The 125,880-nt window shown below is 40.8% G+C and overlaps 1 protein-coding gene across 1 annotated transcript; it reads left to right on the top strand.

Annotated features, from left to right (window-relative positions):
- The first annotated feature begins 57,796 nt into the window (after window positions 1-57,796).
- Pdk3 (pyruvate dehydrogenase kinase 3) lies at window positions 57,797-125,518 on the top strand. Its single transcript, XM_052170096.1, has 12 exons — window positions 57,797-58,120; window positions 75,564-75,705; window positions 81,789-81,860; window positions 87,442-87,626; window positions 89,362-89,451; window positions 100,754-100,831; window positions 106,359-106,435; window positions 107,946-108,047; window positions 108,616-108,726; window positions 112,787-112,900; window positions 120,834-120,973; window positions 124,850-125,518. The coding sequence occupies exons 1-12, from the start codon at window positions 58,015-58,017 to the stop codon at window positions 124,878-124,880; spliced, it is 1,248 nt and encodes a 415-aa protein (XP_052026056.1). The 5' UTR covers window positions 57,797-58,014; the 3' UTR covers window positions 124,881-125,518.
- The last annotated feature ends 362 nt before the right edge of the window (window positions 125,519-125,880 follow it).

Here is a 125,880-nt window from a genome sequence, read left to right as displayed (position 1 = left end):
GCCACTTCTGGGACACGGTTTAGATTCGTAAGTCCCTTGTCCCCCACATCCGGGTAATCCCTCCCCCTGTGTCTCTAGGGTGGGGATATCCCAAGAGTCAAGGCTGGCTTGACTTACAGAGATCGAAGACAAGGCCCAGCCACCAGGTATACGGTGGGTGTTCCTCTCTAGTGAACCGTGCTCCATCCCCAGTGGCTGAGAGTACTTGCCAAGTCACTTTGGTAGGGTTTTGGGGTGCTGAGGCTCAGTGCAGGAAGGAAGATACACCATAGCCATCTCATGGTTTCTCTGGCCTTGCAGAATGGCAGGTGATCTTGTGCTTGAGGGGGGTGCTTAGGTGTCTGGCTGCTCTTCAGTCGGGTGCAGGTAGGTGCTGGTCTGACGTGAACCCAGGCAGTTACTCCATCCACTTTAAGGGCAGTTGCAGTGGCCAACACCACCAGGAAAAGCCCTTTCCACTTTGCTTCCAAGTTTTCAGCAAGATGCCTCTTAACATATATTCAATCCTCAACTTGGTACTTGTGTGGAACCTCTGAGGTACCTGTGTTATACAGGGAACTAAGTTTAGGCCACAATTCCTGGTGGCTGATCTGGAAAGCTTGCAATAGAGCCTTAAGATCCTTGACAGCCTGAAAAGTCACTCTGGGGGCTGTCAAAAGCCAGGATCAGGGGATTGGGGTTCCCATACAGGATCTCAAAGGTGCCAGATGAAATGGTAGGGGGTGTTCTGGGCTTGGAACAGGGCCAGGGGAACGAGCAGCACCTAGTCAGTGTCAGTGTTCCAGGACAGTTTAGTTAAGGTCTCTTTTAGAGGTCTGTTCTTTCTCTCTACCTGCCCTGAGCTCTAGGGACAGTATACACAATGGAGCTTCCAATTAGTTCCCAACATCTCTGCCAATCCCTGACTTAACTTAGAGACAAAAGCAGGACCATTATCTGATCCAATTACCTTGGGCACTCCGAACCTTGGGAAAATTTCCTCTAATATCTTTTTGACTACCACAGTAGCTGTTTCCTGCTTGGTGGGGAATGTCTCAACCCATCCAGAGAAAGTATCTACAAACACTAGAATGTATTTATAACCATATTTTCCTGGTTTAACTTCTGTAAAATCAACCTCTCAATATACTCCAGGCCATTCTCCTGTAGGTCTTTTGCCCTGTTTACTCTTGGCCACATAAGCATTCACTTGCTGGCATATCTTACACTGTTCTACTATCTCTCTGGCCCCAAACCTGAGGTCCATTATATATACTTTAGGTCTCCCAACTGCTTGGGCAAGCTTTTTAATCCCCTACATGAGTCCATCTGTGCAGTTGGCTTAGTAAGTCTTTTGCTTACTTTCTAGGGAGTATAGTTCTCCCTTCTTGTGTGCACCATTGTCATTTCTTTCCTTGGCAATAGTTGGTAGGGTGGCTGGCAATCTGAGTCCTTTCTTCTTCTGTATATTTTAACTGAGGCCATCCCTTAGTCCAGTCCCATTCCTCATTGGGTGTCTCTTGCAGGTCCATAACCGGGATAGGCTCCTGCATAGCCACTTCTCAAGCTATTTGATCTGCCTGGTTATTGCCCCAGGCCACTGAATCTCTTCCCTTCTGACATCCTGGGCAATGAATAATACTCACAGTTTATCAGCGGCTTTCATCAGGGTATCCAAGAGATCCAAGATTTCCTGCTTGTTTTTTATTTCTTTTCCCTCTGTTGTGAGCAGTCCTCCCTCTTGGTGTATAGCCCTGTGGATGTGGGCTATGGCAAAGGCATACCTGCTATCTATGTAGATGTTAATTTTCTTGTGGGGCCCCAAGTTCAAAGGCTTTGTGAGGGCAATTAGCTCTGCTTTCTGCACTGACATGCCAGGGGGTAGAGGTTCAGCCCAGATGACATTTGTACCATCTACTATAGTAGCACCTGATCATCTCTGACCTTCATGGAGAAAACTGCTCCTGTCTGTAAAGCAGGTAGTCTTGCCTCCACCCATGGGCTCTCCTTTTGGACCAGTTAGTTGTTGCTCGTCAGGTAGCAAGTGTATCTGGGCCTCCATCTTGGGGAGTATGTTTTGCCCCAACAGAGGGTAGGGACAGTCTCGGGCAACCCTAACTGAATAGGATAGCTGGCCCATCCCTAGGTCCACTGTTCTTCAGGTAGTTCAGGAATACATTTCGGTGCCAGTGGCTCCTTGGACCCAAAATTTTTCTTGGAAATGGGGCCATCAGCTTAAAGGAGGATTGAGTGTTGAGCCCCTGTGTCAATCACAGGGTTGAGTGGGTTTCCCCTCCACTATCAGTTACCTTGGGTTCGAGGAGGGCGTCCAAACCCTGTCTCCCCCTAATCACTGTCTTCCCCCAGGTCTAACACCTTTGCCATTTTGAGGGGCTTTTCCCAAGGACTGGGATTTCCCACCCCTGGCTTCCATTCATCAGGGCACCCTTGGGCCCAGTAACCCCTCTCCTTACAATATTCGCACTGGTCCTTTTCAAGAGGTCTTCTGTCTCACTTTGGTTGGAGTCTCTCTTCTTTGTTTTCTCTAACGGCTGTAGCCAGGATTCTCTGTGAATTCCTTTCCTGTCACATTTCTTTTTTTTTCTTTCCTTTCTTTCGTTCCTTTCTTTCGTTCCTTTCTTTCTTTCCTTTCTTTCTTTCCTTCCTTTCTTTCTTTCTTTTTTTTTGGTTTTTTGGATTTGTTTTTTTTTTTTTTTCGAGACAGGGTTTCTCTGTGTAGCCCTGGCTGTCCTGGAACTCACTCTGTAGACCAGGCTGGCCTCGAACTCAGAAATCCACCTGCCTCTGCCTCCCAGAGTGCTGGGATTAAAGGCGTGCACCACCACCGCCCGGCGTGATCATTCTTATATGAGCAATTGCAGACTAAGTTCTCCCAGAGCAAACCTGATGACAGATATTTGAATGCAAGTAGTTTGAGAGCTGGGCGAGGAGGCTCTGGAAGAGAAGTAAAAGAACATACATGTGTAGCCCAGGCTGGCCTCTAATTCGTCATACTTCTGCTTCTGCCTCCTTCAGCAAATCCTACCAGCGTGCACCACCACAACCGGCTCCTCAAAAAACTGGACATGACACTTCCGGAGGCCCCTGCTATACCTCTCCTGGGCATATACCCAGAGGATTCCCCGGCATGCAATAAGGACACTATGTTCATAGCAGTCTTATTTATAATAGCCAGAAGCTGGAAAGAACCCAGATGCCCCTCAACAGAGGAATGGATACAGAAAATGTGGTATATTTACACAACGGAATACTACTCAGCAATTAAATTCATGAAATTCTTAGGCAAATGGTTGGAACTGGAAAATATCATCCTAAGTGAGGTAACCCAATCACAAAATAGACATGGAATGCAATCTCTGATAAGTGGATATTAATTATCCCAGAAGCTCTGAATACCCAAGGCACAATTAGCATAACAAATGACTCCCATGAAGAAGTAAGGAGAGGGTCCTGATTCTGGAAAGGCTTGATCTAGCATTGGAGGGGAATATAAGGACAGAGAAAAAGAAGGAAGGTGATTGGAGAATAGGTGGAGAGAAGAAGGCTTATGGGACATATGGGGAGGGGGGATCTGGGAAAGGGGAAATCATTTGGAATGTGAACAAAGAATATAGAAAATTTAAAAAAGGAAAAAAATCACACATGGTATGCACTCCCTGATAAGCAGAAGTTAGCCCAAAAGCTCAAAATAAACAAGTTACAATTCGCGCAGCACAGGAAGCTCAAGAAGAAGGAGGATTTAAGTGAGGGTGCTTTGGTTCCTCTGAGAAAGAGAACAAAATACTCACAGGAGCAATAAGGGAGACAATGTGTGGAGCAGAGACTGAAGTAAAGGCCACCCAGAGACTGCCCCACCTGGGGATTCATCCTATAAACAGTCACCAAACCTCGGCACTACTATGGACGACAAGTGTATACCAAAAGGACATGCCATGGTTGTCTCCAGAGGGGCCCTGCCAGAGCCTTGCAAATGCAGAGGCAGATGCTAGCAGCCAACCATTGGACTGGGCGTGGGGTCCCCAATGGAGGAGCTGGAGGGTTTTATAGCCCCATGGGAAGAACAATGATTTTGGCCACCCAGACGCCCCAGGACTCCCAGGGACTAAACCTTCAACCAAGGGGCACACATGGTTCCAGCCAAAAATGTGACAGAGGAAGGCCTTGTCCTGCATCAGTGGGAGGAGTGGTCCTTGGTCAGTTGAAGGCTCAATAGATGCCCCAACAAAGGGAAATCGAGGGGGGAAGGTGGGAGTGGGTCGGGTGGAGGGGCATATACTTGGAGGCAGGGGGTGGGAGGAGGGGGTGGGGGGTTTCGGGGACGGGCAAAACCAGAAAAGGTTTTAGCATTTGAAATGTAAATGAAGATTATATTCAATAAAAAAGAAAGAAAAAAGAAAACCACATGGGGCATGTTATTCAGCAGCTTGCCACTGTGGGCTACTGGGGTAACCAAAAAAAAAAAAATGCTGTGGACTACGTCAGGAGGATGCCAAAGGTAGCACCATTTCCTGATTTACTTCCATTGTTTGAATGGCCCATGGGTTATTTCTCAGAGAACCTACAGCAAAATTCTGTTTCCACCTGGTAGTGACACACACCTTTAATCCCAGAGACAGAAGCAAGTGGATCTCTGAGTCGGGAGCCAGCCTGGTCTACAGACTGAATTTAGGGACAGCCAGGGGCTACATAGAGAAACACTGTCCAGAAAAAAAAATACTTAGTAGTCAGTGTATTTACACTGGTTGATAGGCAAGATGGGGGGGGGTGCACCAAACTAGGTAAAGCCTTGGGGCCTGTAGTGGTTTGAATAGGTATGTCCCCCACAGACTTAAGTGTTTGAATGCTTGGCCCATTTGGAGTAGCACAATTAGAAGGTGTGGCCTTGTTTGGGGGAAGTGTCACTGGAACAGTAGGCTTTGAGGTCTCCTTTGCTCAGGCTTTGCCCTGTCTAGAACACACTCTTCTCTTTGCTGCCTTTGGATCAAGGTGTAAAGCTCTCAGCTCTGTCTCCAGCACCATGGTGGCCTACAAGTTGCTGGACTTCTCACCATGCTGAGAATGGACTAATCCTCTGAACCCGTAAATCACCCCCACTTAAATGGTTTCCTTTTTAAGACTTGCCTTGGGCCAGGCGGTGCTGGCGCACACTTGTAATCCCAGCACTTGGGATGCAGAGGCAGGTGGATTTCTGAGTTCGAGGCCAGCCTGGTCTACAGAGTGAGTTCCAGGACAGCCAGGGCTACACAGAGAAACCGTCTTGAAAAACCAAATCCAAAAAAACCAAAAAAAAAAAAAAAAAAAAAAAGACTTGCCTTGGTTATCATGTCTGTTCACAGCAATAAAACCCTCAGTAAAACAGGGCCTGAAGAAAACAACTTAAGAATATTTCAAAAAGAGACTGTATTAGCAGGAAGAGACAAGAGAAGGCAATATGGAGGCAAAAAGGCTGGAAATTAATGACAGCTTGTGTGTGACAGGGACCTGGCATTTTTCTGAAGTAATTTGTATTGATTCAGTGCAATCAAGACAGATTATCTATCATAGCCCCATTTTACAGATGAGGCTAACACAGGGTCACACAGAGGTTAAGTGACTAGCCACGCTAGTTCTTCAGGTTCTGCATGAAGCAAAGGTAGAAGGAAATGCAGGAGAAAGGTCCTTGGAGGGCTCAGAGTCTTTAGAGAGGGCAGGGGAATGCAGGGCAAGGCATTCAACTGAGGTTGAATGTCAATCATCCCAATGAGGAAGACAAGGAAGGAAACAGGGCTAGGGATGGAGCACCCCAGGGTGCAACCAGCAGTGTCTCAGCTAAAGCTCAACTCAGACGAGTGAGTTCACACGAGTTCTCCTAAGCAAGAGGTCTGAGTCACAAGCTGTCACAAGCACCTCAAACTGCAAAGTCCACAATGAAATTGGAGTTGAATTTGAACTAGGCTCTTCCTTTCTCTAAATCCCAGCTTGTCACTGAGCTATGAACCTACAGTTTAGGGAAGACCAACTAACTTTCCAGATTTCCTAGTCACACTAAAGGCTTCCTGCCAAGGAATGAAAATTGACAATTTTTGTTAAACTTTCTCTATAGACTGTGCAGACTCCCACAGCATGGATTTCTAAATTCAAAAGTCAAAATCAGACTGGCAAGATGGCTCCACAGTAAGGACACTTGCTGCCAACCCTGAGTTTAATTTCTGCGGCCTACATGGTAGAAGGAGAGAACAGACCCTTTAAGTTGTCCTTTAACCTCCATATGTTGTCAGCCATGGTATGCACATGTGCACAGACAGACAGACACATAGATAGATAGATAGATAGATAGATAGATAGATAGATAGATAGATAGATAGATGAAACCAAAATCAAACTAGACAATGTCAGTTTTTTGAAGAGGGAGGCCTGAAAGGTTAAGATTAATTTAAACCCCATTCATTTTTTTCTGCATCACCCAGTCACCCATTTCACATAAGAGCATACAAATCCACAAGTATTATTTGGGACTTTGACTCTGGATTAGGTATTAGATCTATTCCATGGAAGTGGTAGCATGCTAGGAGTAGCCTACATTAAGAACAATAATGAAAACTTATGGAGAAGTATATGAGAAAATATATCAAACTCTCCAAAGCAATGAATATCCTAAGAAGCGGTGACATTGGTGTTAGTGGACCAACGTCCAGACCAGTGTGCATTTGATGGCTCTTTGAAGCATGGAACAGGTCCTCACATTGGACTTCTCTTTCTCAGGCTGTGTTTGTATACTCCAGTGGGCTTAGCATATCATTTTAAGCAGAAGGTGTTATTGACTGCCATGTTTATAGTGTTTGAATTTTTAATCCCTTGAAGTTGCTTTGAAAACATACAAATAAAATAAACACACCACATGATTCTAAGCTCATTTTCTCCCCCAGGAATAAACCAGGTTTAAGCTTCCTATCAGCTGGCTTTTCCAACCATTGCAGTACAATGATTAAAACCCATGTATTTTATGCTGCCAGTTGGGAAGATGGCAGGGCACGCTCTAAGATTATACTGTTTAAAAGCTATAAGGCTCCCCCATCTCCCGGTTACAAAATGTTTGCCATTTGGTTGACTAACAGATTTTGAGGCTCACTTGTTAGGCTGCTTATTAGGGTTGGAACTCATTAAACAAAATGACAGCTCTTGGCTGAAGAGACCACCGTCTAAAACCAGAACGCTTCTTGCTCCGGATTGCTCGTTGGCTTCTCACGCCTATGCAGAGTCGTTCTTTCCCGTGTGGAAACCTACAAGACAAAGCGTTTATTAACCAGATTCAAAACACATGCCAATCATCCCCTCACTCGTTCTCACACTCTTCCTTGTCAAATAAGGAAGGGGACCAAGACCAGAAAGGATGTAGTTCAGTGGGCAATTATGGGTTTTCCTGGAGCACGTGGGGCCCTCAATTCCCACTGATGTATCAAGGTTGGATCACGATTAATATCATACTCACAATGCAATGTTCTCCGTAGTCTCCTCAGCTATAAAACAGAGCTGACAAAGTTGTCTTCTTGATTTGCTTTTTTTTTTCCCCTTCAAGACAGGGTTTCTCTGCATAGCCCAGGATATCCTGGAACTCAGTTTGTAGACCAGGCTGGCCTTGAACTCAGAAATTCGCCTGCCTCTGCCTCCCAGAGTGCTAAGATGACAGGCATGCGCCACCACCACCCGGCCAAAGTTGTCTTCTTGAACTGCTATACAGGAAGCATTTAAGAGAACAGTGAATACCACTGTCCCTCAGTACCCGCAGGGGACTGAACCCAGCATTTCCCAGGATAGTGACGGCCAAGGCTGCTCAAGTTTGCCTTATATAAAATGGTGAGAAGGCTCAGCAGGTCAGGGAACCTGTGTTCAATCCCAGGACCCATTTGGTGGAAAGAGAGAGCTGACTTCCATAAGCTTTCTTTGACCTTCTATAAATGAGTGTAGTTAAAACAATTGGACTAAATAAAGCAGCATAGAACTTCCATTGAAACTATATGCATCCTCTTGCACATTTTAAATCATCTTTAGATGACTTAAAACACCTAAACAATTATAAATGTTATATAAATAATGTATAGTATTATCGGGCATAAGGACAAGAAAAAGGAAGCTGTGTGTGTTCAGTGAAGGCTGAAAGTCTTAAAAGTGTTTTCAACCCACTTGGTTGAATCCACATATTCAGACCCTGCAGATATGGAGAACTGAAGGTGCATTTGTTATCAGACCATACCCATTTCCCTGGGGATTTTACAAACAAAATCAGTCTACTGAAGCCATGGAAGCTATGCAGTTTGCTCAGGGTTCCCAAGTTAGTTAGGATCAGGCAAGGGTAGAGGAGACAATGTAAACCTCATCCTTCCAGTGCTGATTAGCAAAGAGAGCCCTGCAGTGCTATACATGCCACCAATAATGCCTCTTTCCTTCTCTTCGCCTTGGTGCAGTGGAGCAGCTGACTCTCCCGGAGTCCTCCACGCCGACCTGGAAGTTGGAAGACAGGGCCTTGGGCCCTGTGAGAACTTGATTCTTCCTCTTGGCAATAACAGCTTGGCTTGGAGCCTTGTATGGGGTCCATGATGGTGCCTTGAACAAAACTGAATTGAAACTTGACTCGAGGTCAATGCTGGGTCTGTGGCCTTCATTGTGGGCTCTAAAACCCAAAGAAAGTCAAGATTACTAAAGAAAGAAAGAAAGAATGAATAAAGAATAAATAAAAAATACTCTCAGGTCTTCATGGTTGTACAATGACTATATGACTATAAGAAAATTTAAAAGGAGAAGCTGAACCATAAAATAAAATAAAATAAAATAAAATACAATGCAGAACCAGAAAAGGGGAGCTTTAAACTGTGATGCTTCTCCATCAAAGCTACAGGCAAATTCCCCAGGGGTACTGAAACAAGGATTGCCCAAGAGAGGAGCTCTGTATTAGGCATGGACATCTCTACCCCCACAGACAAGGCTCCACCTCCTAAAGGTTCCCAAACAGCTGTCAGCTGGGGACCACCTTTCTAAACACAAGAGCCTACAGGGACTTGTTTTGCATTAAAACCACAATAAGAGTTTAAGAAATTCTGATGCCTTCAGAAGAGGATAAATTTTAAAGTAATCCGATAATGCCACTGTGATTCCCAAAAGACTGAGGGAAAAGCAGTCTCAGAAGATTTTTTCAAAGTTTGACTCAATTTGTAGGAAAATAAGAATTCCATTGGTTCTTTCACACATGTACTTAGCTCCCCAAAGGCCTGCAAGCCTCCAAGCTGGTCTCATCGTCTCTTACTGTGAACTCAGTAATTGTGAGACTGAAATACCATGTTCATTCTGCTCACTGCAGTCAGAACCCCTGGCACAGTACATTGGATCCTCCACTAGCATAGTAAAAACTAGTTATGGTTATCAGAATTCTTTCTTTCTAGAAGGTTCAAGGACTAGAAATGTCACTGAAAACAAAAATGTCACAAGCATGAGGATTACAACAAAATTGACCAACAAGGTCTGCCTGCTTCTGCCTATTATACAATAGACAATGGTAACTATTATACAGTATCCCCCATGTTCCTGGAATTTGTACAAATCCCCCCAGTTGAGTTTTGGTTCCTTTTTATAGCACTCCTATATTTCTAACTCCAGTCGACATTGCCTTGCTCTTCTGTGGAAGCTGTCCTCTAAGAACTCTGTGCCTCCCCCTAACTATAAGGGTAATACTTTTATCAAAACCCCTTATAATAAATGTTAATTCAGCAAGTTTGTAGTGTAAAAAACAAACATGCAGGTTTTGTTGTGTTTCTATACACTAACAATAAAATACCAGTGCTAACACAAACACTGCCAGCTGCCGATGAGGTATCTGTGAGCCTCCAGTCCGTCTGCCACTTGGTTGCTAGCTCACTGGGCTCTTGTGCCTGTGGAGGTGGTCAATTCTATTTATAATGGATTTGTTAAAAAAAAATCCTTAGGCGTCAACCTAATCAAAGAAAGGAATGACTTTTACATGAAAAATTCAATCCACCGAGGAAATAAATTCAAGATGACATAAATAAATGGAAAGAAAACTTATTCTTGTGTTCATGGATTAAAACATTTACTACTGGTAATATGTTGGTGCTGCTCAAATCAGTCTCCCAACTCAATGTAATCCTTATCAGAACTCCAGTGGCATTTTTTTTTCAGAAACAGAAAAATATCCTAAAATTTATGTGAAATTTCAGGGAACCCGAGGTAGCCAAAACAAATTTGAAAAAGAACAAATTTGTATGATTCCCACTTCCTGATTTCTTACACAGCTAAAATCCAGACAATGGTACTAGCATACAGACAGACATATGGATAAACAAAATAGAGAGCCAGATATAAACTCATGCATGCATAGTCAAATGGCTTTTGAAAAGAATGCCATGACAAACTCAACTGCCAAGGAATATTCTCACCAATAAAATGGGGCTAGGAAGATGGATGTCCACATGCCAACGAAGGAAGTTGGAAGCTTAATTTGTGTCATTAAAAAAAAAAAATGAGCTCAACATTTAGGACCTGCCTAAATGTTAGGCTGCTCCTTCTTCACAGCTTGGAGCCCTCAGTACCTTGTATGAAGCAAGAGTCATTGGGCACTGGGGATTTCAAGCCAGCCAGTCCTGTGCTCAGCATATTGTGCACTCCTTCACTTCACTCTCACAACTACTCAGGAGGACATCTTTTAGAGCCTCCATGAAACCTGAGAGTGCTTCAGTTGAAAGGGCCACCCCCCTCGCTGTGGCTCAACCAGTGGGTCCCCCTTAGTTCTAACTGCTCCAATGGAAGCATTGGTGGTGAATTGGGGACTAAATTAGTACAAAAGAACTCCTCAGATACTGTTAAGAATAAAATATATGAAACTAAAGCAAAAAGAGCTCAAAAAGTCCCAGGCTATAAAAGTCCTAAAACATTGTGGACAGGCTTCATGACATTGACATTGGTAATGATTAAGCTAATGCAACGTAGCTCTAACACAAAGGTTACAGGCAATAAAACTAAAATAAACAAATGGGGTATCATATTTATCATTTCCTGTCTATCAAAGAAATGATGAACATAATGAAAAGACAACATAAAGAATGGGAGCGTGTGAAAATCCAACATCGGAGAAGGGGTTAACTTAGGAAACATGACTAAGAATTTTAACAAAATAGCAAATAAGGCTACTAAAATGTGGGCAAAGAACTTAAATACTTTTTCTAAAGATGGTAAGTAAAGGCCCACCATGCATGTGAAAAGATGTCCATCATCAGAGAAATGAGAAGCAAAAGCAGAGGAACACACCCCTTCCTTACCCATTGGGATGGCCTCTAGCAACAAGGGAACAACACAAAAACCAGAAAAGCACGTTGAGTATGCTGAAATTTTTGGTTCTTTGAGTGCTATTGACTGATAACATTATGGAAAATAACAGCAGGTTTCTCTAAAAATCAAAAACTCAGCTCTCATATTATCCTGCAATCTCACTTCTGGATATATACAGAAGAAATAAAAGTAGTACCCCAAAGAAATGTTTGCCTGAGGCAGTGTTATTACAATAGTTAAAGAGGTAAAGCAACCCAAATAACAATCAACGAGCCAGTGGATAAATGAGATGTGATATAAACAAACAACGGACTGTGGTTCAGCTTTAAAAAGTAGAGAAATCCCATTACATAGTAAATGTGGATTAGCCTTAAGGGCATTGTACTGGGTGAAATAGGTCAGCTACAAAAAGACAAATACCATATGGTTCCTCTTATATGGAGTATCTAAACTAGTCAAATTTATAGAGACAAAGGATAAACTCGTTATTTCAGAGGCTGAGAATGGGATAGGGGTTGTTTAATTCATAAAATGTCAATTTTGCAAGCAGAAAATGCACTAAAACTTTCTTTCTCAATAATGTAAATATTTTAATAGTCTTGAACACTTCCAAATTACCAAGGTGGCACTTTTAAAAGGATCATTTATATAATGTGTGTGTGTGTGTACCACATATTTGCAGGTACCCATAGAGCCAAAAGAGGGCATCAGATCCCCTCAGACTAGAGTTATACATGGTAGTAAGTACTCCATGTGGGTGTTTATACATGAACTAAACCAAAATCTGCAAGAGATCAAATGTTCTTGACTGCTGAGTCATCTTTGTAAACTCTTAAGATAGTAAAATTTACCACAAGAAAAGGAACGAAAAATCCTGTACTTTAGATGATGATGATGATGATGGTGGTGGTGGTGGTGGTGATGGTGGTGGTGATGGTGGTAATGATGGTAGTGATGATGGTGGTGGTGATGGTGGTGATGATGGTGATGGTGATAAGCCAGACCTGGTGGCTCATGCCTGTGATCCCAGCACTTGGGAAGCAGACATAGAACAATTGCCATAAGGCAGCCTAGGTTACATAGTAAGCTCCGGACTAGCTGAGAATACAGTGGGAAAGACAGACAGATGAGAGTAGGGAAGGAAAACAGAAAGGTATACATCAAACCTAGGGACAAAGGCATTTGAGGATATAACAAATACATTCAATATTGACTTTTCCTTTTGCCTCATATTACTGCCCAACTGGAGTGTTTATTGGACTTTGGTGTTCAATTCAAATGAGGCTCTCAAGTATTCCCCAGATTTCTACATGCCCACTTTCCCTCTCAGTATTGTTTTATAAGCTAGGAATCTCTTGAGTTTTACCATTCTAAAACTAAAAATTCTTGCTTCTCATTGAGGGAATCAGAACTCCCCTTGGAGGAGTTTTGGAGGATGCTATGATGCAGTTGTGTGCCAGAGCATTAGACCAGAGGAACAGTAAAACAGCCCCACTCATGGGCACCAAAGTGCAGATAAATATTAAGAAGCCAGGTTGTATTAGTTAGGGTTCCATTGCTGTGAAGAGACACCGTGACACGTTCTTATAAAGAACAACATTTATTTGGGGATGGCTTACTGTGTCAGAGGTTCAGTTTATTATCATCATGGTAGACAGTGCTGGAGAAGGAGCTGAGAGTTCTACATTTTGGTCTATAAGCAGCAGAAGGAGACTGTCTTACCAGACATAGTTTGAGCATAGGAGACCTCAAAGCCCACATCCACAATGACACATATCGTCTAACAAGGCCACACCTAGTTCAAAAAGGCCACACCTCCTAATAGGGCCACTCCCTATAGGTCAAGTGTTCAAACACATGAGTCTATATCTATGAGGGCCATACCTACTCAAACCACCACATATGATAAAAGAAAAATTAATCAAGTGGACATATTCTTTGGGCCTAACCACTTGGTACTTTACCAGCCTAAGCTCATCCCCAGGCGATCTTTAATGGGACAAGTTATTTGTTGCCCCGCACAGAGTAGGAACAATGCTCCTGATACAAAGCTACACCTGGCCTCCTGCTGCAGCCCCTAATCACCATTGGGATGGCATTGCAGGATCCTTAGAGCTCATCCCTACCACCTGCATTTGTTCTCTGTCACCCACGAGTACTGCAACAGATGAAGTTTCTGAATCTCAGAGAGAAGATTTGGTACTAGCAATGCATTTCCGTTCAAAAGGCCTTTTTGTGTAAGTTTTCCCACCCCTACCAGCAATATTTAAACCCTGGAAGTCACAAATTTTCTAGAAGATGCACAAAAAGGGAAATTTCCCTGTTACAACTTTTCTCTGTTATTTTAGTGGGTGAGTGGGATGGAGGTCATAGCATCAAGGTGGAAGACTCAAAGAACATTCTGGATCACATTTTTTTTAGCCCTAGAGCTGGTGTTTTACAGCTTCTTCATCCCAGTTGTTTCTCTTTGGATCACCAGCTTTGGCTATGAAGATCTCCTATTAAGTGTTCATTGACTTATACTGTAGGAAAGTAGAAAGACAAGAGTTATTTCAAACAGGCCCACTCCCTGGGATTCAGAGCAATGAGCAAAACATTTTAGTAAGACAGGATTAACTCTTTAAGACAGTAGAAGGTGAGTTTACTACAGAGTCAGTAGTATGTGATCACTCTAAGTCTTAAAAGCTCCACCACCACCACCACCTTGCCCCAGAAAAATCTATTAACTCCTTTGGTAGAGAATGTGCTCCATTTTGGAGATATAGCCGTCTAAAAGGTGTGTGTGTGTGTGTGTGTGTGTGTGTGTGTGTGTGATGAGAGGAATCACATAATAAAGAGCAAGAAGGAATGAAGTAGAATTTTCTGATTTCTCTGGAAACTCAGTTACGTCATAACGATGTTTTACTGGGGCATACAAGTCAAAGAATGTTTGTTGTAATGAGAGGATGTTTTGCTGAAGCAGACACATAAGAGGACACATGATGTCTAGAAAGAATATAAATACGCTCCCACGAACAGTGGGAGGAGGCTCCGGCCTTGGTTTGCTTTAATCTGCCTCACTTGTCTTCACTAATGATACTCTTCTTGCTTCTTGCTTCGCGTTGCTGGTCTTCATTTGTCATGACTTCGTAGAGATTAGCTTGCCAAAGAACTTCTTATGATATTCCAGTGCCTTCTGTGGACTTCAGCCAGTTGGCAGAGCCTTTCAATTTCTTCTGGATTCAACTTCCATTGCTAATTCATGAGTGGTGTTTTGCTAGAGGACTGGGCTGCTGATAACAAAGATTGAAATAGCCCCAAAGAACTATTTCTAAACAGGTCTACAACCCCCATTTCCTATTAGCCTTTCTTTTCCAGTACCTCTGGAGGGTGTTGACTAGAAGGGAGTTTGAAGCATTTAAGAACTCTTATTAAAGTAGGTTTTGAAAAATCTGAGCCTACAAAGGAAGGTTTGAGCTGGGGATACATGAAGCTATGGCTTTGTTCCCCAGCATCACATAAACAAGGGTAGTGTCATGTTTCTATAATCCCAAAACTTAAGAGACAGACACATAAGAATCAGAAGTTTGAGTTCATCCCTCATCACCATATCAAGTCTGAGGCCAGCCTGGGCTGCAAGAGATCACATCTCAAAAATTAAGTTTTAAAAAACAAGGATGCATACTCCATTATGTTCATAGCAGCCCTATTTATAATAGCCAGAAGCTGGAAAGAACCCAGCTGTCCCTCAACAGAGGAATGGATACAGAAAATGTGGTATATTTACACAATGGAGTATTACTCAACTATTCAAAACAATGAATTCATGATATTCTCAGGCAGATTGCGTACTAGTTACTCCCCTTGAGGGACTAATTGAAGGTAAACCTTGATGTGCCAGAAAATAAAACTCTTGCTTTTGCGAGGGTTGGCCATCTTACATTTGGGGGCTCGTCCCAGGGTTTGAGTAGACTACCACAGTGACCACAACTAGACTGACCAGAGAGAAAAAGACCGAGCATGGCAACAGCTGGAAAGCCTCTGGTCTGCTTCGGTCAGTTGCAGCAGGCAGATGTGCTTTGATGCCATGACCATGGGGAGTCTGGAGGAGAAGACGTTTCAAGACCCCTTGCGGGAGTTGGGAGGACTCTGCTCCTTTTGGAAATGGCAAGGTCCAGTATCGGTGGGAGCTGACCAAGTCTTGCTATATATAACCTGCTTTCTGTGCCTGTGGCAGGAGTGAACTGTCTGTGTGTTGATTGTCTTTCTCTGTGTTCTTGTACTTGGACCAACATTATTTTTTGACATGGGAAAGACTGAATCTACCCCGTTAATCATCCTAATTAACCACTGGAGGAAAGTTAGGGAAAGAGGAGAAAATTTGTCAGTAGTGGTGAAAAATGGCAATTTAGTTACTCTCTGCTCCTTCAAATGGCCCACCTCTGAAGTAGGGTGCCCACCTGTAGGGACCTTTCAACTTGCAGGTGATCAAAGCAATAAAGAGTCTTTAGGCCAGGATCGCTTTGGCACTCAGACCAAGTGCCCTATATATTTACCCGGAAGGATCTAGTGGAGGGTCCCGCACCGTTGGATAAAAGTTTTTTTTGTTGTTGTTGGTGGTGGTGGTTTTTGTTTTTGTTTTTCTGTTTGTTTTTCTGTCTCTGAGACTCTTGAAGGTCCTGGTCATGAAGGAGAAGACCCCTGTAGAGACCAAGGAGTCTGTAAAGAACAGCCTCCAGGACCCTGCCACAGCGGATCGGCTGCTGATGGATCCTCCACACCCTTAACTCCCTACTGTGGCTCCGGTTCCCACGGCCCCTCCCCAAGGATTGGCCCTTTCTCTGAGATCTCCCTTGAGCCCTGCCCAACATCCCTTTATCCCCCACTTCGTCCAGCCCCAGCAAGCAGGGAGGGCAGAGAGGGACCTTCGGAACCAGGACAGGCCATGGGGACTGAGAGCAAAAGAGCCCCTTAACCCGATACAACAGTGGCCCTCCCCCCCGGAGCCTATGGGCCATTAATAGATGAGGATGGCAATCAGACCATGCAATATTGGCCCTTCTCTTCGGCCGACTGATACAACTGGAAGGCCCAAAACCGCCCTCCCCTTTTCAGATAACCCCTGTATAGCCAGTGCTATACAGAGAAACCCTGTCTCAGAAAAAACAAAAAAAAAAAACAAAAAAAAAACAACAACAAACAAACAAAAACCCAAAAAACCCCCACAAAAACAACAAAAAAATCCCAAAAAACCAAACCAAACCAAACAAACAAAAAGAATGATGATCACTAGAGGATGTGACTAGTCTTCAGAGAGGAGCGTCTTCCTACTGCTTATAGGAATGAACTGCTTTTTTTTTTTTTTTAAATATGCACACTTGGTAAGATTTGTATGGTTCTGTAGATGGAACCCAAGGGTTTGGCTGGCCTGGAACTACTCTAGTGCTGTGATAAAACATCATGACCAAAAGCAACTTGTGAAGGCAAGGGTAATTTCATCTTATAAGTTAGAGTCCATCATCCAGGGAAGTCAGGGCAGGATCTCAAGGCAGGAATCTAGAGGTAAGAACTGATGCAGAGGCCGTGGAAGACTATTGCTTACTGGCTTTCTTTATTTTTTAAAAAAGATTTCTTTCTTTATTTTATGTCTATGAGTACACTGTAGCTGTACAGATGGTGGTAAGCCTTCATGTGGTTGCTGGGGATTGAATCTAGCACCTCTACTCTCTCCACTCGCTCTGGTCGGCACCACTCACTCTGCTTAGCCTTGCTTGCTCTGGCCCAAAGATTTTACATATATGTAAGTACACTGTAGCTGTCTTCAGACACATCAGGAGAAGGCATCAGATCTCATTACAGTTGGTTGTGTGCCACCATGTCGTTGCTGGGATTTGAACTCATTACCTTCAGAAGAGGTCAGTGCTCTTACCCAGTGAGCCATCTCTCCAGACCGCCTCTTTTTTTTTTTTTATTTTAACTTACTTTCTTTCTTTCCTTCTTTCTTCTTTCCTTCTTCCTTCCTTCCTTCCTTCCTTCCTTCCTTCCTTCCTTCCTTCCTTCCTTCCTTTCTTTCTTTCTTTCTTTCTTTCTTTCTTTCTTTCTTTCTTTCTTTCTTTCTTTCTTTCTTTCTTTCTTTCTTTCTTTCTTTTTAGCAATCAAAGCATGTTTATTTGCAAACAGTGTGATTCTGCACATAAAAGGTCTTTCAAGACTCCACCAGAGAACACTTGCAGTTGATAAACACATTCAACAAAGTAGCAGGATACAAAGGTAATGCACAAAACTCAGTAGCCATCCTATGTACCAGAAAAAAAAATATACTGAGAATGAAATCCAGGTGAAAGAATCTCATTCGCAGTAACCTCAAGACACATATTGGAATAAATCTGACCAAGGAAGTGAAATATTTGTACAATGCGAACTTCTCCCAAACTAACTACAGCATCCATCAATTTTCTCAGCACACCACACAGTCCATATTCTTCTTTTTACTCTCAAAAGTCTGGCTTTAAGTAAATTATATGGCTGCCTTACTCATGGGAAGATTACTTTTGGCACAACAAGCCAATACTTACTGGCATTCTTAGCTTTTTTTCTTATATTTCCCAGGACTACTTGCACATATTAATCACTAATTAAGAAAATTCCCCACAGGTCAATCTTATGGATTTTGGAGGCATTTTCTCGCTTTTGGTTCCTTCTTCTTGGATAACTCTAGCTTGGGTCAAGTTAATAAAAACAACAATAAAAACCCTAAAACAAACAAACAAAAGCAAAAAACAAAAACAAAACAAGACAGCTACATTCCTAGTCCTATGTATAATCATTTATAAATGCTGTGCTCTTACCCAGTGTATAAAGGCTGTGATATAGCTATATTCCCAATAGATACTGGAATAATTTTAAATTCTTAGAAAAATACTTTTTTCAGATTTGAATAGATGGACACTGTACATTTTCATCCTTTCTTTTTAATTTTGGACAGGTCTTAGTAAGAGAGCTTCCGGTTCTGGCAGGCTGTCTGCTTGGTGGTTACCAGGATGTTGATTACAACCTTTTCCTTTTTTCTTGTATTTCAAAACTCACTTGTACTTAGTAAGTACACTTCAAGTACTTGGTACACTTAGCAAGTACTTCATGGTCAGTGTGTGAGGGAAGCTCCCACGTCTCAGATCATGTCTTGCATGGACTTGCTAGGTTGATGAGGCAAGAACAAGCGTGCCCTGCTTTCTTTATGTGCTCAATCACTTAATACCTCTGTTGAGGCCTGTGAACAGGAAGTGTCATGCAGCCATCATTGCTCTGGGGAAGGGCATATTGTCATTCTTTTCATTGTAGTAGATCAAGAATGGCCTAGAAGAAGAAGAAATACAACATTTATTCCATTATCCAAAGGAGAAATCTAATACTTTTTTTTTTTTTTTTGGTTCTTTGGTTATTTTTGCCCCATCAATTTTTTTTTTCAAATAAGGATTTCTTTGTGAGATGTCTTTTTAGTGAGGATTGAGTTTATCATACCTAGACACTAAGCTTTCTAGGAACACCTTAGGCTTACATTTCCACATCACTGTCCATCATTGAAGGAAATCAGAACAAGAACTCAAATAGGGCAGAAAACCGGAGGCAGGAATGGGTGCAGAGGTCATGGAGCGGTGCTTTTTTTTCTGGCTTGCTCCCCTGCATTGCTCAGCCTCCTTTCTTATAGAACCCAGGACCACCAGCCCAGGGATGGCACCACCCACAGTGGGCTAGGCCCTCCCCCATTGATAACTAATTAAGAAAATGCCTTACAGCCAGATGTCATGGAAGCATTTTTTTCAATTGAGGCTCCTTCATCTCTGGTGACTCTAGCTTGTGTCAAGTTGATATAAAACTAGCCAGCACACTGCTCCTTCAAAACACTCAAGTTCAGTTCCCAGTATCCACATCACATGGCTCACAACTGCCTGTAATTCTAGCTCCAAGGGAATCTTACACCTCTGGTTTCTGTGGGTACCCACAGTTCTGTGCACATGTTCTCCCGCCAATTAAAAGCAATAGGAAGAAATTCAAAAGGAAATACCATATGGATCAAAGAACAGCTCAAATTAAATTGTGGCATAACTACTTAAAAAACAACATATTGTTGTATACCTTAAATATAGACAATAAAAAATATCGTGTATAACAAAGAGAAATTTCAAAATAAAATCCATAATGAGACATTTTGCATCAATTAGAATAAACTAAAAGTACAAAATGTCGCATGTACTGGCAAGGATGTGGAAAAGTGGAGCACTCAAGGAGAGTGGATAGAAAACTAGCGCAGGTGCTTTAGAAAACAGTGTGGCCATTCCTCAAAAGGTTAAACATAGTTATTATACGATCCAGCAGTTACACTCTTAGGTATATACCAAAGACGCACAAAAGCAGGCGTCTGTACAAAAATTCACATGTGAATGTTGATACTAGCATTATTTATAATAGCACCAAAATGGAAACAATACAAATGTCCATTAACCAGTGAATGGATAAGCAAAATGTTCTGCATGCACACAAGCATCTATTGTTTGATATTAATATATGCTACTCTCAAAACCTTATGTTAAGGGAAAGACTCCAGACCCATAAAATAATATTGCATTTATAAGAAGTATCCAGAGAGAGGAAGCTCCACTCCCAGGAGCTCTAACTCAGGATCATAGGATCAGAGGTGAGGAGGACACATCTGTCCCAACACTGGGAGTAACAGGAACCAGCGGGACCCAGGCACGCAGGAACTCCTCCAGATCAGTGGCATGGGTTCCATCTGCTCAAACTCCACAGCCAATCCCACAACACCCAGAGGAAGCTCCACTCCCAGGCGTTTTTACATGCTCAGGATCCCAGAAGCTTGGTCACACCAGGATCTGAGTCCCAGAGGCAGCTTGACTCCCAGGAGCTCAGACACACCCAGGATCTCAGGATCACAGGATCCTAAAATCATAGGATCCCAGAGACAGCTTGACTCTGAGGAATTCTGACACACCCAGGATCACAGAAAGGACAGGCTCCAGTCAGATATAGTGAGGGCAGATAGCACTGGAGATAACCAGATGGCGGGAGACAAGCGTAAGAACATAAGCAACAGAAATCAAGGTTACTTGACATCATCAGAACACAATTCTTCCACCATAGCAAGTCCTGGATACACCATCATACTGGAAAAACAAGATTCGGATCTAAAATCACATCTCATGGTGATGATAGAGGACTTTAAGAAGGACATAAATAACTCCCTTAAAGAAATACAGGAGAACACAGGAAAACAGCTAGAAGCCCTTAAAAAGGAAACACAAAAATCCCAAGACACAAACAAACAGGTGAAGGAAATGAACAAAGCCATCCAGGATCTAAAAATGGAAATAGAAACAATAAAGAAATCACAAAGTGAGACAACCCTGGAGATAGAAAATCTAGGAAAGAGATCAGGAGTCATAGATGCAAGCATCACCAACAGAATACAAGAGATAGAAGAGAAAATCTCAGGGGCAGAAGATACCATAGAAAACATTGACACAACAGTCAAAGAAGAACAATTTGAACTACCCAGTACCCCCAGAGCTCCCAGGGTCTAAACCACCAACCAAAGAATACACATGGAGGGACCTGTGGCGCCTATGCAGCAGAGGATGGCCTTGTTGGACATCAAAGGGAGGAGAGGCCCTTGGTCCTGAGAAGGCTCGATGCCCCAGTACAAGAGACTGCCAGGACAGGGAAGCAGGAGTGGGTGGATTGGTGAGCAGAGGGAGGGGTGAGATAGGGGGTTTTCAGGGGAGGGCCACCAAAGGGGACAAAATTTGAAATGTAAATAAAGAATATATATAATAAAAAAAGATTAAAAAAAACAGTGAAAAGGCATAAAGATGGGCTGGAGAGATGGCTCAGCGGTTAAGAGCAATGACTGCTCTTCCAGAGGTTCTGAGTTCAGATCCCAGAAACCACATAGTGGCTCATAACTATCTGTAATGAGATCTGATGCCTTCTTCTGGTGTCTGAAGACAGCTACAGTATATTTACATAAAAATGAATAAATCTTTAAAAAAGAGAGAGAGAGAAAGAAAATGCAAAAAGCAAAAAGCTCCTAAACCAAAACATCTAGGAAATCCAGGACACAATGAAAAGACCAAACCTAAGGATTATAGGTATAGAAGAGAGTACAGATTCCCATCTTAAAGGGCCAGTAAATATCTTCAATAAAATTATAGAAGAAAACTTCCCTAACCTATACACTTCCTGCTTGTTTTTACATGACAGTGTCTTGCTGAGTACCATATAATGGTCTTGAAATCATGCTTCTCCTATCTCATCCTCTCTATAAGTAGGATTGTTTATTTGATGTTTTTATACTATAGTATGGTTTTCAGAAGAGCTTACATATTTCAAAATTTATACAGCCAAAAGAAATGTAGACAATTAATTTGGGAGGTGGCTTGTAAGAGAAAGAACAACAAAGAGTGAGGCTGAATGTTTTGCTTGATATTTATAATTATTATATAAATTTTGAAGAAGATGACCTTATAAGTTACTCTTTTTCTGAGATGAATGCTTTTCAAAATCATCACAGCCAATGAACTAGAATCTTACCCTCACCTAATGTCTGTGCCACCCTCCAAGCAGAACCATTCTTCATTGAAACAGTTGATGAATGACTTCATAGATAGACCATCTTAATACACACACCACTTCTTAAATGGATGTAGCCTGTTCCCTGTGGGCTGAGAATGATGACAATCATTCAAGTCAAATAGCTTTGACCATAGCAGGAAATCTGTATCCAAATAATTGTCCCTTCAATTCATTCCTTGGTGCAGTAGAAATGTCAACTCTTAGCTACTATGGAGCTAAAATCCTTTGGTGATGTGAGGGACATTGAAGTACAGCCTTAATACAATTAACTCCAATGTCTAAAAATTGTTCTTAATTTGGGTTTCTACCACAGTAAGGGCCAGGATTTTAAGCTCTACTAAAAACAAAACAAAACAAAACAAAACAAACAAACAAAATACTATCTTTTTATGTTCATTTAATAGCATGTCCATTATTTTTATGATTGGTATAAAATATATATTGTGTTGAATATAATAAAAAATAAAAATAAAAATTATAATAAAAAAAGAAGTATCCAGACAACATGGCCACTATGCACATGAACTCACTGTAGCTCTGATTCCCTGCATAAAACATGCACAAGATTGGGTCTGTCAACATTCTGTCATGGAAGGGGAAGGGGGGCAGGCTCCTGAGGCCACACCCCTCCCTGTGGAACAATTGGCAGTTAATGATTGGTAGGGGAGAGTCTGTTGTTTTCTTTCTTCTTCTTAAAAATTGATTGACAGGCTCACATTTTTAAAGATTTACTTATTTCTATGTGTATGGGTGCTTTGTTTGCATGAAAGTCTGCATATTATGTATATGTGGTCCCTTTAGAGGTTAGAAGAAGGGGTCAGATTCCTTGGAACTGGATGCGTGTGAGCCATCATGTGGGTGATGGGATTTGAACTTGGGTCCTTTGGAAGAATACATATTGCTCTCTAGCCCCACAACTTACTTTAAAAAAACAAATACATAATTAACACCATTTCTCCTTTCTGCTCCTACCTCCCACCCCTTCCACATCCTTCCCACTCCTTTTCAAATTCATGGCTTTTTAAAAAATTACTGTTGAGTATATACATGCATATATGCATGAGTATATGAATGCTTCCTGCTGAGTCCATTCATCGTTGCTTGTAAGTATATGTTTTCAGGGCTGCCCTTTGATACTAGATAAGCAATTAGTGGATCCTCCAGCAGATTTCTGGCCCTTATACCTTTCTTCTGTTCTGCAATGGTCCTTGAGCCCTAGGTGTAGGAGTTGTGTCGTAGATCTATCAACTGGGGGCCCAGGATCCCATGTTCCAGTCAATAGTCTCTCACTCATGCTCATGTGAGCAGCCCTAATTAAACTCAGCAGGTCACCAAGATATCAAAGTAGGAGCGAAAGTTCTTGGAAAGGATATCAGTGGGAGAAGGGGAGTCAGTAAGTTATAATCTGTTACATATATGTATGAAATTGTCAAATATTTTTAAAGGAATGTCCAGATTAGACAGAGACAGAGAGAAAATTGTGGCCATCAGGGGCTAGAGAATTGGGAGAATGAGGTGACTGGTAATGAACAGGACGGATTCTCTTGGGAGTGATAAATATGTTCTAAAATTGGATTATGGAGATGGGTTGCTCAACTCTATGAAGATACTAAAAAAAGAGCAAGTCATATATTGTAAGTAGGTGAATGGTGTGGCTTATGATCGATCTCAGCAGGACTATTTTTTACCATGTTCTGCCTATTGGCCACAAGCCAACAAACATTAGCGAATGCCCGAGGTCCAATTTGTCACTTTGTGTACTTTCCATCTAAAATGATTAATATTTATTTCAAAAGACGATGTAATATGAGGATATGTAGTGCCCCTCCACAGGCATAACACGCAGGCAAAACACACATACACGAACTAAAAGAAAAAAAAAACCATGTTTTTAGTAAAGCATTCGGGCAAGCACATCCTTCCTAAATGTGTGGGTGGACATACCTCATAAAGTGGTAATACCATGTAATGAGCACCCAGCTCCAGGAACAACATGCTGGCATTTCAGATGCCCTGTTCATGCCCCCAGGAGTGTTTTCTTTTGAGCATCAGTTGACAGCGTATCAGACTGGTGAATCTACCATCTGACATTTTTGGAGCAGGGCCAGTGGCAATGACACAGCTTACCACTGAATGTGAATTGAGGTCTCTGTCCTCTGTGCCTGACTCTCCTGCTTTCAGTGTTCTGCCATGTGGTGACTTTAACCTTCACCTGAGTGTCAACCCTATCTTGTACATAGCTTCAATAACCGAGAGGCAATGGGAGGGTGGAATTGTGCTAGTCTAGGTGAGGGTTTGTTTCAGGCAAGTGAGGGTCTTCCCCAGCCCTACACATCTGACAAAGACTGGACTAAACAAAGGCCAGGTGTTCCAAACTAGTGCTCATTCCCAAGATTAGTGGCATGCTGAAATCTGCAGAGACCTGAAAATGTAATCATGCCTGGGACCCTCTCTAGAGACTGTGAGTTGTTAACCTTCTACATAGCATTGGGCATCAAGATTCTTTTAAATACCCAAGTGATTCCAACTTACAGTCTTCCTTGGTTTTTGTCAGGATGTTGCTCGATGCCAACATTAGCTGAGTGTTAAATGCCACATCTCATTGACTCCAAAACGTCAGTGTGACCGATGCATTTTTTGTTTTGTTTTCCTTAGAAGGCCTGTGCAACAATATTGTAACCACATCCCTGTGTCATTTGGCATAGTAAGAATGAAGACGTTTTAAAACAATAGTGAGTTATGAAAGTCGAATACTTGAGATGTTTTCCCGACTCTCCTGCAGATAGTGTGCCTTTACCAAATACTGTGCATATTGGAAGACACGATTGCTTCAGATGTGTAAATTACATGAATAGATGTGTAAATTACATGATTAACCTGTCTGAGTTGATCCTGTATTTCCTAGAGAGAACACATCCTTTAAAACGGTGTCCAGAATATGAGGCTAACCCAATAGAAGGTATAGTTAGCTAGTTTACCAGTGAGGCAGTTAGCAGCACATATAAATAGAGCCTCTGTGGGCACCAAAACACAGGAAATATGGACAAATATGTGTTAGATAGAGTAGTAAACAATGAGGACCGAGACCCAGGGCCTTACCTCCTGATTACCAGGGAACCATCAAGTACTCCCCAGGGTTCTCCTGGGAATTCTCATGGGGATTCTGATTCCTGAGCTGGAGTTCCCAGAAGCCCCATCTTCTCACGAGGCATGCCAGTGGATGCCAGCCAGCAGTTCTGCTCCAGCAGAGCTCAAAGCTGATGATACATTTCCCCATGTGATACCAAAGCAGTGGTGGGTTCTGCCTTATATTTTTATAACCAACAGAAAGAACCTATTTTAGAGAAAACAGGCAAAGAAGGGAGCTGAGGGTAGCAATTTCGTAGCCTGCTCTGTAATTTAGTCTAGTATTCTCGGTTGAAGGAGAAAATCATCCCCATGTTAACAGACAGTAGAGGATGAGAGAAGGAAAGATCAGAAAGTTTGGTCCCTGAATTCTCAATGTGCTGAATAGGAAGGAAAGCCTCTTTTCATTTCAGGATCACACAAAGACATTTGTCATTTATGGATTAAAAAAACAGAAGCACAATTAAAATATAAATCAACAGAAGGATAGATGGATGAATGGATTGCTGGTGATCAGTACAGTAACAAAAGGTGAGAAGAAACTAAGAACATGGAATTTGAAACTAGACTGTTGTCTAGAAAGTGATCTCGGATAGGTTAGACAACCTTTCTATGCCCCAGTGCTCACCTCTGTAAAATGTGTGCACCTCATGATGCCTGGCACAAAGTAAGCCCCTAAAAGTTAGCTTTCATTCATGTTATGATAGTTTCCTTGTGATAGCTTCCTAAGATATTGCAAAGGAATAGAAGAGAGTTCTCTCTGCTAACTTGAAGTCATCATAGAGAATAATCCTTCCCCGACCCCAGGTTAGGGGACTTCTGGCCTAGGATGAGTAGGGGTGTGAGCAAGAGGGGGAGCAGACACAATTGCCACTAGTGGCAGAATAGAGGAGTTTGTGGGTGACAAACTGGGTCTAAGGAAGGTTTTTAAAAGGGATTGGTAGTTTTAAATATTTATTTTAGTATTGTTTTTTATGTATTATGAGTATTTTGTCTGCATGTATGTATGTGTATCAGATGTGTGCCTGGTACCCATAATACCTAGTTACAGATGGTTATGAGCTGCCATGTGAATGCTGGGAACCAAATCCAGGTCCTCTGCAAGAACAAGTGCCCTTAATCTCTAAGTTATCTCCCCATAACCATGATTTGTACTTTTAATCATAATTGCTTCCATATCTGAAAGATAGACAACATACTAGAAACATATGTGGAAGATGCAATTTTGTTTTCAAGCCACAGAAAATAACCACAATGGGATGAGGTTACAGAAATTTTGTGTTATCTTCCAGTCCACTTGGGAATTTAGAGATCACAGTTTGGAAAGTGTGAATTGGCCTGTTTTCTGTTGGTATGACAAAATATTTGAGACTGCATAATTTATAAAGAATAGAGGTTGCTGTACACTTTTAGAGGTCTAAGAAATTCTGGTTGGCTCTAGGATCCCCCTTACTGTATCATAACATACTGGATAGTATCATGATGGTAATATATGTAAAGGGAGGGATCACAGGAAACCAGAGAGTGATTCAGGGTCCAGAGTTTCCTTCTTTCTATTTGAAATAAAACTAAGTTTCCCCAAACTAACTTACTCCATAAGACCAGCATTAGTCTCTTCTATGGTGCCTCCAATGATCTAATCACTTCAGCAGCCTTATCTCTAAACGCTCCACCACTTCAACACCACTACTTTGAAGAACAAGCTTCCAGAATGTGAGCATTTGGGTGTTACCCGAAAGCTGGTGGAGTCCCACACTGGCTGCAATATGTTAACAGGGAAATCGGAGTTGTCTCTCTCAGTTCTCAGTTCCATTAATGGCATATTATAAAGGCAGACTCATGAGGAAGATTGAGGATGGTTTAGTTTGTTATAGTTTAATAGAAAAACAACAAGGTGGACAAGCTGTTTATCTTGGAAGAGAGGAAGCCAGGTTCCTTTGTAAGCAGCCACAAGGTAGCAGCAGCCACATGGCTAAAAGGAGGGGCAGCTTCAGAGAAAATGAGGAAGCTTAAAGAGTTAGGGGAAGCACGACTAGGAAATGAACAGAAAGCAATGAAAAGGGAAACACGCTTTTCTGAGAAAAACAGGCAGACTCTTCAGTGCTATATAATGGAAGCTCTGTAAGAGACTGCACTGAAGGTGGGGTTCCTCAGGGGTGGGGTGGAGTATATTATCTCATTAAAGAGATAATTATTCCTCCCATCTCCTTAGCATGGCAGCCTTCCTGAGATACTCTATTGGCCGGATGATTGACAGTCTCTGATGGACTAACACTTAAGGGAGAAGGCAACAGTATGCAATGTTCTAATCTTTGGAGTAAATCAGAATGTACACATTCAGTCAGAGGTAGATTTCATCAAGGGGGGAAGTTATCAGTCACAGCATTTAAGGTTCCTCAAACATTCCCTACTTAGGAATGGGAACTAAAATCATTTAGGAGATGTGCTGAAATTGGGGAAATTGGGACAAGCCACATTTAAATCACAGCAAAAATCATTGCTGCTGTCTCCTATATCTTAGATCCAGGCCTTTTTCCTTCAGCAGTGCTATCCAGATAGATTTCTAACTGGCACCCTGGTAAAAATGACTGTTCAGCGTCTGTTCCCACCTCTTTACAGTGCACTTTGGTGTGTGTGTGTGTGTGTATCAGTCCAGAAATAGAAAAACTACATTTCCCAGACTCCATTGCAGCTGTGTAATTTAAGTTCCACCAATTAGATGTGGTCGTGTGAGGTGAATTCAGAACACGTTTATTGAAGTGGGCTAAGAGTCAAGGCAGGAAGCTTCCATTTGTAAGTACAGGTTACAACAGGTCTTGAGTAATCCCAAAGCCAATGGTTACAGCAGTGTGTTCCTCATCCCCAGATTACATCTGCAGGTAGTAATGCTGGAGCCAGATGGTGACAGAGCACGTTCTCCATTTGCTTATACAACTCCTTTTTTGAGGGAGGAGACTTGCTATGAGGAAAACTGAGTTTAGCATGAGGGTGGTGTCTATCTGCTGTGTCCTAGGCCCAGAGAGGCTGGCTCTTTCTCAACAGCCCTACTCAGTGCAGGGGTCATCTTCTCTGCTCTGAGACTTCTCTCCTTATCTATAGCCTCTATTAGGTAGCTGAATTGCAGAATAGGAGTCTGTCTTACCTTTTACACAGAAGACCTGGGATTTTCCTTGCAAACCACGCACCCTCTCTATACTAATGCAAATCTGGCCATCCTTCTGCCCTTAAGCTTTATTTTTAGTTACGTTCATGTACGTAGCAGGATGGGGGCTGCTGTGTGCATGTGAGTGCATTTTGTCTGCAGAAGGCAGAACTGTGGGATACCCCAGGAGCTGGGGTTACAAGTGGTTGTGAGGCACCTGATGTGGGTGCTGTGACTTGCACCCAGGTTCCCTGGAAGAAAAACATATGTGCCTCACCTCTGAGACTTTTCTCTGGCCCTCTCTGTTGCGTTAACTGGAGCATTTACCTCCTGAGATGCCCCCATGTGCAGTATGTAGGTGTGACGTGCACACAGACACTTGAAATCTAACACATGTGTACTTGCTGATCTGGAGGCCCCATCACTGGGAAGGGGTGCCTTTGAAAATCCTCCCAAAGTCCAAGCATAGTGGTGTATTATTGAAATGTTAGCACTGGCAAAGTTGAAACAGGAAGATCATGGGGTTAAAGCCAACCTGAACTGCCTAGTGCAGCCCTGTTAACAAAAGGAATCCTAATGAAGGATTCACGGGAGAGCACTGGTTCCGGGTGAAGGGACAGAAAGGAAAGGCTGCAAGGCAGTTAATATCAAAGCCTATTGACACCCAACTCCCTCCAAGCCACAGAGGGCCAGATGTGTGGAGAGCCTGCTGGCCCAAGCTCTCCCAGCTCTGCCTGAGACAGCAGTTTGACCTCTTATTACCAAACCGCACAGAAAGGCTAACATGGTATCAGCTCTGTTGCTGTTTCCTTGGCCAAGCATTTGCATGCCATAAACTGTACACAACAAACTCAGCAACTATCTCCTGGACTGTGAAAATTGCATAGGAAAGAAGACCGCATCTCAAGAGAGGATGCAGTGTGAGAAGGGGAGGGGGACGAAAGTAGGAAACAAAGTCCTCTGGGAACACAAACCACGAGTTTCCCTTCCAGAATGACTAACAGCAGTTAGTCTTTTGTTCCTTGCCCAAGGAACATGTTGAACAAGTATAAAACTGGACCAGGCTGTTTAGAGAAATATTCTGAAGGCACCAGACATGTTGGGCGGGCAATCATGATGTATGCCTTTGATCCTAGCACTCAGGAGGCAGAAGCAGGTTGATTGCTGTGAGTTCCAGGCCAGCCTGGTCTACCGAGTGGGTTTCAGGACAGCTAGGGCTATCCAGGGAAACCCTGTCTCGAAACAAAACAAAACAAAACAAAACAAAACAAAACAAAACAAAACAAAACAAAACAAAACAGATAAAAATAAACAAAGGCACTAGACCTTCTGCTGTAATAGCAGACCAGGGCATGTTTTCTTTTCTCCTGATCCCCACCCACAATTAAAACAAGAGGCAGTGATGAGGTTCCCCTCTCCCCCTCCCCACCCACTTTCTCTCCCAGGTCCCTCCTTCCCTCCCCACTTGTGATTGCTTTCTTCTCCCTCCCAAGTAGGACTGAGGCGCCCTCATTTGGGCCCTTCAGCTTGTTGACCTTTTTGAGTTCTGTGGACTGTATCTCAGGTATTCTGGATTATTTTTTGGCTAATATTCATTTATAAGTGACTACATACCATGCATGTCCTTTTGGGTCTGAGTTACCTCACTCAGGATGATATTTTCTTTTCTTTTCTTTTTTTTAATTCGATATATTTTTTATTTACATTTCAAATAATATCCCCTTTTCAGGCCCCCCACTCCCCGAAAGTCCCATAAGCCCCCTTCCCTCCCCCTGTTCTCCCACCCACCCCTTCCCACTTCCCTGTTCTGGTTTTGCCCTATACTGCTATACCGAGTCTTTCCAGAACAAGGGGCCACTCCTCCTTTCTTCTTGTACCTCATTTGATGTGTGGATTATGTTTTGGGTATTCCAGTTTTCCAGGCTAATATCCACTTATTAGTGAGTGCATACCATGATTGATCTTTTGAGACTGGGTTACCTCACTTAGTATGATGTTCTCCAGCTCCATCCATTTGCCTACGAATTTCATGGATTCATTGTTTCTAATGGCTGAATAGTACTCCATTGTGTATATATACCACATTTTTTGCATCCATTCTTCTGTTGAGGGATACCTGGGTTCTTTCCAGCTTCTGGCAATTATAAATAGGGCTGCTATGAACATAGTGGAACATGTATCCTTATTACATGCTGGGGAATCCTCTGGGTATATGCCAAGGAGTGGTATAGCAGTATCTTTCGGAAGTGACATGCCCAGTTTTCTGAGGAACTGCCAGACTGATTTCCAGAGTGGTTGTACCAATTTGCAACCCCACCAGCAGTGGAGGAGTGTTCTAGTTCCATCCATTTGCCTGAAAATCTCAGGATGTCCTCATTATTAATAGCTGAGAAGTATTCCATTGTATAAATGAACCAAATTTTCTTTTCTTTTTTAGATGTATGTACTTTATTTTTATGAGTACAAGGTGACTGGCTTCAGACACCCCAGAAGAGGACATCAGATCACATTACAGATGGTTGTGAGCCAACATGTGGTTGCTGGGAGTTGAACTCAGGACCTCTGGAAGAGCAGTCAGTGCTCTTAACCACTGAGCCATCTCTTTAGCCCTGAACCACATTTTCTGTATCCATTCTTCTGTCTTGGGACATCTAGGTTGTTTCCAGCTTCTGCCTATCACAAATAAGGCTGTTATGAACATAGTGGAACACGTGCCCCTGTGGCATGGTAGGGCATCTTTTGGGTATATTTCCAAGAGTGGTATACCAATGGACAGAAGCAGCTGACCCCTGCTGTTGAATTAGGGAAGGCTGAAATAAGCTGAGGAGAAGGGCGACCCTGTAGGAGGACCAGCAGTCTCAATTCATCTGGACCCCCAGGATCTCTCAAAAACAGGACCACCAAACAGGCAGCATACACCAGTGGATATGAGGCCCCAACACACATACAGCAGAGGACTGCTGGGTCTGTGTTCATTCAGAGAAGATGCACCTAACCCTCAAGAGACTGGAGGCCCCAGGGAATTTAGAGGTCTGGTTGGGTGGGGGGCGGGGACATCCACATGAAGACAGGGGGAGGGGAGGAAGTATGGGATGTGGAGCAGTCAGAGAGTGGATAGGGGTTGGTAGGGTAGGGAATAAAATATGGAGTGTATAAAAATAATTAATAAGGAAAATTTCTCAAAAAACAAACAAACAAACAAACAAACAAGAGGTGGTTATATAGGTCAGAATCCCAGCATTCAGGAGCTGGAATCAGGAAGACCAGAAGTTCAAGATCACCTTTTGTTATATAGTGAGTTCAAGTTCAAAGATGGTTTAAGCCACACAAGACCCTGTGTCAACAAATACACAAACAGAACTGCAAACAGTACCTACCAAAGCAAGTCACAAGAAGTTTCTTAGGCACTGAGGGCCTCGCCCCACTACTCACTGTGCATAACATCCAGGAAAAAGCTGAAGAGAAGCCTGTGTTGCCTTTATCACAGGCCCAGTCTCTGTGCATACAGAAGCAAGCACAGTAAATATCATGTCAGAGGAGACTGGAGTAAAAAGGCAGCCTTTGGCTTGGGTTGCTTTTTTGACACTATGAAGTCCAGGCTGACCTGCATCCTCAGTCTTCGATCTCCAGTCTCCTGAGTTTTATAGGCATGGTCTACTAAGTTACCTTGAAGGAAGTTCAACTTCAAATATGAGTCATGAAAACCATTTTAAAAAATAAAAGCATCAGGGTTCAGTTTGTAAAGTATGTGCAAATGTAAAAACACAAGGATCTGAGTTCAAATCCCAGAACCTATGTGAGAGAGGTGGCTGTGTTGGCACTTGCTTGCTCTCCCAGCGCAGGACAAGCAGAGGCAAGAGGATCTCGGTTTCTCGCTGGCCAGCCCGTCTAGCTCCAGTGGAAGTCATGAGCTCCAGTGAGACCTTATCTTGAAGAGCAGGATGGGTGGCTCCTGAAGAATGACACCCGAGGTCGTTTACTGATATCCATACACATGCACACACACTTACGGAGAAAGGAGGAAGGAAGACCTATAGACAAAGAGGAAGAGGGGGGGGGAGAGGGACAGGGAGAGGGACAGGGAGTGGGAGAGAGAAACAGAGACACACAGAGAGACAGAGAGACAGAGAGGGAGAGAGAGACAGGGAGAGAGAGAAAGAGAAAGAGAGAAAGGAGAGAGAGAGAGAGAGAGAGAGAGAGAGAGAGAGAGAAGGAGAGAGGGAGAGAGGGAGAGAGGGAGAGAGGGAGAGAGGGAGAGAGGGACAGACGGAGAGAGGGAGGAAGAAGAAAGGAAGGCACCAAAAGCAACTCAAGCCTGTCCCCTGAAACTAAAACCTTTAGTATGCTGGTGCACTCTAACTCACGCTCCAACAATCAAGGAACAAGCTTTCTGGCCTTGAGCGACAGTAGCCACTAGAGAGCAGGCCTCAGGCAGTTCCTCATTTCTTAGGTGTGGTTCTAATTTGTCACCCGGAGCTTCCCAAGGTGAGAGAGCTGCTCTTGATCACGGTGCTAGCTTACAAGACCACAAACACCGAAGTGGTGTCCTTCCCTTTCCTACTCACCCTCAGGTGTTTATATCTGCTTGAACTTAACTTGAGTTGCAGGAGAACTCGAGCTAAGACATCCTCTGATATTTATCCAGTGTTTTAAACCCCATTTTCTTCCCCTGCTGAACAGCTCTAACTTTCCAGTCAGGTGTTTTCCAGCTCTTGAGCCATATGCTACCAAGGAGAGCCCAGCACAGAAGTTGCATAAATGTATTTAAGCATTATAAGATATTTTTTGTAACTCAGTTGTGTGGTTCTTTACCATAAAGTTTGAAGATGTCAACATGTCTAGCACATTACCAAAAACATTGGACATGCCCGCTAGGCCCTTCCATAAAATCGAGGCACCTGGTACAAAGTGGTTTTTGTTTTTGTTTTTTTGAGACAGGGTTTCTCTGTGTAGCCCTGGCTGTCCTGGCACTCACTCTGTAGACCAGGTTGACTTCGAACTCAGAAATCCGCCTGCCTCTGCCTCCCAAGTGCTGGGATTACAGGCGTGCACCACCACTGCCCTGCTCTGTTTTCTTTTGAGACTGATATATGTGTGTCTGGCCCATGGAGGTCAGAAAAGGCCATCTGATCTCCTGGAAGTAGAGTTGCAGACAGTATGAGTCACTGCGTGGGCGCTGGGAACCAAACCTGGGTCCTCTGCAAGAGCAACAACCGCTCTGAACTACTGAGCTGGCTCTCTAGCTCCAATATAAATAAAGCTCCATGCTTATCTTTAAATAATGGATTTATCCCTCTCTTCCATATATACTTATATTTATTCCATACAGTGAAAAATACATTACAAATAAATAAGAAATCGAGGAACCATTACAGCGGTACAAAAAAGGTGCTGCAGTAATAGAGCAATTGCCTAGTATTGTACGACCTCCTTTTGGGGAGACCCCCACTCCATTCTCGGGATAGCATACACCCAAGAAAACACGAGAGACCGACTTGATGCAAATGCATGAGGTAGTTTATTATCAGAGCTCTGGATCGACTCGTATCTCACACAGGAGACAGAGGAGTCAACCCTGAAGCTCAAAAGTTAGGGGTTTATATAGCACAAGTCAGGTGGATTGTCAGGGGTGTTGGCGCGGTTACACATGATTTGCTGATTCAAACATTGGCGGGGGATTCTGGCGTGCAGGTGGGTTTTTTTTTTTTTTGGCATACGTGCAGATCGGGACGTCAGCAATGTAGGAGGGCGATTTATTTTTGTTAGCAGGAAGGTCACTTTGACATTAGTAAACTGCATCCAAGGGACAGGAGACAGGAGACTCCAATCCAGATAGTGTCTGACCCATAGGAGTTTTCCCAGGCATGCCCCTTATCTTTTATGGCCGGTCTGTTTGTGGAATGGCTCAACCACAACCTTGCTACAAGCTTGTCCAACATGCCCGGGCTCTAGTCTGCTTGCTGCCTCAACTATGGATTCTGAAAAGTCCCAACTCCCTTCAGTATGTGTAAGTCCCAGGTCCCATCCCACACAAGAAAAACAAAGTTCCAGAGCATTAAAGATGTTTCATTAAATTCCTTTTTAAAAATGAAATATGCAAAGTTTTGTTCTCCCTGCTTCTTTTGTCAGTCTATTCTTTTAATGTCTAAAATATTAAGAAGTATTACCAAGAAAAAGTGCTATTTAATTTTTTTTTGTCCCCATGATTCCACAGAATTGTATAATGGAGAATTCTTTTTTCTTTCTTTCTTTCTTTTTTTTTTTGGTGTGACAGTAACATCAAAATTAATTTTCTAAATACAAAGGATTGGGACTGGAGAGATGGCGCAGCAGTTCTGAACACTGGTTCCTCTGGCAGAGAAGCCAGGTTCAATGCCCAGCATCCACACGGCAGCATCCAACCAGTTGTCACACCCATTTCAGGGGATCTGGTGCTTTCTTTTGGTCTCTGCAGGCTTCAGGCAAGCAGTCGTGTGGTGCAAGATATGCATGCAGGGGAAACATCCATACACATAAAATGAAAAAAATTAAAATGAAATGGAATGTGAATCACCAATAGAGATTTTTTTTAATCAATGATATGTTTTAAGATTTTACAAAAATTATCTGTAAAACAGTTTTGAAAGGACATCTCACTTTACTTCTAGAGGATTCTATTCCCATCGCCCAATTTAAGAAGGCTTAACAGCTCCCTGTAATTCCTGCTCCAAGGAGATCTGAACCTTCTGCCACCATTCAGTCACATGGACACGCCTCTCCCACATACACATAGTTAAAAATAAAATATATTTTTTTATAGTTTGATATCAATGTTTTTTTCCAAAAGAAGCATTTTTTTTATTCAATATATTCTTTGTTTACATTTCAAGTGATTTTCCCTTTCCTGGATCCCCCCTCCCGGAAAGCCCCATAAGCCCTCTTCCCTCCCCCTGTTCCCCATATCAAAATATATCTCTAAAACTTGCTACATCTCGGAAGTGGTGGTGCATGCCTTTAATCCTAACATTCGGGAGGCAGACATAGAGACAGATAGATCTCGAGTTTTCAAGGTGGAGTTCCAGGAAAGACAGGGCTATACAGAGAAACTCCATCTTAACAAACCAAAATGAGGCGGCATGTGGGGGAGGTCACCCAGAGGCCAGCCTACAAGCAACAGAGGTTAGCAGAAAACACCTAGCGATCAACCAGTTGTCACATAGCACTACTTGGCGATAAAGACCCAGAGACTTCCCACCACCATGCCGCAGAGCGTGTGCAGGGGAAGACACCCAGAGGCCTGCCCGCCTGCTGCTTGGCCTGCCTGCAGTGGGAGCCGCTATGATGTGCAAGTATGTGGTGGACAGATGAGAGAGAAAGAGAAGTGGAATGACTTGAGAATTATAAAGTGAAATGGAACTGGGGGTGCAAGGGTGGAGGGGGATAGCCTGCCCTGCCATCTGAGGTCATGGTGAAGTCCCAGCCATGCTGCTGCCAAGGACCAAGGACCAAGCCTGTACCCAAGCCAATCCCTGCAGCAGCAGGGATCTGTGTCCAGGTACCTGGTTCACATTATCCCAAAAGACCTTGTGGATCGCTGGTCTGCACTGCCACCTGCGACTGTGTTGATATCCAGGGGTTGTGCAGAGCTGACCCCGCCCCTCATTAGCTGCAGCACTCAGGAGGGCAGGCCCTGTGCCTCAACGAAGCAGCACAGTAGGGCTGGTCCTGATGGCAGGGCTATGGGAGAGCTGCCCCTGCCACTTGTCTGCTGGGAGGTATTGTGGGCACAGGGGAGATACCCTCCCTGCCTCTTGTTCCTTGCCACCTGGCCCTGGGGTCATGAAAGCAGTGTGAGAGAACTGGCCCTATCCCTTACCGGCCACAGCACTCTGGAACGTGTACGTCCTGTCCACTGGGCAGCACAGCAGAGCTGGTCCTGGTGGTATGGGTACAGGTAAGCTGGTCCTGCCCCTTGCCAGCTTCAGCATTGGGTGAGCAGCCAGGGCTTGCCCTGGTGTGTACAGGCTGACTAACTCAGCTACCACCCAGGCCCAGAGCCAGGGCTTTGAGTTGGCCCAATATCTCCATCATTTGTGAACTGCGAGGGCGCGTGAAATGACCAGTCCAGCAGATCCAAAGCTGCACGACGAGGCAACAACAGGGTATCTGAGAAGAGTAGCCGGAGGCCTCAAAACAGATCATTACACTGAACTTTTGCAAGTAAAGATGTGTGGACAAAGGGGTATGTATGTTCATGGGACACACCGTGACGAACCGCAGCTTCCATGACGATGACATGTTTTTTTATGCTTTGTTTTGTTTTATTAATTGTTTTTTATTTTTGGTGGGGGGGTTGCAAGGGTGGAGGGTGGATATGTAGGGACGGGGAAATAAGTGGGATCAGTGTGCATGATGTGAAACTCAAAAAGAATCAAAAATAAAAGCAATATGCCATTAAGGTGTAGATACAACAATTTTGTGTAGCTTTTGAGATTACTTTGGTTGTTTTCAATTTTTTGACTGGTACAAATAAAGTTGTTTTTGTCAGTGGTGGATAAAAACAAAAACCTAAAATCTTTCAAATTTTAACTTTTGTTACTGGGTTTACATACGACTGTTTTCATGAAAGTAATATACTTTGAACAACGCCCAACCCAGGCCCTGCCAGCCTCCCCTTTTCTTCTCCTCCATTATTCCTTTTGTTTCTTCGCACACTTGGGTTTTTTTGTTTGTTTGTTTTTTGTTTTTTGTTTTTTTTTTTTTCCTGAGACAGGGTTTCTCTGTATAGTCCGGGCTGTCCTTGAACTCACTTTGTAGACCAGGCTGGCCTTGAACTCAGGAATCTGCCTCCCTCTGCCTCCCAAGTGCTGGGATTAAAGGCATGCGCCACCACCGCCCGGCCCCTTCATACACTTGTACTTGTCCATTCACATCATCTGTATGTGATGTTCTGTATCCACGTAGACTCTCAGAGACAGCAGGACTATGTAGCCCAGGCTGGCTTCAAACTCAATCCTCCTGCTTCTATCTCTCAAATGCTGGACTTATAGGCCTGGGTCATCCCCATCTGACTGTAATTTCTTTTTTAACTTTAAATTGTAGTTTCTAAATGAGAGGTGATGCCATTCAAGTTAGAAAGAATTTTAGAAATCTATGATGGCATCAAAAAAGGAATAACTGAAGAAAACTTTTGACACTTAAAAGTGTGAGGTCTAAAATTGGAAAGCATCCTACTAAAACTTTCACACAGGTGACAACAGATACTCAGTATTCCACCAGCACAGACACCATACAAATTGAAGGATGCTGCACTTCCTTCTGGTTAGAATTTTCCAAGAGTTCTTTGGCATGCTGGGAAATCTCAACAACAGGGGTAGTAGTGTTTTTGTGACCACAGCTGCCACTGAGGCCCACCTGCATCAATCTGCATCTTGAGCTGTCACCTATAGTGATGCTATGATAAAGCACTGGAATACTTTATTATGTTTTCTGATGCTGCCATACCTGAAGGTTTGCACTGTGAAATGCATATTATTTTATCAGGTATTTCTTTTATTTCTCCTTTCTATTAATCACACCATTTATTATAACTATGTGCAGAGGTAAATGGTATCACCTGTAAAATTCATTTCAAGCTAGTACAGGAGGCTACTAAATACATTTAAAAGAGACTTTCAGGGTGTAGAGTGCTGTTTTAAGTAACTAAGCCTTAACATATGATAATATATCTTTTCCAGTACCAAAGCAGTTATTCTGTCTGCCTACTATGTGATACAAGAGTGATTATCATATTCTTGTAGCTTCAAGACTATAAAGATTGTTCAACCCTGCCTTAGTCTTTGCCATCTGTGGTCTACAATAACAATTTCATCCATTTTTGTGATAACAATTCTGAGAGCTTGGACATTCATTCTGTGGAATATTTGATGCCCTCTTAGGAAAAAAAAATCAAAAAGGCCAGTGAACCAAATCTTTTTTTAAAGATTTATTTATTGTATTGTTTTATTTCTTAGACTTATTTACTTATTTAGTACACTGTAGCTGTCTTCAGACACTCCAGAAGAGGGCATTGGATCCCATTACAGATGGTTGTGAGCCACCATGTGGTTGCTGGGAATTGAACTCAGGACCTCTGGAATAGTAGTCAGTGCTCTAAACCACTGAACCATCTCTCCAGCCACCAGTGAACCAAATCTTGAAGAGAATTTCAAAGTGAAGAGAATCCAAGTTGCCTGAACTTTAGAATTTTCCCTGGAGGAACTTGGAAGCAAGCATTAACAAGCACACCTATTTAGTGCTAAGTCATACCCACTGGCATTAAACATCTCAGTAGGAAAAGGAGCAGTTACTGGGATGCATACAGTAACAAAAAAATAAATATGTAGTTTGAGCTGGTTTCCAATATGAACCTACAGATCAAGTTGTCAACACAGTCAAAAAGGAAAATGTATCATCAATGAGAAGCCCTGTAATAAACACACAGGGTTGACCTTTGACAACATGGCAAAGTAGCTGATGTTTCTTTCTAGTTCTTCCATTCTTTCTCTGGTAGCCTTTTTTATCCATAACACCCCTCACAACTGCAAGTCAGAGGCCCTCAGTCAACATGGAATTAACAAGCGGGTTTTGAGATGAAAGTCAGAGATAGAAGAATGGCCTAGAGGTTTGCAGTACAGCAAACCTGTACTGCACAGCTTCAGAGACATCCTCCTTCCAAAACAAAGTAGAAGGAAATAATTGACTCCTGAGAAGTTTTCACACATACATCATAAACAGAAAGACAGACAGCAGACAGATACACCCCCCACACACAAAATAAGTAAAACAAACAAAAACTCTAACAGTTCTTGTGTGGAAAAACAAATGTGTAAACCAACTGCCTTCTCATTAATCAAAGGAAAGTATCCAAGATTCACTGGAGGCAGTTGAAGGCAGTAGTTCTGGCAGTCAGCCTCATCACACAATTTCTGACTTTTGGGGAATCCTTTAGTTAATTCTCAGTTACTAAAAAGCATGATCAGTTCAGAACAATGAAAAGCCTGAAGATTGTTTTTTTAAATAACAAATTTAATTGAAAGTATATAATGAAGATTAAGTATTTAACAAGATGATTCTAGATTTTTTACAATTTCTGTTTTAAGAGTTTATTTTAGCCGGGAGGTGGTGGTTCATGCCTGTAATCCCAGCACTCTGGGAGGCAGAGGCAGGCGGATTTCTGAGTTCGAGGCCAGCCTGGTCTACAGAATGAGTTCTAGGACAGCCAGGGCTATACACAGAAACTTTGTCTCGGAAAAAAAAAACCAAATCCACCCCCCTAAAAGAGTTTATTTTACAATCAGATGAATGCCAGGTGTGGTAGCACATGCCTATAATATCTGTATTCACAAGGGTGAGGCAGGAGGATTGATGAGTGCTTGTGGTCAATCTGGGTGACATAGAGAATTAAGGACCAGCCTTGGTTATATAGCAATATCCCACCTCAAAAAGAGTTAGAATGATTGCATATGAAGGCAAATAACCTTTAAACATTTTACATTGGAATCTTGCCTAAAACATTAAGAGATCGTAGTAGTTATTTGTCTCTCTGCTGTGGCAAAATACCTGACAAACACAACTTAAGGGAGAAAGGTTTATTTTGATGCACAGCGAAGAGGTTGCACTATTACGGCAGGAAAGGGGAGATGGCAGGAACAAGAGATGGCTGGTCACAATTGATCCACAGTCAGGATCAGGGAGCAGTAAATGTTGATGCCTACCTAGCTTTCTCCTTTTATGCAGTTCAGAACCCCGGCCCATAGAATTCTGTCACCCACAGTTAAGCTGGGTCTTCCCACTTCAATTGACATGATCGAGAAAATCCTTCATAAGCATGCCCAGAGATTTTTTTTCCCTAGGTGATTTTGGATCCCATAAACTTGGAAACCAGGATATACTGTCGCTGAACTTCTATTTAATTTATTTAATTTTTAATTTTTAGAAGATACTTGGTGTCTGTCTTTTGTTATTTTGTTTTGTTTTGACATAGAGTCTCATTATATAGCTCTGGCTATCTTGGAATTCCCCATGCAGACCAGGGTGGCCTCAATCTCATAGAGATCCTCCTTTTTCTGCCTTCTGAGTGCTGGGATTAAAGGCATATACCACCATGTCCAGCCTATTTTTTAATTTTTATTTTTATTTGGAGGTGGGGTGGGGTGGGGTGAGACAGAATCTATGTAGTCCTGGTTGGCCTTGAACTCATCCTGTAGGCCAGGCTGGCTTTGAAATCACAGAGATCCACCTGCCTCTGTTCCAGGATGCTGAAATTAAAGACGTGCAACATTACACAGGACCTCTGATTTTATTTTTATTTTTTACATTTTCATTTGTTTTATTATTATGTATGGGTGTTTTGCCTGCATGTACATCTGTGCAAAATGTATGTTCAGTGTCCACAGAAGTCAATAACTGAATGCAGAATACAGAATCCCTGGGAGTGCAGTCCCAGGGCCTCCATGTGGGTGCTGAGACTCAAACCTAGGAACATGGAAGAGCAGCAGTGCCCTTAACCACCGAGCCATCTCTCCAGTCCCCCTTTTACTTTTTTTTTTTTTTTTTTTTTTTGTAATTTGATTGTGTACTCCTTGAGCATAAACTTCCTTTTTACAACAGTGTTTGACAAACTTTTCTTTCATTGAGTGTTTCAAATAAGCTTTGGTTAGCTCAGGCCAAGCAATTACAAAACCTTAAAGCAGTGAGGAATATGTATATTCTGTGTAACATGTGTAATTCTTACTGGCTGGAGAGGCAGACTCTTGGTTAGTACTTTTTATGTTCTACCTAGGCTAGCAGCAGCCCTAAGGTGTACACTCCGCAGCATAGGCTTCTATTTCATCATCATCTACAAAGGAGAAGGCAGACCAGCTGATCTCCAACTCCCTCCTGAGCTCTAAAATGCCCAAAGTAGAGTTTGGTATAGGTATGTGCCCTATCTCTGCATTAGAGGACTCAAAATACCCTATTTAGCATTTTCCTTGAGAGTAATGTTTTTCCTTTAATAATTATAAACAGAAGAGTAGAAAATGTTTCAGTTTCTTCCCGTAGGAAATCTTTTGTGGGTAAAATATTCACTAGGTAGGTAAAGCTCAAAATATCCACAAATTGATAACCTCTCCAGAAGAGCAAGGGTTAAGGCATTGAGACCTGGTTACTGGAAGGAGAGTGTATGCAATGAAAGCTGCATTTGTCTCTGCCTCCACAAATATCTAGAGTGTGTCTGTTGGGAACAAGAGTTGTTCCCAGTCAGTATTTTCAGTGCTACCAGAAGTGTTGCCTTCTATTTGATTTCGAGAACTGCCAGGAAAGCACGTCGGGAGTATTTCTAAGATTGACTGTCCCCATTTGTGCTAATTTGAGGTGGATGCACATTTTGGTCTGTGTAGCACTTTGCGAATCAGAGTGCTTTGATAGTCATGCTGACTAAAAGAAGCTTTTTAAATGCAGATTATTTGCACAGTGAACACCTTTGGCTAAAGAAGTTGTATATTGTCTGAGCAATGGCCAACAATTATAAATGTATCATCTAAAATGGTTCAACTACAGTTTCTTGATAAAATTCCTGCTGCCTAAGACTTCTTGGGACCACTCCCTTGGCAGTTTTTTTTTTAGGAATAAATGACAGCTTAGACGGGAAACTCGGGCTGTAAAGGTACACAGGAAGGTCACTTCGACTGCGTGACTGGATCTCATTCCCCTTCTGGGCCTCTGTCTTCCTGTCTTATCTCATTTTCAGCTGCTATGAGAAAATAGCCGAACCTGGGTAAATTACAAAGAATGGAAGTTTAATCTGCTCGCATGGCTGGAAGCTGGAGACTAATTCAGTTCTTCAAGGCTGGGATTTCCCTCCCATAAGAATCACCCCACCATCTCTCAGAGCTTGTTACACCGTGGACCACATTTCAACGGGAGTTTTGAAGGGGACAGACTACAGCAAATCCATAGCACTGCCTGGTTAAGAGGGCATGAGTCTGGAAGGATATTCTAAATATAACTGGAGGCTGTATTTATGTGGTCACTGTGGAGTAGCATATGTATACTTTCAAGGAAGGGCTAATGGAAATAACACACAAGAGAGCCTAAAAAACAGTTGTAAATCAGCACCATCATGCACATGAAATGTGCATGGTAGCTAAATTCAGAAATTATTCCAGAAAACTGCAAAGAATCTACCCTCTTGAACATGGGGTGTGTCACAGATTAAATAATGTCTCTCCTCCATCTTAATCTATTTTGTGCTGCTATAACAAATCATGTGGGACCAGATAATGTATAAATAGTGGAAATGTATTTCTTACAGTTCTGGAGGCTGAGAAGTCAAAGATTAAAGCCCTGGTGCCTGGCTCCTGGTGAGAGCCTATACATTAATCCTTAAAAGTAAACATCTGCTGCAGATCTGAGGCAGAGCAGCAATGTCGTGGCAGAGGATAGCTGCTCACATCATAGCATCTAGGAAACAAAGCAGCTGAGTGGGGGACCTGAGGCAGGCTCTAGCGCCTCAGCCACACTTCCAATGATCTGCATCTTCCACCCAGGGCTCCTCTTCTAGCTTCCATGCTCTCCCAATAACGCCGTCAAGCAGAGAATATATCTATGGATTGATCCACTGATGAAGGCAGAGTTTGTGGTTGTGTCAGTGATTGGACTTAGCAACCTAGGGACCAAATCTTCAATACTTTAGCCTTTGGGGAGACACTTCTTATGCAAATCACAATAGCCAACTTCCTGTGCTGTCCTCATGAGGCAGAAGGGGAAAGGTGAAAAAAGAAACAATGTCCTGATGTGGAAGAAGAGTGGAAGAGAGCACACTCCTTTTATGCTGGCATTATCAGTCCATTCACAAGACTGGAGCCCGCACTTTGCAATACCATTGTACTGAAGATTACATTTCTGAACCAGGAACTGGCCTGTGGGCTATGGGAACATTCAGACCACAGCAATCCTCCCAGATATCCATTTCCTAATGCTGCAAACCTGTCACTGCATTCTCTTAAGGTGACAGGAGACTTTGCAGATATTAAGTTGGTGATCTGGAGATGGGAACATTTTCCTGGCTCACGTGAGTGGACTCCAAGTCCTTATGAGAGGGAGGCAGGAAAGTAAGGATGGGAGAAGCTGTGACATGGTGGTGGCTGTTGAAGTGGCACTGGTCTGAAAGGAACACAGGCAGCCTCAAGAATCTTGCAGTCTTAAGGTTCTGCCACCTTCTTCAGCAGCATTTGATGGAGAATTTTTTGCACATCTGTGATAGATAAAAGTAAACCCTATTGCTTTAAAAAAAATTGTAAAGCATGTACCAAGTTTCTGGTCAAAATTGTGTAGAATAACTGAACCATAATTTCATTCTATTAACTAATATGAATACATTTCTTATGCACAGTTATGTTGAAGTAAAGTTCTAAAAGTAAATGAAAAGCAAAACAAGAAAAAGAAGTCTGTGGTCTCTAAGGTGGATCCTCCCTCTGCTGGTTAGCTGTCAACCTGACACAAACTAGAGCCATCTGAGAGGAAGCAATCTCGGCTGGGAAAATGCCTCCATCAGACTGGCCTGTAGGCAAGTGTGTGTGTGTGGGGGGGGCATCTTCTTGAGTGAGTATTGATGCAGAAGGGCCCAGCCCTGGGCTGTGGTTTGTGGCTCCATGTTTGTATAAGAAAGCAGGCTGAAGAGCACCAAGTCAGTGAGCAGCACCCCTGAGTGGCCTCCAGGTTCCTGCCTTGTTTGAATTCCTATCCTGGTTTCCCACAGTGATGTAGTTGTAAGCTGAAATAAATCCTTCCTTTCCCAATCTGCTTTTAGCCATGTTTTTTATTACTTCAATGGAAAACCTAACTAAGACATTTTCCCCAGAGCTTCTAGAATGAATAAGGTCCTTTGTATTCCTTGATATATTTTTAAGTTTATTTTCTTTTTATTTAACAGTAATTGTGTGTATTATAGGTACAGTGTGATGTTTTGATATGTGTATGTACCATGAAATGATGAAATCAGAAATTTAACATTTTTTCTAGTTAAAACATTCAAAATATTCTCTCAAAATATTTATCTATTTTGACTTGCTCCATTTCTGACCTGGGCTAGTTCACAACCACTTTAGGGAACCTGGTAGCCCCCTACTCTAAAGAGGTCGCCATCGGGATGCCAAACATAGTGCAGACACAGTGCCTTGCAGCCTAGAACTCCTGGATTCAAGTGAGCCTCTTACCTTAGCCTCCCTAGTACCTAGAATTACAAGTCTGTGTCACCATGGCTGGCCCCTTTAGCTCCTTTGAAATGTAAAATATTATTATTATTATTATCATCATCATCATCATCATCATCATCTATACCCACTATGCAGTAGACCATCAGAAAATACCTCCACTATATAACACTGTGTTCCAGTTGACCATTTTCCATACCCCTGTTCACAGCCTTTGATTTTAGGTCTTCTGACCTCTAGAACTGTGAGATAATAAATGTCTTGATTTATACAAGCCATCGAGTTTGTTCTAAGGATGAATAGGGATTACCAATTTTGTGATTAAAGGTGAAAAGAGTATTTACGTTTCTGACAGAATGAAGATCATGGCTGAAGGCTGCAGGTGGGGAAAACAGGTAAGAAGAATTGAAGCCATGAGTAGGATAATAACACTTGGGATGAGGAGAAGCAGAGGATTCAGGAGAGGGACAGGACATAGAACTGACAGGTTTGATGGTGGATAGAATCTAAGTTAGGTTCCAAGAGTAATTTGTTGGCTCTTATTTTTACATGCCTCGTCAGCAGAGCCACAGTTCTTAGGAAGGAAGCCATCCTGCAAGAGAAGGATATGAGTAGGAGCACAATAGCACAATTTTGGTCATGTACAGCTTGAAGGAATCACTGAGGCATTGGCATGGAAGTGACCAGAGGCATTTGGAAGTATACAAAGCTGAAAATGGCAAAATGGACTCAGAGGAATAGTAGGGATGGTCTACTAGAGAGAAACAAGAAAGAAAGAGGCCAAGGATCAATCTCTAAGACACCTTTAGAAGCAGCAGAAGAGCAGCAGTCATCAGAAGAAACCAGGCTATGGCCAGAAGCTACAGGTTATTCATCTGCTCTTTCTTCTTGGCTGTGGGAGCAAGATGATCAGCTGTGTTAAATTCCAGCCATAATTGGGTTGATTGTATCCCCTCAGACCGGTAGTTTTCAATCTGTAACTTTGCTACTGTTATGAATCATAATGCAAATTTCTGTTTTCTGGTGGTCTTAGGTGACTCCCTGTGAAAGGGTCATTCACCCCCAAAGGGGTCACAATCCACAAGTTGAGAACCATTGCTTCAGAATGAGTCAAAATAACCCTTTCTTCCTTATGCTGATTTTGTCAGGTATTGTCACAGCAGTGGGAAAAGTAAGTACAATAGCAGCAAAACTACGCCCTTCAGCACATCTGGTACACATTAGTGAGAAGGGTGTCTGTGGTGATTTGATTAGGCTTGGCCCATGGGAAGTGTCATTATTAAGAGATGTGGCCTTATCAGAGGAGATGTGTCTTTGTTAGAGGAAGCATGTCACTGTGGGGGTGGGCTTTGATGGTTCCTAGGGCTCAAGCTCAGCCCAGTGTAGAGAGCCTCCTCCTAACTGCCTACAGAAGTCAGTCCCCTCCTGGTTGCCTTCTGATTAAGATGCAGGACTCTTCCAGCACCATGTCTGCCTGGACCCTTCCATGCTTCCTGCCATGATGATAATGGACTGAACCTCTGAACCTGTAAGCCAGCCCCAATTAAGTGTTGTCCTTTATAAGAGTTCCCTTGGTCATGGTGTCTGTTCACAGTAATGGAAACCCAAACTAAATGTTTACAGGAAAAGCAGCACAACTGAGGAAGGACTGCACATGTGTGCTAACACCATCAAGAACATTCTCTATTTCTCTGTCTCTGTCTCTCTCTCCATTTGGGCTTCTGGGACAGAAAAATATTGACTGCATTGCTTATAAGCAACAGACATTCACTTCTCATAGTTCTGGAGGTTTCAAGCCCAATGTAAATGTGGCTTTTATTTTCTCTGACGAAGTGATAAGAGCCAGTTGAGCCCAGAACATTTCTTTCTTTGTTCTAACTATCCCTAGGCCTAGAAGCTTCTAGCCTCTGAACAATCTAATCTTCTTCAAGCTAGGACCTTGAAGGCTTCAGTTCCCAGCCTCTGTCTACTGACCTTGGCCTAGAATGTTTCAATCTCTGACACTACTGAATAAGTTCACTCTTTACAGTTCTTTCTGCACTCTGACTGACTGGTTCAACTCAGTGTTTAGGCTTAAACTTCTCTCCAATCTGACTGGTTTAATCTGGCTTCTCTCTGGGCCTCTGACTGAACTAGTTAGAAAGACTACCTCTGAACTCCACAGACAACTGCCCTGACCCCACTGACTGCACGAACTGAACTGAATTGCATGAACTCAACTCCCCCTCTCTTCCTACCTTGCTCTGAAGTAGCCTCTCTTTCCTATCTGTTCTTGTGAGAGTTGGGCCTATCCTATCTCTGGCTCATTCTGTCAAGTCTTTCTCTGATTGTCACTTTGTCTGTCCCTCAATTAGATGTCATTGTTTAGGATTAAAGGTGTGTTTGTATTTCATCCAGGGCAATTAAAGATTTTACTAAGGATTTTTCTATATTCCACCTGGATCGATCGCACAGATCTAGATCTTTTGATGTGATCCCTTGCCAGGGTAGCCATGTTGCTGGATTAAAATTCCTCTACCTTGAAGATCAAGGTGCCAGCAGATCTGATGTTTGAGGAGGCCCTGGTTTTTCACAGACAGAGTTAAGCTTCACACACAGAGCTGGGTTCACTCATGGTGAAAAGGAAATAGTAGCTGTCTAGAGTCTCTTTTACATGAGCACTAATTAAAATCATGATAATTCAGACTGCATTACACCGCAGGTGGAGACTTCAGCATATGTACTGGGGTCAAGGCACAGACGTTCAGACCATAGCACCATGCCTTCCTATATAATTGTCTTTTCCAGACCATCATTGATTTTTCCAAGCTCTCTTCACTCTTTCTGCCATGCCTGCCAGGTCTTGGTAGGTCTAAGCTGTATTGTGAACTTCCTTGCTCTTTTGCTGTCCTCTTCTTATTCTCTTGGTATTGGTGGAGAGAATGTGTCTCCAGGGAGTCTGAGGTAATAAAGATTTCCCTGCACTAATTTCTTGAGCATGGAAAATACCCGGCTATTCATTGGGAACGTGGCCACACCTGTGCAGACAAAGGACAATAGGATGTTGGGCAAACAAGTTCATGGAGAAATGTAATAAAGGTAAGCCTCCTAACTGTGAGAAGCCAAGAAGGCTGTCAGAAAAGTCTGGGGTTAAAGATCAAGGGAAATAGACAATGTTGCTTTTTTTCCCCCACTGAAATTCAGCTTGTGCTTAGTCCAAACTGTGCATATGAAATACACGCAGTGAAACTTTTCTGTGCTAGAGATGGCATAATGCAACAACGGGAGCAGGTTCAGCTTGGGTTATGATGCCAAAGAAAACTTACGAAAGTGGCTTTCTCACTGGAACCAGTGACAACAGAAGTGCTCAGAAGAAAGGAAGAAAGGGTCTGGACGAGAGGCTATGCAAGGAGAAACAGAACACAAGCCTGATGTATCATGGGGCTGCTTTGTGTCAGTGAAAAAGAACTGGTGGAGTTGCAGAGTAATATCAGAGTTCCAGACTGACTTTGAAGAAGATCTTCAATACAAACATAGCTTTTATTTGTGCATTTTGGAGCAGGTATTTCATCTTCTCACTATTTTCTTTCTCCTTTGTGCTTGGAAATTAGTCCCTCCAATAAAATAAAATGGCTTTTTCTTATTCCCTTGGACTTTGCCTAACTCTTCCCTCTGGATGTGTTGAATAAGTTATTGCCTAAGGAACAATAGCCTCAGGTGATAACACCACTGGCACCAGTAAATAATTTATTATTGCAGTCAATGCCCAGCTAATAGACCCACGGTCTCCTCTTCAGAGGTCAGCTGAAGTTCAACCTTCTCACTTTACAAGTGAAGAAAGATGGAGGAACTGTTCCAAACTCAGAGCCAGGGTAGGAGATCTGAAAGGGGCACATCAAGATCAGATGTTTGTCTACACTACAGATTGCTGATTGGATATGAAATCTGGCTGACAGCTGACATGCAACTCATAATAAAGGATTCATTTCTTCAATATCCCATTTCCAGATGAGAAAATCAAGACTCAGAGAAGTTAGATAATGTATCTGTTGCCACAGCAATAGTAAATGGTAAAACTGTCTAACCTTGTAGGATGATCAAGTAGGGATTATGTGTATGTAGGGCTGGTCCTATTCATCAGTGGGGCTCACTGGCAGCCTATGACATGGCCAATGGTCCATCCAACCAAAATTATCAACCTGACTTCTCAGAGTCACTGCTAGAAAGAACCAAGCCTTGTGGCAAAGGAGCATCCTATTGAGCCATCCAATTGCTTCTGATAATTTCCCTTCCCGCTGCTCAAAAAGAGATAATCAGGTAGAGACCACAACCTGATCTCTGGAGAATGAAATGATACAATGAAAATACATACTGTCCAGCTCAGAATTGTCTATAGAATGAGGGCTGGAGAGACAGCTTAGTCAGTAAATAACTTTCCTTGCAGGCATGAGGGCCTGAGTTTGATCCCTCAGAACCCACATAACAGAGCCTGGTATAGTAATGCACACTTGGAATCCCAGCACTGGGGAGGTGGAAACAGGTGAGTCTCTGGAGATTGCTAACCAGTTAGCCTAACTTATTTTGTGAGTTTCAGGCAAATGAGAGAGAGAGAGAGTGTGTGTGTGTGTGTGTGTGTGTGTGTGTGTGTCTGTGTGTATTCCTGGCAACACTTGAGGAAAACACCTGAAGTTCACATCGTCTGTAGAATGGGTGGGTTTGCATCTTCATGGGACTGTGATGTTTTTGAAACTTGATCAGCATGCATTTATAAATCTGGATCAGTATGCCATGACTTTATTAATTGGGAAATGGGGTGATAGCTGAATAGAATTGATTCCATAATAATCTTAGACTTGGGATACAGAGGTCCATGCCTGGCCTGCCTTAAAATAATGAGTGGTGGTGATGGTGGTGGTGGGTGTACCCTTAGAAGCAGAAGATGGTGTTGGGTGCCCTGGAACTGAGTTACAGGAGGGTCATAAGACACCTAAAATAGGCACTAGGAACCAAACTCTGGTTCTCTGTAAGAGCAGCAAGTGCTGTCTTTTAACTGCCAAGCCATTTGTCGCTCCAGTGTCTGCTTTTAAAATAAACGAATGTAACCAAGTGTGGTGACACCTGATTTTAATCCTAGCACTGGAGAGGCAGAGGCAGACAGATCCCTATGAGATACAGACTACTCTATATAGTGAGTTCAGGGCCAGCCAGGGCTACACAGTGAGACCCCATCTCAGAATAAGATAGATAACAGATAATTATGAATACCCATGAAACCAACATCTAATCAACAAATAAAAGCATTTGATAAAGCAGTCTGACAACATCAAGGGTTAATAAATAGGATACAGATTAATGAAATCTCATATTGATCTTAGAAGAAGGTAGTTTGATAAATTTGTAGATCTAAACATTTTCATATCTTTTGATCTAACCATTTCATCCCTTTAGAAACAATATTCATGGTACCACTGTCTTCTATTTGTAGTAGCAAAAGGATAGAAGATGGATAGATGACAGATTTTAAAAAGGATGGAAGGAAGAAAAAATGAAGGGAAGGAAATAGGGAGAAAAGAAAAAGAAGGAGAGAGAGCTAAACCAGAGACAAACTAAATGAACCTGCATCTACACAGGTAACTTGGCATGACCTTTGGCAATGCTGAGTGCAAATGGCAGTTTCAAAAGTCTCCTGACAGTAATATTCTTCTGTGTGTGTGTGTGTGTGTGTGTGTGAGACAGTAGTAGAGATTGAACCTAGAACCTTGTGCATGCTAGGCAGGAGCTCTGCTACTGAACCATATCCCTAGCCATTTTGTTTCTTTGGTTTTGTTCTTTGAGACACCGTCTCACTATATAGCCTTGGCCGGCATGGGACCTGCTACGTAGACCAAGCTGACCTTGTGTTCACAGAAATCTGCCTGCCTCTGCCTTTCTAATGGTGCAGATAAAGGCAAGCACCCTTTTAAAATCTGTTATTTGGTGATAAGGTTTCACAAAGTTGCTCAGGCTGGCATCAAACTCATTCAGTAGGACATGTAATCTTCCGGTAAGCATCCTGGAGTACCTGTGATTGTAGACCTGTACTATGACCTTCATTTATCCAATCCAATTACTTGAAATCAAATTACATAATCATATATGTGTGTGTTACAAAATTGTATTACATAACATTTAAGAAAAGGGGAAAATTCAGGGCAATGACCCAACGGGCCAGAAATGCTTGGGAACTGCCTTCCTCTTCAAGGGCCTGGCCTCTCAGGTGGGCTATGATATCCCAAGTTACCCAAAAGCGTGAAGTTCCAGCTACCTATGGCAGCTTATATGGACATAAGCAATTGATTGGGCTGCTCTCCTACTCTGCCAGCCATGTGTTTTACCATCATCTCTTAAGCAAATCTCACAGAGGGTTTATATCACTCAGTTTTCTCTTACCGCAACAAAATAGCGGGAACTAATAACAAAAAAAAAAAAAAAAAAAAAAAAAAAAGAACGGTTTTCCGGAGATATAGATCCATGGTGGGGCACAAGGCTCTGGGTTAAATTCCTCACCCTGTAAAAATGACAAAAGAATAAAAAAAAAAGAAGGCTTATAGCAGGGGGTGGGGGATGTTGGAGAGGCAGATTTAAACCAGGGCATTATGTCTGCTAAGAGGTCATTTACCACTGAGCTATACCCCTAGTTCAGGAAAAGATTACTTAGGTTCACAATTATGGAGTGGTCAATCTATAATCAATTGGCCTGTTGCCTGTGGGCCTGTGGTGAAGCAGTATACTATGGTCATGGTAGTAGTGTATGGTGAAGGAGACCTCACTCATAGCTAAGAGTGAAGTAAAGAAAGGAAAAGGCCAGCATCCTCCAATCCCCTGCGAGGACTCACCCACTTTTTACCTAAACCCTCCCCCTAGACCTGACTTCTGAAAGGTTTCACCAGGCTCCAATGATGCTACAGACTAGGGGTGGTCTTTACTATGTGGGCTTATGGAGACCAGTTATAAACCTATAGCAATCTGGCTCAGGGAAAATCAAGGCACTTTCTCCTACCTCGGATCCCAATGATGACACTTTCCATCTAGAACTCCAGGCAAACTAAAGAGCCAGTATTAAGTATTTAAAATTGAAGCTCAATGCTGGTGACATGGCTCAGTGTCATAGACATGGCTCAGAGTATAGTGTTTGCCATGCAAGTGTGAGGTGCCGTAGTTCAGACCCCTAGCACCCAAATAAATGTTGGGTGGATTTGGTGGCCAGCCTGTAAAGCTAAAGCTTAGGAGGTGGACACAAGGGCTGATGAGCTAGACCAGTTGTATTAAATTGGTGGGCTCTGAGTTCAAGGGAGAGACTCTGCCTTATTATATAAAGTAGATATGGATCATAGAAAACTGATAACCACCTCAGGTCTCCACATGTGCACACACACATGCACACATGCAAAAAAAAAGACAAATAATGGCTTTTGTTAACTATTCAGTACTATATATCATCGAAATGTTAGCTAGGGGTTCTTGATGGACCAATTTCACTCATTTGCCTTTTCCTGCTCTCCCAAAATCTCAAAGCACACAATACAAAGCGCACACAGTGTGATATGCTTGTAGGCTCCTGTACTGCCTGACCCTTTGTCTTCTACTGAACAATTCTTAAAACCCAGCCCTGATTTCTTCTTTTACCTCCTTCCATGATTACTCTGAGAGGCTCCAAATTCTGTCCACAGTTCCAAGTCCTGACTTGCATATCTTAACCTATCAAGTCATCCTTGGAGGAAAAAGGAAATTAAAAGGGTAACTGAGTAAACATTCCTTTTTGCCACATTCGAAACTAAAACAAACAACTATCTTCAGCCAGGTGCTGGTGGTGCACACCTTCAATCCTAGCCCTTGGGAGGCAGAGACTGGCAGACCTTTAAGTTCCAGGCCAGCCTGGTCTGCAGAGTAAGCTGAAGGGCAGCCAGGGATCTATAGAGAAACCCTGTTTCAAAAAAAACCAAAACCTGTCTTCTGCTTCTTCTGCTTCTTCCTCCTTGTTTTTTTTTTTTTTTTTTTTTTATAAAAATAGGATTTTACAGCTAGGGCTAGCCTTGAACTTGTTTCATATCTAAGGTTAGCCACGAATTCTTGGTCTGCCTACCTCTACCCACCCCCAAGTACAGGAATTATAGGTGTACATCTTCGTGCCTAGCTCAGGAATCTTTCTTGAATGGGGAGAGTCAGGGTTCTCCCCGGCACTCACTCTGAAATCCTAAGGTGTGTTAGATAAAGGAAAAGTAAGACCTACTGGGTCACTTGCCACCAGTCGTAAGGCTGTGAACTCAACATCAAGGATGAGGGCACTGGAGTTATAATTTTTCCCATGAGGCTCATCTGTGCAAATACATTGGAATTCTATAGAACATGCACACTCTTTCTTTTTCCACTTGATTTGGCATCCTTTCCCCTCCATATATAAGTCTTCAGATCATTTATGACGTACAGAAAAGCCTTGGCAACTGACTGAGACCTTGAACAACAATCCAGCGTTGAATTTACTGGAAAGGTTAATGTAAGAATTAAAAGCACGCCTACAACATCTTCAGCACAAAGAAGTCCAGTGCAATGCCAATTACCTTCCTATTTCAGGTAGTACACTTCAGCACATTTAATGTAACACTGTCCTATAGAAATCTAATGTGGACCCTAATGTGAGTCACAGATAAAATTTGGCATTTTCTAGAAGCCCAATACTTAAAAGTGTAAAAGAAACAGGTGAAATCAGTTTGATAACATATTTGCTTAAACTAACGTATCCAAAAGTTTATCATTTCCACTTATAGGTGACATAAAAATTAACAAGAGGTATCTCATTGTCTTCATTATTTTTCATACTAAGTCTTTGGAATCAGTGTGACAGTTACACATGTAAGACATCTCATTTTTGACCAGTGTCATTTCAAAGTCTGAGTACCCCTTTGTGGGTGGTGGTCTTGTATTGGGCAGAGCAGTTGTGGCATTCCTAATGACACCAAATTTCCTTACATTTTGAAATCTGGCCCTTTATGGTCTATTTTATATCCCATGTCAAACTGGGAATGACTCAGCCCTGGTCCTGTTCCATTAATATCCTTAATGTATAGTTGTTTCATGATACAAAGTACAGATTATTCTACAATAAGAACTACCAGATTTATTGTGCAGAATGACTTTCTTTACTTCAAAAAACATCAAATATCCAGAAAATTAGAGTAAGTGGAAAGCTCAGCATGGTGAAGAAATGAGAGGGAATTGAAACTGGGTCCTTTGGAAGATCAGGAAGTGCTCTTTTTAAAAAATATATTTTTTAAATATTTTATTTTATGTATGTGAATACACTGTCGTCATTCTCAGACACACCAGAAGAGGGCATCAGATCTCATTACAGATGTTTGTGAACCACCATATTGCTGGGAATTGAACTCAGGACCTCTGGAAGAGAAATCAGTGTTTTTTTTTTTTTTTTTTTTTTTTAAAGATTTATTTATTCTATGTATGAGTACACTGTAGCTGTCTTCAGACACACCAGAAGAGGGCATCAGATCTCATTATGGACGGTTGTGAGCCACCTGTGGTTGCTAGGAATTGACCTCAGGACCTCTGGAAGAGCAGTCAGACCTCTTTCTTAACCATTGAGCCATCTCTCCAGCTCCAGTTTTGTTCATTCTTATTGATGTGTATTTGTTGTGATTTTAAATAATGACAGGTACTTATGCAGAACACTGTCTAGTGTGAAAAGGGATTAATGAACCATTGTATTGCACAGTGTTAGGAAAGTTAGATTGGAAGTATTGTTTATTAGAGAATCATGTAGCAGGAGAAATTGATGGACTTCTAAGACAGAGAAGGCTTCTGTTCGTGTTTAAGTGTTTAATTGCAATCTGAGGCTTTGGTAGGAGAGATGTAGAGTTAGGGTAGAGAGCAGTTCACACATCAGAATCCCGGAAAGCTTGCATATAACTTTTTTTTTTTCATCACAGAGCATCACCAGCTTAGAAGCTGGAAACAATGAACATTTATGGCAACAAACTCTGAGGATTTGGGAGCGTTAAGAGTCCAAGCATATCTCCCTTGGCAAAGAGGTTTTGATACAGTCTTTCAGAAATTACAGGGAGGCTTGAATCAAGGCCTCTGGCCAGAGCTATGCTGCCTCCAGTTTACATGGTAGGAGAATCTGATTCTAAGCTTTGAGGGAGAGGAGAAAAAGGGAGGGGAGGAGGGGAGGAGATGGGAGAAGAAAAAGAAAAGGTGGGGGAAGAGTGTTAGTACATGTATTATAACGCATTTGGTCCAAAGTCCAGAATACCTTAGTTTTTAAACCTAATATTTCTTTTTTCTGTCCCAGAATCCAATCCAGGAGAGTACATTATAGTAAGTTGTCACATCTTTTCAGGTTTCTGTATGCTGTGCCAGCATCTCTGGTTTCCTTTGCTTTAATGGCCTTGATAGTTTGGAGGGATTCTGCTCAGGTTATTTAGTGAGACACAATAGCTTTCTAAACTAACCTCTGAATGTAATCTCATCACTTGTGACCATAATCTAGTTGTTAGAAGCTAATGCTAAAGCTAATACACATCCAGCAGGAAGGGAATTAAACTGTAGCTTTTGAAAACAGTAGTATAAAAGAATTTGTGATCAAGTGCTTGGGCCCTACCTCCAAAGTGTTGGTTTTAGTAGGACTGTAGTGGGATCCAAGAGATGGCATTTCTAAGAAGCATCCAGGTACTGCTTCTGTGAATGGGCTAGAGATTTGTCTTAGGTTTCTACTGCTGTGAACAGACTCCATGGCCAAGGCAACTCTTATAAAGGACAACATTTAAATGGGGCTGGCTTACAGGTTCAGAGGTTCAGTCCATTATCATCATGGTAGGAAGCCTGGCAGCATCCAGGCAGACTTGATGCTGGAGGAACTGAGAGTTCTACATGCAGATCTATAGGCAACAGGAAAAGACAGTGATCCACTGAGCCTGCCTTGTCTATCTGAAACCTCAAAGCTTACCTCCAGTAACCCACTTTTTCCAGCAAGGCCACACCTACTTCAACAAGGCCTCACCTCCTAATAGTGCCACACCTCTATTTTCATTCAGACCACCACAAGATTTCAAGAACCACAGAGAGGCCTGAGTAAAACCTTATGTGCATAACAAGCTGGAAAAACTTTGAGAAGATTTAAACTCAAGAGATCTAATAATAGCTATTACTAAAATCAGCTGGCTTTAATTTCTAGATTAGCCATTATCACGAACAAAATAGGACTAAATGTGCCTTATATTTATATTAGATATATTTATTTTATTTAATTTTCACAAATAAGGGGAGAGAAGTCATACATTTCTACCTGATATTAAAATAACTGAAATACAGAAAGGCTAGTAGATTAATCTTAGGTCACACAGCTTGCTAATGATAGAGTCATGTTTAGAGCTGTGTTATTTGAGCCGTGGTCCAGCACAAGTTTCCATTATACAGGCCTCTTTCACATTTCCTCAACTTTTAGAACTGTGCCACTTTTTAGGGAGGCATAAAATTAGGCTTATCAATTTTAAGTAATTAAAACATCAGAATAAAAGAATTTAAAGTAGCGGTTTGTGCAGCAGAAAAGGAAATTATGAAAAAGTTGATGTGTGAGCTCAGAAGGTTCAGCAGTGCTGTGTCACATAGGTGGAAAAGCCTCTTTCCCCACCAACATGCAACTTTTCCCTTCTCAGGGATCTTCATCAGTAACTGCTACCAACAAAACTCCACCTGTTGGCAGCACCAAAGAAAGTAGACAACCTTAGGCCCATAGGCCACACCTTCTTTTTGTCTGCCCATGCACTCCCAACTGCAGTCAGTGTTCTGCTCTGTTGGTAAAATTGCCCTTTCCAAAGGTTGTTGCTAAGTCTCTTTAGGCTTTGCTTCGAATGGAAAAGGCAGAGTAGTCCAGGTATCATATGTCATACTTAAAAATCTGGAAATGTGGGAAGACCACAGATTGTCTCTAAATATATGTGCTATTTTTCTTTAAATTCAAAGAGCAGAAGCACAACAATTTCATAAATCAAAGAAGTGGTACATAGTAGCCAACTGAAGGCATGAAACGTTCCACTAATAATCAGGCCAAGAACTTTTCCCTTTTTTCTTTCTTTCTTTCTTTCTTTCTTTCTTTTCTTTTCTTTTCTTTCTTTCTTTCTTTTTTTTGGTGTTTTTTTTTTTTCCGAGACAGGGTTTCTCTGTGTAGCCCTGGCTGTCCTGGAACTCACTCTGTAGACCAGGCTGGCCTCAAACTCTGAAATCTGCCTGCCTCTGCCTCCCAAGTGCTGGGATTAAAGTATTGCGCCACCACCACCCCCCCCCCCCCCGGGCTTTTCCCTTTTTATCTAGTTGATTTTTACACTTTGACAAAATGAATGTTTCGCGGTAATGGTTAAAAGCAAGCAGTGGTTCCTATTTCCACATTAGGAAACACTGATTCCATATACTGAGCCATGAATTTAAGCTCACTGTCATGCAAAGAAAATCTAGCACAATGTAACTCATAGATTCCTACACCAAAGTGGCAGTAGTGGTGAAACTGAGTCAGGGTTGTGTGATGGTGAGGGGTTGTGAAAGAGACGGGTCAGTGGCTCTAATTTGAGCCTTTCCAAAGGATGTGTATGTTTGGGCGATTAAATAATTGTGATTAATCCCAACAAACCGTTTTGGGGCAAGGAGATCTGGGAAGCATGGAAACCAAGTGTTAATGACCTTCATTTGGAATGGATTACTTCTGTAGTGGTGAGAGAGGGAATAGTAATCTAAAGATGCTGTTATTGACTGGGTTGGTAACCAGGGGTATAGGGCCAGGAACCAAGGCCAGTGACGTAACAATCATGTTTTGTAACAATCCTCGCCAAAGGTATTCAGCAGAGTGAAGGTGGGCAGTGAGCAGAGCTCCGGTGGCCAGGTTAATTGATAACACGGTGAATCCTGTCGGGTGTTCGGGGGGGCGGGGGGTGGGACCAGAAGCCTCCATTTAATTCTGTTGGAGGGGATGAAACAAACCATGCAGTTAAAAAAAAAGCAGAGAACAACTTAAAGCTGGAGTCAGCAGATCTAAGGAGGGCCTTCCGGAAGAGGGGGCTGGGGTTGGGGAGGTCTAGAGCAGCCCTAAAGATATCTCAGGCGTGGGCTCCCAGTGTCCTTCAAGTCTCTTGAGCACTTCTCAAGACCTGATCGGGGCGGGACCGGCAGCTGTGCCAGGCTGAGACCCACCAGCGAGGGCGGGAGGTTTGTACGTGTTACCGGGGCTTTAAGGAAGCTTAGGCGGCGATGGCAGCCAATCAGCAGCACGCGCGTGCAGCCTTTTCCCCCCCCCCCTTAGCGCCCCTCACAGCCCACGCGCGCCGCGTACGTGCGGCGGCAGACCCCGCCTTTTCTAGGCGGGGCTTGAGAACCCGCGGGCAGCCGGCCACTGCCGTCTAACTGCTGCCCGGTGCTTGTGTAGGTGCCGCGGCGGCGAGCGGCTGCTGGCGCCAAGGCCGAGCTCCAGGTGGAGGTAAAGCCCCGCCGGCGCCGCCTCCTCCTTGCGGCTCGGCGGCGGCCTCTGCTCTGGTCCCCGAAGGCTCGGCGGATCTGCACACTGCTCCTGTGAAGATGCGGCTCTTCTACCGGCTGCTCAAGCAGCCGGTCCCCAAGCAGATCGAGCGCTACTCCCGCTTCTCCCCATCGCCGCTCTCGATCAAACAGTTCCTGGACTTCGGTAAGTGTGACTCCTTGGAGCCACCTCCAAGGCCCCATGGGAGTGAGGGAGCCGCCATCCTTGTCCTGCCTGCAGCTGGGGCTCTTCACCTTCAGGGCAAAGTCCGTGAGAACCTCCGGGAGGGGTGATGGGGATGCATGCCTTGAGGGCCCTCCTGGCGCTGAGGTTTCGGGTTTCGGGAGGTGGAGGGGCAGGGCCTGACACCCCCACGCCCAGCTTCGTCCGAGGATCCTCATCCCAGTCAGAACTCCCCAGCTATTCATTATGAGCTTCAAATGTACTGGACTCAAACCGCAGTCTCCTTAAAACTTCAGAAAGAGAACCTTTTTTATTTTTAGGTGTTTTTAATGGTTGTGTAAGACGTGTTTAGAAACACCTGAGGTTGAGTGAATCATGTAGTGGTGTTTTGTTCCTTTTCTGCTGTAAGGTATTGGGTAGTCTTGAGTGGCCGGACCTGAATGCCTTCATTACGATTATGACTTCAAAGCAGACATAGTCTTGGGCTGCGAATGCTTTAGATGTTGGATAGGAGCTGACCTGTGGGTGCCTAGCTACAAAGCAGGGGTTCTGGGACAACTCCAGCCTAAGTGTGAGCACTTTTCCTTAGTGTCCCTTTCACCCTGTTGGCAGCTGGGCTAGCATTTCATTTTAAGTGGATTGGGGTGGGAAGGAAGAGGACCCCAATAAAGTCTGAGGCCTACTCAGATGGGAATAGATTCTGCCACCTTCCATTAACTGATCAATCATGTTTCCCCAGAGGATGTCATTCCAACTCCAGCAGGCCGAATTCGGTTGTGAAACATCTGGAATAAAACAAAAATGGAACTCAGCATCCCCAAAGGAAACTCAAGATAACTTAGGCTCTCAAAGCCTAGATCTGTTGAATTCATTTAATATAAATGTCATGGGATGGTGTCAGTTGGATATAAAAATGCAAAAATAGGTAGAACCTTCTGGGAAGATCAGATATGCAAAATGTGATGTTGTCTGTATTTGGGGAGAAACATAAGGGATGGAAGAGGTATAGGTTAGAGGTTTAAGCTGATGCCAAATTAAGTTTTAGAAGCCAAGTTGCCAAAGATGATGAAAATCTAAGATAATGGAGACATTGGCCTTTGCATCTTAAGTTTCATTTTTCAAAAGCTTCTCATTGTTTGGACTCTACTCCCTCTGGCTTCATGTAAAATTTATGTATTTATTCTTAAACATTTTATCTGTGCATGAACTTGTTTGTGTGGATACACATATATCGAGATGTATCTGTAGAGGTCAGAGGACAACTTGTGGGAGTTGGTTCTCTCCATCTGTCACGTGGGTTCCAGAGCTCAAACTCTGGTGGTCGGGCTTGGAATTTTGTAAATTTGAGGCAGATCCTGACTTCACAGCTTAGAATGAAAATGTTGCTATTGCTGTAAATAGGCATGTTTTCCTAACATAGGGCTAGAGATGATTGTGAGCATTGGAACCTTTTGTTAGGCTAAGCAACTCTCAGTTGAAAGAACAAAAGCAGTCTTGCCCACTCCCACCTGCAAAGTTTGTGAAAGTTTGAATAATGTGCCTGAAATTTGTTACTTTATTTCTATGGCAGTATCTCCCATGTTTATAGGCAAGGATGTTATTTGAATAAGAAAACTGCTGTAAGGAAATCGTTATGGTGGGTGATCTATGTGGTGAGTATCTAGAAACAAATGTTCACTCTTTTAAAGCATTGAGATCAGTGGTTTGGGGCTAGGGCCTCATGTCCTGAATTTCTGGTACTAGTAGTATATGCATGGAGTATAGGGCACTGGTATTTTTAGAAAACCCCAGAGTCATTCTAAAGCATTATCAGGGTTAAAAAAACATTAAGTAGACGTACTTCTGGCTAATCTGCTGCCTCCCTTTTTTCTGTATGGAGTATTTGTTTAAGCCCTATAAAATATGAATTTCTTGAATCATCTTTACTGGAAATTTGGTCATAAGAATAACAAGTATTCTAAATGGAATATCAATTTACAAAGGTACTGTAGTACCATTCCCAAGGGCAAGATTAAAAAATAACAACATAAAAATGTATGTTTTCCTTTTTGGCTCAAGATGACAGTTACATGCTTCCAAAATTCAAAAGATACAAAAGGACCTATGCAGAAAAACTCCTGTTTCCTATTTCTGTTGGCTAGTCTCTTTGCACAAGTTGCATCATACAGTTTTGTCTCTTGCTTTTTAAGCTTAATATGAAAGAACTTACCATATATGTACTTGTGAACTTCCTTTTCCTTTTTCTGACTGCTGAGGGTTCATGAGTGTAGTGTAATTAGATACCTCGTAAGTGACGGCTAGTGGGATGTTTGTAGACTTTGCTGTGGCAGAGTACTGCAGTGAAGTATGTGTACATTGTAATTTCACGCATGTCTGGTTGTAGATAGAAGACAAATTCCTAAAGGTGACCCTGCTACATCAAGAAGGATGCACATTGGTAATTTTGATAATTAACAAATTTCTTTTCATAGGAGGTATGTCTTTACCCACTTATTGGAAGTTTGAGACAGAATGCCTGCTTTTCTGTACTTTTGCTACATGGTTATCACACTTGATGGGTGAAGTCATGTTTACATAGAAATGTTTTTTTCTTCAAGTAATTTTTTTCCCCCGAGACAGGGTTTCTCTGTGTAGCCCTGGCTGTCCTGGAACTCACTCTGTAGACCAGGCTGGCCTCGAACTCAGAATCTGCCTGCCACTGCCTCCGAAGTTCTGGGATTAAAGGCGTGCACCACCACTGCCTGGCTCTTCAAGTAAACTTTATCTTGGATTTTTATTTTAGAAAATTGTAAAGCAGTAGAAGGGATAGTTTGATAAACTCTTAGGTTGTTATACTGAGAGCCGTGTGTTATTTGTAGATGTTTGCATATGCAGGCTGTTAGGTTTGGTTTGGTTTAGTTTTCTTTTTTCGAAAGTTAGACTTGTTTCAGAAAGACATATTTTTTCTCCATTAACACGGATTTATTGTTTTGAGTTATATCTTTTTTAAAGACTTGGTATAAGACTCCTATGAAACCTTCTACAAGTTTCTATATTTTATGGCATATTCTATGGTCTGTGTAGATTTTCTGTGTCATCTGGAGTCTATTTAGATATATTTTTCCTACAAAAATCCTCATTTTCATTGATTCTTTTTTTTCAATTCCCCTCTCTTCCATCTCTTTTTCCATTTAGGTACTTGCTTTTTATTTTGTGCTTTAAAAAAATTCCTTGTCTTTTGGCAAGTTTCTTATGTATATAATCCAGTCTTACTACTTTTCTCCTGCATTCCTCTCTTATCCATCTCCCATCCCTATCACCACCCCGCCTCACAGACCCTGTCCTAGTTTGATGGCTTTGGGTTTGGTTTTATGACCTTGGGTGACCATTGGGTTGGAGTGTGGTAGGGCCTTACTTATTTACTGAAACAGGGTCTGGAAAACCCTCTGTACATTAGGCTGGCCTCAAACTCAAGAGCTGCTTGCCTCTGCCTCCTCAGTGCTAGGATTAAAGACATGAGCCATGTCCAGTTATACTTACCTATTTTTTTAAACAGTCTTACTATGTAACCCAAGCTAGCCTCAAACTCATAATCTTTGTCCATAGTCTTCTGAATGCTAGGATTAGAGGTCTGTACCACTACATGCAGCTTTGATAGTAGTTTCTTAACAGTCTTTTTTTCTTTATTTTTGATTTTTTTGTCTTTTTTTTCTCCACCCCTCCCCTGACTTTTATTTTAGATAGGGTTTCATTCTGTTGGAACTCACTGGAACAAACTGGCTTTGAACTCTTAGTGATCCTGCTGTCTCAACTTTTGGAGTTCTGGAATTACAGGCATGAGGCACCAGACCTGGCTTCCACTGTCTTCTTGATTCAGTTAGCAGATGGTTTATTTGCTTATATTTATTTCTTAGTTTTATGGCTTTTATCTCCTGTTCATGCTTACCTTGACCTTACTGAGTCTCTCTGATATTCTTAGATTAATTTGTTCTTTTTCTTTTTTCTTTTTTTAAAGTTGGATACCAATTCCTTTTTTTGTCATTCCCTTTTGTTTCATGTTTTTTCTATTGTTTTAATTTTATTTTATGTAGATAGGTGTTTTTTCTGCATGTATTTCTTTTGACCACTTGCTTGCCTGGTGCATGCAGAGGCCAGAAGAGGAAGCTAGATCTCCCAGCTACAGACTGTTGTGAGCTACCATGTAGGTGCTGAGAACTGAACCCAGGTCCTTTGGAAGTGTAACAAGTGCACTTAACTGCTGAGACATATCTCCCACCCCTTTATTTCAGTTTTAAGGCTATCAGCTGTGCCTCTGATCATTGCTTTAGCAGTTGATAGGTATATTTGACCTTTACCCCCATCTCTTCCATATCCTAGAAGATGTTTATTCTACAGTTTTTAAAGATTTATTTATTTATTTTATGTATGTGAGTACACTGTCGCTGTCTTCAGACACACCAGAAGAGGGCGTCAGACCCCATTACAGATGGTTGTGAGCCACCATGTGGTTGCTGGGAATTGAACTCAGGACCTCTGGAAGAGCAGTCAGTGCTCTTAACCCCTGAGTCATCTATCTCTCCAGCCCAATGTTTATTCTTTTATGAATTAAGGTTAGCTTAAGAGTGCTGAAACTTCCATTGTAGGTTTATTATGAGTATTAATTATCTTTAGTTTTGTTGCATGAGCACAGAATGTTCTTTAAATTCTCTGACTTATTGATATTTGTCTTTGAATATGTGATTATTTCCTGTGACTATTCTTTGAGCAGCAGAAAGGAGGCTGTTCGCTCTTCTCGGGTTACAGAATTATGCATACCATATTGTTGTTGTTTAGGCTGTTTTTATACCTTGGCAAGATCCACTTAATTGGTTTTGAACTTTGTAGCTGTCTTCAGACACACCAGAAGAGGGCATCAGATCCCATTTCAGATGGTTGTGAGCCACCATGTGGTTGCTGGGAATTGAACTCAGGACCTCAGGAAGAGCAGTCAGTGCTCTTAACCTTTGAGCCATCTCTCCAGCCCCTGTTGTTTGTTTTTTGAGATGGGATTTTTCTGTACTGTCCTGGAATGTGCTTTGTTGACTGGGCTGGCTTTGAACTCACAGAGATCCACCTGCCTCTGCCTTCTGAGTGCTGATTTCAAAGGTGTGAGCCACCACCTCGCAGCTGGCTTGCTGACATGTTTATATCTGATCTGGGATGGAACTCAGGTTCTCATGTTTGAGAGGCAAGTACTTTACTCACTAACCTATCTCCTCATTCCTCAATTAATTTAGAAAAATTTGGAAATAAGAATTTACCTTAACAACTATGAACTTTATGGAACTTGATTATAGACCATTTCCTCATGATAGAAAGAATACAGCTTCTAAATTGTGATGTGCTGTACATGTAAGATACATAGCAGATAACAAGGAATTAATATAAAACCAGTATAATATCTTTTCACTTTTTGAGGTGGTGAGGATTGAATCTGAGCTATACTCTACATCTTTCATATTGATTGTATATTACAATGATATTTTACGTATGTCAGGATAAACAAAATATTAAAATCTCATCTACTTTTGCTCATGTGACTAAGATTATAAATTATATATGTAGTTTATATTTCATTGGCATATTCAATGTGGCTTCAAATATTAATTTCTTAGTTGAAACACTAATATCACATTTTATGTACAAAAGAAACTTACTGATTTTATTTCCTAATGCAGCTGTTGCATGCCTTGTTCTATTTTCTTCTGTTGTAGAGTCTCTGTATTTTGGAGTAATGTAACATTATGGTGGTTCCTGTACCATTTGGACAACCCTTCAGTTCTGTCCCCTAAGTATTGTTCCTTTGAGTTAATAATTCTCTTAGGGATTTTGTCTAAGGTGTTTTTTTTTTTTTTTTTTTTTTTTTGGCTTCTGATTAAGAAAAGGTCAATTTGTACTATTTCACAGTAATTAAAGATACATTCTTGTGCAAGTTGAGTGAGTTGGTGGGACACTGTTCTTTTTTTCATCAGTATTTGCTTTTTCTTTTAGCCTCACTGCCCGTTTCTGGTTTTCTTGCTAGCCACTTTTGTCCCTTCCTATTTGTTTATTTCTCATTTACAAGCTTCACCTGTAATAAAGATATTTTCGTTCCCTTTTCTCTTTATTTCATCCTAACCTTTCTCCAGAGTGTGGATGCTTGCTCCTTTGTAGCCTCCCAGCTCCTCAGCTCAGTTGTCTCTGCACAGTGAGAGTGGGGACTCCATAAATGCATGGAGGCCATTACACATCACTCAGTTTAGTCAGTTACAGATGCTTAAACTTGCAGAAAAATACAGCATCTCCCAAATACAATCGCCGGAAAGCACACTGTTGTACATACCTCTTCTGTGTTACAGGGAACTCTGTGCTTTGATTTCTACCCTCAACATGCTTGGCTCTGTGAGTCTTACAGTGTTAGCTGTTAGCAGTAGCCAGGCTCCTCCTTCTTCCTATTCTGGAGGTTTAGGGGCCCAGCTGCCTTTGGTTTTGCTTGTGCAAATATTTTAAGACTCCATTACCTACTGAGACATTGACTTCAGTGCCAAGTGCTTGCTCTCTGCAAAGCCTCAGGTTCTTAAGTCATCTTGTTCTTCGACGCTTGGTTACCAGTGGCTTCAACAGTGATTCCACTCCTGGGGAAGTTGAAAGGTTTTATTCAGAGAGTGTGTTAGGAGAGGGGAAACAGTCTCATCCTTCTTCCTGAGCATGTTTATTCTGCTACTTTACATGTGCACAACAGACCTTTTCTATGAGTAGAAAAGATCCAGTGTTGTGAGGCATTGCCAAGAATTAGACCAACCTGTTTAGAGACAGAAACCAACTATTTAGAATTAAAAGGGGAGAGAACAATTTAGTTTAAGGTCTGAATATCGCGTACTTAGCTGCTTGCATCTTGGTTAGTAAAGAGAACTAGCCTTTAAGCTTTTATGATGTGATAGGACTGGGTTTCTATGGAACTCATTTATTGGGCTCTGGGACATCTTGAGGCATCTAAAGTTGGAGTTTTAGCTTTGTTCCTTTCACAGCACTTGAATGTCTTTCATGTGCTTTATTAGTTTTTTTTATTATCATACAAGTTAAATTTCATTGTAGTATTTTCATATATATGCTGTTGTGTTGGTTTCCCCTTCCCACTGCCCTCCTCCTGCTAGCTCTCCTCCTCTTTTCATCTGCTCTCATGCCACACCCGTTCTGTTACCCATCTTTTTTCTCTGCCCTCCACTAACACGGCCTTCCTCCTCATGGTCACCTTTCTAGTTTCATGACTAACACATGTGTAACACACACACACCTAGCATCTGCATACAAAGAAAATGTGTGTGGTTTTTTTGTTTTGTTTTGTTTTTTCTTGCTTAATGTCATTTCCAGTTCTGTCCATTTCTTACAAATTTCATGATCTAACTTTTCTTTATGGCCGATTAAAATTCATTTGTGTATGCATACATTTATCTATTAATTTTTTGATGTCTCTTTCCTTTTTTGCTTGGCTGTTTATAACAGTGCAGCAATAAATTTGTGTGTGCAGCTATTTCTGTGGACTTGAGGTTTTTTGGCTATACCCAGGAGTTGACTGGCTAGGATATATATATATATATAAATTCTATTTTCACTTTTTGAGGCACTTCCATACTGTTTATCATGGTGGTTGGCTGTCTTTGCCCACTAACAGTGAATAAGCTCTTTGAAGAGGATATGGTGTCACCTACTGACCTTGTTGATGGCTGGCTGGTTTCCTCCTGGTAAGCTTTTGGGAAATTGATCATACTGTTGGCAAGATTTGGGAAACCTTAGATTTGTTGCTGGATGCAATTACAAAATATTACCACTTTCATTTTTTATATTGTATGCACAATTAAATTGTACTTCAGTGATAGTTCTGTCTCTCCTTTTTTTTTTTTTTTTTTTTTTTTTGATTTTTTGGATTTGCTTTTTTCAAGACAGGGTTTCTCTGTATAGTCCTGGCTGTCCTGGAACTCACTCTGTAGACCAGGCTGGCCTCGAACTCAGAAATCTGCCTGCCTCTGCCTCCCAGAGTACTGGGATTACAGGCGTGCACCACTACTGCCCGGCCCCTCTCCTTCTTTTTTAATACCCTTGTCTAATCATGTCTCTGATCAGAGCCTGTGCTTTTCCTCATTTTTCAAATTAATGAATGTTTAAGAGTATCTTTAGATGCACAGCAAAATTCTGCAAATGCAGAGTACAAAGAGTTCCCTTGTACCTTCCAAACACATAGCCTAAACTGCCTTCAACATCCTGTACCAGTGTGAGACCTTGAGGAGCTGCCAGTGACCACTGTTGCAACTAAGAAACCATCATCAGCACCGAAAGTCCATTGTTTGTACTAGAATCATCCTTTGTGTGTACTCTGAGCTTTGATACTCACAAATAATGCTTTACTGGAACATACACATGACCATTTGTTACATATAGTCTGTAACTTTGGTGTCCTCCCCAACAGCAGTGTTGTGTTGTTGCAGAAACTGTATATATGGTTCACAAAGCCAAAAGTGCTTATTGTCTGGGCCTCTAAAACAACTTCGCCAACCCCTGATCTAAGGCATTATGTCTCCTCTTTAAAGAGTGAACACTATTGCTCTTAAGTTGCAGTATGTGATAAAGTTGTCTGTCTCCTGCTAACACTCAGCACTGCTTATCTGGAATGTGATTTATTGGGTGGCTTAGACTTTTCCAAATAATCTGGTATTTACTTATGGAGTGTCTTGTTTCTGAATAGAATTTCCGTATGAATGGCTTTGAAAGATTTTTATAGGTTCAATTTACAAAACTGACAGCAAATTTAAGTGTACTTATTTCTCAGTCTACAGGGTTGCTGAAATGAGGTTTTGGGATTTTAATTGTAATGCCTAACATAGGAACTACAAGATTCTTTGCCTGATTAGGTATATCGCCTGCAGTTTTGTTCTGCATAGTGTCTTTGAACATTTAGTACCTGGAATCTGGAGTTTGAATCATTTGCATAAATTCCTTGTATGTTTTTTGTGTTGGTAGTCAGTGAAGAACAGGTTGACTAGTATAGTGTCAAAAATATGTCAATGGGACTATGGGTGGGGCCACTTGATATTTGAAGGCTTTCCATCTTCATCATGTAAGTTGGCATTGAAACTTGCATTAAAGTTTCTTTTTATATGCTTTTAGGACAGGGAGGGCTAATTTCCCTTTATATTTCTTTAACTGGCAGAACAGAATTTGGTCATGGCTCATGTTGGGTATCCTTCATATCTCCTTTGTTTGTTTGTTTTTCCCCCAGACAGGGTTTCTCTGTGCAACACCCCTCCCCCCCCTACAGTCATGGAACTTACTTTATAGATTAGGCTGGCCTTAAACTCAAGAGAGATCCGCCTGGCTTTGCCTCTCTAGTGCTGGGATTATAGATGTGTGCCATCATATCTCTTTGAGAACCGTGCTCCTGATCATCCGTTCACCTTCTAAGATTGTACCTTCTGCTGTAATGAATAATATACAATTGTAGTAGGCAATTATGTTACACAGGTCAGTATTGATCTGTTCTCTCTGAGCATTGGGTTCTAACCCAATGTTGCTTTATTTCCCTAAACATCATTCTGGCAGCCACAGTTTAATTTCATTCTTAGACTTCATCTGGGATTCCACCATAACATTTGCTTTGCACTTGTAATGTCTTTGGAGGTTAGTATATAGTAGTCTCAGTATAAATGATCTTCCGTGTTTCTCCACACCATGAAGTTTCATAGTGTCCTGTGTGGTATTAGAAAAACAATAGGGCCTTTTGTGGCATACCTATCTTTCTCCAGTGACTTCTATTTTGATAGATATGAGCATGCACAAGCTCCTTGTAAGTGTAGGACTTACAGGGCTGTGCCACCACACTCTGTATGAACTCTTTCTTAGATATGCTCTAGTGACATAAAATGTTTCCTTAAGTCCGTACCAGGTATTTCTTGGTCCATGACTTTGGTTTTATATGTGTTAATTTTTTTTCCTGATTCTTCCTGTTAAATAGAAAGTGAAGTGGTCATAGTTCTGTTACTAATCTTATACTTGTCACATAATGTTCTGAGGGAGAGACACTTTTTTGGTGTAACTCCTTCTGGAGGAGGCTGCTTGCTTCACACTGAATCCTCTAGTCTCTAGAAACTGTCTTTCTGGATACTACTCATCTTTGGCTAGTGCTCTTTACATGTTGTAATGTCTTGTAGATTGTAGATGTCTCTGCATAGTGCACTCAGTCTTCTTTCTGTTTTAATCTGAAACTATTCCAGTAGGAAATTAGGCAGTTTGAAAAGCATTGGCTGATGCTGCTAGTATTTAGACAATACTTACCCAAACTTGGTATAACGTGCAGTGCCAGTTGGTTCTCGACAGCTGTGCCCACTTTACAAGTTAGGAGACTAAAACTCTGAGCAGGTAAGAATTACACGTGCAGTAGGGGAAAGCTGGGTTTCTGCTCACCTGCCCATCCTACCATTCTTTATAGCTGAGAATGGAGGTGCTGCATGATCAAGAGGGGGGATACTTCAACAAGTGCGTGGCCCTCACTTATCAGGCTTTACTACATTGTCAAGCATAGCCCATTTCCTTAAGGAATTTGTTCCACTTTCATTTGGGGTCACCTAATAGAGAAAGGGGAGAAAAAAAGAGGCCTGGGATTGAAGGTTTCTGTGATCAGTTTTCTACGGGGCTGGGGAAAAAAAGTTCAAACCTGAAAATAAAGACGAGAGTGTGTAAATGATTTCGAATGCTCCGTGTCTGCCATTTGAGCCTGAGAAATTCTTTGATTCCCATTTCCTCACTTAATTGTACATGATTAGATGTTAGCTATGGTTCATGGTTCTTGAGAGTGCCTATGAGCTGATAGTGCTCCCCCACCTAAGCCACTTAATATTCAGTCTCTCAGAGCAGTGTCTAGGTGCTCAGACTTTGAGTTAAAAGAGTGATTATAATGTTCTTCAGGAGGTAAGAACTACAGTTATGAAGTAGCAATGGAAATACTTTTATGGGTAGGGGTCACCACAACATGAGGAACTGTACCTAAGCTTTAGGAAGGCTGAGACGCTCTAGAGTCTAGCTGATCACAGCTCTGATATACGTTCTGTGTTCATCCATATTTCTTCATACTCCCTGATGCATCTGACACAGCGTGTTGCCTTATTGCCACTATATATTATTCAGAAGAGGGTTAATAGGTCATCTGATAGTTCTGTCCTTGTGCATGCATGTGTGTCCATGAGTGCAGAGGCCGGAAGACAGCTCCGGGCTGTTGTCTCTCAGGTGCCGTCTGTTTTGCTCACCAGGGAGGCCCCTGCCTCCTGTGCTTAGATTGCAAGTGTGTGTTACCATATTCCGACCATATAAAGTCTTATAAATGCAACTAGAGAAAAAAAAACATGTCAAAGAGCTACCCTAAAATTATATCCTGCTAAAATTTATCCAATTTAACATGATTATTGGAAAAAAATACATCGTGAACTCCAACATTTACTAGACAGTCCTGTGAAAATGCAACCTCTTGTGCATGAGCAGGATTATTCTGTGGGGGGTTCAGGCCTCACTGGTACTTTGCCCTTGTTGCTCTCCTTTTTTACTCACTTGTCCCTTCGGCTGTTAGTCTGTAACCAACCCACACCAAGTGTTACAGTGGAAATAGAGATAGACTGTAAGAATCCACTGAAAACTATAGTCAGGGGGCACTGACTCTATTCACAGTGAGACAAACCATGGAAGATGTCCTCAACATTCTTCCTGAATTATAAAATGCCATCTCATTAGCAGAATAATTTTTTCTGTTTCCTATAAATTATTTGAAAACAGGGTTAAAGACACCAGCTACCATGGAAAAGTCTTGTCTGGGACCTGTGCTCTCAGGTGGCTAGACAAATACTTCTGGTTACTTCTTGATTCCTCGACATGAAGACTCTCCAAATTTTAATTTTTATGTCTGTTCTTCTGATGCCTTGGTGAATATAAAGCTATTTGGAGCTATCCTAGACCAGGCAAACCGTAGGGCATTCTGCACATGAATAGCTGTCTCCAACTTTCCAGTGAAAGGACAGAGTATAAAAACACAAAGAGACTGAGTGGGAGAGGAGTGCAGCACCCTAGCCTTAAATCCCCAGCATTGAAAGGAAGCAGAAACAAGAGACTCAAAGGCTTAGGAACAGGAGAAAAGCAACCCCTGGGAACGCGATTAAAGCTAGGGACTTAGGTTTGCTGAGTCAATTCTCCGAGAGCCTCACAGTTTCCTCTTTGCCATCTTCTGAATGGATATTAGGAAAACTTCTAACTGGCAAGTTCAAATAATAGGAAGCAGATAGAGAAATGTAGAATAATACTATTGTACATAAATAGAAAATAAGAATCAGGGAATGTAGAGAATGCAAGTGTGTTGGGGAGGGAGGAATGGAGTCTAAGAACTGGAAAGATTTGCCAGAAAGGGCCTGTGAAAGCTGCTCCTTTGACAGGACAGGCATTAAAAACCAAGGGGGTTCTGATACATTTATTATAAAAGTGGTTGATAGGATCTCTTGATTTAAGCTAAGTATTTAACACCTAGGATAAAATATCTTTAATGTATATGAAGAAAGCCGCAATAAAGTTGTAAAAATCAGACATTTATTTTTAGGTCGACTCATTAACTAAAAAGACTTATGCTTCTGTTTAAGCTGATGTACAATTAAGGTAGCGAAGTACAAAGAATTTGTTCTTGGAGCTAAATTAGAATGTAGGAGGAAAAACCTGGGAATTTTTAGCTATTCTGCATTAAAAATGTAAACCTTTGAAAGCAGGATCGCATCTTCCAGAAAGTCATTGAGCAGCTATAATAGGCAAGGTGCTGTGATAGGTGCTATGGGGGATAACAAGACAAATTTCTCTCCGCAGGTTTTAACAGTCTGATAATCCAATTCCACAAGAGTCAAATCGCTTTTGACACTGGTTCTCTTAGATTGTGCCTAAAGGTTGAGTTTTCTAGATAGTGCAGCGTTAACTGTCATGCCATCTAGGACTTTTATTTTAAAATAGTGAGTGCTAGGGACACTGAGCACACCTTTATGGTTTTTAAAGTGATATAGAGTTGTCAGATGAGCAGAGGATCACACCAGTCTAGAATATAGTCGAGCTCTGAGGACTGGCGGTGCATGGGGCAGACAGTTTGATGTTGCTGCCCATGGCTTTGAACTTTTCTGCTTGGTCATCCCCAGGCATTATTGATTGCTCTTTATTGAACTCTACTTCTAAGACTGAGGAATGTGCCAATGTTCAATGTTAAGCACCAGCCTTCACTAAACATCTATGAAGAAGGTTGTGGAGCATCAGTGAGCTTAGTTCAACATCTTCAGCTGAACTGTTTGCACAGGATTCCTGAGAGAGGAATATCCTGCGGCTTAGCTTGATTCCTGTTTTCCTGCCCGGTGTGGTAGGGACCTCCCAGGTGCCTGACCTATGGTTATGATTGGTTTTTTCCTGTTGTTTTCCCTGGCCTCTAGTATATATTGCTGGAACCTCAGTAAAGCTTTGGCATTCTCCTTACAGATTGACCAGAGTCTGTGTCTTCTGTCAATCCCCCAGGCCTACGCCCAATACTTGGTACCGTGGCAGCGCAGGCGCTGTCAGAAGGTGCTTGTATTTTATGGATGGCTGAAATAATATGAGATAGAGATAACTGAAGGAGTCTGTGAGTGCTTAAGATTCAGACCTGAGTATGTTATTGCTGTTCTGTAGGGCCATACACTTTTATCTGAATCGTGAGGTCCAAAAAATCTGAAAATAGAATTTTTAAGTTTTGGTGCCCCACTTATTCTTTGGTAGAATCTGATTTGAGCTGACTTAAAATAATAAACTTTATTTAATGTAAATGTATATATTTCACTGTAGCTATATTGTATCTGTATAGCATTCCATTTCACATCAGCATGGCATAGATTCTTTTTTAAAGCTGGGGAAACGTTCAGTTCTGGACATCTGGTCCCACGGGTTTTAGAGTAGAGACATGGACCAGGCGGCTAGCTCTTGCTTATTATCGTAGCCGTCTTCATCCTCCCCCTGCGCTTCTACTCTCTGTAGTCCAGCTAGAGACTGGGACATTTTAGCATGTAAATGTTTACTAACCCCATCCCACCCCAATGCTCCTCAGGTTTTTAAAGTTTTTAGTTCTATTGATACAATTCCAACTATCAGTACAGGGGTGTTTTATTTCTTCACCATTCCAGAACTTTTCTTCCCCTTGTGAAGAAATTATTAATAATCTTTGTTAAAGACGGCATGGTAGTTTGAACGGGAATGGCTCTGTTGGAGGTGGTGTGTCACTAGGGGTGAGCTTTGGAGTTTTAGAAGCCCGTGCTATTCCCAGTGCCCCCCCTCATTCTGCCTTAGGTTTGTGGATCAAGATGTGAGTCTCAGCTTCTGTTCCAGTGTCATGTGTGCCTGCTGCTATACTTACTTCTATGATGGTCACAGACTATAACCCTTTTAAACCATGTCTTAGTTAAACCATGGTCTGCTGTCAGCAGACACCATACCAAGGCAACTCTTATAAGGACAACATATAATCGGGGTTGGCTTACAGGTCCAGAGGTTCAGTCCAGTATCATCAAGGCGGGAGCATGGCAGCATCCGGACAGACAGGGTGCAGGAGGAGCTGAGAGTTTTATATCTGAAGGCCTCTAGGAGACCAGCTTCCAGGCAGCTAGGGTGAGGGCCTTAAAGCCTACACCCACAGTGACACACCTACTCCAACAAGGCCACACCTCCTAATAGTGCCACTCCCTGGACCGACCATAAGCCCCAAATTACATGCTTTCATTTAGAAGTTGCTTTGGTCATGCCATTTTTATCACAGCAATGCAGAAGTAACTAAGACAGACGGTAGGGAACTCTGTTCAAGAGCGACCACTGCAGTGAGATTTTATAGTAGGGGAGAAACATTGGGCTCAGCTCTCAATGCACCATGAGCAAGTGGAGATTTTTTGCTCAGGAATAGTGTGTGTGCGCGCACATGCGTGGGGAAAGGGCCCCTGGCCAGAAAATTACTACAAGGGATCAGTGCTTGGGGAGGTTCTTACTAGATCAGCTAGACCCCTGCTGAAAACTGTCTAAAATGTTTAGATACCTAGAATAGGGAGTGAGGAATTTGATCAGTACCAAGAGAAACCAGAAACTAAGGGCAGGGGACTTTTGCTAAAATGGCATGCAAGATTTGTATTACAACTGTTCTAAGCAAGTCAACATAGAGTGTAAGGTCTGAGCTGTTCAGAGAGAGGTTTCAGAAGAAGCTTGATTGAGAGCTGGTCTTCATTCACCCACAGTGACAACGCTTTCTCTGTGCTTTAACAAATACTTTTGACAATGGATTTTTACCAGAATATTAGAGTATTTCTTCTGTCTGGTAAAAATCCAGATTTATAGTTTAACTTAGATAGTAGATCCAGTACAATTAACTATGGCAATACCAGTGTCTTTGTGCATATAAAATTAAAGTTATATGGATCAATAGGAACAATGTATTTTTGAGGCAAAACTACCAAAATCACCTCTGTAAAGTAGCTGTTGACTGCTTGTTTCTGGAGTATTATACCCCTTCCCCTCTTACCTGGGAACTAATGTATATGCATGAGAGTGCTAAGGGTAAGTGAAAGAATCATCCCTTAGGGATTTTCCTACCAAAAACCTTCAGTAGAGTCATATAGAATGAAGAAAACAATGATTTGAGAGCAATCCTTCATTCTAATTTGTTTAAATATGGAAATGGGGTCCAGGTTGGTGAGGAAGAAAAGATCCACAGATGACTTTTAAGAGTGAGTCCCTTTTTTTCAAGCTTTACTATGTAGAAAGGAAAGGGAGAAATCAGAAAGTAGGTGAAAGCATTAGAAATACCATGTGTGTGAACCTCTCAGTTGCTGCCTTTTTTGATACAGGGAAAACGTAGGAGTTTGGAAGGCAAAATGTTTAGAAAGCACTGCTTTCCTCCCTTGTATGTGGTCTTGGCTCATTCCAGAACAGTTTCCAAGGAATAGAGCATCAGGGAGGCCTAGCCAGTGCTGGAGAGATAGGATAGACCATGAGTATCACAGAGTGGAGGACCACGGTTTTGTGTGGGTTCCATGTTGCCTTTCCAAAGTTTGACTCCTGCTTTAAAGATTAGGGTAACTAAAGTTCAGAGGTGTGGTAAGCCTTCACAAACGTTTCACACACATCAGATGGCTGACTTGGGTCCAGAGGGCGTTTCTCTCCCCAAAGCTCATATACTTTATTTCATACCTATCACCAGCCATAAGTCTGTAACAGGCTTAGGGAAGTGTTCTGGCCACAAAACAGTTGGGAAAAGGGCTCAGGTTTCCTCTCTAGGTATCCAGATGCCTTTTCTCTTATCCTGCTGTTTATGTAAATGCACACCTGTCTCTAGAAGACTTCCCCAACCATGTCTTGTCTTTTACTTTTGAAAAAATATGATAGGTGATAACCTACTCTTGTTTTTATTAATCATAATGGAGTGCTATAAAATATTCAGTACATGATATAGTTTCATAATGTTAACATCAGGTTAAACATATTTGTCTCATTAAACATTTGGTCCTTTTCTCTGTGTCAAACTTTCAATTTCCTTCTAGTTTTTGGGAAAAAAAATGGTATATAATTGTTAGCCATATTGTACAGCATTACACCAGAACTTAGTACTTCTAACTTCAGCTAGGAGCTCTCAATAAAGCCCACCCCATCCCCATTCTCCCCAAGCTCTCGGAGCCACTGGTCTAGTCTCCATTTCTGTTGTTCCACATGTGAGCAGCCCGATTTCTATGCCTGCCTTAGCTCACTGACCTTCTATAGGGTAGGGTTTTCCTTCTTGGACTTGTCACAGTGGGTCACTCACTGGGAGTACATTGTAAGCTATTTTTTTTTTTGAGACATATTAGTTGTGTGGCTTAGAGCTGCTTGTTTGGAATCACAGAGCTTCTGCTTCCAGGATGGCAGAGCAATGTGTTTCTTTACATTGGAAGAAAACTCCTAACAAATGGGCACACAGTAGGCATATTTACAGAATGAACAGATCATGTTGCCTCCCAGAAAACCACTATGAACAATAGTGGATTTCCACATTGCACTGTTCTGTACTTGGCAATTTCCACACCATGTTTATTTGAAAGCAAGCTCAAATTATATCCCAGGTCACTTTTATGTTGTGGCCGGTAACACTAGGTACCTATTTGTGTGAAGAAAAAAATTGCTTTCAAAGTTGCCTCTTGGAATAAATGTTCTTTTTCTCTTCCAATTAAGTCGTTTTCTTAAACTTGTTATTTCAGTGAATGAAAATTTAACTAGACCTCATTGTATTACTTAATTTTCTTTTTCTGACTAGTAGTAATTCTGTGAACATGAGAGAATTTTATGTCTCTAGATGTTAATTTTATGGAATTTTTTCATCTCTTAATAGGAAGGGATAATGCATGTGAAAAAACTTCATACATGTTTCTGCGCAAGGAACTTCCTGTGCGTCTGGCTAACACCATGAGAGAGGTTAATCTTTTGCCGGATAACTTGTTGAACCGCCCTTCTGTGGGATTAGTTCAGAGTTGGTAAGTAAATGCTGTGAACATTTCAGCACTGCAAGCATTTTGCACAGAAGTATGCATACTGTCTGTCTGGGAATGCGGCATTTAGGATAGCTGGGTTTTCTTTGCATTTACAAGCTTTCAACTCTTTATTTAAAAATTTTAATGTAAGTATCTTGAACCATAAGACACTTTCTTAACCTTTCATTTTTCTTGTTATAGACATGATTGCTCATTGAAACAAAATAGAAAATAAAAGAAAGGAATGGCATTACAGTGACCAGTATCAGTGGACCTACTTTGATTTTAAAAAAAGAAAGAAAGACATTGAGGCAGTGAGTCTTGTATCCCAGACTGGCCTTGAATTCCATTTGTAGCCTAGGTGTCCTTTGCATGTCTGACCCTCTTGCCTCCTGAGTGCTGGGAGTACACACGTGTTTGCCCTGTACAGTTACTGGGGATGGAAGCAGTGCCGTGACCGCAGAGGTGAGGCAAGCTCTCCTAACTGAGCCACGTGCCTAGCCCATTGCCCTCCTTTGGATAGAGAGATGTTTTCAGCTTTTAGGAAGTCTCAGCCTTGCCTCTTTTATTTTTGTTTTAAAGATATTTCATGAAGGAAATACTTTTTAGAGTAAGTCATTTACAGGGGAACCTCACATGGAAAAACAATCATCTCCAGGCTATGCTGCATCTGCTCCATGAAAGATCCAAAGTTAAAACAAAGTTAACTCAGTTACAGCTCTGATTGTAAAGCATGCATTCTCTAACAGAGGGAATGGAGTCTGTGATGATCCCCCCATGAGGTCACTGAGTGGGAAGCTGTAAGAAAAGGGGGCATGTTTTTAGACAGGGATTTGTATGTTTGGTCTACTGTACTATAATAAGCATGGCGGAAGTATGTGGAGAAACCTGGAGGACTGCAAGGACCAAGTGGCACACATACTGCTAATCAGGAACAGTGTTGAGAACAAAACAGGGGCAGAAAATGCTAGCTGTGGTCTTGTACTGTTCCTTGATGGGTGGGTGGAATTGACTGGTGCAGAGGACCATCTTGAGAAATTACCAGCTTAAGAAAATTAGCTCAAATTCAGAGAGTTTGTGGTGGCCTGGCTTCTGATAAAGAATGAACATTCAATGGCCATTCCTCAAGAATAAGGTTTTCTGAAAAGCACTGTGTTATGTGATAACCTTGCTTGGATTGGAGCTTGACCTAATTCAAATGACAGGGAATGAAGAAATGATAGCACACATACAGAAAAGCTGGAGTCGAGTGAGCCATGCATTCTGATGGACTTGCACCAACATCAGACCTGAATTAAGGAGGCAGATTTATGGTCTACAGCTGAATAAGGTGGTAAGTTTAGCAGTTCTAGGTAGGGAGTCTTTGTAGGCAAACAGCCTCAGGCTGTGCATATCTGGGAGGAGGAAACTTGAGTGGATATTTTCTGTACATACTGCCAACATTCACACATGGACCAGGGGATGGCTTTGCCATTCCAATGGGTCTGAGGCATTGGCATCCTCAAAAGGCCATGCCCATGTCAACAGCATGCATTCACTCAGGACTTCCTCTATTACCCATCATTTTAGATGGTCTTTGAGGTTCACAGTCTAATCCCCTTTCCAGAAAAGCAACAAGAAGCTCACGACTATGAGCTGCAGAGTCCTTAGGTTGCAGGAAATATCAGAGAAACAATGCCTACAGATTTTATATTATAGTTGCACTCTGCTCTGGATTCATAACTTGTTTTAGAAAGAAGGAGCAACAAATACTTGTTTGCATAAGACTTCTTTATTGCTTCAAGACCATCATTGAAAATTTGCTCATGTAATGTAAGTCACTGTCCAGGACCACTATGCTGAGGGTCCTCCTTAGACAAAGCCATGTTCTTTGGTCCAGTAGATTATAGCCATTAACCAGTTTCCATTGCTAATGTAGCACTTACTTCAGGAACTTCAAAGTAAATTACTGCCTCTGAACTCTTCCAATATTAACCAATTCTGATTCTCCAGACACCAGCTGAGTGTTCAGCAACTCTGTTCAGTCCTGACACTAAGTATCTGAAGTCAGCACAGACCCCAAAGACTGAGCCCCCATACACCACGTGTCAACTACAAGTCCTGGATCACCCATGCCTTTGACTGACTGGCTGTACATTGAGTTTCCATGACCCTCTTCTGAGGTTTTATAATTTGCTAAAGTGGATCACAGAACTCAGGAAGGCACTTGGTTTATACTTGCAGGTAGATTGGAAATGAAACAGCAAAACGGAAGAAATATATCAGACAAGGTGTTGGTGTGGCTTTGTAGCATCTATACTCTCTCTGTTGGCAACTCCAGGTGTTCACTACAAAGCCTTCAGCATCTCCTAATTCAGGAGGTTTTATAGAGCTTCATTTTCAGTCCTTATACGTCCACAGAGGTTGGGAGTAGACTAAAAGTTTAAGATCTCTAGTTACTTGCTCATTGTTTTGATCAAGATCATGTTGACACTGTCTAGAGCCCCACCCTAAGTGACTTCATTAGAATAACTCCTATGTGAGCAATAGATGCTTCTTCTGAGTAACAAAAGATACTTCTGTCCTTCTGGAAGGCTTAAGAACTATACCAGGAACAAGGACTAAATACCAAATTTATTTTTGTATTGTATATATAACACTGACAAAGTGAATTATAGACTCAGATTACAGTGTTAAACCTTCCTTTGTATCCTTTCCATTGTCTGTGTCTATTTCAGACTATTTCAGACTATCATTTCTTTTTCTTCGTGCACATTCTATTTTGAAAAACTAATTTCCTACTTAAGAATTGCAAGACTAGTAGAAAGAATTGTCATATACCTTCATCTAGCTTCATTGATAACATTTGACTATATTTGCTCTTTCCTAATTCATGTTTATGTTCTCTCTCCTACCTTGAATGGGGAGAGAGAATATTAATATATGTGTATATGTGTATAATATGACATATACATATGCATGAAAGAAATGTAAACACTGTCAGGATCAAAATGGAATTGGTAGAGCTAGGGAGTTACCAAGGAAACTTTCTTTTGCATGGTTGCCTATTAGTGACCAGCACAAGATTCTAGGTCTACAGAGGCTCTTGCAACCTTATAAAGAAATGACATCTGTAAGGCTATCTGGTCAGCAAGTCTTCAACCTCCAGTACATTCTGCCCTTGGTATTAATCATTAGAATCAACAGTTCTTGATTTCAAATATCTGGTGTGATCATTTTTCTTTAGAAAAAATTCCCTTGCCTTAGACCTTTTCTTTTTCTTTCTTTAATCATATATTAATAACCATGTCTTAGGTATTAAAGAAGAAGCAAGATGAATAAAACAACATCCCCATTTAACAAAGAAGCGCTAGAAAAGAAAGGAAAAGCTGGAAAGAGGAGTGGGAAAAGAAGCGTGTTGACCCAGGAGGGATTTTAGAATCCCTTGCAGTCAAGGAATCTCTAAGGAGGTGCTCTCCTGAACATACCTACGCTTTCCAAATAGATATCACGAGTATTTGAGGATATATTTCAGATTATTCCTTTTATCGGTTGACATCATTCACAAACTCATTGTTTTTCCTGAAACATTTGGATTGATGTTGACGTTATGCTCCTTTGCCCGTAGATAACTTTAACAGGAATCTCTGGGGATAACTCTTAGAAAACCATGATATAAATATTCACATTTAGAAGTTTATCATTTATATAGTAATATTTCCTAATAGGTAGTGATTAATAATATTTCACTAATTGTCTTAATAATGCTCCTTTTTTTTGAAAAAAATAAATCTGTCTTGATTTAAGAACCCAGCTTAGGATCATACATTTGTGTGTTCCTATCATTTGCTTTTAAAAGTGGTATACATGTGAGACGGAGGCTCCACTCTTGTCTTGGCCACCCTGTAGTCGTCCTGCTTTCTTGTCATGCTACAAATCTTAGTATGATCTTGGATTCTTCTGCATTTGTAACTTTTCTCTTTAAAGGGTTACTGCTTTGGGAAAGGGCTGGAGTCCTGCCTAATTTGCTCATGTGTGGCACATCTTATTAAGACTCAAGCATTTGAAGACAGAGAGAGTAGTGGTGACTAAGCAGGGCCTGGAGCGGTGGCTCAGCTGTTACGAGCACCTACATGGTGATTCACAACCCTGTCATCCCCGTTCTAGATGACCTGATACCTCTTCCAGCCTCTGTGGGCTCAGACATACAGATGAGAGCAAAGCACCCAATTACATTTTGGTTTTGTTTTGTTTTGTTTTGAGATACAAGGTTTTTCTGTGTAACTCTGGCTGTCCTGGAACTTAATCTGCAGTATTAGGCTAGCCTTGAACTCAGAGATCTGCCTCCCAAGTACTGTATTAAAGAAGGTGTGCACTACTGTAACACAGGTACATTTCTTTTAAGGTGACAATGTTTCTTCAGCCCTGGTGCCAGGACTGTCTCTGCTGCTCAGTTCATGCCTTAGATTCAAGGGGTGCAAATGGACCCAGCTCTCAGCGGGAGGAACTAGAAAGAACGTAGGGCTATCATTCATCACAGATGAATCTTGGTGCGCCAGAGACAGAATTCCTCGCTCCCACACATAAGCACTCCCTTTCATAAGTTTATCACAGAAGCACACAAAGGGCCTTGCCAAGCCAGCCTTTAGGATCTGTTCTCAGAACCTAGAAGAAGTCATGGCATGGTGTCTTCACAAGCTGGGTACCCCACCCCTAAGGACGACTCACAGCAGAATGAGGTGGTAGTAGGGCATTCAGAGGGGCTTCTGCAAACCAAGAGTCCAGGAGGCAATGGAAGCAGCAGCAAGGTGGCACTTGCTACGCCACAAAGAGACCGTAGTCACTTGCCAATTTCAAGCCTCTGTTTTCCCAGATCAGTGGTAAGAATACCAACTTTCCTACCCACTGCTTGTCCCAGAAAATGAAATTGAAAGGGATAAAATGCATTGTGGTGTTGGATTGATTCTTAGGACCAAAAAGAGACTAGGGAGAGAAAGCACTTTAGCAGGTCAACCAGAACTCATAAGGTCACTGTTTCCGTTACCTTCCAGTTTGGATAATCACATCTTTGGGGTGGACTGGATGAAGAATGTATGGGAACTCTTTAGTCTCTGCAAATTTTCTGTGAATCTAACGTCATTCTAAAATAAAAGTTTATTAAAACACACATAATGCAAAAAAAGACTCCAGGATTTTATAATATACGCATTTTTCTTGTATTGACCTTTATTGAGAACTATCATGATCAAATTAGAATCTTTCTGATGTGCATTTTCTCTAGTACATACTGATGAAGTTACTTTTACTCTAAGAAATAGCCTTCCTGTATTCTTGGTATATACTTCAGGATCAAACCAGGGTGCTTCTTAAAATTTTGTATTCTTTTTGCCAAATGTGGTGGTGTATGCCTTTAATCCCTGAATTCGGGAGTTTGTAGCTGGTAGATTTCTATGAGTGTAAGGTAATCTTGGTCCTCATATTGATTTCTAGACCAGCCAAGGATATCTAGTGAGACCCTGTTTCACAAAAAAAATATGTACTTTTTGAGTAATCAAATTGTAGACTTGGAGTATTATAATGCATTTATAATAACAGACAGTATAGCTGAACCTGCCTTGTACAACTAGAAGGGCCAGTCATTGGATGAGTTCTTCCTATTAGTTTAAATCAGAGACAGGTGAAGCTATTAGAGCAGTTTTTTGATACTGTTGGCTTTGTTTTCAGGTGAGCTTCCTTTCAGGTGGAAGACTGGCTGTAGAAGTTGCAGATTTCATATGCTGTACAAAAGCAGAGAAGTCAATGTTTTTCTCAGAAACCTCCAGCAAGTCTTCTGTGTATTTCTTTCAGTTTGAATTGCTTTCCCGGAGCCAATGCCTGCGTTCAGGGATGCACCTGGTTCATAGTCTTAGCTATGGACTGTGGGACTAAAGAGTGATTATTAATGAGAGAGAAGGGATCTCACAGAAAAGGACGGGGCCACCTATATGTTCTGAAGGAATCAAATTAGCCCAAAGCCCTCAAGCTGCATATAGGAGTGGGGTAAAGCCTGCGTGAGCAGGGAAAGGATGCTAGACAGGTAGCTCATGTGCTGACTTGTCTTTTTTTAGGTACATGCAGAGCTTCCTTGAACTTTTAGAATATGAAAACAAGAGCCCAGAAGACCCACGAGTTTTGGATAAGTAAGTATGATGTCAATTACCTGAAAGAAAAAATAATCTCGCAAGAGAACATTTCAGTAAAATGGAACTCATGGTATTAAGACTAAAGAATTATAATTTGGGGCTACGAGGTGGCTAAGTTGTTAAAGTGATCACTGCACAAGCGTGCAGGCCTGAGTTTGGATCTGCAGTAGTCAAGTGAATACTGACAGGTATGACAGCCTGCCTGTAATCCTAGAGGTTGGGAGTCACACTGGAGATCCCCAGAGAAGCTGCCTACCTAAACGACCTGAATAAGCGAGCTCTAGGTCAAATGAGAGACCCTGTTTTGATAAATGAGGTAGAGAGTGAGTGAGGAAGACGACTGATATTAGCTTGGCATCCTCGTGTATGTGTGTGTGTACATTTGTGTGTTCACATTGTAACATGAATACTCCCACATACACTATACACACATTTGAGAACACAAATAACTGGAATTCAGACAAAAGTTTTAATTTTCTTGTAGGTAATACTGTTTTTCTTTTAAAAACTTGAGTTTAGAATTTAGCATACTTCACAAATAACAATGAAACTTCAATTAATACTTCATGACCCAATTCTTAATATATGTAGTCAAGGTGAACTGGACAGCAGCCTAACATAAGCATTGTAGGGAATGTTCCATCTAGTGGTAGTTTTAAGAATGCAGTAGCATCCATATATATACACGAATTACCTACCTAATCCATCAATTTAAAAAATATTTTCCAAAGGGGTATTACTGATGAGCTCAGATGTAGTGATTTTGTTTTGGAGAAACATAAAAGTGTTTTTTTTTTAAATATACAACCGTCTGGATTCTATTGCTGTCACTGTGCACAAAGACTGCAGAATTCTCATGTTACCAGAAAGTATTTCTGTTTTCTATTTTTGTTCTCCAGTAAACTATAACCCCATCTGTGAGTAGGGTTTTTTTCCCCAAGAGAAATTAAATATCTCCTTTACCCTAATTTCTTCCTGTTCGGGATATACTGCTCATGGTAGACCAGTGTGCTGAGGACTTTCTTTTGTCGTAAGTATAGACTTAATCCTCACAATCATGAGACAAACACTTGACTTGGATGTGCTCCATGAAGAGAACTAGGGAAACACTACACCACACAAACAACCTTGGAGAGTTTTAACCCAGACATGTAAATCCACAAACAAGGAAATCTGGAGGTCAGAGGTGTGGAGGAAGGTGCTCCAGGTTGTGACACTGCATAGCAGACTGCACCCGTGAGTCATTGTTCCTCTCCCATAGTACGATGGTTCTCTGCAGTGTGCCTGCCATACAGCCACAAATGCTGCTTCCAGGCAGGAGAAGGGAGCTCAGGTTCAGTTGTATCTTATTTAATGGATTCGTGAATGTAAAAAGTACAAGCATTGGGTTAGAGCCACACGTATAGTTGTTTCCTTGATACTAGCTACTGCTAATATCTTTAATTAGTAGCTTTAAATTTTTTTCAAACCCTATTTTTAATGATGGTTCTTACTCTTAACCTCTCATCTACCCCACCACCCACCAGAGGTAGTAGGAAAGAAAGGATACAGGGAAAGTGGGCCTGTTTAGAAAGGTTCTTTGGAGCAACTCCCATCTATGTCGTCTGGAAATCAGCAGTTCAGTTCACAGTCCCACAGGCAGTGGCAGCTCACGAACACATCACAGATACACCAGCAGTCCAGTTTGGTAGAGTCAGGTTAGCAACAATGGTGACATGACCTAGCAGAGACAGCCAGGCCTCAGCCTCAACTCAAGTCAGCAGAAGGGACCTGGAGGAACACCAGGAAAAGTCCTTGGCTATGCCTCTCTCAGGACACGTACTGGGGGCCCACTAGTGTTGCACAGCCAGCTCATCCCCCGCTACTATCCATTGAGTCCTTTTTATAAACTCTCCAACATCACACCCTCCAAACAGCATGCATCCTCCAAGGGGGGATGTGCCTTAGCACATGCGCCCGTTTCAGCCAACATCACTCTGCCAATCAGCCCAAGTCTAAGGAAGCAGGAAGCTGCAAGAAACTGCGGCACACCACCAAAAGTTTATTTTGGTGCATTTCTCTCTGTGGAGTCTCAACAGATGCAGCTTAAATGCACAATGTAAGGTGGACCCATACATGTGTGCCTTTAGCAAAGAATCCTTCATCACATGTCCTTTCACGTGCTTGTTTTAGCAGAACATCTTCTCTCCTATGTCTGCTTCAGCTAAACATTCCTTCATGAGTCCGCCTTAGTCTTTCACAGCTGTGTCCACTTCAGGAAAACACTCCTTCACGTGTTTGCCCCAGCAAAACACCATCCAGCACAATTGACTTTTCAAAGAACCCTTAAGTTTCCACCTCAACTGTCATTTAATGTGTTGAGATTAAATGGATTGATTCTAGGAGCTTTGTTTTCTTAAGTCATTAGTTGGGGACATTTTGAAATTTTCAAAATAGAGCTGGCCTCTAGGTTACATTTGAGGATATTGATTTGGAGAAGTACACAATTATTAATTAATTGCTATGGCTTTTTTTCCAGAGTCCTGACTCTAGCATTTTTTCATCAGGGACAATTTAAGTAAATGGACAGTGCTGAGCCCAGTGTGGGCTAGGTCTTCATGACAGCAGCTGTCACTCAGTGAATTTTGGTACCTTGCTGGCTTTATGCAGCTAGGTTGGAAAGTTGAGATTTGAGATGCCTCATTCTTTTATTAAAGGGAGGGGTGACAGATGAGGTTGTGTCCTGGTAACAGCCTTTTCGGTTCAGTGAGAACATACAAGTTGTGCCATATATGAGATCAGGAGCTGGAGAGTCGTTTATGTCAATCACAATGGACATCAGGATGGAGATAGAAAAGCCCAGGAGGGTAGGGAGGTATTCTAAGAATTAATCCATTAAAATAGGCCTCTTCCCTTCAAGTAAAGATGTTTCTGCACTATAATGAATTGTTTCATTTTACAGATACTTAATTTATAAATACATTGGAAAGAGGTACATGAAAATTTACCCACTGTAAAATTTCTTGGGAATAATTGCGAACTTGGGCTTTTTTGTTTTGTTTTGAAGAAGGGTTTCCCTTGTATATCAGGCTGGTTTTGTGCTCTCAGAGATCTGCCTGCCTATTCCTCCTGAGGGCTGCCATCGAAGGGGTGCACCACCACACCAAGCCTGACTAGTTGGAAACTTCTGGTTTTAGAGTTTATTCATCTTTCCTTTCATTGTATGCATATATTGTTACAGAAATACTTCATTAAGGAAAAATAAGACTTCAGATAAGTAAAAGAAACTTATCCCAAATTTTCATTACTAGAGGACAGCCTCTTGCAACATTTTCTTCTGTTGTTATTTTCTCCTAGCATTCATATTGTATGGGTGTGAAGTTTTTTTGTTTTTCAAGACAAGGATTCGTTATATAGCCCTTGTTGTCCTGTAACTCACTCTGCAGACCAGGCTGGCCTCCAACTCACAGAGATCCACTTGCCTCTGCCTTCCAAGTGCTGGGATTTAAAAGTGAACACCACTGCTCAGCAATTTCAATATTGTTCTTAGCCACTTGATAGTGGCCAATAGTTTCATAATGCAGTCATGGATTACTCAATGACAGATACCTTAGAGAAATTCTTCATGAGGAAAATCTGTTTATGTGAACACTGTAGAGTATCCTCATACAAACATTAGAGGACTACAACCTTACTAGGTGACATAATCTTTTAGGGACACTATTGTGTACAGTCTGTCACTGAAATGTTATTGTGTAGCATGTAGCTATCAGTGTTCAAACACACACACACACACACATACACACACACACACACAAATATGCACATCATCTTGTTGGTTTTCTCGAGACAGGGTTTCTCTGTGTAGCCCTGGCTGTCCTGGAACTCACTCTGTAGACCAGGCTGGCTTCAAACTCAGATTCGCCAGCCTCTGCCTCCCAAGTGCTGGGATTAAAGGCGTGCGCCACCACCGCCTGGCACTTATATTATTATTAATTCTACAGATAGGTCATGGCATTTGACCCGCTAATGTTGGATTTTATCCTGGTTTGTAGTTTTAACACCTTTTTATGTGTGTATTTGATACATTGCGTAAGTGTTTGTATCTGAGAGTAATGTGTGTCATGTTATAGATATGGAGATCAGATGACAGTCTTGGGTGCTGGTCTTTGTCTTCCATTACACGGCTCCAAACTCAGGTCAGCAAACTTGCACAGCACTGCAGTTATACAGCCAGTCACCTTGCTGGCACAGACTGCTCTAAAAACAGCATTTTTCTCTTTCTCTTCCCACAGCCCCATTCTCTGTGTATGATGTATGCGTGTGCGTGTGTGAAAAGCAGTTTTTAAAAACAGCTATTTACCTTGTCCACTTGTTTCCCTAGCGTTGATCCTAGAAGTGGAATTATCTTCTTTGGACTTCAGATGTGCGTGGTTAAATTGCTCTTAGAAAATGTTCCATTTAGCACCCACACACAACCTTCACTGGTTCTTACTTGCCATTCTAATAAGAATGTTTTCCTTTGCTTTTGTGCTGGGAAATTGATTGCTACTGTGCTTGCTTTTTCATAGATTTTCCCACTAAGATCTTTTCCTTAGTTTTCCAATAGGATGTTCATCTTCCCTAAGTATGTGGGCTTTATTTCTTCTTTTACTCATCATGTGGGCTTCTACAGTTCTGCAGTTCTGTTCTTTGTTTCTTTGCGGTGTGTGTTTCTGCCCTTGGTAATAAATTGAGAACAGCCTCCTTTATCCCAAAGTTATAGACTTAATTCACCTGATTTTCTTTTATTATTTCTGTGATTTCAACTCTTAACATTTTTATCTTTTTAAAAAGAATTTTTTGTGTATGGTTTATATGGCTTATGTATACATGTGTATGTATGTGTGCGCATTGATATGTACTTTTGTGTATGTGTGTGCATTTTCATGTGGAGATCAGAGGTTGATGCCAGGTGTTTTCTGGATGGCTCTCCTGATTTGTTTCAGACGGGCTCTCTCACTAACCAGGGAACTTGATGTTTTGACTAGACTGGCTAGCCGGTAGTCCCCTGGGATCCACCTGTGTCCACTGCCCTGGCTCTGGGCTTATGGAGCTGTGCTGCCATACCTGCTTCTATGTGGCTACAGATCCTTGTCACTTTAGCACCCCTCACCCCCACCCCCGCACTAGCTCCTCACTATTATTCTTACATTTCTCATTCTCTTGGAGTTGAGGCTTCAAATTGGTATATATGTTTTAAACTGGTAGTCCTCTGGCCCAATCAGTTCAATTATTTCCTTACTCATTTGCATTCTTTTAGTCAAAAAAAAATTTATGGAACCCCCAAATGTCAGCACATTCCTTAAAACATCTGAATTTGTTTTAAACCTCACTAGAATCTTTTACTTTGTGTAGTAGCTCAAGAATTTCAGTCATAAGTTTGAAGCCAAAGCTTGGCTGGGTTTTAGCTTTTATGGTTACTTCCTTTTACTATCTAGTAAGAGGAATGTTTCTACCTATAAAGAGTACCAGCGGGTAACTAAATAGAGTTGGGGGTGGGTGGGTCCCAGCCCGTGAGAAATATAAACTTACCACATTGTGTTTCCTTCCCACACAGCTTTCTCCACGTTCTGATAAATATCAGAAACAGACACAATGATGTTGTTCCTACAATGGCCCAGGGCGTGATTGAGTACAAGGAAAAGTTCGGCTTTGATCCGTTTATTAGCAGCAACATTCAGTATTTCCTGGATCGGTTCTATACCAACCGCATTTCATTCCGCATGCTTATTAACCAGCACAGTAAGTTGGGTTGTTTTGGATCCAGTTTTGAATGGGTAACCATCTTGATTTTTTTTCCAGTTTTCCTTTTGCTTCGCTTTTAGTTTACTGACTTTGACTTTTGACTATAGAAATATTGTTTCTTGTTCAGTTTTTCTTAAGCGAATCCTTCCTGTTATAAAAAAAATCTATTAATCGATATTCTTGATTCAAAATTGTCCTTGGAAGGCTTTGTGATGCTTATTTTATAGGCAGGAACATGTCTGCCTTTCCAAGGCTCTGCTGTTACATTTCTATGGAGTCAAGGGACTGGCTTGAATGGCAGCCACATCAATTTCTCAATAATTTTATTTATATGGGAGTGTTTCCAAAACATGCATTTTCTTATTTAGTTTTTAAAAATACCAATATGGGAATATTGAATGAGCATGTTAGATATATAAGCAATTCCCTTTATTCCACAGTAATAGGTAAAATCTGATTTTTAATTAGTCCATGATGCCACACTGAGAGTTTTAGTATATTCAATTCTTTCAACACAACATCTTTGTTTTGAACTGCTTGACTGGTTTCCAGTACTGTCACCTTAGTTGATTTTTTTTAATTCTAAGGATAAGCATATACATATTTGGAGTTATCCTTGCTGAATCAGAGAAGGAACAAAGCATTTTAATTCATTTGATTTCTTCAGATAAGCAAATGTTATGGAGCTGTTAATATGTACTTATAGCCAGGCAGTGACAGCACGTGTCTTAATCTGAGCACTCGAGAAGCAAGAGACAGGCGATCTCTAGGTTTGAGGCCAGCCTGGTCTACACACAGAGAAACCGTGTCTTGCAAAAACAAAAATCAAAAAACAAAGTATGTATTTATAGTTTTAGAAACACGTATGGTAATTCATAGAAAAAGGGAACCTAAATACAAGCCAGCTAATTTATTGAGATAGTAGCAATTTCCTTATCTAAGCATATTTTGTCCACATAGATATGCATATGTTTTGTTGTTGATTAAACTCATGCGCCTCTGTTTTTTTTTTTTCTATTTTTAGTAACTTAGAACTTTATGTACTGGCATACACCTATATTTGCCATTTTTCATAATCTCAAGTCATTCCTATTTTGTTTAGTTATTTATTCTCCTTTTGTGGGGTCAAATCCCCAGGTTTGATTGATTTAATACAAAGTGTAACTATAAAAATTTGACTTCCATCGCTTTTTTCTTTTCAACTTTTTTATACTTTTATTTGGGAATAAAAATCTGCAACTATTGTATAATGTAGAATATTTTTCTAAAGATATTTGAACAAATACGGTTTGTGTATACAGAATTGCAAAAGTTCCTCCATGGTGGAGGCGTTTACCCCATGAGGATTCCTCACAAGTGGCACATGCTGCGTGTTGGAAATACTTAGTGACTGCAATAAATGGCTGCAAGTGTTGAGCCCCCAGGAGATAGCCTGCTAAGCATGTCTTGATCTAGTTATCACCAGCAGAGGAAGAAAGGATTGGGCTCCTGACATGCATTGCTACTACAGGATCTACTTCCTGTGCCTGATAGGACTTAAAGTACATCCCTCTCCCCTTTTGCCTGATGTATTTATTTGCTCCCCCATCAGCAGTATTGCATTACTCTAAGTCATTGTGGATGCTGAAAGGATTCTAAAAAGATCGTTTTTGACAGTTAGAAATTTATTTTTGTGCTTGACCATCACCTTGCTGTGTTTCAACCCCTTTCCTTCTCTTTTGTGTTCATTTAGCACTTCTGTTTGGTGGTGACACTAACCCTGCTCATCCGAAACATATAGGGAGCATCGATCCCACCTGTAATGTAGCTGATGTGGTGAAAGGTAAGGATGTGTCACTGACCATGGCGGAAATAGCATTGGGGTTTAGTTGAAGCAGCTCAGCTGTGGGGTCATGTAGCTGGGTAGTCTGTGATTCATCAGACCATGTTAGGCCTAAACCAATTAATCCAAATATGAAATATTTCTAGATCAGGGAAGAACAAATAATTTCTAATGCTCAAACACCAGTTTCTACTTTGTTCGTCAGGGTTGTTCTTGCATTTTTCTTAAACAGTAAACATTTCAGGAAGGTCTGGATTTGACTTGCCTCCATTTTTAATTATTCCCTTGTTAGAAAATGAGTCTGCATTTACATTTGCCAAATCTATGTGTCTTTCTCTTACATACCCCTGATGTTAGAAGCTATACAGCAAATAGGCTTAGCTGGATGGACACTAGTCAGTATTCCCAGGGTAGAATAGTACTCATAAATCCCTGGTACACTAGGGACGTTGAGTTTAAATAGCTGGACCCTGTTACTCATATAAAGTAAATGCTGAATACTATATCAGGAAAGCTCGACTGCCTGTGACGCACCAAGTTCCAGCACTCCTCAGTTTTGACTTTGTGCAGATTCATGTTCCCAACTTTCTCCTTCCTTGGATTTCATTTCCTGTTCTGCTTCTCATCCAGCTTTAAACACTCAGCTGGCAAGTTTGCATGATCAGACTTCGTCCTGGATTTCATCAGGGACCTTGGTTGTTTTTCAGCAACCACTGCTAAGGACAGCCTGTGCAGTATATTTTCCAGGTGCTGCCTGCATCTCTGTGTGGCCGGAAGACATTTCCTCACATTATTTCAGTTTTAAGGCAGCTAGGTCTAGCTGATATGAGTGTGCCTTTTCTCTTGAGCTATAATGATGTAAGGCCAGGGAATATGTCTTTTTTTTGTTTGATAACTTTTATAGAACCTTGTAGTGTCTGTAGAAATAGAAGATCTGTAAATATTCTGTGGTTTGATAATTTTAGACATTTAAAGTTGTTGAATAAATTTTATTATTAAACTTTATTATTAAAAAATGGGGATGTCTGGACATGGCCACATACCTTTAATCCCAGCACTTGGGAGGCAGAGGCAGAGGCAGATAGATCTCTGTGAGTTTGAGGTCAGCCTGGTCTACAAAGCAAGTTCCAGGACAGCCAAGGTTGCACAAAGAAACCCTGTCTGGAATAACCAAACCAAACAAATAAACAAAAAAACACCACAACAACAAAAAACCAAACAAACCAAAAGTTGGCTGGGGAGACTGCTCAGCTGTTCTGAGTATTTACTCTTTTTGCAGAGAACCCAGATTCTCTACCTAGTACCCACATAGCAATTCATAACTGTCCAGTTTAAGTGCCCTTTTCTGACTTCCTCTTCTGACCACATATGGATGTGCATAGATATCCATTCAGGCAAAATACTCTTATACATGAAGTAAAATTAAAAAATATTTAAGAAATTGTAGGGGGCTGGAGAGATTTCTCTGTGGTTAGAGCACTCCATCTTCCAGAGGATCCAGGTTCAGTTCCCAGGTACCCACATGACAGCTCACAACCTGCACTGCAGTTCCAGGGGATTCAACATCCTTGCAGACAAAACAGCAATGCACATGGAATAAGAATAAATAAATTTTAAAAAATAAAAATAATTTCAAATAAAAATACCCACACACTAGAATTAATTAGCCCCAAGGTCTAGTTTCTTTGGTGTAATATTGAAGTGGTAGTGACGTTTTAGTCATAGCTTTAGAGGTAGAGCTTCAAGAGATATTTTTTAAATGTCTGTACATGGTATGAAATAAGGGATTTGCTTCAAAATCAGAGAGATGTTGAAGAATAACAAAGATGGGGCCGATGTGAAGAATAGTTGAGGCTTTGATGAGTACATGGTGGTTCATTATACTGTGGTTTACATTGGTACATGTATGAAATTCTTCATGATAAAGTTTTGAAAAGCACTCAGTTCTATTATCTCATTGTTTCGTTATAATATAAAATCTTAAACTAATTTTTAGGGAGGATGTATCTAAGGACCCGTGGAATTTGATACGTATTAGGAGTTTCATGAAACTTAACAATTTGTACTGTACAGAGAGATTAAGCATTGCTACAGTGCATCAAAGGCCTTGCGTCATTCAAGAACTGCTGTGACTTGAATCTTAAAGCTGAAAGAACTTACGTTTTATGACTGTTACTGTCAACATTATTCCATTATTTAGTATGTATTAACTACTGATTACATGATCTCTAACCAATGCCATAAACTTCAGCATCATTCTTAGTGACAACTTTAATACCAAAAGCTAACTGGAAGATTATTCAGAATAGTGTTACACGTGTTGGAAAGGAACTGAAAAGCCTGGAAGTTTATGCCTGAGTCTCCTAGCTCGCTCTGTGAGCTAGCTTTCTACTGCTGGGAAGCAATGTCTGAGGACATCAATCCACTTACAGGAGAAACTATTCATGTTGGTTCAGTTTCAAAAGTTTCAGTGCACTGCTGTTTGGCCCATCACTGTATATAATATTGTGGCAGTGAACATGCGCCAGAGCAAAGCTACTTGTTTTACGGTGCTGGGAAACAAAAGAGAAAGGGGCCAGAGTCTGAATAGCTCCTTCAAGATCAGTGGCCTACTCACTCTTGTTCCAGACCTCCTAGGTTCTGTCCAATAGCACCACAAGCGAGAGACTACTTATTTTCCTTTAGGGGACGTTTAGGATTCATAAATGTAAAATGTCTGTTTTCTTTGTTTATTTTATTTGCAGTTCTAGTCTTTCCTTTTTCCTCATCCTTCTGATACTCACAGCTTAGTTTTGCAGTGCTGTGGATTGATCTGTGGGGCCTTAGACATGGTGGAAAAGCACTTTACTGTTGAGCATTATTCCCAGCCTTCTTTTTACTTTTATTTTGATACACGGTTTCACCATGTCTGCCAGGCTGGCCTTGATCTCATTCTACTTGGACTACAGAACTTGTGATCCTTCTGCCTTGGCTTTCTTAGTAGCTGAGATTATAGGCCTACACCACCAGGCACAGCCCACTCGGAGCTTTATCTTTGCTCTTTTCAAAAAGAATTCTTTTCTTATATCCTGAACTCAGTTTTTCCCCCTCCACTCCTCCCAGTGATCCCTACACCTCCTCTCTCCCCCAGATCCTCTCCTCCTCAATTTCCCTTTAGAAAAGAACAGGCCTCCCAGAGATATCAAAGGAACATGGCATATCAAGTTACAATACAACTAGGCACAAACCCTCAAGGCTGGTTAAAGCAGCCCACAAGGACTCAGAGACAGCATCTACTCCCACTGTTAGGAGTCCCATAAATGCCAAGCTGTACAGCCGTTACAGATATGCAGAGGACCTAAGTCAGACCCATGCAGACTCAGCCCCTCTGCGCCCTGCTGAGGTGGTTCTGTGGGACTTGTTCTCATGGTGTGCTTGACCTCTCTGGCTTTTCACAATTCTTTCTCACTGCTCTTCCACAGGATCCTCAGAGCTCCACCTAGTGTTTGGCTGTGGGTCTCCCTTCAGTTGTTTGATGAAGGCTTTCTAGGCATCGGTCTATTGAGTATAGCAGAACACCATTAGGAGTAATTTCATTGATTTTGTTTTGTTTTTCCAGTCAGTTTTGGGTCTCTGAGCTATCTAGCCTTGGGTTCCTGCCCATCCAGGCTGTCTGCCCTGCCTTTAACTGTCTACTTAGTATATTGCAAATAAGTTTACTATATTCAATTGTGTGATTTGGGGAGAGGTCTAACTAAAGCCCAGATTCTTGGTGAGGGTCTTTGTTATGACTGTGACTTCCCATCTTCCTTTGTCATTCCACTTCCCCCAGTACACATACGCACACACAGACACACACACATATTCTACCACCATACTTATGAGGTAGGGCAGGAAGACTAACACAGTCTCTGTTCCTCTGTGAATCTTTCAGTAGTTTTCATCCTTCAGTAGTCTCTTTCCTTAGGTTAAATGGCATTGGAGGGCGGTTTCAGATCCCAAAGGATACACTGCTGCAAAGCCACGTCCACATAACGACCTTTATGGCAACCTCCCTTCACATCAAGGTACTTTACAAGTATCTACATTTATAGGACTTTGTTTTATGATTCTGGAGATTGAACCCAGGGTCTCACATGCAAACACTCCACAGGTGGACTATGTTCTGATCCTCTTTTCATTTTTTATTTTGGAACAAGATCTTGTTAAATTGCCAGACTGCTCTGCTCTCAATGCTATAGTCCAAGCAGGCCTTGAGCATGTCCTTCTGCATGAGCCTCCAGAGTAGCTGGTGTTAGAGACCTGCAGCACCAAAACGCTTTTTTTTCTTCCTTAGCTGTGAAGAGCTTACATGGTTTAAGTGGCCTTAAATGTCCATTCCAAATGACCCTGTGTGTGTGTGTGTGTGTGTGCATGCATTCACATTCTCGTGTGTGTACATGTGTGTTTTACAGCCTTCACAAGTCTTAAACTGATCCTATTCTTAGGCCCTTTGAGACAGACTACAGACAGTTTTTATGTAGAAGGGTAGGAACACTGTTTTTATTTTTGACTAGACAGTTGTATAAATGAGTAGAGTAGGGGTTCTGCCGGCATAGTAACTGAATACATACACCTCTCTGTGCACGCCTCCTCATGGTGGGCATAGTCAGAACATTGATTTCTACTGCTATGTATCTGTAAATTACAGAGTCAGTAGTGAATGCTAGAATTACTGTTTGAAGGCAACTCCTGTCGAACTTTGGGAGGGACCTTCTGTGATGTCCCTTCTTCCTCCTTTCCATGTCAGAAACCAGACAATCAAATGGACAATCCTGTAATGAGAATATTTTAAAGATACCAACTTAAAGCTTTGCTTTAGCACAAAAGTTGACTTTTGCAGTCTTGCTAAGTTTCCTATGTCATTTTTATATGTTATTATTGCTTAGCATGATAGCATACAAATGGCTTCCTGCATGCATGGTATTATTTTATACTGGAAATAATATCCTATGCTCTCAATGTGGCCTCCTTAGATTGTAAGTAGCAGACTCATTCTAGCTCCAGAAATAGGTTTATTAAAATAACTGAGTCGGCCCCATAGTCAGGACATGAAATATTTTACATTCAGCACTATAGATAACTGGAATTGGGAAACAAAATACTAGGTTGTTTTCTTAGGTATCTTGAAGGTGGAGTTGTCAAGTTATGGCCTCTCTACTTGCCTTTTTTGGTATGCTCTGGTTAACTTGACTGACCCCACTTAAGACAATGCCAAGCACTCTAGGCCACCCTACGTTACCATATTTCTCAGTGCTCTTTTGACTTCTGGTAATCCCGAATGACCCATCTTGAGTTTCCAAAAAGTAGCTTTTCTTGCTTCAGTTCATCTTGGTTTTACCCGTGACTGCAAGTTTGAATAGTCTGGCCGACGGGAGCCTGGGGATTCATTCTGCTAGATGTTTTGTCTACACTTTTCGCAGCTCACTTTGTTCATGAAGTTGGAGGATCTACTGCTTGGGATTAGTGGATTCCAGTTAGGCTGGATTTTGGATAGGAAAGCAAATAATATGTATTGCTTTATATTTCTTTGTAACTTAAGGGGTTTCTAAAAAGTAGCATATTGGTTCCAGAAATTTCTTTCCTAGGGAGCACATGGGTCAGTGTGGTCTATTGTGAACACCGTAGATGGCCAGGATCAAAAAAGTGCAGCCTGTGTATATGTATATGTATGTGTATGTGTATGTGTATGTGTATATGTATGTGTACATGTACATATATGTATATGTAGCGCATCAGCCTCATCTTAGGATACTTACAAAGTATGTTCCAGTTCAGGTGTGACTCAGGGAGCAAGTGCATATGCAGTAGGGCCAATTTGGGATTATTTTCTTTTTTTTGTTAAGGTTTTTCAAGAAAGGATCTCGTGTAGCCCAGGCTGGCCTCAAATTTGGTATAGCCTAGGATAATCTGTCTACTTCACTTTCTAAGTGCCAGTATTCCAGCTGTGTTCCACCACTCTCGCACTCAGTCTTCAGCTCATATGGGAGCATACAAAACATTCATTTTAAATTTGTAAATATTATTTTCTTTTATGTGTGTAGATATATATTTCTGTATATTACATGAGTGCCTTGTGCTCACAGAGACCAGAAGAGGGTATTAGATCTCCTAGGACTGGGAGTTACAGATAGTGATGAGCTGCTATGTGGGGTGCTGGGAATTTGAGAAGAGCACCAGTTAAGAAGTTGGATATCTTTGATTTGGCAAGGTAGTTTGAAAAGTGTCTGCTTATGTTCTTTTGCTTATCCTTATATTATTACACATAAACATAATAGTGTGGTGTTGCTTTGTGGTGTGTTTTTGTTTTAATAAAAAAAAAGAATCTTGAGGCTGGGAGGCTGGAGAGATGGCTCAGCAGTTTAAAGCACTGAGTGCTCTTCCAGAGACCTTGCTGGGTTCAACTCCTAGCACCCACATGGTAGCAAGCAACCATTTGTACAAGTTTCAGGGGATCTGATGCCCTCTTCTGGCCTCTGTGGGCACTGCATTCACACAGTACACTAGACATACATGCAAAACACCCATTCACATACAATAAAATAATAAATAAAAAAATCAGAGCTGCAGAGATTGCATAGCTTATAAAAGCACTTGTCATGCAAGTATGGAGACCCTAAGTTCATAATCCCGGAACCTACATAAAGTATCTGTCTCAAACAAGGTAGAAGGCAAGGACTGACCCTTGAGCTTGTCCTCAGACTTTCCTGTGTAGTGAGGTATGTGTGTTTGCACCTACACACAGAAACATGCACACGCACGCACGCATGTGTGTGCGTGTGCACACATATACATACACACACACACTTGGACAAACACAAATAAAAGTAGCATTTTATGACTTTGTAATCTTTTATGGCTATTTATGTGTACTTTGTTCTTATAGGAAAAATAAACTTGAGTTTCTCCAATTTTTCTTTATTCTTTCAGACTTAAAAGTTATTGTCTCTGACATGTTTATTTAAAAATTCTACCTCTTTATAACTGTAAATGAGCAATCTATTCTTTTGCATTACTCTTTTAGGAAAAAATGAAGAAAATGTCAGCTCTCCAGTTCTGGCTCCTTATGCCTGTAAATGAGTGGGTTAAGCATAGAATCTGGGAGACTAATATGATAGACTTGGAGTAGAGAAGTCTGATCAAACAACCTCTGTAATCTCCTAAGGTTTCCTATGCAATATCTCTAAAAACTACGTCATGGCTAAAGATGGACCTTCTGAAAATACTCTAGTGCCATTGCAACCATTCTTAATGTAGTGACTATCACTTATGTTTACTGGCAATAATAATAACAGTTTCCCATGTTTTCTTTTCAAGATTAGCCAGCCATAAATACTGAAATATAGTATAGGTAAAAACTGTTTGGCAGTAGCTTGTCAAAAAATTGATTTCTAATTTTAAAATAGAAATTTTTTATTAGAGAACTTACTATAAAGTGAGCTTACCAAAACTCAAGGTGTAAAGGAAGTATCCAGACCAGTAGCTATATTTTGGTTGTTGAGATTTTTGAAGTGATTGTAATTTATGTTACATTACCTTACTTAGGAAAAGAATGTCCCATTTCAGTGCTGCCAAATGCCTAGTAGCTCCAGGATCGTTTATGTCATGGGAGAGACAGTACAGAAATATGTAACATAGCCTTGAATTTTCAAGCAAGTGGTCACTAAATCTAGATTCTCTCCATAATTATATAATTAGTTATGGAGAGATAACCATAATTAAATTGGTTAGTCTGGAACTCACTATGTAGACCAGGCTGGCCCCAAACTCAGGGAGGTCCACCTGCTTCTGCCTTCTAACTCTGAGTGCCAAGATTAGAGGCATATGCCACCACCACACCTGGCCTACTCATTAGCATAATTGACTGAATAGTGAAAACTTTATCATTGGTCAGAGGATTGTTCCATTTAGCAAATGCTTTCTTCATTGCTTTTATAGTGTTTGGGATTGAACCAAGGCTTTTTATATGCTAGGCAAGAACTCTACTACAGACGCACACACCCATCCCTTAGTCAGATGCTTATTATGTATTTTATCCAAAGCATTTTAGTATCCTATTAGAATTTACGCAAACTAATATAAATTTTATTAGTAATACTCCCAACATCTGTTGGTTGACCAATGTGTGTGAGTCTATAGTACAATGTTTTGAAATTTTCAAGGATAATAAAATAATTCTTAATTAAGCATCGATCCACTACGTAATATAATGAAACTAAAAGTATTTTCTTTCATATATGGTCTTAAGAGCCATACTAAGTTTGGAGTTGGCTGTCCTCCACACACTGCATATGCCTAGCATGTTTTCAATGTTACTATACATTGAATAGTAATGGCAAAGCTAATGCTATGGATAATTAGAACATTTAGTAAGTTTAGTTTCTGTCACTATTCTATAGTAAAAGAAGTTCAGTATTTAAGCATTATTATATATCTGGAGGAGTTGTGGTGTACTGGCTTTGTATATAGATAGTGAAGCATTATAAATTTCAGTATTTGGGGTCTTAAAAGTTTGTGGTCAGCTTTTGTGCTATCACGTCACTAGGTGGAGATGTAGCATTGTTTGGTAGACTAGCCAAAGCAAAAAGACCTGGTTCCTGTTCGTTCGTTTTCTCTCTCTCTCTCTCTCTCTCTCTCTCTCTCTCTCTCTCTCTCTCAAGTATTTTTATATATAATTGATAAGGTTTATTATGTCCTAGAGAAAATTCACAAATTTAGTGTAGTTTAAAATTATTTTTTCAGTGTGAAAATTCAACCCTATTTAATGTCTGTTTTTACTTGTAATATTTTAGAAGTAGTTTTCTGTTCTTACTGCTGTTTGCTTTTTGTTTTCTGTGTTTTATCTTGTCAGAATTGGTCTGATGTCTCTGTCTCTGGTGCTTAATTCTAAAAGTTTAATGTGAGGACAGATAGTATTAGGTAATTAGAATATGAAATTCTGATTTGGTAGCAATGCAAGATAAATGAACTTAAGAGTCTAAACATACCCTGTTCTTACCTTTGTATTATTTTAAGGTGTTTACTGTCAAATTTTAGCATTGAAATTCTCTGGAGTTTAGTTCTCTCCCTTTCTGTCTTTCCTTCTGTCACCTCTTGAATCTTAAGTTCTCTCTGCACGGTGTTGATTCATCTCCATGAAGCCGATAAGGAGCTGAGAACATTGCAAATGTGCCTGTGGAACATAATAATGTGAAATTGTAAAGGTGAAGCTAAGAAGTCTTGTTCTCATAAACAGTCTGGCAGTTCTCAAGTGTTTACATGGAGTTACCTTATAGTTCAGTGCTTTCCTATTCCTAGGTACATGAGAAGCAAAAGCATGGTCACACAGAAGCTTAACCGTGACTATTCATAATACACAAACAGTAGACAGAATCAATGCCTATCATCTAGTAACTGGATGAAGAAAATGTGGTATATTTTTACAGTGGCCATTACTTAAAAATGTTTTTATACTATGAAATTTAAATATATGGAATGACTACTGGTTCATGTTATAACATAGATGACTCTTGAAAACACTGTCTTAGTTTCTTTTCCTATTGCTACAATAAAATGCCCCCACAAGAGCAACTTCGGGGAGGAAGGGTTTATTTGGCTCTAAACTCCAGGTTACATTCCATCATGACAGGGAATTTGTAATGGAAGGAAGTTGATAGAATTGGTCACATGACATCTGCAACCAATGCCAAAGAAGAGTGAAGTAATGCATGTGTGCTAGTGTTTGCCTTGCTTTCTCCACTCTTAGTTTAGAATTCCCTTCCTAGGGAATGGTGATACTCAAATTGGGCAGATCTTCCCACCTCAGTTAATATAATCAAAATAATTCCCCAGATATGTGTATAGACCAGTGTTCCTCATTGAAACTCCTTTTCTGGGTCACCCTAGATTATGTCAGATTGACAGAACTAACCATCACAAACACTATGCTTGAGGGAAAGAAGTCGTGAAAAGCCACATATTGCAGGATTCACTTCATTTGATGTGTCCAGAACGGTCATCAGATGAAGTAGAAGGGTGGTCACTGAGAGCAGGGCAGAGAGAATGGCTGCCAATAGTGTGGGACTTCTGCAGTGATAAAAATGTTCATTGTAAGAAGGGTACAGAACCTCAATAGTACTAAGTACCGCTGAATTGCATGCTCACTATAAACGGGTGACTTGTATAAGAAATGTATCAGTAAAGTTTTTAAGGTGAGTTACCAAAAGGCCTATGATATCAAGCCAAGGAATAGCAATTGGCCACCTAAACAGGCACTAAACTAAGTTCTGTATAACATTATAAAGTAAATGGAAGCCACAGATCCTCTCCTCAGATTGATTTTCAGTGTTCTTTTCCTTTTTAAAAATGGTTTATTTTCAGTTCAAGAGAAGAGTTAATATGTCATGAGTCACCTTTACTTTCTTAATTTATTCCATACTCTAAATTTTCTACAATTGTCTTCTAGCTATTTTTATAATGGCCTTGATTTTCTTACCTGATGTCTATTTTCTCCTGTTGAAAAGCAGACTCTTGCACCTTAAACTTTACATCAGGTTTAAACTGTTATTCTTAACCAACTTAATAGACATTTTAAAGACAATGAGTGGTTCAAATAATGTAAATTCAGCACCTCATGAAAACCTGTTTATTAAATTTATTGTTGGGGTTTCATTTGCTAGTAACTGGAAGATCATAACTTTTGGCAATTTTTTAACTTACATTTTATGTGTATGAATATTTTGCCTCCATGTATACATGTATACCATGTACATGCCTGGTGCCTACAGAGGCCATAGAGAGCATCAGATCTCCTAGAACTTGAGTTATGGGTGGCTGTGAGCTACCAGTGGATGCTGGGAATTGAACCAAGGCCCTCCACAAGAGCACAAAGTGCTTGAAACTGCTCAGCCATCTCTAGGTCCGACAGTTGTCAATATTTTAAGTTACAGAAAGTATTGCTTTGCTACAATTTAATCAGATTCTTTGGTGTTTAGAAGTGCAGACCTGGGTTTATAAATGAAAAATATCTTTTAGCCGTATTTAAAAGCTAGATAGTTTTATGCTTGGCATAAACCAACTTTATTGTTACTAGTCTATGATTATGCTATGGTTGTTAAAGCATGGAAAAGAGAACAAAACATAGAAAAGAGAAATATTTTAGTCAGAGTAATATATTGAAATCAAGAGATTGTTTTAAAAGATGGTATTTGATTCATTTGAAGTCCCTTTAGAGAAATTCTTTATGTATACACCTACATTTTTACATTGTCATTAATGCAACAATTAAATTTTTCTTTCTTAACAGATGCATATGAAACAGCTAAGATGCTCTGTGAACAGTATTACCTGGTAGCTCCAGATCTGGAAGTTGAAGAATTCAATGGTAAAAGACAAAGCATTTTAGATGAGATCAGGCTGGGTCAGGGTGGTATAGCCACAGCAAGAAAAAGTATTTTAATGTTAAATACAAAGGAGACAAATGCTAATGATATCCACGCTGCCTGTCCGAGAGATCCTAAAATGGAGCTGCCTTGCCATCTTTATGTTGTTTCAAAATGGTTCGTGTACACTTAGTCAGTCAACAGAAAATGTAATAGGTCACTTTGGAAAAGGGATGTGCAGTGTACCCTGTGCTCATTCGTAGCCTTTTCTGCTCACATTGGGGCTTAATCTTGTGTCACCACCTTTGCTTTTATATGTGGGGTTTTTTTCTGCTTAGCCTGCAGTTTCTGTTTTTCATTCTTAAGGAAAGCTATCTGAAAGTAAAATTCCTTATGTCTGTATAGAGTTCTGTTGACATTTATTAAGTGCTGCTTCAACTAATGGTGTTTCAGGCAATGACTGTGCAAAATAGACTTTATTATTTCTTGAGTCTGAAGCGTAAAAACCCAGACCACTATTTTTCATTGACTTTTAAAAATGTACTATTAGGGAATATTCATATTCTGTTCATCTTATTTTAGAAAGCCAACAAGCCTCTATTAATCATCCACTATAGCCACTAGGCCCAAGATAAGAGAAGAATCATAGCCAAACACATTTTACATGGTTCTAAAAGGAAGAAAAGAAATGTCAACTGTAATATTCCCAAGGAAAAGTACACATAATTGAGCAAGCCTTTAGATGGCTCCTAGAGAATGTTGTTTAAACTTAAGAGAAGAAAACAAACTGTAAAATGTTTTTCATTTCCTTGAAATTTGGGCTGAAAAGGTTGAATTGAATTCTGAGGCTGTTTATATAACTAATGATGCTGTTTGCCACAAGATAAACTAAGCACTCAGCTTGCTTCTCAGGCCCCATTACAACTACAATAAAAGAATCCCATAAAACCAGCAAAGGGAGCCAAGGAAGCTTATAAGTGGACCACTGTATTAGTCCCTTCAGGCTGCTAAACCAAACCATCAGAAACTGGGAGGATTAAATAACAGACATTTGTCTCTCATGGGTGTAGAAGCTGAGAAGTACAAGACCATGGTGCTAACAGATTTAGTGTCTGGTGAGGGCCTATTTTCTGACTCGCAGATGACTTCTTGGTGCACCTTTACAAGTAGTAAAGGACCAAGGAGCTCTTTGGGGTTGGGGTGTCTTTTATAAGAGTGCTAATCCCATTAATAAGGTTCCATTCTCATGAACTAATGAACGCCAAAGGTCCCACCTCTAAGTGCCATCATTTTAGAAATTAAATTTCGAGGTATAAATTGAGAAGAACATAGACACTGAGACCATGGCCACCCATTAGTGCCAACTTGTGGAAGAATACAGCCACATAGAAGTATACTGAGTGATAACACCAGGGCAGGACTGAGCAAAATGGAGTAGGCTGCTGCAGACATGGCAGCCACTTTCCAGATATCCAGGAGAGGGACTGTGGGAGCATAGCTGAGTGGTACAAACGGCTACAACAGGAAGGAAGCCAAAGGATTAGGATGAGTTTCTGGAAAGCTGTTCTGAGGGCATTTGAAGGTCTCTCTAGTTGTCATCTACCTTACTGACATTGTCTGGGCTCAGCTACCAACATGAGTGTGTGTTGTCCAAGAGCAAACCTGATGTGATATGTGAATAACGTTACTCTGAAGTAAAACCTTCATTTTAGCATTTGAAGGTCTCTCTAGTCATCTACCTTTACTGAAGTCATATTCTAAAGCCAGTGGAGTCTTGATTTGATTTTTAAAACTCCAAGTCAGCCTTTTCCCTTTGGGCAATATCCAAAGAGAAAGGAACACTAGCTACCTCAAGTGGTAAACTTAGTTCTTTTTTTTTTTTTTTTTTTTTTTTTTTTTTTGGTTTGGTTTGGTTTTTTGAGACACGGTTTCTCTCTATAGCCCTGGCTGTCCTGGAACTCACTCTGTAGACCAGGCTGGCCTCTAACTCAGAAAGTTTAGAGGCCTTTGCCTCCCAAGTGCTGGGATTAAAGGCATGCGCCACCACTGCCCGGCTGATAAACTTAGTTCTAAACTGAATTCCTAAACAAAATCACAACCATGGTAGGTTAAACTTTGGCAAAAAATAACACTTAACTACTATTGGATTTCTCTGCTGCACTGTTACTGCCAGAATATGCCTCTCTTTATTAAATTCTGAGGAAGAATGATTTTAAACTCCAGTTTCTATGTCTAGCCAAACCCTCAACTAAGACAGGGTTGTCAGGATTGAGAGATATGTCTTCCCTTGCAAACTTTTGTAAGGTAGGTCAGTGGGCTGTATAATATAGATGTAAAAAAATGAGACAGTCTATAACCCCAGAGATGGCCATGTAGCATGATTTAAAAAGCAGCTGGATCTAATTTAAAGATCCCTAAAGAATAGTATGCATACCATGCAAAAGAAGCTAGAAGATTTGGTGATACAGTAGGGGTACTCAAGAGGAGAGTGATTAGACACAATAGGAAAAATACATAGCACATAAGAAAGACATGCACTGTGCAGTGGTTACCTTTGTGTCATGATAAGATACCATGACCCAAAGCAACTTAAGAAGAAAAGAGTTCACTTTGGCTTATAGTTCCAGAAGGATAGTGTCCTTTGTGGTGGGGAAGGATGTCCTGGCAGCACGAGAAGGACGCTGGCTGGTCACATTTTCATTAGCACATAGGAAAGAGACAGGAGAAAGAAGGATAAAAGCAAGCAGGAAATAAAATACTTCCTTCCTCCGGCAAAGCATCACCTCTTAAATATCCCATAGCCTTTCTAAATAGTGTCAGCAAGTGTCCAAATACATGGGGGATGTTTCCAGTTCAGACCTCCAGACCGACACATTCTAAAAGGGGTGATGTAGTGATGAGCAGTTGGAAGAATATAGGCAGAATCCATTTCACTGTAAGGCTGAAAGTCTTTCCTCCATGTAACACATGAGTCATGCTGTTGACTCACGGGGACGGAATTATCACTTTGTGGCTATTCTATAGTGATTGGTACTCAACATACAGGATTACCAACATTACTGAGTTTTAGCTTTCTTAACAGAGCCTATAGGGAACAAATTAAATAGTCAGGTTTATACAACAGAATGTAAATGTTCTTTAAAATGAAGAGGGTGGAGAGGGGCAAGGGTAAAAGGGCTTTGGCTTTCTGTTTTTAGAAGATTTTTAACCATTTGAATATATCACTAAACATTACAAATAACTTATCATCAAAGGGCTTGGGACCTGGAAGCATAACTCCTTGGTAGAGTACTTTTTTAAGGTACATGGGGCTCTAGGCCTGATAAAAATTTTATCTACCTGATAAAAATGTTCTTAGGCCAGCTGGGCGGTGGTGGCGCACGCCTGTAATCCCAGCACTCTGGGAGGCAGAGGCAGGTGGATTTCTGAGTTCGAGGCCAGCCTGGTCTACAAAGTGAGTTCCAGGACAGCCAGGGCTACACAGAGAAACCCTGTCTCGAAAAAACCAAAAATCCAAAAACAAAACAAAACAACAACATAAAAAAAAATGTTCTTAGGCCAATTATATTAGTTAAGTCGATTTCCATGATAAAATATCTGAGATAACACCCTGGAAGAAGAGAGATTTATTTTAATAAATGGTTTTAGAGGTTTTCATCCATGATAGTTTGGCTCTATCATTACAAATGTGAGTCTGACCCACACTCTAGAAAAGCTGTGTATGTAGCTAAATACAAAATCATAAACTGCTTAAAACAATAGGCTCTCCTCTCTCTCTCTCTCTCTCTCTCTCTCTCTCTCTCTCTCTCTCTCTCTCTCTCTGTGTGTGTGTGTGTGTGTGTGTGTGTGTGTGTGTCTCTGTCTCTCTGTCTCTCTCTGTGTGTGTGTGTGTGTGTGTGTGTTCAATTGTATGGTTCTCTGGTATCAATTTTGTAGGTGCTATAGTCTCAAACTGTTGGACATGCCTGGAAGGCCTATGGTGGGATGCAGCATTATAGCAGGGAGTATATGATGGGCTAAAGTTGTTTACTTCATGGAAGCCAGGAAGCAAGAGAGAGGGGGGAAGAGCTAGAGTCAACTGACATTGATTTTGGAGACATGCCTTCCATGACCTATGTTCTTCACACTAGGCTTTACCTCCTAATGGTTCTACCACCTCATTTTTGTACCACAGACTGGTAACCATGTCTTTAACATATGGCCTTTGATGGCACATGAGATGTAAACTAACAGCACTGTGTGTCCAATTTCAGCATCACTTTTGTTACCATGGTCATATCAGCTTTCCAAAGCTTGTTTGCTCATCTGTAACTGATAGCACCTGTGATCACTATATATTATCCTACGGATACAATTATATGGTGAATAGAGTAGCTCATAATAAATTACTTAGAACCAATGATTATTACCTCTAATTTATATTATTGTTAATTACTCTATTAGAGGAAATACTAAGTTATAAGGTATCTGTTCTAGTTGAGAAAGTCTGTTTCTGTGTCTTACCTGATTGCATGTCACAAGGAAGAAGAAGGACTTTTCATGCTGATGTTCTTAGTGCTTTGCATGAGGTTCAGTTTCTTTGATGGTTCCTTAGAAGATCCCTGGTTCAAGAAGAATACTGTAGACATTCAAGGATTTCATTGTAGTAGAAAGTTTCGTGAACCTCATAGTCTAGTATACACCATGTCCTGTTCAAAATAATATAGCACATTATAATCACTTTTGTTTCTGTAATAAGGGTTGGTTTAAGCTCACAATTTAAAAGGCTTCAAACCATGTATCTCGGTTCCATTGCTTTGGACTTGAGGCAAGGCAAACTATCAAGGCAGCAGGAGAATGTGGCAGATGAAGCTGCTCCCCTCACAGCAGCCAGGAAAGAACAAAGAACTGGCCAGGGACAAGATACCTTCTTCAAGGACATGCTCCAAGAACTGACTCCGACCAGGCCCCAGCTGATATTTTCTACCATTTCTTAATACTATCATTAAATTAGGAATCTATCAGTGGATTAAGCATTCATTGTATCAGAGCCTTCTTGCCTTCATTCATTTCCCTGAAACCTATCGTCTGGCAGCCAGAGTTTCAGTGAGTGGTTCAGATTCAAATCATAGTGCCGTTAAGTCCAAATTGACCACCCTTTGTATTTGGCTCTTCTCTCCCAAATGACTGGCGTTGATGGCAGATCTGTCCTGATTTGAAAAATTCCAAGTGATGTTTGTATGTCCTTGTGTGGTGCTCAGAATACCATAGCGCAGGGGATACTCTTCCAGTTTTGCCCAACAAAGTTTGAAAGAGCTTGGCTGATGTACTCAGGGTCACAAGGCTGCAGTGAAGGAAGTAGAGAGTTAGTCACAGCAGTGTCGCTTGATTCGGAAGCTTTGCTCAGTTCTGTCACTCAGCGGATTATTTGTATTATTTGTCTTTCATGGGGATTTGTTTGATGTACTTGGGAAATAGAATAGAAGCATCATTTTTGACTTTCTCCTACTTTAGGTCCTTATTCATTGATGGTTTTGTCTCTGTTTTCAGCCAAAGCACCAAACAAACCTATTCAGGTAGTTTATGTGCCGTCACATCTGTTTCACATGCTATTTGAGTTGTTCAAGGTAAGTGGCATTTTAAAACATGGGAAGAAGTCTTCATTTTAAATGGCTTTGATTCTGGGCATAATGGATTCATTAGATTAGCATAAGAAAAAGATTTTGCATAACCATTTTTAAAAGTCTATTTCTGATATCCTGTGGGCTTTATAATCTGTACACTGTGAGATGAAAAATTGCTGTGTACAGTATAGTTTTGCGAATATTAGTACATATTGATTTCGAAACTTAATTATACTTTGGCGACTTCACATCAAATCCATACTGTTTTTCTTTCAGTAAGGAGGTTAGAGATGCTTTTTAGATTTTCAAGCCTAGCAGAGGTTTTATTGGTGATTACCAGACCAAAATAAAAACATGCTTCTGTATAGCTCTGATTCTGGAGCCTTAACTGTGCTAATGCATTAGTCGTTCCAGTCCTGGGAGATCCTATAACTGTTTTATAATTTGAATCATTTCAGAAGACCTGATAGAGGCAGGGGAGGAAAAATGGGGAGTCTGGACGTAAAAGGAAAGAAAACAAACCCTTTTTCAGACTCTCTATGGCCTAAGCTGTTGCTTTTGTTATCCAGTCACCAGTGAGTGATAGTTACAGTACAGTGTTATGAGCACAGGGAATTTGAGCTGCCATTTCATAACTTCAATGTATAAAACACTAAATGGAACACCTAAAGAAGAGCACAGCTGGTTTCTTACCAAGAACTCGAATGCTGCTGGTGTAACACTAGGATGGGCGTGCAGTTGTGAGCATTCTCTTTGTCAGCTGGAACTTTCCAGAATTTCTTTTTGATGGATATTATCCTTTTTTCAGTCCAGTGAAATTTTTATGAGAAGTACGAATCCCTTCAGTTTTTCTGCCTGCATATTAGAGGATAGGTACTTTATAAATATAAATGATAAATAGCATTTAAAATGCACAAACCAGGTTCCACAGCTGCATTACATGTAATAAAGAACATTCTTCTGGGTTGAGATGAATAATTTTAAAATCCTAAAGCCATGAGGCATGATGGCATATGCCTTTAATCCCACCAGTGGGCGGTAAATATAGGGGTATATCTATGAATTCAAGGCCAGCCCTGTCTTCTTAATGAGACCCTGTCCCAACCACTCTCTTCCCCACAAAAAAATTACTAAATCCCCTCACCACCACCCCACAAAGGAAAGAAAACTATTTAACATGTGTAATGGAGCAGATGCAAAATAGAACGTCAGAAAAAATGTCCTTACTAGAAATCCATGGATAGCCAAGCTCAGGAGAGGAAAACATACACATAAATCTTATTAATAGTAGCTATGCAAAGTAATTTTCATATATAAGTAATCTTGTGCTTGTTTCTTTTCTGAAATTGTGGTTTTCAGGGCTGGGGTGTAGCTCAGTGGTAGAGTCCATACTTAGCATGGGCGTGGCTTGAGGTTCCACCCCCAGCACCAAAAAGAATCAATCGGTACCTTTAATTTAATTGTACTTTGCAAGTCAGCAGCATGGTTTTTCAGAAAGAATTTATTGTTTTAGAACTCAATGAGAGCAACAGTTGAACTACATGAAGGTAAAAAAGAAGGCTACCCAGCTGTTAAAACTCTCGTTACTCTGGGTAAAGAAGACTTGTCCATTAAGGTAATCTTTTGTTTGCATTTTTACTTTAATTGTCAGTTGATTTAATAATATGTATTTAGTAGTATGAGACAGGAGGAAAGGAAACTGGCAGTTGTTGAGGATGTTATTTGTAAGTAAAGTCGTGTATTAGTGCTTCCTTAGCAATGAACTGACCACATATAGAGTGGTAGTCGCATAAGATGCTATTGTTTAGTAACATTGTAGTCATCTTGTTCTGTATAAGCACCTTCTATGATATTTGCATGATGACATTGCCTAATGGCACATTTCTCAGAGTGTGTCCCTGTCATTAATAGAAACAAGACTATATTGTGCTGGATTTTGGGCTTAAGTTACTTCATTGTATGTTCACGAGCAGGACCTCAGTCCCAAGCCTACCAAATTTTGCTACACTCCTCTGTCTCCTTTGTTTACACTAGCCCCAGAGGAGCCACTTTTCAGTGGGAGTTCAAAGCCCTTACTCATTTTAGAGCCTTCCTAGCATGTACTTTATTTAATGAGCTCTTGTCGCCTCTTTCTTAAGCACAGATTGATTCCCCTTTTATTTTTAACATGTTGTGCACTGCAGATAAGTGACCTAGGTGGTGGAGTCCCACTTCGAAAAATAGACCGTCTTTTTAACTACATGTACTCAACTGCTCCTCGTCCCAGCCTGGAGCCTACAAGAGCTGCTCCCTTGGTAAGCGTGGCAAACTGCTGCAGAAGAAATGGTCTTTAATCCAGGCGTAGGGAGCTGCCATCTCCTCAGGAGGTTGTACTAGCCTTGCCTAAATGAGGATGTTTCTGGTGTAGTTGGGAGCAGAGGCACCTTTCTGCTTTAGCTATTTAGTCTGTGAATTCTTTGGACTGAGAGTGCTTTTCTAATTTATCCAAGAAACACTCTAAGCTGAGTGTTTCACTCCCAAATACAATGTGAAAAAGCTTTTCTCTGTGGTAAGACTGCTGCTGGAGAGCCACTTCCATTATGCACCACCCTCAGAGAGCTGGACATTACCCATGGGTGAGCAAAGGGATGATGTCGAACGTGTGGCTTCAACTTAGTAGGAGAGATTTTAGTGCTGCCCTCCCTCATAGGCCCAAGTCACCCACAGCTTTTGGGTCACCACTGTCAAATTTGTTTATATAATTAAAATATTTAATTATGAAAACATTGGAATTTTCACATTGAATAATGTAAGCACAAAATATATAGGTGATGTATGTATTTTCAGAAGTCTCTCTTGTAGCACTCTAGAAATAACCTTGAGCCTTAATTCAGGCACTGAGAAAAGCCTCTGGTTACCATGGTAGCATTTATTCCTGGTAGGGCCACACTTTCTTCCCCTGCTGAGTGTTTCTAATTGACAAACAACAATTGAACCCTTTGTTATTAAACACAGCAATGTATCTATCAGTCTGCAAAATGGCTCAGGGTATAAATTAAGTTTCATTTTAAAGTCCTACCTGACTGATAAGCACATAAGATTATATTTTATTTGTATGAATAAAATCAAACACTTTACATTGTTATTTGAGGCAGAGTTTGTTAACTCAGCATGTGAAAAACTAAGGAAGTCATTTATACAGGATTCAAGAAAATTCATAAAAGATCAATTTGGAATAGTATTACCCTGACCGGGGTCTGGTACAAATTTTGCTCTTCCCCAGTTGTTGAAAAAGAATACGGATTGTCTAGCACATGTCTTTTTAAAAGAGCATCCCGAGGGTAGCTCTTTATGCCATGGTTTTTCTTTGTGAAACAGAGGACTCCAAGAGACTGGTATTTATCCACCTTTCCATGAGGCACAAAGGGTCAAAGCAAATGAATGGTAGAGCAGTCTGCGGGCTTTCTGGTCTGCTATTATGGCTGCTTTAGAAGAAATGCTTCCATCCACATTGCTCCCACTTAATAAACTGTCCTCAACTTTAAACTAGGTACACAGCTGTGCAGTTCTAGAAACAGTTTTTTTTGCAAATGGCTTAGAGTTTTAGGAATCTGGGACTTCCTTCATATACTTTTAATTGAACAAATTTTAAACTTTCATGTGTGTAAGTATTTTTGCATGCCTATATGTATGTATGTGTACCATTTCATGCCTAGTACCAGCAGAGATCAGAAGGGGGCACTGGATCCTCTAGAAATGAAGTTGTACATGCTTGTGACCACGTGGGTGCTGGGAACTGAGCCTGGGTCTTCTGCAAGAGCAATAAGTGCACTTAATTGCTAATCCATCTTTCTAGCTGTCATGACAGATTTAAACAATTTTAACTATTTGTATGAGAGAAGGAGTGAGAGGGTGCGTGTGCGTGTGTGTGCGTGTGCGCGCGCACGTACTTGCACACATGTACCTTTTTATGAAGTTGAATTCTGTCCTTTTACCTGTACATTGGTCCAAGGATTGAATTCAGATTGTCAGGGTTGCCCAGCCAAGTACTTTGACCAACTCCACTGTCTCACCAGTCCAAGATCGATTCTGTAGTGGTTTTGAGGCACAGTCTGATGTCATTCAGGTGGGCTGATAGCTGGCTGAAGCTAAGATGGCCCTGAACTCTAGATCTTCCTGCTTGGAGAACAGACTTGTGTGCCTCCTCAGTTTAGGAGATGTTGGGGAATGGAATTGAGGACCTTTGGTGTGCTCAGCTGACCCTCTACCCACCAAGCTACATCCCCAGCACCTGAGATGATCTTACTATACTCATGTAGATATACATCCCCAGTTCACTTAGAGAAGTTTATAGGTGGTATCTTTTTACATTGGGAATGTTACTAGTCTGTATCCTATTTATGATACTGGACACATGATGTCTGTGTGATATCCATCCATCCAGCTTCTGCATCTATGCAGTAGAGTCAAATGATACTTTTCCATGATGAGGTACAGCCTGAAAGCCACTGTTTTACACAGTAGGAAACAATTTAGAGCATAGCACAGCCTTTTATCTCCATATATCCGAATTTTTTTTGGGGGGGGGTGAGTATCTACTATGTTTGTCAACTCAAGCTTTAGAAGGTCAACTGTGTGGGGTCAATTATCACTTCTGTCTTTAGGTGGACCCCAGATATTGACCTCAGGTTTGTCAGCAAATTGAACCATCCTACTAAGTTTGACTATGTGGTAGATACTGCATAGATAGAGCGTTTATTATATCATGAACTCTTTATCAGCTCAGAGGTGACCTTTCCATTTCATGGTGAGAAAAGTCTTAAATTGAATGAGCTGCTCAGTCACACAGAAATGTAGATTTCAGAGTCAGAAGCCTATGTGACTATGGCCCTCTTTCTTTAAGGCCCTATTCCTGATCCAGATTTAATCCAAAGTGCTAAAGCTTACCGGATAGCATCTTTCCATAACCACCAGTGGCCAACTACAAAGCCACTGACTTTAGTATCATTGTTTTTATTCTTGTCTGTGACCTTTTGTTTAAAATGTATATTGGCCATCAATTTGATGACATTGAAATATAGGAAGTTATTAATTTTTTTCTAAAAAAATACCCATTCACTATATCAACATACTGTAGCTTTTCTAGATCTTTAGGGATGAGCTCTAAGAAATGTTTTAAATGGTTTAATCTTATTGGTAAATTTCAACTCTTGCCTGGCAGTGGTGGTGCACACCTTTAATCCCAGCACTTGGGAGGCAGAGGCAGGCAGATCTCTGTGAGTTTGAGGCCAACCTGGTCTACAGAGTGAGTTCCAGGACAGCCAAGACTACACAGAGTCACAAGGGAAATCTGATAATGAAACTTGAAAGTGAATGTGGTTTTGTGTTGTCATCAGCTCAAATTCTACTTGATGGATGTTTGCTTTTTAATATATTATTTTTAGTCTTAAAGAATTCAATATAACATACTTTGTATTTCAGTCATATTCACTCATCACGGCTCCCCACAGATCCACTTCTTATTCCCTCTCCCTCCACTATCCATCCTGTATCTTTTTTTAAAAAAGAAGAAAGACACTATCTTGCAGCAGACATTCTGATCTCTCAACAGTCCATCTGCCCACTTTCCAAGATGTTCCCTGATCCTTAAGTATAGGAATTTTGTTACAGGTTTGTCAGCTGAGAACAGTAACCCAGTGGGCAGTTACTATCTGAATTTTGACCAGTTTAGCTTTCCATAATGGTTTCTGTCTGCTACAAAAAGAAGTATTTTTTAAGGGGCAAGAGTTACACTTATCTGCAGATATAATAAGTATACATTTAAAAAGTAACACTTGGAGCTTAAGGTATTGTTCAGTTGGTGGAGTCCTTGCCTGGTATGCATTAAGCTCTGGATTCTAAACCCCAGCACTGCATAAACCAGGCATGGTGGTTCTGTGTCTATAATCCCAGTACTTAGGAGGTGGAGGCAAGAAGATCAGGATCTCAAGGTCAATCTTACATAAGGAGTTAGTTCAAGGCCAGCCTAGATACATGAATCCCTGTCTCAAAAAAGTTACCCCAATTTTATGTTCATGCATAGCTAAAATTTTACTTTAAAATGCTAAAAAATAAAAATAAAAAAATTAATAAATAAATAATGACATTTGGGGTTTTTTTATACCCAAATGTGACAAGTGTTTTTTGCTTCTTCTTGTTGTTGGCTTTTTTTTTTTTTTTTTTTTGGTTATAGATTATAGACGCAGCATTAAAAAGATTGAGTTACTAATTAATTTGATTTGAATCCAAATCAGGGATTTGTTTTAATCTTCTGTAAGTGGTCCCCTATGAAGCATTTGTACTGGTCTCACTCTATTAATTTTCTTTTCTTAATAGGCTGGATTTGGTTATGGCTTGCCAATTTCTCGACTGTATGCCAGATATTTTCAGGGAGATCTAAAATTGTATTCCATGGAAGGAGTGGGTACCGATGCAGTCATTTATTTGAAGGTACTGTGTTTTGTTTCTGTTAGTATAAAGGCCTCTTGACATAAATCTGGAAGTACCTATAACCAGTCAAGAAAAACACTGTATCATCTCTTACCTTGACATCAGACTTATGAATTCATGATGTGCCTTACCCTGATTTTATGTCCAGATATAACAAAACATGTAGCATGGAAATATGAACTTGAATTTATTTTTAAAACCATAGATCTAGTTTTTAAAAATTATATGTCCATTGAAAAACCTAGTTTAAAAGGAGACAGATTACCAATAATCTGAAGTCTTCTCATCTTTTGCTTTAATTTCTCAAGTGGTAAGAATTCAATAATGATAATATGCATATATAAAATTATCTATAGATCTTGAAATAAGTGAGGTAGCCCAGATTCAGACAAATACCAAATGCTTGCTCTAATGAAGATCTTAGCTGTTTTAAAAATTTACTTTACATCCCACTCAAAAGTTTTGTGGGTGAGTGATGTCTATCTCTCACCGAGGTCCCTGCCTGGCTATAGGAGGTGGCCTCTTTTGGTTCTCTATCCCCGCTGCTGCGAACCTCAGGGAAGGTCACCCTCATTGATTTTGGGGAGCCTCCTCTATCCAAAGCCTCTGGCATTTGCTCTATATGTCCTCTAACCCTACCCCTGCCACTTGCGGATTTCCATTCATTCTCGTGGCCATCTCTCCTGTCCCTCCCCACACCTGATCCTGACACCCCCATTCCCCCCATCCCCTCTCCCACCCAATTCCCTCCCTCTATCTGCATCATAGGGCTATTTTATTCTACCTTCTAAGTGAGTTCAAGCTTCCTCACTTGAGCCTTCTTTTTTAACTTCTTTGGGTCTGTGAGTTGTATCATGGGTATCCTGTGCTTTTTGGCTAATACCCACAAATAAGTGAGTACACACCATGCTTTGTCCTTTTGTGTCTGGGTTACCTCATTCAGGATGATATTCTCAAGTTGCATCCATTTTCCTGAAAAAATCATGATGTTTTTGTTTTTAAAAGCTGACTAGTATCCCATTTTGTAGGTGTAACACATTTTCCGTATCCATTCTCCAATTGAAGGACATTTAAGTTGTTTCCAGTTTCTGGCTATTATGAATAAAACTGCTATGAACATTGCTGAGCATGTGTCCCTATGGTATAATGGGGCATCTTTGAGTATATGTCCAGGAGCTGGATATTAAGGTAGAACTATTCCCAGTTTTCTAAAGAACTGCCAAATTGATTTCCAAAGTGGTTATACAAATTTGCATTCCAACCAGCAATAAAAGAGTGTTCCCCTTGCTCTACATCCTCTCCAGCATCTGCTATCTCTTGAGTTTTTACTTTAGCCATTCTGACTGGTGTAAGATAGAATCTCAGTCATTTTTATTTGCATTTTCCTGATAACTACGGACTTTGGGCATTTCTTTAAGTGTTTCTCAGTCACTTGAGATTCCTCTGTTGAGAATTCTCTCTTTATTGGAGTCTAACTTCTTGAGTTCATTATATATTTGAGATATTAGCCCTCTGTCAGATGTAGGGTTGGTGAAGACCCTTTACCAGTCTGTATGCTGCTGTTTTGCCCTATGGACAGTGTCCTTTACCTTACAGAACCTTTACAGTTTCATGGGGTCCTATTTATCAATTGTCGATCTTGGGGTGTGAGCCACTGGTGTTCTGTTCAGGAAATTGTCTCCGGAACCATTGAGTTCAAGGCTATTCCCCAGTTTCCCTGCTTTGAGATTTAGTGTGTCAATTTTTACGTTCAAGTCCTTGATCCACTTGGACTTGAGTTTTGTGCAGGGCGATGGACATGGATCTACTTGTAGACATGCTGTTAGACCATCAACATTTGTTGAAAATGTTTTCTTTTCCTTTTCTTTTTCTTTTTCTTTTCTTTTCTTTTCTTTTCTTTTCTTTTCTTTTCTTTTCTTTTCTTTTCTTTTCTTTTCTTTTCTTTTCTTTTCTTTCTTATTCCTCTTCTTTTTTTTTGTTTTGTTTTTTTGATACAGTGTTTCTATGTGTAACCCTGGCTGTCTTAGAACTCACTCTGTAGACCAGGCTGGCCTCAAACTCAGAAATCCGCCTCTGCCTCCCAAGTGCTGGGATTATAGGTGTGCACCACCACCACTGCCCAGCTTGAAGATGTTTTCTTTCTTCCATTGTATGGTTTTGGCTTCTTTATCAAAAATCATGTGTCCAAGTGTGTGGGCTTATTTCTGGGTCTTCAAGTTCATTGGTCAGAGTACCAATACCATGCAGTTTTTATCACCATTGCTTTGTAGTACAGCTTGAAATCAGGGACAGTGATTCTTCCCAAAGTTCTTTTATTATTCAGGAATGCTTTGGCTATTCTTGGTTTTCGTTTTTCCATATGAAGCTGAGAATTACTCTTTCAAAGTCTCTAAAAAATTGTGTTGGAATTTTGATATGTATTGCATTGAATCTGTAGATTGCTTTTGGTAAGATGGCCCTTTCTACTATGTTAATCCTACCTATCCATGAACATGGGGGATCTTTCCATCTTCTGAGATCTTCAATTTCTTTCTTCAGGTACTTGTTCTTGTCATACGGATCTTTCACTTGTTTGGTTAGAGTTATACCAAGCAAGTTTGTGTATCAGTATTCATAAGGGTCTGAAGTTCTCTTTCAGTCTGAGTCTCTGTGTGGTTTAGGTATTGAGGTGACTGTGGTCTCATAGAATGAGTTTGGCAGTGTTCCTTCTGTTTCTATTTTGTAGAATAGTTTGAGGAATATTGGCTCTTCTTTGAAAGTCTGGTAGAATTGTACACTAAAACTATCTGGCCCTGGGCTTTTTTTTTTTTTATGGGAGACTTTTAATACTTTTATTTCTTTAGAGGTCCTACAGCTGTTTAAATCATTTACCTGATTTTGTTTTAACTTGGGTAAATGGTACCTGTATAGAAAATTGTCCATTTCGTTAAGATTTTCAAATGTTGTGATATATGGGCTTTTGAAGTAAGACCTATTGATTCTTTTAATTTCCTCAGTGTCTGCTGTTGTCTCCCTTTTCATTTCTGATTTTGTTTATTTGGATTCTGTTTCTCTGCCTTTAGTTTGGCTAAGGGTTTGTTTATCTTGTTGATTTTTCTCAAAAGAACCAACTCTTGGTTTTGTTGATTCTTTGTATTGTTTTCTTTGTTTCTAACTGATTGATTTTAGCACTGACTTTGATTATTTCTTGTCTTCTACTCCTATTTGACGTGCTTGATTCTTTTTTTCTAGAACTGTCAGGTGTGCTTTTAAATTGCTGGTATGAGAACTTTCTAATTTGTTTATGGAGGGATTTAGTGCTATGAACTTTCCTCTTAGCACTGCTTTCATTCTGTCCCATAAATTTGGGTATGTTGTGCCTTCATTTTCATTAAATTCTAAAAAAGTCTTTAATTTCTTTATTTCTGCCTTGACAAAGAGGTCATTGAGTCAAAAGTTGCTCAGTTTTAATGAGTGTGTAGGCTTTCTGGTGTTTCTGAAGTTTTTGAAGTCTCACTTTAATTTATGGTGGTCTGATAAGATACAAGGCATTATTTCGGTTTTCTTGTATCTATTGAGGCTTGCTTTGTGACTGACTATATGGTCAGTTTCGGAGAAGGATCCAGTAGGTGCTGAGAAGAAGGTGTAGTCTTTTGTGTTTGGGTGAAATAGTCTATAGATGTCTGTTAGGTCCATTTGATTCATAATGTCTGTTAGTTTCATTATTTCTCTATTTAGTTTTTGTCTAGATGGCCTGTCCATTGGTGACTGTGGGCTGTTGAAGTCTCCCACTATTAATGTTTGGGGCTCGATGTGTGATGTAAGCTTTAGCAATGTTTCTTGTATGAATGTGGGTGTCCTTGTGTTTGGGGCATAAATGTTCAGAATTGAGATGAAGTGTCCTTCCCTGACTCTTTTGATTAATTTTGGATGAAAGTATTTTGTTAGATATTAGAATGGCTACTCCAGTTTGTTTGCTTGGAAAACTTTTTCCCATCCCTTTATTCTGAGGTAATACCCATCATTATTGTTGAAGTATATTTCTTGTATGCAGCAGAAAGATGGATCCTGTTTTTTCATCCATTCTGATAGCCTGTCATTTTATTGGGGAATTGACTCCATTGATGTTGAGAGATATTAATGACAACTGGTTGTTATTTCCTGTTATTTTGATGTTGGTGTGGTGTGTGTGTGTGTGTGTGTGTGTGTGCTTCCCTTGTTTTTGCTGGTATGTAGTTACTTGTTTCCTGTGTTTTCTTGGATGTAGTTAACTTCCTTGTGCTGGAGTTTTCCCTCTTGTATTTTCCGTGGGGCTTGATTTGTGGATAGATATTGTTTGAATTTGAGTTTGTCTTGAAATATCTTATATATGGTGATTGTGTATTTTGTTGGGGGATAGTCTAGGTTGGCACCTGTGGTTTTTTAGAGGCTTCTCTCTCTTTTCTTTTCTTTCTTTCTTCCTTCCTTCCTTCCTTCCTTCCTTCCTTCCTTCCTTCCTTCCTTCCTTCCTTCCTTCCTTTCTTTCTTTCTTTCTTTCTTTCTTCTTCTTCTTCTTCTTCTTCTTCTTCTTCTTCTTCTTCTTCTTCTTCTTCTTCTTCTTCTTTTTTGGTTTTTTTGTTGTTGTTGTTTGGGTTTTTTTGGGTTTTTTGTTGTTGTTGTTTTTTTTTTTTTCCGAGACAGGGTTTCTCTGTATAGCCCTGGCTGTCCTGGAACTCACTCTGTAGACCAGGCTGGCCTGGAACTCAGAAATCCGCCTGCCTCTGCCTCCCAAGTGCTGGGATTAAAGGTGTGTGCCACCACCCCGGCTTTTTAGAGGTTTCAAGATAACTGTCCAGGCCCTTCTAGCTTTTAGAGTCTCTGTTGAGAAATCAGGTATAATTCTGATAGTTCTGCCTTCATATGTTACCTGGCCTTTTCCCCTTGCAGCTTTTAATATTCTTTCATTGTTCAGTAGAAAACATAATAATCTGTTTTGATTATTATGTGCAGGGAAGATTTTCTTTTCTGATCCAGTCTGATTGGACCAGTAAGCTCTGTAAGCTTCTTGTATGTTTATAGACATCACTTTCTTTAGGTTGGGAACATTTTCTTTTATGATTTTGTTGAGAATATTTTCTGGGCCTTGGAATTTCTTCTATTTCTATTTTTTTAGGTTAGGTCTTTTCATGGTATTCCAGATTTCCAGGGTGTTTTGTGTCAGGAATTTCTTAGCTTTAACATTTTCTTTGACTAATATATCAATTTCTTCTATTCTATCTTTTATACTTGATATTCTTTCTTCCACCTTGTCTTAGTCAGGGTTTCTATTCCTGTACAAACATCATGACCAAGAAGCAAGTAGGGGAGAAAAGGGTTTATTCAGCTTACACTTCCACATTGCTGTTCATCACTAAGGAAGTCAGGACTGAAACTCACGCAGGTCAGGAAGCAGGAGCTGATGCAGAGGCCATGGAGGGATGTTTCTTACTGGCTTGCTTCCCCTGGCTTCCTCAGCCTGCAAAAACCCAAGACTACCAGCCCAGGGATGGTACCAACCACAAGGGGCCCTCCCCCCTTGATCACTAATTGAGAAAATGCCCCACAGCTGGATCTCATGGAAGTACTTCCCCAACTGAAGCTCTTTTCTCTGTGATAACTCCAGCCTGTGTCAAGATGACACACAAAACCAGCCAGTACATACCTCCTATATTCTATTGGAGATGCTTGCATCTGTTGTTTCTGTTTTCTTCCTTAGGTTTTCCATCTCCAGGATTCCCTCAGTTTGTGTTTTCTTTATTGCTTCTTTTTCTACTTTCAGGTCTTGCACAGTTTTATTTATTTCCTTCACCTGTTTAATTATATTTTTCTTTTTGTCTTTAAGTGACTTATTTGTTTCCTCTTTAAAGACCTGTACCTTTTTATTGTATTTTCCTGTATTTCTTGAAGGGATTTATTCATTTTCTCTTTAAAGGCCTCTATCATATTTATAAGATTGGATTTAAGGCCATTTTCTTGTGTTCTGGTTGTGTTAGAATATCCAGGGCTTGCTGTAGTAGGATAGCTATGTTCTGGAGGTGTCATATTTCCCTGGCTCTTGTTGATTATGTTCTTTCCAGGGCCTTTAGCCATCTGGATGTTTTTGGTCCCTGGATGTTCTTGTAGTAGGTATTAGGAGGGAGGCGATCCTTGATAGTCCTGGTATGGTAGGCCTCTGGATGGGTATCCTTGGGCTGCGCAGTTCCAGATCAGCAGGTCTGTATGGTTCAGGAATTGCAGGTATGATGAAGGTATATAGAGAGGTGGTGGAAGAATGGAGGTCCTTTGGGGTTTAGTAGACTGCTCAGGGCAGTTTGGGTGTCTCAGAGGACTCAGCAGAGATGGGTGGGGAAGGGAAGCTAATCTATATAGTCCAGGATCCTCAGGTCTGATGGAGGTGGGGAGAGAATCAGATCTTAGCTTTTAATTCGTTTATATATGTACATATGCGGAAATGAACACCAAGAAATGACACAAAACTATAAAGAGTTCCATGAGATAAAAGAAAGGTTTTTGAGGATGGAGGAGGATGAGAGACTAGCACATAAAAGCAGAAACTACTAGAGTTGAGGGGATGCAGGGGACAGACATGGGGATGGAAGAGAAGAGCTGGAAGGGAGGGAAATCAGCAAAACACATTATAAATAAAAATGCCTTAATGGAACCTATTACATTGTACATTCATTTTTTAAAATCAATAAAATCATAATAGCCACTTAAAATTTTTGTCTAGTAACTAAGGTCTGTATAACACAGTTTTTCTCATTTGTTGGTGGTGTTAGACTTCTATTTCTGAATTCTAGAATCTTGGCATACTATTTCAATAGGTAATAGAGGCATGCAGTAACATTTAAAAGCTTCAAAGGGGGAAATGAAATGTTTCATTGCTGGTACTAAGCTATACTTCTCTTTAAGAGGCACTGGGTTTTTGTTTCTTATGGATCCTCCTAGAGTTGGTTTTATGTTTTCAAGGGCTAGGAATATAGCTTAGTCATCTAGATCATGCCTAACATGTACAAGGCATTGGGTTCCATTCCCAGTATCACAAAGGCAAACTAAACAAACAGAAATCTAGTAGAGGACCTGAGCATGGCAGCACACACCCCTAAGCTCAGCTCTTGGATGACAGGCAGGCTTGCCTGGTCTGTGTAGAAAGCTCCAGGCCAGCCAGGGATATGTAGTAAGACTCTATTTCAGAAACATAGCAATATCAAAAATCTGTAATAGAGTTGACTCTCCACATATAAAATAGACTTAAAATTTAATTCGTTTTGTTTCCTAAGTTTGAAATGTATTCTGCAGAACTTTCCACATTGAGTCATGTAGAACTGACTCATTCTTTTTACCTGAGGCATAGTTGATTACTGGAAATGAAATCGCAGTTGTTCTAGTCATTTAGATGTATATCTCAGTGATGGGGTTTGTTTGCTTGCCTGCCTTGGTGTTGGAGATGAAGCCTAGGGCCTGCTGCATACTAGGCATGCGCTCTACTACCACTGAACTACATTTCCAGCCCATAAATGATGTGATGTTTAATGGCATTTGATGACAAATGTTTATAAGTCTGGTGTGAATAAGAATTTATTTCTTCTTGGGCTCTTTTTGGATAGCAATTACCTCTTGAACAAAAATGATTGATCTTAACACATACTGTCAACACTGTTGAGTATCTCAAAGCAGTATTAAGTGAATTACAATATATTTTGTTCCTGTCATATTGTTTCAGTATTGATTTTGAGTGAGTGAGTGAGCAAATGATTTCACTCATTTACAAAGGGTTCAGGGTATTTTTCCTGGTTAGTCTAAGTAAATCTATAAAATAAATGTTAATATTTCAAAAATAAAGATATGGTTACTGGTGTTTAAAGGAGTAAAATCCGTGTTTCATGTGAGAAAAATAGTATCCTAGATCTTTGATGTGTGTATTTTTTTGTAACAGGCCCTTTCAAGTGAATCCTTTGAGAGGCTGCCCGTTTTCAATAAGTCTGCATGGCGCCATTACAAGACCACTCCTGAAGCTGATGACTGGAGCAATCCCAGCAGTGAACCAAGGGATGCATCAAAATACAAGGCTAAACAGTAAGAAACCACTTCGATTTCCATTATAAAATACCTGATTTGTCTCCAGAAAGTACCAGGCAGACAATTGAACAGTATTTTGTACCATGCATTCTCTGTGGCTTTATCATTGGAAAAGCAAAGTGATCCTTAGAAAAAAGAACGCTTGGAGACAGACTTTTATGCTGAAAAGGAGAACAAGAATTGGGTAGCTAGAATCATGGTGTAAATGGAATTCCCTCAGTCCTGGGAATCCTTGCACTTCAGAAGAATTGACAGTGAGTAAGGGCTTATTCTACTGTAAATATTTTAAAACAATTAAGTTTTCAGTTTACTGTCAGTCTTAGAACTTGACAAAAATTGGTGAGAATCTTTGCGGGTTAAAACTGAAAAATGAAACTAAATTTAATCAAAATGTAGTTAATTCACACAGTGAAATATCATTTAGTCTTTAAAAAGGACATTCTGATGCATGCTTCAATGGAGATGAATCTTGAAGTCCATATTTGATGTGGAGCAGGTCATTCTTAAGCACAAACGATGGTATGCCACTTTATGAGCTTCCTAGAATGATCACTTCAGAGTCGGAAGGTAGACAGATGGATGCCAGGGCTTCATGGGAGCTAGATCAGGGAATTGTTAATGAGTACAGACCTTGTGTTTGTAGTGATGAGAAAGGTCTTGGTATAGGTAATGGTGATGCTTGTGCAATGGTATGAATATGTCCAAGCCACCAAGTTGTTTACTTAAAAGTAGGTGACAGTAGGTCTCTATAATGTATTGTTTATCACAGTAAATTATTAAAAAATAGAAAATTGTTACTTATAGAACAGCTCTCACTGCTTTATGTTAGGAAGGAAAATAGTCTTTAGTTTCTATTTTTTCAATTAAAAATTACCTTTTATAAATTTGTGTGTTAAAAAAGTAAAACAACAACAGAAAAATGTAAGAAACATTAAGTAAAAAGAAAGGAAAAGCTGGGTGGTGATTGTGGTTTACCGCTTTAATCCCAGCACTTGGGAGGCAGAGGTAGATGGATTTCAGTGTGTTCAAGGCCAGCCTGGGTGACAGGGTGAGTTTCAGGACAGTCAGAGAAACCCTATCTCCAAAAACCAAAATAGCAGGGAAAAAAGAAAGTAAAAACCTCCACTGTATTTTACAACTCAAACATTGCTGTAGGTAGAGCTTTGTGTATATTATTTTAGATAATTTGCTCTCTCTGTGTGTATATGTATGTATATGTATATATACTATTTTTTTCTTCAAATGAGATCACTGTTCATCCTACTGAACAATATGCATTTGTTTCATTTAACTCTATTTTTCCATGTCATTAGCTTTCGTCTCATTAAAATATCCTGAATTTTCCAAACTGGGATCCATTCCAAGACCACATGACTTATCTGGATAGTCTCAAGTTGCTTTCAATATAGAAAGTGCTGTGATTGGAAGACCATGCCAGAAAACATCCTCACCTTGATTTGTTTAGTTCATTTCTGAGATATCATTTAGTTTGTTCCTTATTACCGTATTTGATAGAAATCAGTTGTTACCAAGACTCTCAGTGGAACTTTTTAATGCTATTTTGCTGGAACACTCTATCAGTACTGTTTCAGAATTATTTGTTTAGAGTCATGACTTTTGCTTGATCCATTATTGGTGATGGTATGGGTAGCCCATAATTTAGGTGATGGCTGGTCCCTCTATTTTGCTACTGTTATGAAATATGAATATCTGTGACCTCTGTAAAAGGCTCATTCAATACCCTGGGGATTGTGACCCATGGGTTGAGAACCTCTGTCTTAAAGGATGGGACACAAGTTTCTTGCCTCATGTTTTTGAATATTGTAGATTTAAAAGTATTTTATTATTTTGTACATTATACTCACTCAGCACTTTTTAATTGAAGTATATAACATATAGTAGAAATGTCTCCAAATCTTAAGTCTATGCCTTGACACACATTTACATCTCTATTTCTAGCCTGATTGTTCTCTTCTTTTCTCTACCATAGAAGATGTTTTCTGACCATCATTGGAGGTGTTTTTAAAACACAGAACAAAAACCACATGTAAATTTGTCCCCCTTGTCATCTTTGCCCACTGTGAAATCCATTCATAATATTGCATATGGCAGTCACTGTCCTTTTTGTTGCTTAAGATGGCACACTTTTAGATAGTGGGGGGCTATTTTGAACTTGATTTTCTGTCTTCCATTGACCAAAGTATGTTAATTTTTGAAAGTTGTCCTACTTTGTTGCCCAGCATATATCTTAAGATCATCGTCCACCCTCTGTGGTCCTATCCTGGAATCAGTCATTTTAGAGTTGTTTTTCTTTTAATAGATATTAGAGAGCCTAATTTTGGAGGGTAGGGGTACACATTGTACCTCTCCTAAGCCCCTTTTCTGGACAGAGGTTCTGAACACAAACACACACACACACACACACAGTACAGATGCCTTTTATTCTTTATACCACTCATTAGAAAACACCAGCATTTACTGTACTGGTATAAAATTGCAAAGCTATATAAAGTATATTTGCCCATAAATATTTTTGTTGTTATGTTAAAGAGTTTGAGTCAAGGTTTGTATGTTAAGAAGTATATAAAAAACTTTATAAAGAAAAATATATATGTATATAAGAAAAAACATTAGAGAGAAATAATCAGTGTTCAAATAGAATGAAACTATCAATATGAACTTAGGTATACACACACACACAGAGAGAGAGGGGAGTGTGTGTGTGAGTGTTACCATTCTCAGTGACAAGCACATTAGCTTGAAAGCCTGTATCAGATCAGTTTACTCCAATCCCATTTTCAGTCCATATGTAAGCCAAATATCTTGTTGGACGTCAGTGAGAGGCAGAGGCAGAGGCAGATGGATCTCTGTGACTTTTAGGCTACCCTGGTCTACTTAGCAAATCCTAGGACAAGTAGAGTTACAGAGTGAGACCCATAGTAAATAGCTTAATGTATTGGATGCTAATTAAAGATCAGTGCTAATTTCCAGCATGTTGTTTTCAAACAAATTTCACAAAAGAACACCCTAAAGTAGTTAGATTGGCAGTTTACAACTGTTAAGCTCTATAAATATAATAACAGAATAAATGCTCAGGAAAGGTACACGAATGGGACAGTTGGGGCTTCTATGGAAAGAGGGCTAGAAGATGGATTCTTTAGTTTTTAAAGCAGTTTTATTTAGATAAGATTCTCATACCACATAGTTTGCTCTTTTGAAGCACACAGCTGAGTTGTTGAGGTATATTCAACATTTACAACCCTTACCACTGCTCCAAATTGAGACTTTCTCAGGCAAGGAAGAAAGCCCATATGCATTAGCAGTTATTTTATCATTCTAATCAATTTTTTCTTTGGTGTTTTGAAACAGTTTTTCTCTATATAACCCTGGCTGTCCTGGAACTCACTATGTTATTCCAGGCTGGCCTCGAACTCAACAAAGATCCAGCTGTCTCTGCCTTCTGGGTGCTGGGATTAAAGGTATACACCACCACACCTAGCTTCTAATAAATTTTGTTTTGTTTTGTTTTGTTTTTTGAGACAGGGTTTCTCTATGTAGCCTGGCTGTCCTGGAACTCACTCTGTAGACCAGGCTGGCCTCAAACTCAGAAATCTGCCTGCCTCTGCCTCCCAGGTGCTGGGATTACAGGCGTGCGCCACCACTGCCTGGTTCTGATAAAATTTTTAATGCAGAGTAAAAAACTGTTGTAAAGTTTCCATAAACAATAGAATGCCACTTTTTCTGTAGTGACTTTAGAAAATAATTCTCAGTTAAGGCAAAGGTTTTGGAATTATTACTATAAATGTTCTGAATATGTTTTGGTTAAAAAAAGGAGAGTATACTCATGAACTATCTGGATTCTTTTCTTTATAGGGACAAGATCAAGAGCAATAGAACTTTCTAGAAAGCTGAGTGCTGTGGTCGTCTCTGAAGAAAGATTACCTGCAAGTCAACCAGAGACCCATATTTCTATCAACTCTTAACCGTGGCACTATTGTTATACCAATGCTTAGTTGCTTTCTTTATATTGGCTCAGTATGTCCATGGAGCCCTTTCCATAGTTATTCCCATTGTATCTTCCACTAAAGTTGTAGCCTGAGCAATTTTCCATAGTGTCTTGCTGTGGTTATCATTAGCACCCGTCACAAAAGAGCACAGAACCTCCTAGCTCTCTTTTACCCTATTCTCTGTATCTTGCTATGGAGTTTAGTGTCTGAAGTCTTCCCAGCATTCTGAGCTCCTTCCTCATTCCAGATACAGCAGGTCCTACTGTTGCTGTTTGTGACCAAACCTCCAGCTAGGGCTTGGGGAATCTGGAAGTGGAAGGCATCAGTGGCACTCATCTTGAAAATTCGGTTGCAGGCTTCTTCCTGTCCCACTTACGTCTCCCTTCACTCTCTGATTTGGTCCTTTGTGCCCTCTTCACTGTCTGGACATTGTGAGGTGTGGTACTTGGATGTTAGAACCTATCCATCTGTATCAATTTTAGTTTAAAGTTCATTTGCTTACTTCTGTTCCATTGATTAAAGCACTCCAAACGTTGTCCTGGAATTTCTCACTTAACACCTTGGTTTGAAAGATTGTAAGTGAAAGGCCACCTGCTAATCTCTTCAGACTTGTAAAGAGTGGGGAGTGCAGACGTGTGTTTCCATGAAAGCTCCCCTGTTTGTTTGCCATATGAAATTCCTCTTGTAGTCATCTTAGGAACTAGAAGTTCCTGTGTTATGTAGTCGACTCACTATAACAGGTTGTCACATTATTTTCAAAAATGTTCTAAAACTTGATAATTTTCATTGTCATTACTTTCACCAGTTTTAGAACTGTCCACTCAATCTGACTTTTTCTTCATTTCTTTTGTTTTATTTTTCATGATAGGGTCTCTCTGTGTAGCTCTGGCTGTCCTG

Source organism: Apodemus sylvaticus, chromosome X, assembly GCF_947179515.1.
Source record: "Apodemus sylvaticus chromosome X, mApoSyl1.1, whole genome shotgun sequence".
Taxonomy (NCBI): Eukaryota; Metazoa; Chordata; class Mammalia; order Rodentia; family Muridae; genus Apodemus; species Apodemus sylvaticus.
The sequence above is the reverse complement of the archived record's forward strand: the minus strand, read 5'-3'. Positions and strand labels throughout refer to the sequence as shown.

What these genes read in the sequence shown, in the direction of transcription:
- Pdk3 (XM_052170096.1), top strand. Translation starts at nt 58,015, where the DNA reads ATGCGGCTCTTCTACCGGCTGCTCAAGCAGCCGGTCCCCAAGCAGATC. An exon ending in GACCCACGAGTTTTGGATAA is followed by an intron (nt 81,861 to 87,441) that starts GTAAGTATGATG and finishes CTTCCCACACAG; the next exon opens with CTTTCTCCACGTTCTGATAA. An exon ending in GGAAGTTGAAGAATTCAATG is followed by an intron (nt 100,832 to 106,358) that starts GTAAAAGACAAA and finishes CTCTGTTTTCAG; the next exon opens with CCAAAGCACCAAACAAACCT.